This window comes from Ptychodera flava, chromosome 11 (genome assembly GCF_041260155.1).
Source record: "Ptychodera flava strain L36383 chromosome 11, AS_Pfla_20210202, whole genome shotgun sequence".
In the NCBI taxonomy this organism is placed as follows: Eukaryota; Metazoa; Hemichordata; class Enteropneusta; family Ptychoderidae; genus Ptychodera; species Ptychodera flava.
In genome coordinates, this window is record NC_091938.1 from 40,023,109 (window position 1) to 40,167,287 (window position 144,179).

The 144,179-nt window shown below is 37.5% G+C and overlaps 3 protein-coding genes and 2 long non-coding RNA genes across 6 annotated transcripts; 3 read left to right on the top strand and 2 right to left on the bottom strand.

Annotated features, from left to right (window-relative positions):
• Positions 1–212: 212 nt before the first annotated feature.
• On the bottom strand, positions 213–19,587 carry LOC139144257 (protein angel homolog 2-like). Of its 2 annotated transcripts, none has more exons than XM_070714924.1 (6): positions 19,396–19,587; positions 18,309–19,111; positions 13,471–13,703; positions 11,950–12,019; positions 7,924–8,529; positions 213–1,164 (listed from the first exon to the last, which is right to left on the bottom strand). In XM_070714924.1, exons 2-6 carry the CDS (start codon positions 19,051–19,053, stop codon positions 752–754), a joined length of 2,067 nt encoding a protein of 688 aa, XP_070571025.1. In that variant the 5' UTR covers positions 19,054–19,111; positions 19,396–19,587; the 3' UTR covers positions 213–751. The 2 variants fall into 2 exon arrangements, with proteins under 2 accessions (XP_070571025.1, XP_070571026.1); XM_070714925.1 differs by having other exon boundaries at positions 19,371–19,415.
• Positions 2,160–7,406, top strand: LOC139144258 (uncharacterized). Its single transcript, XM_070714926.1, has 3 exons — positions 2,160–2,910; positions 3,647–3,752; positions 6,008–7,406. The coding sequence occupies exons 1-3, from the start codon at positions 2,271–2,273 to the stop codon at positions 6,033–6,035; spliced, it is 774 nt and encodes a 257-aa protein (XP_070571027.1). The 5' UTR covers positions 2,160–2,270; the 3' UTR covers positions 6,036–7,406.
• Positions 19,491–24,228, top strand: LOC139144259 (gem-associated protein 6-like). The gene is made up of 2 exons (XM_070714927.1): positions 19,491–19,664; positions 22,999–24,228. Exons 1-2 carry the CDS (start codon positions 19,492–19,494, stop codon positions 23,366–23,368), a joined length of 543 nt encoding a protein of 180 aa, XP_070571028.1. The 5' UTR covers position 19,491; the 3' UTR covers positions 23,369–24,228.
• A 6,318-nt stretch (positions 24,229–30,546) lies between these two features.
• LOC139144260 (uncharacterized) lies at positions 30,547–63,475 on the bottom strand. The gene is made up of 8 exons (XR_011554795.1): positions 63,321–63,475; positions 61,658–61,804; positions 53,809–53,967; positions 51,002–51,113; positions 50,222–50,339; positions 49,224–49,309; positions 39,450–39,530; positions 30,547–31,569 (listed from the first exon to the last, which is right to left on the bottom strand). It is a non-coding gene; the product is annotated as an uncharacterized lncRNA (long non-coding RNA).
• Positions 63,476–108,111: 44,636 nt separating this feature from the next.
• LOC139144264 (uncharacterized) lies at positions 108,112–111,769 on the top strand. The gene is made up of 2 exons (XR_011554796.1): positions 108,112–108,195; positions 110,359–111,769. It is a non-coding gene; the product is annotated as an uncharacterized lncRNA (long non-coding RNA).
• Positions 111,770–144,179: the final 32,410 nt, after the last annotated feature.

Genomic DNA, 144,179 nt, shown 5'->3' on the forward strand with positions numbered 1-144,179 from the left:
GGGTTTATACAGTACAAGAATTACATACAATGCAAGTCAAATTTTGACCAAAAATGACAAAAAATTCCTTAAAAATACACATTTGCATATTTCATCACAATTTGAACAAATCTAAGTTGGGTTACCCCTAGGGACCTGTATACCAAATAACAAAGCTGTCTGACCAGCGGTTATGAAGAAGAAGATTTTTATCAAAAACACCTTTTCTGGCATTAATTTGCCTATTTTCAACAATATCAAAAAATCAAAAAAATAGTTTCTCAAAATCATATTTTTAATCTACACAACAAATATCGAATCAGTAAGTACTGCGGTTCTCAAGATATTTGAGTGGACGGACGCCTCACAAACGGACATACATACATACATACATACATACATACATACAGACTGACGACGGACGCCGGACGGATACCCATCCCAATAGCTTCTATAGACTATAGTCTATAGTAGCTAACAAAATGTATTCGACAGGACACAAATAATGGAGCTCTGTCAGTGAAGTGACTTTGTTGATTTTAAATCTTCACGTGAAGGAAAGTCATTGACATTCTTTCATGTCAACAACATTGCTGTACGTTTGTTGCGTACAATCTACATGTAAGTTGTTCACTTCTATACTTTCACAACATCAAAGTATCATAATGTCTTCAAACTGTAGATACTATTCTGTACATTCCTAGCATGGAGGGGTTATAAGAAAATATATCAACAAAGTTACGTGTACTTTTATGTTTGCAAAATGTCCTTTCTACCGATAGTCCTTTTCCAATAGAAATTTTGCAAGTAATGAGAAGTGATCTGATGAGTTGTTCCTGTTTGGCAGACCACCCATCAGTGTTGCTTCAGAATCTGATAACAATGAAAGTCTGGCAAGAAGTTTCAGTTTTCCTTCACGTCGATGCTGATGATGATGTCTTGAGTAGTTGCGATTGTGATCATCTCTAATATTGCTAGTCACTGAGTAGAAGATGTAATCCACAGTACAGTTTGTTCTCTTATGATTGCTAGTGACTTCATACTGATTATCAGCAGTGCGGTGTGTGTATGCAGATTTCAAGTTGTAGGAATGCTTGATGGTGTTACTAAAACCATACTTGTGTTTTGATGAAGTCACTTCAGTCCAGCCATCTTCCTCTTCAACAGTCTTGTTATCTTTATCATCTACAAATTAAACACAGGGAGAAACAATGTCATTCATTTCAAAAAATGGTGATCATGGATTTCATCATTCTGTATCTCACATTTGATTGTTTGTTTTGATGTTGACCCTTTGGAAAGCAACGCATAGTCCAATATTGTGTCTGTTCTAGCAACATGTAACTGGAAAGCATGACTTGTCCATTTAAGGTAGTATGCATCTCAAAAGTGAAAGATTTACAACAATTTCTCAAATGCTCCTCATTGAAACTTTCAACCTTACTCTCAGCAAATCAAGAATAAAGATCAGGGGTCACTGTGGGAAGTTTGGTACTAGAGAAACAAATTACCTAAATTGCTGCTATCTGAAATTCAAAAAGGCGACCATCCTTGTGTTAGTTAAATCACTCCATAAAAGAATGTTTAATTTTCAATAAGCTAAGATAGTGACAATTTTTCTGACAGCAAGGGCTTTAAAATGAGCCTCAACAAATGGTAGTCAAGAAGAGAATGGCAATAGATCAGAATATCTGTAACCAAGGCACATTCTATCTCAGACAATATGAGAGATGGCAGGTACATGAACTGCTGTGCTACTTGCCAAGCACACTTTATCAACTATTATTACATGTATATACAGCTGGGAGCAAAAAGATTCCATGATTAAGTATTAGAAGTAAGATATGGTAAGCTTGATAAACTCAAACAGCATCTGCAGTAATAGACAATTCATGCAGGAGGAGACATTGTTTAATTTTAGCACAATACTTTAAATCAAACATAGACCTTGTAAATCAAGCACAGACTGTGAGCTGCACATATTTCATATGGGCCGCGTCAAGCAAAAACCTACCGGATGGTAATGGATACAATGTTGCACAATATCAGTTCTAAAAATTGATACTTTGTATGAGAGTTTACGTTTACGCGCCCACAGACATGTCGGCGATAAAATCATGGGCTCGTTTCTTTCCTTTAAATCCTCTTTGAATTAAAAACATTTACAGTAAGAATATCAAAAGTGGATAGTACCAAGGTGCGGTGAAATGTAGATACTCGTTTCTCTCATTTTCTACATTTTGAAACGTAAAGTTTAGGGTGTAATCAATCACCGCCAAAAATATTTGCATATGAAAGAGTTTCCCGCCCATAGCTCTTGTCGAGCCGTCATCAGTCTGCAACCTGCCGTGTCGTACGTTGCTTTCCTCTCTAAAATCATCGGCATTTCTCACAGTAAAATGTGTTCAAGAGTTCCCGTTGACCTTCAATTCGACGAAGATCTAGGGCAATTAATGTCCGATAGACATCGGGATTTCCTTGATGACATCGAAAGTGAACACCAACAACGCCAACTTGCAAGCGACGAAAGCAGCAACGGTAGCGACTCAGAGAACTCTGAATCCGATTCGGATGATGAATGCCAAACATCGTCGCAGGATTTGGTTGCAAATTTTACTGCTTCTACCGAATCCAGTCGTGAGACTGATGGAAATAATCATGCGTCTGAAGTTACTGCAGAATTTCAAGTTGGTTGCGGCTGTTCCAATCGATGTTACAGTCAACTCAACGCAGATCGGGTATTTCAGTATCGTCTTAATTTAGCCGAATTCACAAAGACGGAAAAAGACATACTCCTGCTTGCGAAGATGGAACAGATGGAAAAGAAAGGTGACACAAGGAGAGGAAAGATACGAGAATGTCAGAGATTCAGATACGAATTTGACGGATACGAAATTTGCGAGAAGGCATGGCGATTTATTCATGACATCAGTGAGTATTTACAAACATGCAAGTTTCTCCTTGTCTATGTTAAAAACAACTAAGTTTTACAGGTACATCTCTGCCCCAAAACGACTTAATCGAAGTACTGATTTGTTGACATCAGATATCGATAGAACATGATCGAATTGTGTTTGCCTTTCTGTCATTTAAATCAGATCATCAAACAGAGTTGCCGTACACGAGTACCGGTATATTCTCATGGATTCCAAAGAATTGAAGTTCAAGGTCATTGACCCAGACAGCCGCGCGCGTCATGGCGTGTAAAGTCAGTCTCATCTTCTAAGTTCTGGCTCCAATAATTGTAGCTCACGGGCCTTTGTTTGCTGTGCTGGTGATTCAGCCCCGGCCCACGGGCCGGAGCTGAACAATTATTGCAGCTATGACACCTTCCTGACTTTCAATTTACTCTCAGACTGACAGTGAATGAGTGATAGTTTTCCATGCGTCGACGCAGTTTTAATTCGTCATTTCAATCAATAACAGTCAACGTCGATGCATAGCGCGCCGGCAAGGCAATATAACTGGCCTGTTTTGTCATCAAAGCGACACCATGCATGATAGGCATCCGACCATAGTGTTCAAATTTATTTTTAGGATCACTGATCCTTCAAAGTAGAACTAGATTGTACCTTATGTTTTCAGTTGACTTTGAAATTAAACAATAACTAATAACCCGACATGAAATGTGATATCTTTCTCTATTATAATTTTATCTCCCTCTCAGGTGTTTGGAGTTACAAATCTCTGAAAGCCCATTACAAGGTCAATGGCATAGCACCTAGAGAACATGGTTTGAAAGGAAAGAAGGCTCATAATGCTTTTCATTTGAGGTAAGCAAATATCTTAAGTGCATCGTGGTCAATTCACAAACGTTTGTAAATTCAGAGTTTTAGTTAAGGGCAGTAAGTAGGTAAATGTTACCGGAATTCACAGTCATCTTACTATGGTTTCCTTTGGTATATCAAGGTTTCCAAATTTGGACAGCAGAAATGTTACAAGAGTTGCGAAATTAATTACCAGCGTCCCCTATCTTTAGCAGAAAGACTGAGTAAAATCATTAATGTTTAGTAGAGAGTAATTTGCAATAACATAACCAAAGTTCAATTTTGATCTCAATTTTCCAAACTCATCTCTCGCAAACATATCTGGGGAATAATTATCATTAGTCGGTTTCTCTGACATGACGACGTGTGTGATAGCCCTTTTCCCAACTGGGTTTATCTGTTGTTGTCATGCCAGATCTATCATAAATAGTAAAACCACAAATTTCCCATTTCACATATTTGGCCTGATTTGACAGGAAAAAAGTTTTGTTTTTTTAGACTTCTATCTCATCTTGTTTTAAATTTCTTGATTTTGGTATTTAAAAGAGTCAGTATCTTTAAGTTAAAGCCCAAGTGCTGCTAACTTTTGATGATAATTTCACCATTTTTATTTTGAATGTGAACCATAATTCCTTGTTCTTCTCCCCAAAGAATGTTGATATACACAGTATCCAGCTTGTCAACTCAGTCCCTATGGTTGTAAAGTGCATATTTATTGTTGAAAACTGACTTCTGGTCTGGACTAGAATTCAAATGTAAACAATATTCATGCATTTTATACATAGACGCTAAGTTGACAAGCTAAATAGTGGGTGTTTCAACATTCTTTGGGGAGTATAATAGGGAGTTGCAATTGATTTATAAAATAAAAATAATGAAAAAAACATCGAAAGTTAGCAGCACTGGGGCTTTAAGGGACCGTCTCAGATTGTCGCAGAAGTTCAAGAAACGAAATTTCTTCGTTTAGATCAAACCCCCTCCCCCTCCCCCTAAACGAAACTTCAAAAGTGCGAAATGTTCATGTCTGCCTGAGAGTACAATGTTGCATTTTGCTATAGCTACTAAAGACGTATTCCCCTTGCCACATTACAATAAAAGTAAACGATCAGATTTGAGTACTAACAGGGCATTTTACCGCATAAAAGTTTCATTTTATTTTACTTTCCCTTTTTGCATCTCTTGTGCTGTTCTTTGTCTTTGTGAACACGCAATTTGTACTTGGTAGGGGCGGTAAATAAGCGAAAAACTTTGACAAGGGGGCCAAGGCATGTTCAATCATATTAAAACGACTATGACCAGGTGCATAACAAGTGAGAATAAAGACATCTAGTGGTTAGAGCAGACGCTTATAAATAGCACATTTTTAAAAAAATGATACGTTTTGTCTTTGTATAATTTGATGAATGAAATGTTTAGGATACAATGTTCCTATCGGTAAATTGTGTTTGGGGCACAAACGAGAGGGAAACAGTTACAAATTTGTTGGCACGAGTGTGCAGTTTTCCTTTAAATTAAAATAAACACACGAAAACTTGTGATCATAAAATAAAAGTGCGAAAGTGAAGTTCACTAATTGAATGGAGGTCAAACCCCCTCCCCCCCCTAAACGAATAAATTTCGCTTTTTGAACTTCTGCGACAATCTGAGACGGTCCCTAACATTTCATGATTTTTTCATTTCGTTTGTTTTTCAAGGTCAACTAGTTTCTTGTTGTGCTGGCTCCCAAAAACATGTTGAGATATACAGTATTTAGCTTGTTATTAAACTCAGCCTAAGATCGTGCATGTGTAAACTGCAGTGTCATTGTTGACAGGGTAATCCCGGTACAAACTAGAGTTCAAATGTAAACAATAATAATGGATGTTACAAGTACAGACTTTGTGTTGACAAGCTAAATAGTGGGTGTTTAGACATGCCTTTGGGAGTAGAACAAGAACTTGCAATTAACATACAGATATAATGAAAAATTCATCATAGGTTAAAAATACAGTACCGCCCCCCTTAAGAACTGACTACAGCATGATTTCTGGCAGTGTTTTCACCAATAGGTTGATAGATACCAGGTCATCCACAAACCTGTTCTTTATTTGTGTTTAAAAATCAAGTGATTTGTGTTGAATTTTTTTCTTGTTTTGTGATCATTTTTTTGAAGACAGATATACAATACTGGCACCATAAAAGCAGACAATGGTTTTACAAACGTACAAAAAATACCAATTATAACTGAAGATGTTTTCATATTCTTTTACTTGTCACCATAGATCATCCAGCACGTTGTGCAGTTCATAATGGAGTACTCAAATGAGTTTGGTTTGCCTATGCCAGCTGTACCACGTGGAAGGGAAGGCACTCCACCAGTCTACTTACCATCCAGTATCACCAAGGACAGAGTCTACTCAGCTTATGTAGAGTCATGTGAGCAGACACAGCCACCTCTGACACATGTCGGACTCACTACTTTCAAGAACGTATGGAAAGACTGTGTTCCTCACATTCAAACCATTTCTCCCAAAACTGATGTTTGTGTGAAATGTGAAGAGTTTCGAAACAAAATTATGTTTGCCTCCTCAGAAGATGATAAATTATTGTTTACATCGCAATATAATGAGCATGTCATGAAAGCACAGAAAAGGAGAGAATTTTATAAGAATTGTGTTCAGAAGTCATTTGAAGAGTATGAATCATTACCACAACAAAATAAGATTCTTGGTATTCACACTCCTTGTTCACAAGATTTGTTTTCTGTTCATTATAGTTTTGATTATGCACAACATTTTTCACTTCCCCATCAGTCAAGACAAGTTGGTCCTTTGTACTTCCTTAGCCCAATGAAAGTTTTCTGTTTTGGTGTTTGTAATGAAGTTTGTAAAGAACAAATTAATTATCTTTTCACTGAAGCTGATAGCATTGGTCAGGATGGGAAGAAAAGTGCAGGACCCAATAATGTAATTAGCATATTGCATCACCATCTTTCAGATCACAGTTTGGGTGAAAAACAATGTTCCTTTCATGCAGACAACTGTGGGGGTCAAAATAAAAACAAATCTGTTCTGCACTATATGTCATGGAGAACCAGTACTGGTCTGCATGATGAAATTCAAATTCATTTCATGGAACCTGGGCACACAAAATGTATCTGTGATGCATGCTTTGGTAAAGTTCGTCAATTATATAGACGTAGTGATGTTGATACAGTGGATCAGTTAGCTACTCTTGTCAACAAGAGTGCCAATATTAATAAAAGTCATGTCCTGCAACAAGACTCAGAGTCTGATCACACATGGCAATGGTATCAGTGGGATACATATCTATCTGCATATCTCAAACCACTGAAAGGCATCAGGAAATATCACCATTTTAGGTTTAATAAAGATAATCCAGGTAAAGTTTATGTAAAAGAAGTCCATGATGAAATTGAAACTGAGATAGCATTGGTTAGAAATTGTGTAGCTTGGCCCCCACCACAAGGAAGCTTTCCTGAGAAACTTGAATGTGGAGGTTTGTCAGATGCCCGCCATAGACAACTACATGATACTATTCAACAGCATGTAAGGCCACCTTTTCGGGCTGACTTTTGTACAGTTTGTATGTAAAGTGTATACACCACACTTCAAAAAGTGAATAAAAAAAGATTGAGTATTTCTCATTTATGTACCAGTACATGTTTGTCGTTTGAAGTATTATTTTGCAGTGAGAGTGGGCACTGAACAATTGAACATTGAACATTGAAGTGAAAGTGAACATGCATAAATTTGTTTGTAAACCTGAAAATCATGTTAATAAGATATCTACACAGCTTAAATGAAACATTTTTATCTCATATCATGTTGGCAAAACAACACTTTTCATCAGCGTGCTTTTTCTATGGAAGAAACAATGCAGAGGTACACAGTAAGTTGATGATGTGTGAATGAAGAGCAAAGGAAAACCAGTATGCAAATCTAAGGTCAGGGGTTATATTCAAATGAGCTAAAATCATACTTCTGATCGCGGTTCGGACCTTAAACTTCAGTGACATAATCTAGAGATAGAGAACCATAAAAAATGCTAGAAAAACAAAAATTGATAATTTTGACCATCAGGTAGGTTTTTGCTTGACGCGGCCCATATAATTAAAACATATAAAATGCATAACCATATCATGGTGCTTTCTGAGTGGTATAGGATGACAACTGACCTTTCACCTCTTTGTCTTTCAGTTCTTTGTCTTCTTGCTTGGTTTTCTCTTTTTTTCCTCTTCTTTCATCCACAATGTCAACATACTGACAGGTATCTGTAACACCCATCTTAGCTTTCCACAATGGCATTGGTAGGAAACCCCAGTGTTGACCTTTGTATTGACCTGACACTTCTGTCCTGGTCAAAGAGTCATACTGAAGTTTTCCTCTGTTGATGAACTTGTAGAGTGGAGAGTATGGTTCACTGTTCATGTCACCACACAGGATGACTGGATGGTATTTCACGTCACCATGTGTAACTTTCCTGAAGGCAATGTTGTCAATCTCAGCAAATAGTACGCCTAACTGTGCTAGCTTGACATCACCTCGTTTGGGATTGAACAGTAGGTGAGTGTTGGCAACGCAAATCTTCTGATTGGCTACCTTTTTGTCCCTTGGCTGCAGAAGGACTATGGTACCAACATTATCTCTGTCAAGTGGAAAGACACCTGGTTTGTAATATTCCACCAATTTGTGTTTAACCAATCGGAATACTGAGTTCTTATAAAAGATAGCACAGCCATCTTGTTTGTCTCCTGTTCGTTTCTTGAAGACACCATCATAACCTGAAAGAGAAATCACAATCTCGTGGTAAAATCTAGAACAAGAAACTTGCAATACTGATAACACAGTAACTATGTTTGTACTTCAGCTGAATATGGGACGGGACATCCATTTAATGTACTACACAGGGCATTGAAATGTTTAATATTGTTAAAGCCATTACAACTCTAAGCAGACTGTGAAGTTAAAGTATTTGTGTGGAGGTGTACACTGACTACAGATTTATAAACCAGTATATGCAATTTTTGAACACTGCGCATTCTAAGGGTACAAAGGGGCAGTCACCTCAGTGAGCAATGAGGTGAGACAGTCTTGAAGCAACAACTATCAAATTGGTCTGACATGTGATGTTGAGAGAGACATTTGACAAAGATATATGGATCATGACTTTCCTATTGTTAAACATGTACTGTTAAATGCACAGTGCATCAATTTATAACTTCTCTCAGGTCACATATTTTAGTGTGGTTTTAGAGGTAGAACTTCCTAGAAATATTCTCATAAAGGAATTCTGACACACAAAACAAAATATTATAGCCACAGACGACAGATATTTTTAAGAAGTTTTCTCAACAAGTAAACTATCCAAATCAACTTATAGAATTAACTGTACTTATTCAGTGTCATAAAGTGTAATTAATAGTTGCGCCAGCGGCTTACTGACTACGCAAACGTAAAGAATGCTGGGATTGAATTTTAGAAAAGCGCCTCCTGTGTCAATATCTAGATTTGAAAATTGCCAGTTTTTTGGGGGAACGCTATAGTTTTCAGCTTGCAAGAGGAAGGTGGGCAGTGCGGTTAACATTGCAATGATAATGATGGCATAATATCGTAGGCTGTTAGTAGGCTGTTATCATGGTAAAAATTGCCAATTTTTGTCCAACATTTTACACAAATCTGTACCTGCACTGCGGCAGGGTTTGACGTAAACTGCTTTCATCAGACGGAAACTGGGCATAGTTGTCATACAAACGTATGTGAAGTAACAATTACATGTAATTCTATTTTATCACACCAATGCAAATAACATTGCCAATCTTAACCTCTGGCGCGACACCAAGGGCTGAGCCCTATATAATATTAATTGCACTGTGTAGGCGTACTGTGGCTTAGACAGAAAATGGTTGTAAAATAAAACAATGAGTGCAGGGACTGAGTAAATCTTCAAACATATAACAATTTAATATTACTCACACTGTCATTTACACAAGACATGTATGCATGTCTGTATATATGTGGTACATTGAGAAGGAAACTGCTAAATTATGACATGCCGTAATGTCACTCACAGTCTCAAGTATGGAATTTGGTTATGTTTGACTTCTGTGATGTACACAGCACACTGCTATGATGACGGATTGAGTTTATTGCCATCATCTGTGCTCTCCCTTGCCTTTCAAAATTGTTAGTAAATTTATGAATTGGGTTCAAAAAATATTAGTAAGCACAAATTATGTAATGCTGAGCCCGCCAATTTTCAACAAGCACTTCTGGTACTCAATGAATGATTTTAGGGGGATAGAAAAGATGAATGATTTCATGAGAGACAGAGGCAAACGAAAAATTCCTTTTTAGTTTTTTGTGACAATTAACACTCACATTTTGATACGCATTTCAAAAGATCCATTGCATAACACAGTACATCATGGGTCATAAATGCTTGTAACGTTGAAAGTGTGTCATTTTGGTCAACCGGCCCATGACTGTTATTCAATTAATCGATCTTTATTATTATTTTATTTCTCAGTGGTTGATGATTATATATATTAATATATTAAGTGGTCATTAATATTATCAGTGTTTGCACAAGTTTTAGATGCTGGAAAATCTGTCCCCTGTTTTTCATATTTGGAAAGCTCTGTTACCTTGAAAGTATGGATGTCATCCATAGGTACTAGGTGGTGCCTCTATAAGCTGCAGAAATTATGGCATGTTCAGCTCTAAAATCATCTTAAGACAACCACTGATCAGAACATTTGCAGTCTGTGGTTTCGCACAAATTTTATCTAGTTATAACTGCAAATTTACATCCGCAAACTGAAACTGGTGATCCTGCTAATGTTTTCATATCGTCAAATGACAAATCTATGACAATAAGATTTCCGGCTTGCTTTTGCCTCCATGCACAGACAAACACTTTGCGGTACGTCATTCAACCATGCGCGGTCCGGACTGCAGTTCGACACTCTTTCAGACTGACTGTTCTTGATCTCTTCTCGGTGGTTTGGTTGTTTCCAATTTTTTCATATCAGTTGCCGTTTTTATCCCTAACTTTCTTTCCCAGCTGAGGATACTATCCATCCAAAGCATTTGTAACTGCCCGCTTCCTCGATCCCCTTCACCCGTCCATTTGGAAAGTTGACAGCGTGTGAGTGTTTGGGTGTCTCGAAACTACCGTAATGCATGGCACACCAGTATGAGAGTACACGACCCGGGGATCTTGAAACCTTTTCGCGCATGCTCATGTTAGCACAGGTCAAAGTCCAAAGCTATATGTTGATGCGTCGATGAGAGGGGCATAGCAGTTTTTGAAAGACGAGATATGACAGTATTTCCCCGGAATTCATAATCTTGACCGAAAATAAGGCTTCAAAAATAACAAAATTATTCGTAAATGGCCGATCGGGCATTTATTTTTTTTCGTAAATTTTCATTTTTGTTCGTAATTTACGAACATTACGAGCAACAGCGAGAGCACAGATCATACCAAACTGGCCATTCTGACCTGATTGAATTACAACACCAAATAGGAAAACAATGCATGCATGGCAGGACTGTGTACTGCATGCACTGCCGTGATAACAGATTGAGTTTATTGCCGGCTGTAATGCACTGCATCAATGAACCGTAGTTTACAAAGGAAAGTTTAATTCCAAACAAATTTTCTTTGTATTTGATAGACTTGATTTTCTTTGGATATTGAATGGACAGATTAATGAAAACGTCACTTCAGCTTGCCTGTAACAGTGATTTGATTTTTGTGGAAACTCGGTCCGCCCAGCTGAGTAGCCTACACGTGCATACCAAAGTACTCATACCAGCTGGACCGACCGGGATGATCACAACATTGTTTTGTCATATCCCGATACAAAATTACAATATCGTGATTAACATCTTGTATTGACTATAAAGTTGCAAATGTTTCTTTTGGTGTTTCAACACCAAAAGAAACATTTGCAACTTTATAGTCAATATGATGTCGATTTAGAACAATGTAGTAAATCATGTACATTAAAAACAGCCTGCTTGATTTCCATGGACTTGCTCATCAGCTATTCACTGGTGTGCATGCTAGTGTATCATTTTTGACACACAAGGTATATTCTAATGGGTCATTATGTGCTGAAACGCACAAATCCTGCAATGCACACTCTAGATTCAACACTGACATAGTATGAATTAGGTTTGCAATTAACACTTACCAAGTATGGCTAACTGAGGTTGGAAGAAATTGTTGAAGGGATCTTCTTCAACTTCTTGAAGGCACATGATCTGCAAAACCACAAGAAATTGATTTATTTAGTACTTTTTCTCTGGAGATGAGTTGTAAACAATATGGAAGTACCGGTACTATCTTAGATGAAATTCATTATAAAACGTCTAGGTGAAAAAGCAAAGAAGCTTGAAAAAATTTGTGGCATTTTATCTTCTGTAGTGAAATTATGATTGACAGTACCACTCCATGTAAACCTGGAATCAGATGATCTTCGGTTGAAATACCAGTGCTGTCATAATTTTAGTTTTACAAACACGTTTTTAATATTCAATGCAACTTTCATCATTCATATCCTAAGATCTTGACTGCTTCCACTGTTATCATTGTAGATGAAGACATTGCTTCATTTTGAAGTTTGACAGAGAATGACACATTTTCCAATATTCACATTATTTAGAGGTGTTTTCTTCATCGTATGACGCACGATGGCAATTTAGTCGTTGTAATAACGATTTGGTGATTGATAGAATCTGAATTGAAAATTTCGAACATCTTCAATACAAGTTTTAAAACTATATATCACAGATTCCGTAACTCAGCTTTTACTTATCTGACATTCTATTTACACACTATATATGGATTGATTATAGAGGTCAACTGATATGTAACCTGTGGTGTGTTTCCAAATTGTACTTGTTCTGTCTGTAAATTACAGTAACTGTTTTGTATTGTGAATAACAAGGAAATGCTTGGCATGAAACTTATAAACACTGACTCTATATATGTAATTTCACTTGTTCTTGTTGATAGCTGAATTTTAATCCAGACTAGTATTTGTCAGCCATAACATTGCATTTACAGTAGTGATACACAGTGGATTGTGTGGGCATGGCTTTTACTAGGTATTTAAGGTAGAACGCTCCTCGGGGACAGATATTCGGATTCTCAAACTTTTACAATTCTTTTCTGGTACATATACCACTTGTAGGGATTCATTTCCAAGCTGTTGGTGTAAGAAAATTTTTCACTGGCTTAGTTTTTTGAAATTTGAAAATTTTATTTCTCTCCATAGAGCTAACACAGGGATGGTGGCCATTTTGCATTTTAAATAGCAGTAAATCTCGGGTTATTTCTTTCTCTAATTCCAAAATATGCCCTGATGCTCCTCACTTTTATTTTTAATTTTGAAAGAGAATGGTTCAAAGATTCCTTAAGGAAAATTTGAGCAAAAGTTTCAAGTCTTTCACTTTCGAGGCGCATACCGGTACTACATGTACCTTGACCATACAGATACTCTAGGAAGATGGGTAAGGAAATGTACGTGTATTTGTCTAAAAAATATTAAAGATGTTATCAAAAGTTACATTACCAATGCCCCTTTTTCTCCTCAGTTACCCTGTGCATCATTCTTATGTGAATATGTTTACTGTCGCCATTGATAACAATGGATTTGGGCCAACCATTGTGGTGAAAAGGGTACATCTTTTGACACAAGAGCAATACTCACATCAGGGATGAGATCTTTGATTTCTCTGAGTATGTTCTGTTTTCTATAATTCCAGTCCAGGATATCAGGTGGACAGTCACAGTACAAATCCATGTTTGTGTTGAGCAGTCCCTGTGCTAGGATGTTGTAGGACAGAACACTGAACTCTAAGCCACTTCTTTTGTTTCTTTCCCTGCCAAGGCCTGTGTAGATCCACTGTCTCTCAAACATATTAGCGTAATCTGCAGATGGACCTGTCATGCATGAAAATGTACATGTCATCACAATGTTGTACAAGAAATGTAAAGAACTATGCATGGTAATTTCAGTTATCTTTGGTTACATGACATACTGTATAAGATCAAATTGGACACTAAAGCCACAGTATTAGCACTACCAGCCTAACCAATGGAACAAATAAATGCTGGGATTTTCTTCAAAATCATGTTTTTTGATGCAATGCCGCAACTTTCTCGCAAGAACAACCTTTACTACTGGAACTAACATAGATATATTTGTTCACTTTCAGACAATACAGCTACTGAAGTCATGATAAACTCCATGAAACAAATAATATCATACATGCTATGCCTGTATTGCCATTCTTCTATTTTTTCGATGTTACTTATATGAACCCGTATCTAACATGTAAAAATACAAATTATATTTTCACTGTAACCGGAACTACTTACAGTTAGGCGTTCGCGTGACCTTTGCTGGTATGTTCATATACATAAAACAGCTGAGCGAATAGGACTTATCATATCTCCGAATGTCATTGGTAGTAATGGTCAAAATTTTGTAACTTGCATTCACAATGCAGAGCCTACCTACATGTATGGTAATAACGTTCTTGATCTAGCACTCTGAGATTTTAAGTTGCTTAATACTGAAACAGCAGAGCCTGCTATTTCATCTGACCATAAAGCTGTGTGTATTGATCTTTGTATTCCAAAATTATTAATGCATGATTATGCCACTCGAAGTGTTTTAAATTTAAAGAAAGCTGACTTTGATCATATGAGGCAGTTTCTTTCACTGTACTCATGGTCTTCACTTTGGTATTTATCTGTAAATGAAAGTGTTGACTTCTTATAACTCTTCTAAATTGTGTGTGATTAATAAAGGTGTTGCGACAATCATTATCAAAAACGGGTCATAGCCGAACTGGTATGATAATGATTTGATTTGCCTTGAAAAAGAGAAACAAAAAGCATGAAGAAAATTTAAGAAATCTAAGCACACAGATGACTATAAATGTTTCGCTGTCTTAAGGTAATCTTTCAAAGAGCTGCATAATTTTATATTCAAAGATTACATTCTGTTATCGAGCAATCAGTTACACATAATCCTAAGCATTTCTGGAGTTTTGCAAAATCAAAATATATATGTGCCTCTGTTCCTCAGAGCATTATTCACGATAATGTACAGGTCACAAAATCTCAAGATATTTCAGATGTTTTTAACAATAATTGTTTTAATTCTGTGTTTACTGACTCAGAAATTCTGGACTTACCTACTACGACTGATGTTAACAACAGTTCACTGTCACATGCTATTGAAGCAATACTTAAAGAAATTGATCCCCGTAAAGCTGGTGGCTCTGACAATATTTCAGGTATTGTCTTAAAAAACTGTTGCAAAGACATATGAGTCCCCCTTTCAATCATTTTTCCAGATGAGTATCAACTCAGAGATTTTTTTCCTACCAAGTTTAAACACTTTAATGTTATACGTATGTTCAAAGGTGGTAATAAACATCTGTTCAATAATTATTGCCCAATTTCACTTTTGTCACTAGTGGGGAAAGTTTTTGAATGTATTCTTTACAAAATTGTTGAAGGCTATGTAACTGAATTTCAACATGGTAAAACCAGGTTTTGTTAAGGGACGATCAACTGCAAATAATTTAGTTTCGTATGTTGTAATTGGTGTACTTTGTGGAAGCCTAACCTAAATGTTCTGAAATGCAATGCTATTTCCTTCACCAACAAGAAAAATGTTATTTTGTACGATTATTCGATCGATGATTGTCAGTTAAAGAGAGTGTCTGAGATCAGAGACTTGGGTGTTATATTACTTTCCGATCTATCATTGAAAAGGCATATTGAAGAAATGTGTAAACGAGCTTTCAAAATGCTCGGTTTGATAAAGAGATGCTGCAATATTTTCTTCTCTGAGAGCTTTGACATCCTTGTATGTATTTTTAGTAAGAAGCAGATTAGTGTACTGCTCTGTAGTATGGTCTCCAAACTGTCAATATTTGAGTGACCATGTAGAGAAAGTTTAAAAAAGCCTATACGCATTTTAATTTCCCTTCTCTCTCACTTCGACGGAAGGTTTTAGATCTGACCTTTTTAAACGGAATAGTTTCAGGGAGATCTTCTTGTCCCTACCTTTTATATCAATTGCCATTTTATGCACCACTCAGACACCTCAGAGCTCTGTTTTTATTTCAAGTTGAACGCTGCTGGTTGAATCTTAGAAAATATGCTTTTATCCCAAGGTCTATAACACTGTGTAATGACATTTCTGTGGATATTTTTTACCTAGTACTGTTTTTAAGACGTTTGTGTCCAGATATTTTTATTCTTGGGGTTCATTCTCTGTATGCATTCTGTACATATTGTACTTTTAATTTTTATTGTTTGTTGATATTGTACTATTTACCTGTTTGTTTGTTTGTATTTATTTTCTCAGAGTCTGTTATTGGGCCTTTGGGCCTGTTGACTCATCAAATAAATAAATAAATAAATAAATAAATAAATTCAATTCAGTCGCATAACCAAAACAAACAAACAAATACATTTAAAATTTGTGCGTGTTGTGATCAACACCTTTCATCGCATGGCCAGTCCCATCCAATACGGTGTTTTTATGTCGTCTAGGCTGCTGAAGATCACGATCCCGGTCAACAGTGCATCATGACAGAACTGCTATATGGCAAGTTTCGTATTGATGAGTTTAAATATCTAGGTAGTAAATTATATAGTGTATAGCCATAAATGAGCCACAAAGATCCGACCACACTGAAAATACTAGCAACAGAGAAGGTGCACATATTATATTTCTGATTTGCACAGTGAGATTCACAGATCATGATCATGTTCCGTGCAAATTTCAGATGAAATTATTATGTAAGATACTCCAAAGAAAGACAAACTTTCGTTTAGGTTGTTCAAGCAAGTTTACTGGTAGTTCTATTTAGGCATACCAGTAACGAAAGGATACGAGCAGATCATGATGTAAACACCTTTGAAGTGTTTTATTTGTACAGCAACAAAATGTACGTGAACGAGTTACAACGCTAACACAGTGCACTCACTTCACGTTTTCCCTAATCGGCTCACAAATTCCTTTCTGACATGATTAATTTGACATATTTGACGTTTAAGGACATGTGTTAGTGTAATTCTTGGAGATGAACTGACTGGTACATGTATGGCTACCTATACATGTATCAACTTTGCATTCCTAGATGTAGAACTGCTTGCTCTATGCTCTGCTGTTCATGCTTGATTGAGCTTGGAATCGAACACTGGCACAAAGATTTTGACCTGATTTTTGGTGGGCCACATAACTTTTGCAAAGGGATGAGGTTAAGTTTCAAAACGCAAAAAAGCACTCATTTTATACAGCCAAGTGTTTGTATTACATCAAGTGCCATACTAAGCTTTTTTTAAACCATTAACATTCATCAAATCGTGAAACCCTGTGTCAGCATCTTAAAATTTACATTGTTTGCTCTAAAAGTGTACCATAAACCACCGTCCCTCCACCCACGGACGGTGCATAAACCCTCCCTTGAAATGGAATTACCCAACAGTGGAATAATATCAACAAGTGATACAGGTTGTCATCACTCCTTAGCAACCAATATTTTATGAGTACAACGAGTAGCAAGTAAGGTCTATTTCAGTTAATTTCATCGCTAATTTCCGAATGTCCGTAGAAAAACAGTCATAACCAAAGTATGCATGTATGATAAAGGGGTTATTCTCATGACGTGTCCACATTTTGACTCATTGCTGCGCAACTCGTCAAAATACAGACTCATCACTCGAATACGATGCAGTATTGACCAAACTTTGTGTAATAACCCCTAAATATCACATTGTACCCATATGATATTACTAACAATGGGTTATAGTGAAAATTAGGGGACAGAGCATTTCACATAATCACTAGTGATCTACAGAGTTAGGGAGGAGTACATAGCTAGATTGGTACAACCGCTGTCTTAAGTAAATACCCTATCAAAATCCATGTATTTTGTATCCCTCGGTTGTGTCTTAATCTTCACTTGTGCCAAGCATGTCCTGTCAATTGACTGTTTTAAATTTCAATTATAATTTCAGGACAAATTATTTCTGCGGTAATTTTATCAAGGCCTTGATAATCAGGACTCTCTAGCAAGGATTACCATAAAAAGTTATCAATGTACAGTTGTTATTACATGCCTCGATGTGAGTGCAAATCAGTGCATTGATTTGAATAGGGGAGCGGGCCGGTGAATGATGTACTGACCGGTTTCCAGTGAAGCCCTTCGACGTTTTCGACGTCAAAGTAGACGCTTAACGCTAGATGTAAAATATCCATGCGCACACTGCTATTTTGATTTTCGTTAAAATCTGTTTGATGCTGGTCGATAATGCTAAAATTGTTTGAAAATGTCCTGCATGTAAATAAATGTCATATAATATAACTGTGAAGAGGCATGCAATAAAAATATTATTGCCTTTATACATGGGTTTATGTGCCCTCGCAGCAGGAGACCATTTGCCCTTCTGGTGTCAGGCAAATTGTCACCTGCTCTCGGGCAAATAAACCCAGGCAATAATACATTATACCACACTCACCATCTGACTCTTCACCATCACTTTTTCTCACATTTTGAAAGGTTGTGATTTCATTCTGTCCATCATCTGAAGAGCACAAATCCATAGTACGAACATGATAGTCATCTTCATCACTTCGTCTCCGTGGTGATTGGTCAAATAATGGTGACTTTGAAGAGTATGCTAAATGTTCAATGTTTGGACTAACACTTGATCTTTTTCTTTCATCATCAAAAGTACTTTCTGTGGATTCTTTCCTGAATACTTCTCTAGCACTGCCATGGCTCACATCTCTCAATGTATTTGTTGATGATATCCTTGCTTTAGATGTAGTGGGTATGGTCTCATCCGAATCTGAAGATTGCCTAGACCGCTTTCCACATCGTTTTCCTGGACTGGAGTCAGTTGGCATGACTGAATCCTGACTATGCGCACAACTTGCTCCTGTGCTAGAAAGTGTTACACTTGTTGTTTGTGAAGTTCTAACAGGACTTGAATCTAGGTTGGTGTATCCACTTGTTTGGGTCCAACTCTGACCCAGGTGTGATGCAAATCTACTTTGTTGTGGTGACGGTAGACGGTAGGCGTAGTTACTCGTTGCACAAGACTGAGTATATTGTGAAATATTTGGTTGTCTGCACCTGTAAAGTGGGACAGGTACTCCAGCCGTGTTTGTACTATTGAACGAATGCTGCAGCGAATGGTTCCACATCTCCGTGAAACGAGGAACATTCCACGGCCATGGTAGTCGCTGGTATGGATTCATGGCCTGGAAGTGCCATTCGGGTTTGATGATGAGAGTTCTGTACGTCTTAGAACACACTCTGTACATTTAAAAGAGGAAACATAACACAGTCAGGGACTGAATAAACACAAAGTCTGTCACTCGTCGCCAGTCGCCACAGGTTTATCGTGTCAGAATCAAAATTGAATGTGGTAGTGCCAGTGATACATTTGTATGACGCTGTCGCACAGTCGGAACACAAGAGCGGGCGACGACTGCCGGCTTGAAGGACCAATCCAACGGCAATTGATTTTTGTGGGGAGCTAAGTTGACTCGTTAGACATTTACAATATTTTCACCTCTACTGAAATGTTGAGTACTTACTGCGACCGCCATGATGTGGGTGACCTTTGACTCTAAAGCTTTCCCCGCACTGTCGTTAGTGGCGCTCTATGAGTGAAATGGCTAGATACCAGCAGGATGAGCAGCGAGTGCAATGTTGCAGTTGCCCCGACGACGCACGGAATCAGCGTAAGTCAACTGGAAAATCCTCGTGCTTTGCGTTCACTCGTTTACAAAGAAGTGAAAGTTGAAGATGTGGACGGAAAATTTCATGTTGGATGGGTGCACACAGTCGACCCCGTGTCAAACAGGTAATGTGCACACTGCCTTGCCTGCAGTATAATCACAGGCGCTTCGATCGTCTCTTCGCGAAGCCCCCCCCCCCCCCCCCCCGTTCTACACTGACCCTTGTATCACAGGGACTTCCCGAAGCAAATCGGAGCGCCTGTGCCTGTAATAGCGGCAGGTGTTCGGAAAGTTTGAATACAGGAAAAATCAGCCAATCGTTAGCTCTGCCAGTCGGAGCACAGTCGTTTGGAGAGCTATTCAGCGCTGGGACTATTCGCCCCATAGACGAGAGTACAGAAGCGAGAAATACCCCAAGTCTGGAAACAGAATGGCTATAAAAACCACGCCATGTCACATTCCGTGTACGATTTCACTGTGAAAATTAGCAAGTTCATCTGTATGCAACCGTCGATAGTTCCCTATCATTCTAAAATTTCATACCTGATACTTTATCTGATTCAAAAACGCTCGTTTCGTGTGATTTTCGGCCGAATTCGACGGACACCTCGCCAGAACCTGGGGTGAGCAACATTCTGGTCACCTCTTGGGTACCTCCACTTTACTGACGTTGGTGCCGCGTACCCATGAGGGATGACTGGAATGTTGCTCACGATTATGTTTTGGCCAGGTGTCTCTCGAACTCGGCCGAAAATCACAGGAAATGAGCATTTTGTAAGCAGATGAAGTATCAGGTATGAATTTTCGTGTGATTTTCGGCCGAATTCAGAAGACACGTCGCCAAAACATAAGGCATGAACAACCTTCAAGTCACCTCTCATGGGTACGCGGCGCTAACGTCAGTAAAGTGGAGGTGCCCAACGTCCACTGTGAGGTGACCGGAATGTTGCTCACCCCCAGGTTTTGGCGAGGTGTCCGTCGAATTCGGCCGAAAATCACACGAAACGAGCGTTTTTGAATCAGATAAAGTATCAGGTATGAATTTTTAGAATGATAGGGAACTATCGACGGTTGCATAACAGATGAACTTGCTAATTTTCACAGTGAAATCGGACACGGAATGTGACATGGCGTGGTTTTTATAGCCATTCTGTTTCCAGACTTGGGGTATTTCTCGCTTCTGTACTCTCGTCTATGGGGCGAATAGTCCCAGCGCTGAATAGCTCTCCAAACGACTCTGCCAGTCGGAGTCGTCTGCCAGTTACGTAGTAGGCCAGTCGGGAGTACTACCGGTAGTACTAGCATGGAGCTCTTTTTTTAGCTCCATGGTAGTAGTAGCTGTGGAAACGCAGCTATCTGTTGGCGGGGTATCGAGCGTCGCTATGCGGGTCAAAAGTCAACCCCGCCACGGATGGCTGCGGGCCAACTGCGAGCGAAAGTGGGTCTATTACGACGACACCACATGTATCGGATTTTTGAACGGCAAAATAAACCAAAGTTTAATAGTGTAATTCAATAAAATGACCTATACCTGCCTGAACTCTGATTATTGCTCATTCCCTAACTCCCTTTTTGAGCAAAATTTGTGGTTCGTTTACGTAATTCGGCTGATTTTCCAAGGAGTACTCAAGATTTTCACCCCAGCAGCGAACTTTGATTTCTATTGATATGCTAATAAGGACTCACGTTCGAACCCTGTAAAAATCAAATGCTCCCTTATACCATGGAGGTAGCTACCTCCATGCTTATACCATATGTAGACAGGCGACCCAATAGGTTCTGAGTTTTTTACACTGTTTTCTCTATCATTTTCTCTTCTTTCTTCATGCTCTGAATGATCGGAATAAATAAAATAAATGGTTTATATAACCTAACCTAGCCTCTGTGACTCTTTATTTATTTTACACTCCATTACAAGGACGTATATCTCTCATACACACATGCTGTAATTAATTAGTCAACACAACTAATTATGCTAATCCGTGGACTTATCAGGGGTTGGTCAACATCGGAAAGATAGTGATGTTAATGAAAAAGGAGCCCGTTTTAGTAACCATTCCTATCTTTCGCGATGTTGACCAACCCGTAAAATCCCTGATAAGTCCACGGATTAACATAATTAGTTGTGTTGACTAATTAATTACAGCATGTGTGTATGAGAGATATACGTCCTTGTAATGGAGTGTAAAATAAATAAAGAGTCACAGAGGCTAGCTTAGGTTATATAAACCCGTTTTAGTAACCATTCCTATCTTTCGCGATGTTGACCAACCCGTAAAATCCCTGATAAGTCCACGGATTAACATAATTAGTTGTGTTGACTAATTAATTACAGCATGTGTGTATGAGAGATATACGTCCTTGTAATGGAGTGTAAAATAAATAAAGAGTCACAGAGGCTAGCTTAGGTTATATAAACCCGTTTTAGCAACCATTCCTATCTTTCGCGATGTTGACCAACCCGTAAAATCCTGATAAGTCCACGGATTAGCATAATTAGTTGTGTTGACTAATTAATTACAGCATGTGTGTATGAGAGATATACGTCCTTGTAATGGAGTGTAAAATAAATAAAGAGTCACAGAGGCTAGCTTAGGTTATATAAACCATTTATTTTATTTATTCCGATCATTCAGAGCATGAAGAAAGAAGAGAAATGATAGAGAAAACAGTGTGAAAAACTCAGAACCTATTGGGTCGCCTGTGCTTATACCATATGTAGACAGGCAGGATTTTAAATATGTTTGAGGGTATTAAGGGGGAGTAAAAATAAATTAAGATTTCAATCGTAATTTCCTCCAGCCCTACCCATATTTGTGAGTGCTGCCTTACCTATAGTAGCTTGGCTTAACCTTGTTGAAAACTCAAACCACAGGAGAGACTGCAGTGTGCTAAAACTATCTATAGTGGTTATGTGTCAACTAGCGGTACATGTAATAAGCTTATGTCTAATGGAAAACAAACCTTTCATAAGAGGTTGAAGTGATATGGCGATGACAGTTTTCACACCAAAAATAAGGCAAATATTTTTAACAACTTCCAGTTTCCAGCGTACTAATGGTACTTCAGTTGTTTCTCTCAAATGCATATGTACAATATATACAATCCCAATGAATTTGTGTTAACTCTAAGGTAAATATATGGCAGGTCATCTCATATGCTAGCCTCATGTCACCTAGCAACAAGGGTTTCATAGATAAAGTGTCAGATTAAATTTATGTTTGGTAATATATAATGCGGTACAAATGAAAAAGGCATCACGATAGCAGACCCTATCTTCTACCATGATCTTGACAAATTTGCTGAGTCTGACATTATGCATAGTATAACCAAGTTTCCTAACATTATCATTGTTTTAAAGGTGGCATGAGGCTGCTATGGGAAAAATATGATTCACAATGGTAGTATCATACAATATTGCCCTTAATGAAATTCTTTGTATTAATGCTCTCTTTTCAGTTTTGTGCTGGCCCAGTTTGGTGAAGATATGGCTGTCAAAATAGTTGTAGTAATGGGGCATGCAGTACGACACATTGAAGTTCTCAACAATGAAATCAATACTCATCAAGCTGATCTAGACAGACTGTTTGCAAGAGACAAAACCATCATCTACACTCAGGGACAACTCCAGGAAAGGAAAGTTAACCTCAAAGAATGGCTGGAAAAAAATAGAATACCAGTGACAGAGTCTGGAGACAATGGCAACTGTTTGTCAATCTCTGAAGCACTTTTTATTGAACCTCCATATACTGCAGAAAATTGCATCAGTACAAATGAGATCATACTTGGACGCATACAGTCATTGATTAGAGCAAAACCTGAATCATGATTAACTATGAAAGATACTGGAGTTCTATCATAGTATGACATAACATCAACTGGGATCCAAAGTTTTAGTGTTTCCAGCTTTTCACGAAGGAAATCAAGCTTACTGTACTGTGACAACACAACATGGCCATACTGCTGTCAGGCACATCTGTGATATCCAAATATTCTTGGAAAGACTTCATATAAAAGGGAGGACTAAGCTATGGCTTAATAATAATAACATCTGCATTTATCTGAAGGAATTAAAGTTATGAGTTTACAAGTCCGTGGCACAATAAAGCCTAAACATTTGTGCACTTGTGTATTTGATGCAAACTCTGTGATGACATCGAGACATGAAGCATGCTGGTAAACAGCAACAAAAACCTAAATTTGCAGAGAAATTTATGACATCACAGTAATGTTTATACTTTGACAGAAAGCAGCTGAAAGATGAGTTGCTCTTTAATACTGGCTGTTCTTGTACCTCTCTGTATTCTGTGTGCTTTCCAGGTCATTAATATAATGTAATTTCTTTCCTGAAAATGTCTTCAATTCCTTCACAACATTTTACGTGATCATAGTGTCAATTTACCAGTATAGTTGAATGACCATGTGTGGGTAGAAAGTATGTACATTACTGTTTTGCATTTTAAAAATAGTAGAGGAGAATGTAGATTGGCTATCAGAGTGTCTGTTGACACTTAGTGATGTTTGCATGCCATACTCTGCAGGTATGTTTGTTTGTTTGTTGAGAGCATCTAATACAGCCAGCAAGGAGCTAGGGGACAGTCTGTTTGAACCATTTTACTGCCAATTTTTACATGCTGATGTAACTCCTATTTCACCAAGCACAAAATCAATAAATGTATTTTTAACTGATTTACTCATGTGGAATTTATATCTGTTGGAGCTGTCTGTTGTTGAAATTAACCAATGAATGCAAAACCAGGGTTACTATAGAGAGCAATAGTCAAGAAAATGACTGCACCCTAGTCAAGTTAAGTGGGAGCGATAAAAAGGAAAAGCCCATAGTCAGAAAAAGTGAGAGCCAAACAAGGAAGAAAAGCCAATGATTGAGAAAAGTTCACTTGCATCATGGGTATTTTTAAGATGGCTGCCTTCATGCAAGAATTGGCCAGAGCTTCTCACAGAGTGTGCGTATTTGGCAGTATCAATACAAATTTTATGACAGAAAGAATGACATAAATTCTCTCTTCTCTGATGCAATGTGTTGCATTTAGTTGTAATATATTCTTGGTATGACTTCCCTGGATATATGATTCGGAATGCTCTCTTTTGAACTGATTCAGGAAGAGTGGTTTGGTCTGATGTGAGGCCATTATGCCATAAAGGACATGCATACTCGACCACGGGTCTTATGATTGACACGTAGTATGTTTGTAAATGCTTTGTGCTCAACCCTGTAAGATAAGAATTTCAAAGTTTAAATTTTAAAGTTTGAATAATCTGATGTCCAGAACGGTTGTAAATAAATGGATGTCATCGTTGATGACACAGTCCCCACTTGTTAATAATGGGTACTTTGATTACATGTCCTGAGAGAGGATAGAGTCCTCTTCATTAATTAGGTCTGTGATAAAAATACTTTGATACAGATGGCGCTCAATGGCCAAGAGTGAGTTCCATGGTGATGAAAACATAAAACCAATGTACCAGTAGGCCACCATCCTAAAGTTCATAAAATGAGTCAACTAGGAATTAATCAACAGGATGTTGCAAAACATTTTTGCATGCAATTCTAACACTTAACAGATTATCACTGGTACCATATTTCATAAAATTTGATGCAGTATTTACAACACTATGAGATCAACATCTGTATCAAGTTTCATCACATTTGACGTTGTATTAATTTGTGGCTATATAACCCTAATTAGGAAAGTTCATTACTTATGCAATTAAAAATTAATTAAAATTACACTGATAAATGTCTTTTTTAATGTTAAAGCAATGTGAGCTTAACATTGGTTAACATCTGTATAAAGTTTCATGAATTTGATGCAGTACATATTTCTTGACATATCAGCCTACTTACGAAACTTCAATAATTGACATGTTACTGCTACATGCGAGAAACAAATTGACGAGCATATGTATGAAATAGGTCAATGTCAACTTTGAATGATACTGGTGGAAATATGTCTGAGTTATGGCTCTGTACATGAAAACATTTTAATAAAATGGCCGCCTGGCAGTCATATTGGATTGTATCACATAAAAAATCGACCTACATATGTATGACATTGGTCAATGTCCTTGTACCAACTTTGAATAAAATCGGTTGAGATATGCCTGAGTTATGCCTCTGTATATGAAAAAATTGTAATAAAATGGCCGCCTAGCGGCCATATTGGATTGTATCACAAAACAAATCGACGTGCATATCTATGAAATGGTCAATGTCCTTGTACCAACTTTGAATAAAATCGGTTGAAACATGTCTGAGTTGTGGCTCTGTACATGAAAAAATCGTAATAAAATGGCCGCCTGGCGGCCATATTGGATTGTATCACAAAACAAATTGACGTGCATATCTATGACATTAGTCAATGTCCTTGTACCAACTTTGAATAAAATTGGTTGAAACATGTCTGAGTTATGGCTCTGTACATGAAAAAATCGTTACAAAATGGCCGCCTGGCGGCCATATTGGATCGTATCCCAAAACAAATCGACGTGCATCTGTATGACATATGAAGTAATCCTTGTACCAAGTTTGAATGAAATCGCTTCTTGCATCTCTGAGATATGTGTGTGAACGGACGGACGGACGGACGGACGCACGCACGCACGCACGCACGCACGCACGGACATGACCAAACCTATAAGTCCCCCCGGACGGTGTCCGTGGGGTTTAATAAATGGATGTCAGTCATTAATGTCGAATGGAGAATAGCAGTAAATCAAAAACTTTGATGGGTTGCCAAGTGGGTACACTTGACGATTACATCATTGACGACTCATTGGCACATGTACAATCTTTAGAGAATATTGATTATGTCTCAGATTCTTTCTGCTTGCCACGTCAGTCAAAAGACAAGACGATCACACCTGCTGGTAGAATCCTTGTTGAATTGTGTAAAAAAAACGACATGCATATTTTGAATGGTAGGACAGCTGGGGACAGAGATGGAAATTTTGTCTAACGCCTTCTGGTTCCAGTGTTGTAGATTTTGTTATCTTGTTGTTTGAGTTGTTTGATATAGTGAATGACTTTGCAATTTTACCCCGTACTGAATTGTACCACCTTATTTTAACATGTCAGTTTCTCTGAACTTATGTCAACAGAAATAAGAATTGTATTTCACATGAAGGTGCTAACAATATTTATAAAACTTGCTCGTTTTCGATGGTCGGAAAGTTGCAGAGACAGATTTATAGAAACGATCACTTCAAATGAATGTAAAAGGGCATTTAGTCATGCTATAGATAATTTACCAGATGTAAATGAAGCTGTTAGTAAATTTACAGATGTTTTACAGCGAGCAGGGGAATCAATGAAATGCCATACTGGTCATGTGAGAAATCCGTCAAAGCAACAACATTGGTTTGACTCTACTTATAAATTTAAGAAACGATGTATGTACAAAAGTTGAAAGAATTTAGGAAAACAAGTACAGATTCTTCTCTCTCCGAGTTTTTATCAGCAAAAAAAGATTTCAAAGAAACATGTAGAATTAAGGAGTCGAATTACCAGAATACCATCAAAGACAAACTTTCTCATGCTTTTCAAGAAGAGTCATCAAACATGTGGTGTATTTTAAAATCATTTATGAAACGCAATAATGTTACTTCAAACGGTCAAACAACAGTGGTGGGAAATTCCTTCAAAAAAGCCAAAAACGTGCACATATGTGTATTTTAAAAGTGCCTTGGAGCCAGAGAGATATTTATTGATGAAATGCAGTTTTAAAATACTTCAAACCTTTTCACGTTTTCGTTGTTCGTGCCTTCCTCTAAGCATAGAAGCTGAGGTAGACGAGATGGCACCAAATGTAAGAGTAGATTTTGTAAAGTTGGCAGAATGAATAGGGTTGAAGATGAATTTCACTTCTTGCTTGAATGTCCTGTTTACGCTGAGTTACGCAGTAAATACATTCCTCAAGAATTTTTTGTTCAGCCAAACTTATGTAAATTTTATCGTCTTTTAAGGACAAAAGACGAAACTTTACTCAGTAATTTATGTTATATGGTTCGATGGTCGGAAAGTTGCAGAGACAGATTTATAGAAACGATCACTTCAAATGAATGTAAAAGGGCATTTAGTCATGCTATAGATAATTTACCAGATGTAATGCAGTTTTAAAATACTTCAAACCTTGGTTTGAAGGTTTTCAGTTAAGACAGCAATTCGTATGATTTTTGTTTGTTTATTTAAATTTTGCCAACCAATTTCGTTATGTACTGTAACTTCCTTGTAGAGGGGCCGGAGGCCTAGAAATGCAATAAATAGTAACAATACTTGCCAGCTATCCAATTACATCTTCTGAGAAGCCATAGAGAGCTGTTTTTATAAGTTGTAGCCAAATCTGATATGCACAGTGTCTGAGGGGCCTTTTCTTTTAACTTTGAAACCATAATAGCACAGCTAGCTAATTATGACCAAAACTGCGTTTTGTTAATTTAGTAAAAAGAGCGTGTAACTTCCACAAGTATGAAATAAACGGGTTTTTACCACTACTCTGTTTATGTATCCCGACGACCTCTAGCTTGCATTGCAATTCCCCAATGGGCAGAAAATGGTGACCTGTAATATTACATAAGTCTCGCGTCTTCTGTCTATGGCAGTAGGATGTACTACGTATATGTACCATAAATACTACGTATATACGTACATTGATGGAGTGATTCCATTCAAACCTGGTTGTGATTGATGGGGACTTAGGGACGACCCTGCGTCCCTCCTGCGTTATCATACCGGTGATGATAGAACGTATTCAATACATCCTTCGAGCAACCGGGTTTGAATGGGATCACTCCATCAATGTTTCCATAACAATTTTCAACATGCATCTTCACAAATCTAGGACCTCTCCTCAGTAACTGTATGGCTAGGCTTCCTCCGAAAACCTACTTCGATGGGAGCGTAGCCGATATTGTAAGTGAGAAGAGGTCCAAGACTATTTTAATACTTCATCAGCAGTGACTGATTTCAAAACTTCATATTTTGAGTAATTACTCAAGAAGTATACCTTTCTGTTGGTGACAAGGTCTTATCTTTTTCTACAAAACGATCGTACAAACTGTTTGCCAAACTCTGAGCTTGCAAAATGATCTCGTTAAGTATACAACAGTCACTTAGTTCCTGCCATCCAAGGGCAAAACACATACTAGTCATAACAAATGTGTAAAAATTGATTGTTTGAATCAATTATAATTATGAATATCGATGATAAGAAATATGATACTCATGTCATTTATTTGTACTTACATAACTCAAAGCCTGCAATGGAATGGTAAATGTCGTTTAGAATTTGTTTCAAAGTAAACGTTTTAATATCAACTGAAATCAGTCAACGGTGGTTAAGTTAAATATTGCACGTTCACCATAAATTTTATTTTTTTTCGCACGATGGAGTTTGTCATTATGGTATCCTCTACCGACCTCTAACATACATAGTAGGCTACCACAAATTGATTTTCTGCATCGTGGTACCCTAGATCTAAATGTATGGTACTTGTCTGCGCCTTACTTGGTCGAGGCACAAGCGACCAGCTGCGAGCTGCATGCCGCAGCACCCTGTTGTTGCTAGCAGCGCGCTGCTCCATTGCTAGTGGCGTAAATAAAGCACAGACGCAGGTTCGAGGTCTTGTATGCGAGACCATGTACTAACGGTTATTTGTTCTTGACCTTGGGTAAAGCAATCGTGTTGGGCACCACGATTAGGTGATGAAAGAGGAGAAACTTATAGGTGTGGCGGAATTTTTTTTCTATCATAGAATGTTATACTGATATTTGCCAAAATAAGTAGTACTACAAAGTTTGAGGTATATGTTCTCAAATAGTCCTTTCAGTAGCTGCAACTTTTTGGTGATATTTTCATTTTTTTGTGTTGAATGTCAACTAAAGATTATTCTATTCCTTTCAAAGCATGTTGAGATATGCAGTGTTCGTCAACTCGGCATGTACATGTTTAAACTACATCCTTGTTGTTGACAAGTGAATAAGGGTTCGGACTGGAATGCAAACATGTAGATGATAACAGTGGACACTCGTGTATAGAAAGCTGACAAGCCAAACGATAGGTGTTTTGACATGAAGAAGAAGAAGAAGTAATCTTTTCAGAATGGTCAGCTATATTGAAATCGGGAATAACACGGAAGGAAGTAAATAAATTAAATGCAGGCCTGATGTTGGAAGGAAAATAATCTCAGAGTCGCATCAACAATTCTAAGATAATCGATGTCGGCAAGTTTACCGTGATTAAGTTAGAATTTTATATTTGTGACATTATGTAATGAAAGACAGACACGAATAACTGAATTTTGTACATTCAAAATCTTGTATTTCACACAGGAATTGATACACTCATATCATTAATTCAATTATTTTCATTGCTAATATTTTGGTATCTGGCTTAGTGTTAACATTATAATTTCTACTTAAATAAGAACACATTTTCGCCAAACTTCCCTGACATATTTAAGTGTTGTAGGGTTTCGTCTTGGCCCCAGTACAACACTCCGATCCCACGACTGTAAAGTGTTTGACCAGGCTTCATGTGCACAGATCCCGGGCAAGCTTCCCATAAATCGCTCACAGAGTTGTTTGCTATTCTTGTTGAATTTCAGCAACTGAATTAAACAGTTTTGTAATTTCTTGTGAGGGTAGGGTTCTTATAGTTCACCTTTGGCCAACATGCAGGACTTTCAACTTCACGTCATTTCTCAAGCATTTGAATTTCCAGTATCATGGATAGCCTGCGATCGACAGGTGGCTGTCTAGCGCCCTCTACCAGAAGCGGGATTTAAAACTGCTGATGCCCCTCGACCATGCATGTATTTTCCGTTTTCACTATACCAGACTTTTTGAGTTTCATAGAATTCGAGGACCACTATTTAGTTATTTTTGCTTCGTCGTGATTATTTTTCATCAATTACCGCAAATTCAAGGATAGTCGGATAAAATCCCACAATAGCTCTGAATAACATACAAAAACCAAAACACTGTACTTTCATGTGTGTTATGAAGTTTTTATTACAGAAATGCCCCATATGTGATGATTATTCTTGAACAATACATTTACACTCAACAAGACCATGCTTTGAAGAGGGTCTTGCTCTTATAGTTTCTGTCACAATTGAATCTTTGATTAAACATACAATGCTTCAGGTAAACTCTTGCATTTTATTGGGGGTAAAAGGTTGACAAATCCCTTTTTAACATTGAAATGTGTCAGATCATGAGACATAAAAATAACATTACTGAGTTTCTAGTTATTTTTAATGATCAATATTCAATGTTTTATCTCACTAAGTAATCAAACACCATTTTTTAACATACAGTACTGAATTTTCAATATGCTCAAATTTAAACGTTAATAATAAAATTTTACTGGATAGAAAGTTTGATATGCAGATATTTAATACATATGAATCATGACAACTGGGAAGCCTTTAATGGTTGTACAAACACTGATGAGTGCACATCGAAAATATTCACAACATGCACGAAAGGTATCTGAACAAATCATGAGACTTAAAAAAAGACTTTGAAATCAAATTGATGTACAAATTGTGTTGAAACTCCTTAAACAATTAACTGAAGTCAAACAAAAATAAATAACACAAATAAACTTCTGAGAAAAAAATACAAACAGTTGTATTTTCATAGCAATAATTAAGAAAAAGAAAAGACAAGAAAAATTATTTCATGATACAAAGTGCCAACAATGAGAGTCTTTGTCTTTTTAAAGTCTGACAATAGGTGTAGGGTTTCAAGTGAATTCTTAAAATTACTATACAGTCTTTATTATCTGCTCAATCCTCAAATTTATTTGAATTTTTGAAGTATAATGAGATACCTAACACCAGTTGCTCTACAGGTTTTCACTTTTTATCCCTTCGGACTTTTGGATGGATACTGGGGTTACAAATTTTTCCTCTTTGCAGACATTTGAATGCTTTACAGCTGTTGCAACTTCCGTCTGGTGTTGATGGATCTTTGTACATCTCCAACTGACTTATTGTCACTTGTACCTGGTTAAGAAATTACAGAAGTAAAAATAAATTTTAAGAATGCCAGTTACACTGAAACCAGTGCACCACTAAAGTCAATCTTCGCAATAAATGACAATTTAACATATTTCTTGTACTGCTACAAAGTTAATGCAATGTTATTTCCAGATTGACACTTAGAGTGCATAAATGTTGTTAGTGGCAACACTGACAGTCAAATAAACCACATACTAACACAGAAAACACATTATTAGTCTTTCCCATGACAACTTTCAATATTTTTGGCTTTTTGACAAACCAAGAATGTTCCATGATCAAAAATACTTGAACAGTGTCTTTTAAAACACGTGAGCTGACAGCCTGTTTAGCTATACTGTCATTTAAAACAAGTGAGCTGACAGCCTGTTTAACTATACTGTCATTTAAAACAAGTGAGCTGGCAGCCTGTTTAGCTATACTTTCATTTAAAACAAGTGAGCTGACAGCCTGTTTAGCTATACTGTCATTTAAAACAAGTGAGCTGACAGCCTGTTTAGCTATACTGTCATTTAAAACAAGTGAGCTGACAGCCTGTTTAGCTATACTGTCATTTAAAACAAGTGAGCTGACAGCCTGTTTAGCTATACTGTCATTTAAAACAAGTGAGCTGACAGCCTGTTCAGCTATACTGTCATTTAAACAAGTAAGCTGACAGCCTGTTTAGCTATACTGTCATTTAAAACAAGTGAGCTGGCAGCCTGTTTAGCTATACTTTCATTTAAAACAAGTGAGCTGACAGCCTGTTTAGCTATACTGTCATTTAAAACAAGTGAGCTGACAGCCTGTTTAGCTATACTGTCATTTAAAACAAGTGAGCTGACAGCCTGTTTAGCTATACTGTCATTTAAAACAAGTGAGCTGACAGCCTGTTTAGCTATACTGTCATTTAAAACAAGTCATCGAGAGCTGACAGCCTGTTAGCTATACTGTCATTTAAAACAAGTGAGCTGACAGCCTGTTCAGCTATACTGTCATTTAAAACAAGTGAGCTGACAGCCTGTTCAGCTATACTGTCATTTAAAACAAGTGAGCTGACAGCCTGTTTAGCTATACTGTCATTTAAAACAAGTGAGCTGGCAGCCTGTTTAGCTATACTGTCATTTAAAACAAGTGAGCTGACAGCCTGTTTAGCTATACTGTCATTAAAACAAGTGAGCTGGCAGCCTGTTTAGCTATACTGTCATTTAAAACAAGTGAGCTGGCAGCCTGTTCAGCTATACTGTCATTTAAAACAAGTGAGCTGGCAGCCTGTTTAGCTATACTGTCATTTAAAACAAGTGAGCTGGCAGCCTGTTTAGCTATACTGTCATTTAAAACAAGTGAGCTGACAGCCTGTTCAGCTATACTGTCATTTAAAACAAGTGAGCTGACAGCCTGTTCAGCTATACTGTCATTTAAAACAAGTGAGCTGACAGCCTGTTCAGCTATACTGTCATTTAACCCCTTGACTACCACGGCCAATGTATTCCTATATACCAGGCCCCTTATGTAAATATTGATAAAATCTGGGGTGTGGTCATTGCATCAACACTGCTTAGAGTAAAAATTAAGTAAGTACCTATAAACCATATATTTTCTGAAATCAGCATGAAATTTCCCACTTTCTCATACATAAGTTTTGCGTTTCCAGGTCACATGACTGGTCACACATGACTCATCATGTGACCAGAGTTGGCGAAGAATATGCTGGGGAAGAATATTTGAAGCATCAGGACGTGTTTTGAATCCATAAAATGACGCAAATTTGAATACAGTAACTGTTGCAATTTTCATGGCATTGTCTTTACGTATATGTAATAATAACTACCCTTTACTTAATTTATAGATGTACCTGTTTAAGATTTTGAAAACTGTAAACAATCAGCGCGACGCTTTTGTGATCAGCCTGATCTTTCAGGGTCGAGGTCATGGGTCGCGACATTTGCCTCCAGATTTTGGCCGCATTCGGACGTACGGGGGCACAATCACATTCAGGCCAGGTTGGAATACATAGATTAGTCACGCTGCGTGCCGATGCCGAAATTCTGGGATTTTTTAGGGACAAAAACAAAGCAAATACACCTATTTAACTGTGCCGGATATTTCCGGCACTAAAGGTATATGGTAATTCAATATGGCACCAGATATATCCGGTGTTCCAGGTAGTCAAGGGGTTAAAACAAGTGAGCTATATGCTAGCAGCTGGCAGCCTGTATAATTACTGTCATTTAAAACAAGTTAGCTAGCTGCCTAGATAGTATTATTATACTATTATTTTTGATAAACACAATGATGAATTGAATATCTATGTAGCACCTGAATATGAAATTTCTAGGTTATTCACTTTTCATCAAAAGTAACATCATTATACACAAACATACATTTGAAAAACAAGCCTTAGATTTTGAAAACATACACGTTCACTCATATGAATTTTTTAAAATATCAATGTGTAAACATTACAAATTTGCTGATGCTAATTTGTCATGTATGCAATCCTGAAATTTTGACGTTAGTTAATATGCTAAGTGAGTTCAGAGGTGTGAATCACACTGACACCAATAATACCAAAATCACACTACTTCAACAGAATTGGCATGCAAGGCAGTGTGTGGAAACAGCGACTACCTCCCCTTGTGAAGTTTGACTGAATATTAGTTTTGCAATGGTCCCTCCACGGGGACTGTGGTTTTGTGAAAGTTATAGGTATTTTCAAAGTCTAACACCACCTGGCAATTGCAATGCGACATCGGAACAACAGAACTGAAAAGACGCTTTGTTGTGCCAACATCTGACACCAAAGTGAAATTGGTCAAAGCCAGTTCTACATGAGACTTCTTTCAATTGACAACTACTATAGCTTGCTGTTTTGACCTCTACTAAAATTCCTATTTTACAAGTATAACTCCTACTTCTGGCCCATACTAAGATACCATAGCTGTCTACTTCAACGAGAAAGAGAGAGGCCATATTGTCTGTGTATTCTAGTGCCTTGCATCCATATCACAATTGTATCATCATTTTGAATTAAACAAGGACTTTCATCTGAAGAAAACCGTCATGAAAATTTGTATCATTCTTGACGTTGCTAATTCAGCAAACAACACAGGTGATAAGTGTGATTGTGTCTCACAGTCTTCAAACACTTCCAGCAAAACATTTATATCAAGCAGTAAAGAACCAATTCAAAACAATTTGTATATAGTCCAAGTGTAGGTATACAGTTATTTCTGAATTAATAAATATAAAAAAATGAATTGAAAGTCTCTGAGTGATGCAGATTTTTTATGCTGGTGATGATGGGGGGGGGGGGGCAAGGCCTTGAATGGAATGAATAGTTCAGTGTCAGCCGTAGATAAAGATTTTTGATTCAGACTTTAATTGACTTAAATTTGTAAGGCTTTGAACTCATTATTTGCAGCACCAAAGTGCGCAAAGTATAAGATGAACACTCATCACTGCAGCATTACTAAATTGGTCATAAACAATGGTCACTCCAGCATAATTTTGAATCCCATGGATGGCAGTGGATCACATGGTCTGCCTATCTCCCTTGGCCAAAGGTTAGACCAATTTTTGCCTAAATAATGTGATAAAAATTTAGCCAAATTAGTTGTAACAAAATTTGATGGACATTCATGGATTAGTGAAGCATGAAAACATGTTGAAATTATTTCACTCTTCTGTTAGTGATTCACATGCTTCTGCAGAGCTTTCTGTCATGTTGTTAGCCTTTTCTATTCAAATTAGATAAATATTATGTTTATGCTAGAATAAGTACGCTAGAAGCAAGGACTACGTTCCTTTGTTAAGATCACTTACAAACCGCAATTTACCAGGGGTGACCACATAATTTTTGAAAGGTCCTGCCTAAGCTGAAACACAGTGAGAATGACGGTGACTGAAGGAAGAGTATTTTCACGAAAACAAGGATATCTCCCACCGCCAGTTGTTATTGAAAGGCGATCAATGCAAATATCCCCATTCTAGCTTATTGCACACATGCTCAGAAGGACTCAGCTGAAACAGTTTTGTGATCATTGCTGAAATTTTTTTCAAAGGGATATATGTCACATTATAATCACATCATTTCATGGCCAAACTAATGACCATAAAGTTTGAATTTCCATAAATTGCCACATGTATGTTGGTATTTTAGTTCTGTTGGTGTACCCCTTCAATTTTAAACTTCACTGAACAAACCCGGCAAACAATATATGATACAGTGATAGTTTCTTTGCTCCTGTTTCTCTTCGTCTCTTTGTCCATCTACATGTATCTTCTCTGTCTTATCTTCGATACACAGCGCTGTCAACTCAGAGAATCTATCTATCTATCTATCTATCTATCATCTATCTACCGGTATCTATCCATCTACCAGTGTCTGTCTGTTTGCCTAATGCTATTTCATGATTTATACAAATGGGAAATACTGGTCGAGAAGTTTTATACTTTGTTCCTTTTTGAAAAAACACTCAAAATGGCAATCACTGGAAGAAATGGGAATGCGAAATGCATTGTGTGGTCAACTTCCAGTTTGCTCACAGGGAACTTAGTAATCTTGTTGTTGTTGTTGTTGTTGTTGTTGTTGTTGTTGATTGTGGTGATGATGATGATGATGACGATAATAAAAAATATTAAAAAACAATGTCTCATTCCTTGCTGTTGTTTGTCGATGTTGTAGATAATTGTAAAAGAAAACTGTAATCGTGATCAAAAAACGACGTAGGTCGCCCAACGTCACTCCCGTCCTATTATTATAATAGGACGGGAGTGACGTTGGGCGACCTACGTCGTTTTTTGGTCACGATTACAGTTTTCTTTTACAATTATCTACAACATCGACAAACAACAGCAAGGAATGAGACATTGTTTTTAATATTTTTTATTATCGTCATCATCATCATCATCATCACCACAATCAACAACAACAACAACAACAACAACAACAACAAGATTACTAAGTTCCCTGTGGTTTGCTTAGTCTCTAGACAAAGACAATCCAGAGGTATGTAATTGTCTCGAAACTGACATTGTACGAGCAGAAGTACTGGCTCGTACTTTCATATTACGAGTGACGTATGCCTTTGACCTAATTTTTTTTGAATACGCCTAGGACTATGTTGTATTCCATGGATGAAAGATTTTTGTTTATGTGAAAGGATTTTACGACAAACGAACGCTTAGACACATTTTCTGTGTATATTCGAAACTCGGAAGTAGGAGCGGGTGTGAACTTCGTATGATTATTTTTTGGTCGTGAGGAGCGGGTTCAGTGCAGTGCGGAGGAATACTTTTAGGCTTTGACTTTCGGACGAGTACGTCTATACGTACGGGTTAAGACTGGAGACGACGCGACACTCTCTGACTTATTGTACGCCACGATGGTAGACTTTTTTGCAGACGTCGATTGTAACATTAAGCTGTTAAAGAAGAACCAAAGAAAAGGTTGCAATGTCCGAACATCAAGGAAGAGACCTCGATTGGTTGTAATTCACTTGAACCTACCGCCGTTGTAAATCTTTTTTACTTTCTCGAATTCGAAAGTGCAATGATTTCACAGACATAAAACCTGCGTGGCTTGCGAGTCAGCTTATGACCTCGAAATAATCTGATCACCACATTATGTTAATCACAGTGTACAATGAATAATATGAAGGATTTTATGAGTTGGCGGGTGTTTTTGTGGCACCCGTGTGTACCTCATGTTGTACAGTCTATTTGAAAATGACCTCTACTCAACAATAATTATTTTAAAGACTAACATTTTTCTGACCTCGCATTCAACTTCAAGTTTTGAAAAAGCACATTATCGGAACCACACTATTATTGGTGTGTATTGTTGAGAATACGGCCCCGCCTATTGAATAATGGTATAGTCAGGTCACTGTGGGGTCAATATTCCTGTTTGTCATCGCGGAACTTGCAGAAGCCATACAAGATATCGATGCTCGATACTTCTATATTCAATTCGTTCGTTCGCGCTCCTGAACAACAAAAAAAAAACATCACTCAAAACCAACTCTCATCACATTCCAAACGTACCTAGCTACACTCAGTTCGGTAGATAAGTTCCAGGCATCAGTCGTAGTATAAATGCTGACGTCGATTTGTCGACGTCAATGAAGTCGGCGTCGCGACGTAATAATGTATTTTTACAAATATATTTATTTATTTGGCGTTAATTAGAGGAAAATCACATCAGAGGGTGGATGACGTATGTATTACAATATCCCGGGTAGGCTAAACTGGCCGTTTTGTTTATCGCTATTATTGCCTACTCCCAACGTACCGCCCATCGTCTGTAACTTGCACGCGATGTTTGCACACGAACGAACGCCCAATGCCAGTCACTCAGAGTCGTCGGTTTTCTTGCTACCCAAGTTGAAAAATATATGCAATTATGAATGTCATTTTTGAAAATTCACTAATGCATGCAATACCAATTACGATGAACCCACAATTAATTGTTGTTGAGATTTTGTCAACAGTGTAATAAATATAGTGCTGCAAAGTCAGTAGTAGGGCCTACCCACGTGAAAGACGTTTTGAACTCGTTCCCGTATTTGCTATATTCAAGCTGAAATCAGTCAAGTCATTACGTGTTTATTTCGCATATTTGCTATATTTTAGCACCCGTACTCAGAAACCCCTCTTTGACATTCTGTTTGGCATGTTTCTACGTTCATTTCGAATCCTATTTTGTCTTTTTTTTTCAACGCTCAGTTCGACGCTGTTTTTGTTTTTCCACGCTCAGCTTGACGCTCACTTTGTCGATTTTGGGACCTGCATTACGTCACTCGTACTTTGAAAGTACGGCACATTACGTCACTCGTACTTCGCTCGTACGAGCTCGTAGGTCTGCTCGTAGTTCGTCCGTTTTGAGACGATTAGATAAATGGACAATCAGGATAAATTGTGATCACTGCCGCTCTGAAGATACACAACGTTAAGGCATTCATGACTCACTGCTGTAAGTGGGATTCAAAATTATCGGTTTAAATCTCCGCTCCTACTAACCATTAGTGCATCTTATTAACGTGTACACATGGTAAAAATAATCTATCTTTATTTCTAGGGTTTGTCCGAAAAAGAATTTCTGCACTGTTATAAAGTGAATCTTTGATCATATGACATGCCACAATAATATCAAGAGATCGCTCAGAAAACAATGATTCGGTCATGTTATCATAGTGTGGTAGTTCCAGAAAATTATATGAAGTATTGACTGCATCCACTTTCTTGTACTCCCATCAAAATTTGAAAAGTTGAAATAAATAAATCTGTCTTAGTTGTTTTTGGGGCAAGGATATGGTGAAGAACAGGATGAGTGTTTGCTTCATCACTTGCCAACACTCCACATGTGTTGAAAATAAACTGCCATGGCGTAACCAACGCTGAAGTCAAAATATTGACATACAGTGCCCATTGACTATTGATAGCAAACTGATACATGTTGAAGACTTTCAGAGCACAGGGTATGCAGCATTTAAATTTCAGAAAGTAAAATCTTCTTGGGATGTTACTTTACTATTGAGTTAGTGATGCAACGCTTGGGGAAGTGTTTTAACATTAACAGCAGAACAAGGTTGATCGACACTCTTTTGCAACAGTAAAAATTGTGCACCGGCACATGTCACTGAGATGAAAACCTGGCCTTTACTTGTATTTTATGATTGGGAAGTGTGCCCTTACAATAAGTGCAGGTATAATAATATGATTTCAAAAAAAAATTGGAAAAAGTCATTGCCATACACAGATTTTGTTCCAAATAGGAGAAATTCCATGTGACCATGACAACACAAGAGAGATGGCTGTTCTAGGGGCCTTTAAGAGGTAGAATGCCACAGGAATTTTAATAGAGCAAAAAGTAAAAAAGTTACCTTGTGAATGGGGTTCAGGAAGATTCTCCCTAGGTACCAGATGCATAACCGTCGTATTTCCTGTTGGTACAAGTGATCCATCTAACTATAGAGGGATATCTGTCAATAGTTGTTAGCAAAACTTTTTACTTCTGTGTTGAATAATAGGCTTATCGATTACTTAAGCAAAAATAACTCTCTTTCACCTTGCAAGTCTGGTTTCAGATCAAAGAGGAGAACTGCTGACAATCTCTTTGTGTTACGTTCTGCTATCGAAAGGCAGGTATATTCTAAATCCTGTCATTCGAGCAGTAATCCCAGTCAGAGATATCTTTACTGTTGTTTTGTAGATTTTCAGAAGGCGTTGATAGAGTTTGGCGTACAGGTTTACTTTGGAAATTGAAGAAATATGGAATTGATGGCAATTTTTATAACATTATCAAGTCAATGTATAGTAATGTTCAATATTGTGTGAAAAGCAATAATTGTCTTACTGGTGATTTGAGTCCAAAATAGGTGTCAAGCAAGGTTGTAATTTAAGTCCAACTTTATTTAATGTTTTTTAAATGATCTTCCTTGCATTTTTGGTGATGATGAGGACTGTCCTATTAATTTGAATTCACTCCATATAAATTGTCTGATGTATGCTGATGATCTCCTGTTGATGTCAGAAACTAGAGCTGGCTTGCAAAGATGTCTTGATAAGCTGCGTGATTTTTGCTGTAATTGGAAATTATCTATTAACATAAAGAAGACAAAAGTAATTGTATTTAACAAAAGTAATCATCTTGTAAAAGGAGTTACCCTTACTTACAATGGAATAGCACTTGACTTAGTGAAAGAATACTGTTACCTTGTTTTGTCATTACTCCAATGGTAAATTCAAAGGTAATTTTCGTAATCTTAAATTGAAGGCAATGAAAGCACTTTTTAGCCTTCGTAAGGGTCTATTTCAGAATAGTTCACTCTCTGTAAAAGTTGCATTAGCACTTTTTGATACATTAATTGTACCTATTATGACTTATGGCTGTGAAATATGGGGGCATGAAATTAATGACAAAGTTAATTTTCTTGATGATGTCAGTATCTCTTTCTATAAATTCATTCTAGGAGTTTCTAAACATGCCTCAAATGCTGGTGTTATTGGAGAGCTTGGTAGATATCCAATTCGGTTTACAGTAATAAAACACATGCTCAAGTACTGGCATAGACTGGTTTTGACCGATGACATTTTACTTAAGTCTGCATATATCATCGAGGTTTAATGTTTAAAAATGGTCTGATTTTGTGTATAACATTTTGAATTCTTACAGTGAAAGTAATGTATGGACTTCCGTATGTAATATCAATTCCACAGTAAGTGTTGTTGTTGATAATTTATGTAAGAGTTATCATCAGACTTGGCTCAGAAATTTGCATAATGATTCACGAAACCGGGTTCAGGAAAAAATAAACTCAGAAACATATAGAGAATTTAAAACTTCTTTTCACTTTGAAAATTATTTATTGGATATAAGAAATTTTACTTATAGGAAGTGGCTTACAAAACTTCGAATCTCTGATCACAACTTACAAATTGAATTAGGTCGGAGATCAAACCCAAAAGTCCCTGCAAATGAGAGATTTTGTAAGTATTGTAAATCTTCAGTAGAGGATGAATTCCATTATGTAATGATCTGTCCAAAATATAGCACTACAGAGAGATGTTATTTTCCTCAATAACTATGTGCAGTCCTGGTTTCGTTGACTTAGACCAGAAAGAGAAGTTCATTTACATCTTTAGTCAGTCAGATAAATTACCCCTTGTTAAGTATATTTCAAGTACCTTACTTTCTCCCCCAGCAGCAGCTACAACCAGTGTTTGTTAATCCTTGTATCGTTGAACTGTAAAGGTATTTTTGCCTTACCACACTTCGTTTAACTGTACAGGTATTTTTGCCTTACCACACTTCTTAAGTGTGTTGTTGCGCAATAAACATTATTATTATTATTATTATTATTATAAAGCTGTTTGCAAACATAGACAAGGATAGAGGACATTATGATGAATCCAATGATAACATAACAAACAGATGCTTTAATTTACCTCTACATAAATTACACTTCATTGGGTCAGTCTTTCCTGTAGGTTATTATGAATGTTGAATTTTCTTGCCTCACAAGAGATCCACAGAATATCAAATAAACTGTTTCTGAGTTTTATAACATTTCGAAAGTCAACTTATCAATCATTCAATCATTCAAAATCTCTCTCTCTCTCTCTCTCTCTCTCTCTCTCTCTCTCTCTCCCCCCCAAATAGATACTATGATGGCCATCGTGACAGCACCAACACACATTTATTGCCCTTTATTGCACAAGGAAGTATCCTGACATGTCAAGACATGTGACACTTTAAAGTTCCTGTAGTGAGTAAATAGGCGTGATTTCATACAGTAACAAACTGTAAAATATTCACATGATATCACTGAACATTTCACACTTTATTTGCCAAACATCTATCATGGTACAATATGCAAAGTGAACTATCTAAAAGAGATATTGAATGTAAATGATTCCACAATTTCCTGATCTGAGTAATGAAAAAATGATTCACATGGATAGGAAACAAGCAAGAAAACTCTCAATTGGTTCATTAAGTAAAGCTGCATAACAATTTTTCATGGCATCCTTCACAAGAATATATACCGTGAAAATGTTGTACTATACAATGAAAAAGGTACAGGAGCCATCTACCGGTATTCTCATAGATATTAAATAATTTCACATTCTCTGGTGTAAATCAATTGATCAGTATACCAAGACAATTAAACAATTTAATAATATTATAGACTTTGGATGTAATTCAAAACATCCCTGTTTAGCAGAGTGTTATAGTATTCTCACAGTTATCAATGATGAATTTCATTTTTTGTATTTATTTATCCTTTGTACAGCAATATTGAAACCATACAGGTCTTCATCAGACAAACTTCAAAATAACAAACTTATTGAAATGTGCCATCTGTTCATAGCATTTGCAACTTGCAATGTTCATAGGAAAGGGAGAAATGTTCATGACGTTTGTCCAGTAATGTCATTATACAAAGTCATATCTGCCTATATATTCTTGTATGTATATCACGTTTCCGATATGTTGCTCTATATCAGTGACCATTTCCTTTTAGGCACTTTAAATAAAATTCTTTGTTTGCCGTCTGTGTGCTGGTAGGTTTTCAGAGAAAATTAAGAAAATAAACACAATGTAATAATTACAAATAAAAATATTATTTTTCCATAGCAACCTAAATAAAAATTGGGCTTATGTTAATACAATGTGTTTTTTGTCTGTGTTTGTTTTTTTCCTGGCTGGCTGGTAGGTTTTTTCAAAAATTCAAGGATAATAAACAAAGAATTTTCCTTACATGGCCTTATACCTATCACACAGGAAAGGAGTATGAGAGACCATTTAGACCTTACTATTACATAGATTATTATAACACAGACTATTATTGGTAAAACATTTGGCACATAAATTCAAATATTCTGACGGGAATGGTAAGAATTTTTCTCAAGTTCCTGGCTCATTCATACTGGGTTAACTGCATTAAAATGTCAACAGTACATTCTCAGGAAGAAAGAAGAGCATACAATTAGATTTGATGACTCACTACCTCACTTGTTTACTGTGTTCACGTTAGGAACTGAAAATGGCAGACTGATAAATGTACACGCTGGTTGAAAGTTGCCTGTGTCAGCAGTTATGACAGCAGGTACAAAATAAGACATTTATGACCTTCAATAAAAAGTTTTAGTTTTTTTGTGACTTGACAGAACCTTTTAGGAGAAGATTAAACAGAAATGAACACATTACTTATGCTAGTACTGTGAAAGTCTATGAAATATTTGAATAGCCTGTCTCAAAAGACTTACAATGCTCAGAAATGTGCTGTGATGCTCTCTAATGTTTTTCAGAAAATTCTCCAGCAATTATGTACATAATCACAGGAATTTGTTCATTTACAATTACCACAGTATCAATTGATGGAACTGTGCAATATATTTGTGAAGCATACGGAGGAAAGTCATAGCTGTGGTATGACAGTATAACATTGCAATGATGGTGACATTGTAAATCTCTCACAGATACAGTTTACAGTAGTAACTATAACATTTTGAATGAGTGTGGTTAGACCATTGGAAAGGTAATCTGGAGTCAGTAAGACAGTAACTTTCACTTGCAAGAAATAGCTTACTGAAGCAACAGGAATTATTACACACAGTTCTCTTCAGACAGCTTAAAGAGGAATTTCCCCTATAAAAGCTGGATTATCGTAAATCTATGCAAATGTCAAAAAGCTACGCTACTGATCGGACGTGTCGTGTTTGGTCCCAGAATCCCATAATTTTCACATGTTTCAGGCGTTCATTGTACTTGAATCTTGCATATGATGTCCGTGACTATATTGACTAAACTTGAGTTGAAAATAAACTGTAAAAATGTTTCACTTTTTGTCGTAGAACGCATGTGTTTCAAAACGTGTTCCCTGAACAACCATTTGACACCTCTTTGCATATGTCACGTAAGTGTCGATCATGATTATTCAAATTTCTCATATGGTCAAAGCAATGCTATGAGAATTCAAAAACTCCCACCCAGTGTATGCAAATGGCTGCGTCATCAGTAATTCCCCTCTATTGTGTGCCCACGGTCCTGTAATTTCCTGTTTAAGTTATGAGGTGGAACAGTGTAGGTGTATACCTGTTCAGTTTGCAATCACTTTATCAACACTTTTGCTGTGTATGGATGCAATTGTTTCTATATCTAGTTAGCTGAATTCAGCGCTCCACAGGGACAAGCAGGACTCATGACAACAAAGCTTTAGTTTCCCATGGGATCAAAAATCTTTCCCTACACATGCCTCAGACCCTTTATCTGCGATCAACTCTACTAGGAACTTTGATAGCTTCTTTTAACTTGGCCCAGAAAAGTTCTCTAGCTGTGTCATTGTTTTCCCTTGGCCATTTAATATAAGTTTTCCTTGCAAAAAGTCTTCTCAGAGTTCTTGTCAAATCTCTGTCTGGGATTGGCTCAAGCAAAACAGGAATCACAACATCTCTACCTTCTTCAAATAATCTAAGCTGAGCCATTTCCATTTCAAAATAACACCATTCACTTCTAACAAAATTTGGTGTCAATATTAATATAGTCTTTCTGCTGCCCTGTATGCTGTCTATGATGTTATCAATAATTGTTCTGCCAGGTATGAAATTTTTGAAATCGACGCAGATGTTGAAATTTTTAGGGTCACCTGCTTCTAAGTGAGTAAGTAGTTCTCTAGCTACCCAATCTTCATCTGCACTGTTGTAAGACACAAAGGCATCAAAATACTTTTCGGATTCTTCCAGATCGGGCAACTCATGATACCTCCACATCTTTAATTTCAACATAAGCAAGCATACTTAACATACACCTTTTGTACACACAAAGACCAAGGACTACAGCCAGAACACAAATGGTGCAAGGAAGGCTAACTGATAGATACACATGCAGGAGAGACTTACAGTTCAACAGCCATGGATCAAAGTCCTTCAAGTACATGTGGGACTTTTCAGGATCATTGCGTAGTGAGCACTGATAATCATAAAACCCATAAACGACCACAATTCTGTCACTATGGGCCCACTTTCTAAACCAGTTTAGCTGGCAGTCACAATTTAAAGTCACTTGCTGCAAATCAAGGAATCGCAAAGATGGTAAAAACTTTGTACCAAGGAAAGATTCTGGAATGTAGGTCAATGCATTTCTGGCCAACAACAATGTGTGGAGATTGGGTAAATGCCATGAACTGCCTTTAATTGTGACAATGCTATTACCACTCATGTCAAGATAATGCAAATCTGTAAGATTTTTGAATAGTGTCATGTCTAGAAAGGTCAATTCATTCTTATTAAGTTGCAGCGATTGTGCACTTGGAATACTATCAAAGACAGCTTGAGACAGATAGGAAATTCTTGTATGTGCAAGAACCAGTTCAGTAAGGTTAGGGAACTGCAAATTCATTTCCTTCCAGTGAGAGTTGAATGAGTTATCCCAAGTATCTTCATCTTTGGTTGATTCTCTATTCATGAGAACCAAATTTCTAATCAAGCTTGCACCTTGCAAAATTCTAAGGTCAAACTTCTGGCCAGAGAGATTCAAGTATTCAAGATTAGGAAGTTTTGAAAACACATGTTCACTGCTGGTGCTAGAAGTAGGTGGGGTATAAAGCTGGTTATTGGCCAAGTCCAAAAAACGAAGTGATCTAAATTCTAACAGACACCCACATTTAAACAACTTGTTATCTCTGAGACTTAGCACTTGCAGGTTAGGGACACCGCAAAGGCTGCCTGACATTATTTCATCTTCATCACTGAGATCCATTGACATCATTGCTAACTCTATCAAGGTAGGTATATTGAATATTTCTCTGAAGACTTTATCTTCATGTGATCTGCCTATCAATTGCGTGTTCCATGAAATGTTGAGAACTCTAAGACTGTAGTTTTGATTTGAAAAAACTCCCAAAGCTTTAACAGATTTCATATCAAGCGTGTTTTTTGACAAATCCAAAACTTCTAATTTTTCTAAACCCCAAAAGGCTTCCTTGTGCAACTCATTTAATGTATTTGAACTGAGGTTCAGTACCTGCAGTTCTCTCAAATTTTTGAAAGCAGCAGCTTTGATTGTTTTCACTTTATTTTTTGACAAGTTTAATTTGGTAACATTTGCAGGAAATAAAGTGGCTTTAGTTATTGTATGTATCTCAATTGGTAAACTTAAAGATGCAACTCCTGAACAAGAAAGTGATGTCAAATATGGTGAAAGGAGGTATGTCAGGTTTTTTGACATGACTGAGGTTAATTCAAAGTAATTGTTATCCACTACCAATGATCTTGAGCGCAAGTGATAAAAGGCACCTTCTGTAACTACGCTGTCATTTTTTTGTGTGGACTCAAATATAGTTTTTGTGTACATTAACTGGAAAGTCACCTTTTCCAATGTAATGTTTTCTATTGATTCCCCAAAGTGAGTTTCTGAAAAATTGCCACCAATCACAAGAATTTTGAGACTGTGCAATTTTGCCAAGGCATCTGATGGAATGACATGCAGTCTTGTTGGAGAAACATTCAATGTCTTCAACTTTGATAGCTTCTGGAATGTCTGTGGATGTAGCTCTGTGATGTAGGTATATGAAAGATCCAGTAATTCCAACTTCTCTAGGTAGTCGAAGGCGTCAGCATCTATTTCCTGTATGGGATTTCTTCTCAGATCTAACATTTCCAAGTTTTGCATGTGTGTAAAGAAACTTTTGTTCAGTTTCTCTATGCCCATTATCATCAACTGCAAGAAGTTCAATTTCTCCAAGCCATAGAAGACATTTTCTGTAACAACTGGATAAGGGTAGCTGCTATCCAAATGAGTTTCTACAGAACAGCTGAGACCCAGTCTCTCAAGCTTGGTCAACTCCATAAATGATCTCTCTTCAATGTATCTCAGTGGATTATGCACAATGTCCAATGTTATGAGATGGCCAAGTCCAACAAAACTTGAAGCACTGATGTGTGTAATGTTGTTGTTTGTAAATTGTACATGTGTAATGTACTCTGGTAGGTTTGTTGGTATGGAGTTGACATCACTACTGGCGATCTGCACATAGCTCTGATTGTATACTTTCCATGGTGTGATAGGGGGTGGGTGAAAGCTTGCTCCAAACACACCTATCCCATAGACAAGTATCAGGCATCGGAGACCAGTAGCTGCCCAGCCTTCCATTCTTGATGAAATCCACAAAGGAAATGGTAAATGAGCTGGAAGTAATGGTCTGCTTGAATAGTTAATATTAACACTATAATATACAGCAGTGACATGGAGAAGTGAAACACTAGCAGGACAAAATTGGTCACACTGACTCATGCAATGGCACAAGGGGAATTTCCAACAGTGGATATTTCTTGTAGTCTTGAGACAGCAACAACCCTTATCACCTGTTTTGGAGCACACACCTCTTTATGCCTTTTGACCTGTAAAATATGCTTAGCTCACAACATTTTCTAGAACTGTCAAATTCAGTTGTGGAATATATTACAGATCATATGTAAGTATCAATCATCAAGTTACAGTATAAACACTCCAAAGTGTTAAAAGTAAATTTTGGAAATTTCTGTCCGCTGCCAGGTTCTATACTGTACTTTCAGCTGGGAATGTTTTACAGCTTTAGGTTACAATAAAAACAGCCATAAATAACTGTAAAAAATTACAACAATTGCAATATTGAACTTCTAATTATCAAAATGGAATTCAATTGTTTACTAAGAATGAAGAAACAACTAATATTAGCTCCTTTAGTCATGTGCTCACTATTAAACAGTATGGATATGCTAATTGACTCCATTATAATGAGCTAGAGCTCCCGATAGAAAGAATCAAGTTTTGGTGCTATCACCTCAAACCTGATTAAGGTAATATGCACCTCGAAAGTGAAAGACTTAAACTTTTGCTCTAACTTTCCTCAAGGAATCTTTCAATCATTCTCTTTCAAAATCAAGAATAAAAATAGGGGGTCACCGCACAAATTTTGGTACTAGAGAAACAAATTACCCAAGATTTACCGATATTAGAAATTCAAAATGGCTGCCATCCCTGTGTTAACTCTATGGCGAAAAATAAAAATTTTCGAAATTCGAAAAAACTAAGCCGGTGAAAAGTTTTCTTTCACCAAGAGCTTTAAATGAACCCCCACATGTGGTATATCAGAAGAGAACTGTAAAAGTTTGAGAGTCTGAATGTCTGTCCCCGAGGTGCGTTCTACCTTAATTTCCGAAGGAAAATTCTAGACAAGCATCAGTGTCATCTTCTTGCAATATCCAAACACCAACTCCACTTACAGTACCTATTATACCATATCCAATCTAATCAATCAAGCTATGTTTTCATTTTTGACAATTTCCATGTTTTGGCTCTTTAGCATAGTTTGTGACTAACATCTGTACATGTACATGAACACAATCCTATTTCTGACATGTGTTCGTGAAGAAATGCCAAGACAATTTGAGGCAGTTTACAAGTTTTTTTGTGGGGCGGAAATATACACATGCACAAATTCATACCATTCTCAGTGACCCATGCAGTGTACAGTATGTACCGAAAGTTAGGATGATTGCATGGTTTTTGAAATGATCTTTGAAAAGATTTTGAAAGACTAAAATTTTAACAGTTTCATGACTATCACGCTTTGGTTTGGAAAATTGTTTTACATCTGTACCAGTATGTTATCTTGTGATTTTCATATCCTCTGTATCATCATCATTATCAACTATGAAAATTACCTTATCATTGCATGAACACATCATAACCTGTACAGACAAAGATGTAGAATTCACTCCTTTGTGTTTATTTTTACAAACAGCGATTCAAAAACACTTTGTTGAATTTTGCTTCTTTCCATTGACCTTCTAAAATGAGTTTTGCAATTTCTGAAGAGGATCTCCAGTTTTTGAGGAAGTCTTATTTCCACAACTTGTTTTTAAAGTATTTATTAAATGCTGTTTCTCTCATCTTTGACAGATATATAATTGTTGTGAAATAAAGAGAAACTTGATACACAGACACACACACAGACACACACACAGACACACACACACACACCTCAATGCAAACAGATTAAATAGTTCACATAAATAAAATACAACTGAGAACTTTACTGTTTGACTGACATATAAAGTGATTTCATCTTTCACAGCAATCACAGGTATCATCCTTTATGATAGAAACTTACCTCCTAATGTAACATTACTATGTAGAAAGCACCCTTGGTAAGTAAGGTGAAGGATATGAGGGGAGTTATTGCATCTTCTTGCCACTCTGTTAAAAAAAGCAATATTACATGAATAAAATTCCAACGCCCAGTGCTGATTCAGAGATTTCCGAACTAGGGAAGTCCCTAACCTTTGAAGAAAATACTATCTTTCCACCGAGATTGATGAGATGATCATGAACTCTGCTACAAGCGCATTATGAAAGAATTGCTGACTTAATCATCAGAAGAGAACATGTTTGGTGGAAGCAGAGAGGAGGTGGAGTGGAATTCCTGGATGGGGCAAATGAACCTGACAGTAATCCAGTAAGAACTTCAACCAGGAGAGTTTCATACAATAGCTAAGACACAGTCCTACAATAATAGCTGTCAAAACCAAACACTAATGTGATTGATTAAGGCACCTTGAAAGTGAGAGACTTAAAACTTTTGCTCAAACTTTCCTCAATAAAGCTTTTGACCATTCTCTCACCAAATTGAAAATACAAATCAGGGGTCAACATGTAAACTTTGGTGCTTGAGAGACAAATACAAGAGATTTCCTGATCTTTGAAATTCAAAATGACCGCCATCCCTGTGTGAACTCTGTGGGGAAAATATAATTTTTGATTTTCGAAAAACTAAGAGGATGACAAGTTTTCTTACAACAAGAACTTAAAATTAGCCCCTGCAAGTGGTAGATAAGAAAAGAATTGGAAAAGTTTCAGAGTCCAAATATATGTCCTCGAGGTGCATTCTATCTTAAAATCATCCAATTTTAAGTCATTCTCAGTTTACAATGTTTGTTACTTTTGCCACTTTGAACAGTGAGATGAAATATTAAGTATGCAAAGATTTACTGAACAAATGCTTTGACAATGTACCGGTACATAATACATAAAAGTATGTTTTGAAAACATAGTATTGGAGATAAGACTTACAGCAAAGTACTGGGCATACAAATTGCAAAAATAACTTACCTGCACCTGTAGTGTTAGTTTGACTGCATTCTTCAATGTACAAGTTTTGCAGGGTGTCATCACTCAAACACTTCAGATCATCAACTCTGGGTGACATGCTACACACTGCGAAGTTAACCTGGAATGAAGTTACAGACAAAGTGAAGGAAGGACAACTAAATATCCCATTAAGATCTGAAAATATACAGCAATGAGCGACTAACTGAGACTCTTGATCTTACACATGCCTCAGATGGTAAGTTGACTGTCACCACATTATAAGTATTGAGTTCTTCTACAGTGCAAATAATAATGCTAACAATTTAACAATTCAATATATTCCAAGAGTTCAGTTGCAGTCAAATTGCTGGAAGATAGTGTTTGACGGGATGTACCAGGTCTGAATGTGTGCATATGTTGAAAGACTGGTAAAATTAAATTGCTGGAAGATAGTGTTTGACGGGATGTACCAGGTCTGAATGTGTGCATATGTTGAAAGACTGGTAAAATTAAATTGCTGGAAGATAGTGTTTGACGGGATGTACCAGGTCTGAATGTGTGCATATGTTGAAAGACTGGTAATTCTGTGATTGGCAGATACTCTAGCTGATCCATCATCAGTGGCACTGTCTGCTGTGAATTATCTGATCAAATTGAATTAGTAGCACTACTGGTTTACAGCAGAAAAATCAACACATACATAATTACATATGACATGGAGTAAGATAATCAGGGAAACTGGACTACTTATTATTACGCTGGTAAAAGTTCTGAAGCTGTAATCTGTGAATATTTATTTACCTTTAAAGGACAGTAATATCACAGGCCTTACAATGTGAGCACACTCGATCAACGAAAGTAAATATAATGCTCATGGTTTTAGGCAGGATCATCCAATGGCAACCATTACTTGCTGTAAAAGGAAACATATCCCGTAAACATTTTACCATATATGCCAGTAAGTTCAAAGGTCATATTAACACTTACACACTTCACTTAACAGTGAATAGCAAGCAAAGTTATGATGCAGTGTTGGATCTCCTAGTATCGCACAAGGTTTTAATTTTGTTCATGTCTGAATATTTTCCAAGAATATAAGGCCAAAAAATAATAATAGGTTTGTTTCTGGTCATTGACATGAGTTAAAAGTGATGCGGCAATGCGATTTTTTCCAATTTTTAAAATTTTTGGTGGAATTGGATACATTTTTCCCTTTTTTTCCATAGGGGCAACTGAAATACAGGAAAAAAAGAGTTGACACACACACTTTGAAGTGATGCGAGTGGTGACCAGAAACAAATCAATTATTTTTTTGCCTAATGGAAGAGAACTATGAAGAATCTCTCCATGAATTTGATAAGTCAGAGCCAGAGGAAAGTGACAGCGACATGGACAATGACACTGAATCTCTTGTGACAGTGAAAGAGGTAAATTTTAAAACTTTTTAAAACTTTTTTTGATTTTGAAGTCTCCAGAATGGCTCTCCTGGACCCATTTTAAGAATTTTTTGATCAAATCTTGCATTGTAGGACAGTCAGGTGATCTCTCTTCAGGTATTTTATTTCTGAACATTTAACATTTATTATTTGTATAACCTCGTTTGTTAGATGTACATTGGCCACCATAAACCGGTAACTTCGTCAAAGCCCAATTTTCTTTTCAAAAGACACGTGCGAGAAACTTAAAATTTACTTGTAGAATTGTCCCCATATTTGTTGTACGTCGGAATCGAAGAACAGCAGCTTTTGCTGCACAAATAGAAATTATGAAGTCTGATTTTTCGCTCATCGTTGCCACCGAATACATTGCTAAACACAGCTAGGATTTTTTCCTCACCGTCACTCTGAGATAACATGTACTGTACATTGTTGTTTTATTCACGACCAGATGAATTGACATCACTAGTAGCGAAACTTGCGGTTGTTTCAACAGTTTCACTTGAACACGGTTCACATTCAGTTGTTTCGATAATACTGGAACATGGCTGGCATTGCAGGGCCACGTGGGAACTCGACTCGGTTGCTTTTGATTGCAATATCCAGAGTAGGACTTGCACTGACAAACTGCTAAAGTGCTGGTAGGCTTGCTGGCAGGCTCATCGGCAGATTTTTCGCCGAGAGTTTGTTCGCCTGTTTATCAGAGAAACCACTGAAGAATTTCTTGATACTTGGCTGTTTATCGCCGAAGATTTACGTTCTGCGTGCAATCTCCGCAAAGTTTACATAGGCTTGTCATCATGCAAGTACAACTACGTGACTGTACCAAGTCACTCAGAAAGCTAGCCGAACACATGCCGACAATGACGTACCAAAAAACATCCAGCGAGGTCAACTGCGACCTGCATGACCTGTGCACTGCATTCCAACAAGCACACGTAACCACGTATCGATCGTGTATGTAGATTTTTTTCAGCGTACTCTTGTTTACAATTCGATTTCGTTCAACTAGGAATTTTTGGGAGTCTGAAAAGACATGAAACTCTATGATTTTGTAAACTTAGTACTCAACTAATGCCTGATCCCGTAGCAGACTGAATTTAACGCAAGTGGCCATTTCAGTGTGAACGCACGTATGTATACATCCTCGTACTCGAATACGATTGATTTTTCGGACACACAAATACAAAATACTGCTGTTTCTTATTGCAGTTACATTTATTTTTAAAGATTTGTGAGAAGATTTTGGCTTTTTCTTTTACACTGCAGCAGAAATGACATTGATTTTACATCTAAAAAGAATTTTCACAGCCGGCAAAATTTTGCCGACAGCTGGTTGTTTTTGCCGGCTGCTGGCTATTTTCCACATCAGTGTATTAGATAGTTGTCCCTAATATATATACCGGTACCAGTAATTCATAAAGAGGGCACCTTTCACAATAGTGGTTGTAAAATGAGACCAAAAGGTTCCGACAGCTGGTTGTTTTTGCCGGCTGCTGGCTATTTTCCACATCAGTGTATTAGATAGTTGTCCCTAATATATATACCGGTACCAGTAATTCATAAAGAGGGCACCTTTCACAATAGTTGTTGTAAAATGAGACCAAAAGGTTCTGTGTAAGCAAACTTCTCTTTGGTACACACAGTCACTACTTGATGAGATGAAGTCTGCTCTCATAGCTGAGGCTAGAATGACCAAGCTGGGGAATTGTGAGATCTGACCTGTATGATATAGAGTTGCAAAATATGTACCACAGACTGGTCTCTTCTATGGAGAGTGCTATGAATATTCATGAGATGGTTGGTGAATGTTTGCCTGCAGTTAACTTATACTCAATACAAATTCTCTCATCAATTTATTACCAAGCATTCTATAGAAGAGTTCACTCTTTGGTGTTTTGATGATTGTATCCATTTGAATGTTACATGTGCTTGATCACACACGTACAGCCTGGGTCCAAGCTGGTTTGGGACCTGAAACTGGTGTATTGTTGATTGGCAATTTCAAGGTATTGTATGTACCATATAAAGTACATTGATAACTCCACTCTCTCACATTAAAACTATCAGGTCATATTCCCTATACTATATATAGTAGAAATTTTAGCATGTTACTAGCAAGTCAGACCTAAAAGGGCTAAGAATTCATAAAAAACAGAATGATATGCTTACCTTTTAGATACCTACTGAAGACACTGCTGGACCAATACCAGAGGACGATGACACTATCACTGATCAGTTGCCAACTCCAAACTGGCTGATATCACTGATATCACCAGCATAGACTACTGTGGAGTCTAGACTTACAAACCAAGCAATCATCAGCATCGCCTGAAAAAAGGAGCCATTCTACAGTGAGCAAACTAAGCCAAACTGTTGAGTATCTTCCGTCATTGCTGGGAAAAACCAAATAGGTTCAGCAGTTTAATAAATGTAGAAACAAAGTTGACACTTGTAAGAACGATAATATGTATGCAGAAGAATATCAAAACTATTAAGGAATCACAGGAACTAAATTACTTCAGTATCATAGATTAACTTCTGAAGATTTCAAAATAATAATAACATGGGGCCCGGGGGCACCGACGTCCTTTGTGCCTTCCTTACTGTTTATATTTGCCATAAATGTGAAATTTGGCAAAAAGTCAAATTGTTTGGACATAAATGAAAGTTAATATGAAAGTGAATCAAGAATAAGAGATGGAACTCAATAGAATCAACAATATCTAAAACAGGAAACGGTGAACTTTATATGATACAGAAGGGGAGAAAAATTAGCCACAAACTATTGTAATATAATGGACAATGGCTAATCTAAACCAAATTACTTAAACTGGATTGTTGGCATTGATTATACATGTATTTATTGTCCATCAAATAGAAAATAAATTTGGGCCATTGACTAAAAAAATTTGCTTGTTACATCACCACAACCTTTACTTAGTATTTGGAGTGTCACCTATCTACAATACAATGATAAAAATAGTGACAATGTCACTGGTCGCTCCCATATAGTTATCAAAACAAGCTAAAATCAAGCTAAAAGATTTTTTTATCACAAATAGAAACAATTCCCCCAATAAAATAAAATTATACAAATTTCACCAGAATTTGATCAAATCTTACTGACGTCACCCGTAAAAACCTCTACACTAAGTTTCAACTCAATCGGACGTGTGGTTTCAGAGTTAAAAAAATTTTTGATCAAAAATGAAAAAAATAGCCAAAAAATGCAAATATGCAAATTTCACCACGATTTGCCCAGATTTGAGAAAGGTCACTCCTATGCACTTCCATACCAAGTTTCAAATCAATCAGACTTGTGGTTTCAGAGAAGAAGATTTTTTGACCAAAAATGGGAGAAAATTACAAAAAAATTCATGAAAAATAGCAAGTCCAAGATACTGACCCAAGATGTGCACAATCATTTCAGGTCAGCCCAAAGTACTTACATGCTAATTTTTCATCTAATCTGCTCAGTGGCTATTGAGATTTTCAATAAAATGTAAACTTGTAAACATATATACATATGGCTATGGGAGCTAACAAACGACCCAATGGTCGACAGAGCTCTGCTGTGTATGAAGAGAGCAACGTTTTGTGACATATGTATTGATGAAGAAGGTTGAGATCTTTGATAGCTCATTTCAGGATGGCCTGACCTAAAATGGCAAAATTAGCTGCAAAAATACAAAATGATGATTTCATCATATTATGTATAAAAATGTATACCAAATATCAAAGCTATCACATGAGTAACTTTTGAGAAACAAATATTTTGACCAAAAACGGCAAAAACTGACCCAAAAATACAAAAATTGAAGATTTCATCAAATTTCACTATATCACACTAAGAGAACCCCCAGGAACCTGTATACCAAATATCAAAGGCATCAGACAAGTAGTTTTTGAGAAACACATTTTTGACCAAAAATGGCAAAAATTGCACCAAAAATACAAAATTGCAGATTTCATCATATATTCTGTATATCATATTTAGTTTATCTGTAGGAACCTGTATACCAAATATCAAAGCTGTCAGACGAGCGGTTTTGATGAAATAAATTTTTGACCAAAAATGACAAAAAAATTCCTTAAAAATACAGATTTGCTTATTTCATCACAATTTGAACAAATCCAAGTTGGGCTATCCCTAGGGACCTGTATACCAAATATCAAAGCTGTCAGACGAGCGGTTTCGATGAAATAAATTTTTGACCAAAAATGACAAAAAAATTCCTTAAAAATACAGATTTGCTTATTTCATCACAATTTGAACAAATCCAAGTTGGGCTATCCCTAGGGACCTGTATACCAAATATCAAAGCTGTCAGACAAGCGGTTTTGATGAAATAAATTTTTGACCAAAAATGACAAAAAAATTCCTTAAAAATACAGATTTGCATATTTCATCACAATTTGAACAAATCCAAGTTGGGTTATCCCTAGGGACCTGTATACCAAATATCAAAGCTGTCTGACCAGCGGTTATGAAGAAGGAGATTTTTACCAAAAACGCCTTTTTTGGCACTAATTTGCATATTTTTGGCAATGACAACTTCATTTGAACAAAATCTCATCTACAGCCCATCATCCATGTACACACCAAATATCAAGATGAAATGTGCAGCGGTTTTGGAGTTTTTGATGTTGACGGACAGACATACAGACATACAGACATACAGACATACAGACATACAGACATTTTCCTAGCCTATAAGAATAGCTTCCATTGCCATATATACATATGGCTATGGGAGCTAAAAAGTTTGGACTCTGAAGGTCAACAGTGCATCTTTAATGTATGAGACTAAATAAGCTTACCCCTCAAGTATGTATAGGCCAAAAACAATATTTAATTTTGAATTATGTAGTGCAGGGAAGGACATAGAATATGGTGAAAAGCAAACTAAATATAAAAACTGAATATACAATTATATGGAAATGTTGTTTTACAGTCATGAGTATCTAGTGTGTGCCGAGAGACAAATATTAAAATTGGACAGTATCATCCTGACCAGAGTTTGTCTGAGTGGTTGTTTCCTTCTGATTTTCTGACACGGTGATAGGTACAAAGTTATTCACCATAGTTATGCAACATAGCTTGCATTTTGTTCACAGTAGAACTGAGTTTTACATGCAAGATAACTTTCTCATAAACTGTAAATTCTGGCTTGTGGCAGCTCAAACATCGCAATACTACATTTTTTGATATGATATGGAGTGACTTGCACACATATGCAATATGCAGTGACAGTCGATATATTCATAGTAAGAGTCTACTACATTCAAGCATAGTGATGTTGACAACTACATGCATGCCAGTGCACGATTTCAAAGTAGCCAGGAGGAAATTCTAATGGTCTTTTAGTGGAAATATAGGTATTAAACGACAGTGAAACAAACAACATTAGTTATCGTGACCTTGCTAAAGTGCAATCTCGGATCATGTATGATTGATGATCATGCCAAATTACCATGTCGGATTATGCCGTAATTCTGAAGTGCGCGTAAATCGGTCAAGAAAAGCACACATAGACTCTCGCCAGTCGCTTGTACTGCTTGGTCTCGCGTAGCTTTCGGTATTTATACAAGCTCGTGCCTTCGGCACTCGACCTTGCGCCTTCGGCGCTCGATCGCCTACGTTGGATTACTACCGCAAGTGACTCCGGATCCGGTCAAAAGAAGGCACGAGGACTGTCGACAGTCCAAAGCACACACTGTCTTCAACAATGATGTCAAAATCAATGCACAACTGTCGAAATTACCCAAAATAAGCAACAGAAAACTTAAAGTTATCGCTGTGTCGAAAGGACAGTACATCAACATAAAACGACGCTAGTTTGTTATGACATGGAGGTAGAAGGACAGAGCGAATTCCCTCGCTCTCACCCAGCTATTACTAACGGGCCGCCAGTGGGATTGCCTCTCTAAAGCAATGGATTCGCCGGTAACGAAGGAGCGTTTCGTGCCAAAAAAATACATGACAGCAACAAAAATACAATCACTGTGAACTTCATATTTACAAAATATCATCAAATAAACGCTAAAAGCTTCAAAACGTCAAAATTCGCACAAGACCGAGAAACAAGACAGCGTCGGTTTGATTTTTCAAAGTCCTCGCCAGGAGCTGGTCCTTGCAAAACAACGCTAACTTGTTATATGCGCATGCGCATATTAAGGGGAGACCCATTTGATTTCGGGGGGGGGGGGTATGCAGGAAGTGGGTATGGGAACTTTTTTGTCAGAGAGACAGCATTTTTTAATTTCAACTGTCACACTGCATCAATTTTTTTATCAAATAGAGTAGCAGTGCAATTTTTCAAATTTAAGCCAGTGTTTCACATATCACAGGATGGTTTTATATATTCATTTTACATTCCAACGAATGAAAACAAAATGGAAAGTCTAGTATATATACAACTTTAAATTATAGAACACTTTTTTGGCAAATCAACAGTGATCAGTACTATACCTGCTTTTCTTTATACAGTCAATTCCTTTTAAGTTCTCAGGGGAGATGTTATCTTTTGTGGTCAGAGAAACAAGGCTCACACATTGTATTTCATTATATTTGTTGTTCCTCAATTTTTCTTTGACAACTTGTAATCTTTCTAACATATTTATGTTGAGAGAATAATATATTGGTTTTTACACTAGTTTATTGACTCCTGTCTTGTGTTTTAAATTTTCACAATGTACAGAAGTCAAATAGTCCCATCTAGATATTGCCTGTACCATTGAGATATTGCAACAGAAATCCTGAAATATGATTTCTTGGGTCAGAAAAGGGAAGGAAAACATCGAGTGCACTGAGGTGTAAAGTAGTGAATGCTTATATCATAAGTGCTGGGAAAAAAAAACACATGAGAATTGCTTGTGGTAAAAACATTTGCGCTGCCTATGGCAGCATGCTAGCAAAGAACACATGAGAATGAAGTTTCCAAAATTTTGCTCATTTCAACTGCATTATGACAATTCCTTTTTATTTCTGTCTGTTATGAGAATTTTTTTTCTCAAGCCATTACAGGCTTATTTTTTTCTTTATTTCACCTGGTGACAATTTTTTTTTCTCAAAATCCTCCATACCCCCCCCCCCCAGAAATCAAGTGGTTCTCCATTAAGTGAGTCCCTGACCTATGCGGGCCAGTGGATTACTTCCTCAGTAGAACTGATATGCCTGCCGGTACCATCATTCTTCAGTCGATCAAAGGCGCCTTTCGTACCAAAAAATACACGACAGCCGCAAAAGTGCATCACTGTCAACTTCATAACTATAGAACATATTGAAATACACAGTGAAACGTTCACAACGTAAAAAATGTGCCCAGACCGAGAAACAAGATGGCGTCCGATTCGATTCTTCAACTCAGATTTTGTCCTAGAGTTGTGCGCATGCGCAGACGGTAGCTTTAACGAAAGCGAGTCAAAATCAAGTAAATATAAAATAAAAATGGATAAAAATATTGTTTAAAAATATACAAGGCATGTATCACCAAATTTTGAACATAGCTGACGGCATTTCAACTATACGAACACCCATGCCAATATCACAATAATCAAATCAGTGGTTTTGAGGAAAAATTGAAATAGTGGTTTTCACAAAAAAGCTAAAAAAGGGACTTTAAAATGATTCAATCAAAAAAAGAAAAAGACCGTTTGAGATACATGCCAAAGTGACCACCAGACCAAATTTCAGAAAAAGTTACTGAAGCGTTTCTGAGATACCTGCGTCCACAGCATACGGCCCACTGTATGCAACAAACAGAGGCCGCATCATCACATTAGTACTTTGGGCCAAAGGCCCAAAGGAATAATAAAAGTACATTTGTAATGCGCCTAATCTTTGACAACAGAGCTTGAGGGACAAAAATGACAAGGTACACTGTATCAGAGGACTGGGCAAACGAAAATGGTTAAACTACCGTTTAAAGAGAAAATCTTGAGGGAAAGGTGGAAAGTAAGAGTAGAGTTGGAGTGGAGAAGGTCAGAAGGAAGTTTGTTCCATAATGCAGGGCAAATGTAAGAGAAAGATCTCTTGCCAAAAGTCTTTGTGAAAACTCTCGGAATACTGAGAAGTCGAGAATCTGAGGAAGAGCACAGCTATCTTTTTGGAGTGTATTGATGTAGAAGCTCAGAGAAATATTGCGGTCCTGTACCCCTAACTGATCAAGTAGATACAAAATGGGAGCGCCACTTTTGTGTAAATCATAATGGTCAATTTCCAAGTATTGGGAACTATAAACGCTGTAAAAATATATTACATATTCAGCAATAAGGAAGTAGATTTATAAATGCTGTAAAAAAATATATCATATACAGAAATAAGGAAGTTGCTGAAAAATTTCTTCAGTGCTGGTAAATCAAATATTGGGATTCCCCGTCAAAAAACAGGTCAGTCACTGAAAATAGATTATATTACCATGCCCTGCCCATCGCGTTTTAATTGGTCGAGCTGAACCACGTGACTGCCCACAAATACACAGGAATGGTTTGTTTTCATGCCCGTGAATATGAATAATATCGTAAACATAGTAACTTTACGGCTAAAATGAAAATTGTGATTTGAACAAAGATCATGATCAACCACAAAATTGAGATGAACATGTCATCATGAGATGACATAGTCCCTCCTGGATCAACTGTTCTTGGGAGCTGTGGATCCAAGTTTGCGCTGTAACAATTCTTGGCTGTGATTGGTGTAATCATTGTCAAGTTCATTGTCCTTTGCAGTTTTTATGTATGGGTATTCTAGTATGTGAGAAATTCACATCACTGTATCTCTCATTCTGTTATGGTTAGGTTGAAAGCTTTATACAGCATGTGTGTGGTGCGACCTGAGTTACTTTGTGAGATACATGTTGGACTCGCTTATTGATATATTATTGATTATCACCATATCAGTAGGACTGTTTATACATTATTTCAACCTATGTTACCCAAACTAAATATCAGATCTTGATTTTGACCATTTTTACTATTTTTAGCCTCACTGGCAAACATTTAGGAATTAACATGTTCATTTGAATAAATGTTATCAATGGCTCAGGATGCATCTTCATACGAAATACACTGATTCATCTCAGAGACATAGCAAAATAGGAGCTACCAGTAATATATAGTAAATAATATGATATACAAGTTAAATGACATTATGTGTCACATTCCCTCTCATCAAGCTACATTATCTTAAATTTACAAATCTGTCTGCAAAACACGCACAGCACTGCTCTCTCTTACCAATAGACCGTATCAGAATATACATCTTGCAGTTGTTTTTCCGAGAATAAGAATGCTGAAATTGATATTAATGTCATGAAACTGTAGTTGCTGCTTGAACTGCATATGTTGCTTACTATTTGCAGTAAAATATTACAAAGATAACATCAAAACTCTTGATAACAAAACATAGGAGGTTGTACTAAAATATGAAAAGTACACAGACACTCAGAACAATTGTTTCCTCACTTTGATTAATTTTTAATTTTCTCACAGTCAATTTGGAGATATTGTAGTCAACCTGCCTTATTAGCTTCAGCACACACAGTATGTCATTTTTCAGACACAAAGCAACCAACTTTATCTCATTTTTCATCCAAAGGAGAAATAAGTTACAAAATTTCAGTAACAAATATTTGACCACACATCAAATACTTCAGTATGTGGTAAGATTTCAACAAACAACCACAAAGTCAGAAACCCTACTTTCAGGGATAAATACTCTGCCTCTGTTTTTGTTCACTGTCAGCAACTCAGCTAGCATGTGTAACTACTGCAGTAACTTTTGGAACAATACTTGCTTTGTGATGATATCAAAATCAACTTGAGCCTTTTCCGGTGGTGAAAGTGACAATGACTTAACCTGATTTACCTGATCAAGTCAGCTTGTTTGTTTGTTAGATATCCCTAGAACAGGTCCTATCAAATCAAAACCTACACCCAAAATCACACTCATTTCTCCCCTGGATTGTATACGAAAGTATCATTGAATCTGTCTTGAATGCAAAAGAAATCAACTTACATTTGTTCTTGTCTTATAGCGGTGGTGGCAAGTGGTCAACAACTAGGATAGAATTATCCATGCCAAACATCTGTCCATGATTGATATACTTGATGTTGACAGCAGGAAGCTGATTGGTCTCTCCCCACCACACCAGTGTAGGCATTGCTAGAAAATAGACATAAATCAGGATGATTATATTTAAATTGTCTGGGTTTGACATTGAAATAAGATGACTAGATGTACATTGTTCTTTCGAAAATATATGTAAAGCAATGTTTGAATAAAAATAGTTTATTTGCTTGCCCAAGCATTTTGGTTGCACTGAGTATTTTGGAAAAAAGCCATGATTTCAATAATGCTAGAAGGAATGTTTAAAATATACTCCCCGCTATATTTACATGTCGCATGGGAGCGTAAAAATACACTGGACTATGTTTACATGTAGTCTACACAAACACTTTCAATTCAAAATACTTCATACCCAATATCATTCAAGCATCTCCTTGTTATATAGGATATATACATAGCATGTTTTCATTAAAACTAACCTCAAAACAAATTCCAGCCCTGAATCTGAATCACTTTAGGGACTGTCTCAGATTGTTGCAAAAGTTCAAAAAGCGAAATTCATTCGTTTGTGGCGGGGTGAGGGGATTTGACCACCATTCAATTAGTGAACATCAGTATTGCACTTTTATTTTGCGATCACAAGTTCTTTGTGTGTAACAATAGACAAAAACTGCACACTCATGCCAACGAATTTTACAGTAGCTGTTTCCAACTCGCTCCCGTCCCAAACACATTGTATCCTAAACATTTCATTCATCAACTTATAAAGATAAAAAGTATCATGTGTTATGTGCATCTGTCTGCTCTAACCACACCTGGTCATTTCACTCTCACCACTGTGTTGACAAAACAGCACTGAGTGAATACTGCAGCCTTCACGAGACTAATAATTCTCAGAGAAAATGTCGAAAAAAAACACCCCGTGTAGCAGGACAAATGACTCTCTTTGGTAAACCAGTGGCTGGTTCAAAGCAGTCCTTTGAAAAGTACCATAATGACTACGAAAAGTTTGTGTAAGCCTACATGTTTTTACATCAGGACGACTTCTCAACATTTAAAAAATCACAGAGATGCACAGGAAGACTGGAAAAGGGTATACATACTTGACACTGGAAAACTGAAAAATACGTGATTGACTATAGTGAGGGAAAAAGGAACAAGAAGAAAAGAACAGCCATGAGATGCAAAAACTGTTAGGGAATGTAAAAGAAAATGACACTTCTATGCGATAAAACGCCCTGTTAGTACACTCAACTATGATCGATTACTTGACATTGTATTGTGGCAAGGAGATATTTTTCAGTAGCTATAGCAGATAGCGAAATGCTATTGTACTCTCAGACAGATCAACATTTCGCACTTTTGAACTTTCGTTTGGGGAGGTTTTGATCGAAACGAAGGAATTTCGTTTCTTGAACTTACGCAACAATCTGAGACGGTCCCTTAATGGGTCGTCTCAAAAGAAAAGCCAAGACTTCAAGACTTTCTTAGCTCTGCATGCAGAGCTAAGACTTCCTGAGCCGACATACACAACAACTTGAACAACGGCTCGGGTCAAGTTGAACTGGTGGCAAGGACAGCTTTTAGCTAGAAACTTATTTACGGTACCTACTGTTGAATGCAAGGTTTGTTGCATGTTCCAAATCAAGCAGGGGCTGGTACTGCCTTGCCGATCAAGATTTGACAAAACATTCGAACAGACGTAGCGACACAGCCCGTCCCACCTGTGGAACAGACGACTTACAGACGACAGGAAGTCTAGCAAACCGGAAGTACTATTTACACATGCGCAGATCCTCTCACCCTTACCCCCCCCCCAAAAAAAACCAAACAAACAAACCAAAAAACTGGCTTTCTCCAAGAATCCTTTTCAGCTACATCATACATATACACGATGCATGGAGGTAGGAAGAGACTACCTCCATGCATGATGTTAGCTGCAGTACAGTTAGCTCTGCATGGCAGGGCTGTGTGTTACCACAGTCGTTTGGTGGGCTATTCAGCTCTGGGACTATTCTTTAGTCTGGTTCCCTGACCCATTTCCCCGGTAGAGGGCGTGGGGAAATATAGGGTCAGGTACCGGCTAATGTAAACATGGACGCTATTGGGTTAAAATAAAACAAGCTGTGATTGGATGAAGTAACACTTGTAACTTTTTCTCATCTTTCTTTGGTTTCGCACTTTCAGGCTCACTTGACAGCAACTTCTTGTTTGTACCACAAAGCCGTGGAGGTAGAAGGAAGACTTTCTACCTCAATGATTTAGCCACTGTGATTTAGCACACCTCTTAATACTTTTAGAACGTCGACATGATGCCTGGCATTTTTTCACGAAATTCGGACACCATTCTATCCATCGAAATCAATCGTCGTTCACAGTTCCAACAAAGTTTGCTTTCAATTAGCTGTGATATCGCAGCAGTACTTGTGGCGTGTATCGAACGTGCTCGGGTCATTGGGGTCACGCCACAGTCGGCGATGACTCAATGACCCTAGCGCGTTCGATACACGCAACAAGTACTGCTGCGATATCACAGCCACCTTCAATCACCTCTATTTCTCCGTACTTCTGGATTTATCCTTTCAGTTTATGTTTCCCATCTCGTGTGCCATGTTTTTGGTTCGGATACCAGTGTTCAAACATAATTCTGATCCAGTCGAATTTTGACCGGCGTTTTCATGGTAGCAGCCATGTTTGTTGTAGCATGTTCTGTCAGGTGACTGACCTCCGCCATCTTGAACAAAATTCTGTTCAAGATGGCTACCCGGTACCTGACCCTATATTTCCCCACGCCCTCTACCGGGGAAATGGGTCAGGGAACCAGACTAGGACTATTATTCGCCCCATAGACGAGTGCACACTCCAAACAGTGGCGGCGCTCTCACTTCCGTTTCACTTCTGCTCCAAAGCTAGTCTGGCAGAGACCCACTCTCGAACCAGAGTTCTTATCGCGCGTATGCTAATAAGTATCTCTGGCACAGGCAGATTAATATTCATGTGACCTCGAGGTCATTGGAACGTCAATGAACTACTTTTTACTTGTCGCGCACTGTAGCTATGGTATTGCCACAGTAACGCGCGGCAGTTCAAATTCGTTCCAGCACGCGCACAGTTATCTACAAATTCAAATAAAAACGCTATTTTCTCTTTTCAGTGTTTCTTTATATTCTTTCTTGAGTATTCATATATACGGCCTTGGTAAATAACTTCGAGTGCAGGAAGGGTCACAATTCAAGAAAAAACATCATCAGCAGACGATACAGGGGATTCGCCCTAAGGTCAGAACAGGTCAAAGCCTTGTTTCTTCCCGAATAATTACACTATTTAAAAGTAGTTCCAATGGTAATTATATTTTTCCAGTTCGTGTTTTGCTATAAACTTACAGTAATTAGTTTTCAAACCGATCAATATTTTTGCATGGAGGAAGGACTTTGTATTTACGGCGAGTTCATCTCGGTGTCGGTTTTCGAGCTGACTTCCGGTTTGCGGATCGGTATGTGGTGATTTACCACGTAAACAAGACACCTGTGGCAGAGTCATTATCGGCGACAGCGCAAGGAATTGTGGGAAAGACACGCCGATAAGAACTCTGCGGTGGAGATTGGCAGAGACCCTGCGATTCGCGTTCTTCCTTGTTGGAACGCGCGCGCCCTTCAGACGCGACGCGAATCCCAAGGTCTGGACGACCGGTCGGATTTCTGCCTGATCCGGGTACTTTATAGAACTCCACACATCCGTCAATCAAAAACAAATGACAAGTACCATTGCCAAATAAAATTAAAAATGAAAAATAAAAACATACCGCGTATATAGGTCTACCATCTACTAATATATATTCTCTCCGCCCAGTTAGATAGGTGTTTCTTTTGACGTCACTATCCTTATGAATATTCATATCCTTGCAAGAACTGACAGTCGCTGTGTCTGGCAGCGCGTGCTCACAGCTAGCTGCACAGCGTAGCCTTCGAATGGGCGCGCACAAAACAAGACACAGCGACTGTGGAGAGTCTACTCCAAAGCTAGCCCTGGGTTCCATCGGCGCGGAGTTCGAGGCCGCGTTCGTGTGTACGGTGACGCTTCTATGGCCTCTCACACCGCCGCCATGGTGCCACCCATAGAAAAAACGGCGAGCGCGCAGCACTTTGCTGCGCTCACTTTCCGAATGCGGAAAAGCACCTGAAATGATGAACTAGTACCAGAATATACAAAATATTGTTGCTACTTCCTCAATTAATACCTACTTTTACTTTACCACGTTTACATCTCTCTTGCGACTGCCGACTGACGTAAAACGGACAGCAATTTTGTATTTTGTTTCATCTGCGCATGCACGAGGAGAAGTTCAGCAACGATCTCATGACGTCAGCCCCTGGAAGGCAGCTCGAGCGCTCGTGACCTGTAAGATGCTTCCTATTTGTCAAAAGTCTGGTAGTGTTTGTCATATGTACGTTGCCGTTAAACAATTGAAAGTGTTACAACTGTAGTATTGATATATTCAACGGTTCCTTTTTTAAGGAAAATGAAATTCAAATTACTTTTTAACTTATTCGAAAAGTTCTCGGACTTCTCCTCGTGCATGCGCAGATGAAACAAAATACAAAATTGCTGTCCGTTTTACGTCAGTCGGCAGTCGCAAGAGAGATGTAAACGTGGTAAAGTAAAAGTAGGTATTAATTGAGGAAGTAGCAACAATATTTTGTATTTTCTGGTACTAGTACATCATTTCAGGTGTTTTTTCCGCATTCGAAAAGTGAGCGCAGCAAAGTGCTGCGCGCTCGCCGTTTTTTCTATGGGTGGCACCATGGCGGCGGTGTGAGAGGCCATAGAAGCGTCACCGTACACACGAACGCGGCCTCGAACTCCGCGCCGATGGAACCCAGGGCTACTCGGGCATGGCTAGTCTGGTTCCCTGACCCATTTCCCCGGTAGAGGGCGTGGGGAAATATAGGGTCAGGTACCGGGTAGCCATCTTGAACAGAATTTTGTTCAAGATGGCGGAGGTTAGTCACCTGACAGAACATGCTACAACAAATATGGCTGCTACCATGAAAACGCTGGTCAAAATTCGACTGGATCAGAATTATGTTCGAACACTGGTATCCGAACCAAAAACATTGGCACACGAGACGGGAAACATAAACTGAAAGTACGGGGAAATAGAGGTGATTGAAGGCTGGCTGTGATGTCGCAGCAGTACTTGTGGCGTGTATCGAACGCGCTAGGGTCATTGAGGTCATCGCCGACTGTGGCGTGACCCAATGACCAGAGCACGTTCGATACATGCCACAAGTACTGCTGCGATATCACAGCTAATTTAAAGCAAACTTTGTTGGAACTGTGAACGACGATTGATTTCGATGGATAGAATGGTGTCCGAATTTCGTGAAAAATGCCAGGCATCATGTCGACGTTCTAAAAGTATCAAGAGGTGTGCTAAATCACAGTGGCTAAATCATGGAGGTAAAAGTCTTTCTTTCTACCTCCACGGCTTTGTGGTACAAACAAGTAGTTGGTGTCAAGTGAGCCTGAAAGTGCAAAACCCAAGAAACATGAGAAAAAGTTACAAGTGTTACTTTCATCCAATCACAGCTTGTTTTATTTTAACCCAATAGCGTCCATGTTTACATTAGCCGGTACCTGACCCTATATTTCCCCACGCCCTCTACCGGGAAATGGGTCAGGGAACCAGACTACTCCAAAGCGGGAGCAGAAGTGCAACGGAAGTGAGAGCGCCGCCACTGTTTGGGAGTGTGAGACGAGTGTACAGAAGCAAGAAACACCTCAAGTTGAGGTGTTTCTCGCTTCTGTAGACTCGTCTATGGGTCGAATAGTCCCAGAGCTGAATAGCCCACCAAACGACTGTGGTGTTACCGGCGTTATACGGCCTCCCACCACCAGGTATGTGGGGGATCAGAAATCGATAGTCTGCGGAGTCTAGCGCAGATTGGGGGCGCAGACTATCGATTTCTGAGCTCTCACATAGCTCCCACCACAGGCTGTGGTGGGAGGCCGTATAACAGGTATAATTAGATATTATTCCCTAATATTTTTCTTCGTTCAGCGAAGGAAAATACGAGTGACGTAATGACCGTGTCACCACGAGTCGAAGACGAGTGGTGACACGGTCATTACGTCACGAGTATTTTCCGAGCTGAACGAAGAAAAATATTAGGGAATAATATACTTATCACATGCACAAGCCAAGAATTCGTTATTTTTTGCAAAATAAAATAAATTTTGCATGACGATTCCGCGTTTAAACTTTTGAACTACTTTAGGAATAATATCAGTACGCCGTGCACAAGTTGTCAATCATTTCCAATCGTCCGTCGTGTACGTTAGCGCTCACGTTCGTTCGTGTGTGGAGCAAATGACAGCTCTCGGTCTACACGTAGGCTACCTTCCGCAAAGTTATACTCTATTTCAAAGATAGCATAGTCCTGGAAATTTATCACAGACACGCTATTTTTCGGGAACAAATATCGACTGAATCTCGACGGCGCGAACCACAGGGAACTTAGTAATCTTGTTGTTGTTGTGTTGTTGTTATTGTTGTTGTTGATTGTGGTGATGATGATGATGATGATGACGATAATAAAAAATATTAAAAAACAATGTCTCATTCCTTGCTGTTGTTTGTCGATGTTGTAGATAATTGTAAAAGAAAACTGTAATCGTGATCAAAAAACGACGTAGGTCGCCCAACGTCACTCCCGTCCTATTATACAACCAAGGGTGGAATCGAGATGCCCCTGATCAAGGCTCATCAGCCACTTCAAGGCCCAGAAAAAACACCCCATTCACGAGCGATCGATTGAAATGTGCTATCATAGGCACTGAAATTTATCTCACTGACCTAATTTGGGCTTCACTTGAACTACCGACCTGCAAAAGAGTGGAAAAACGGCGATTTCCAAGTCGTACCCGGTCAAAATCGATCACATTTGAACTTCCCGGTCGATGGTGATGGGTCTGTCATGACTGGGCATTTAAATTGACCAATTGGGGGCCCTGTAAAGGCTGCTTCGGCCAGCTCTCATTACTAATACATGAGGAGGCTTGTCTCAACGCAAAATTTCACTACAGTTTAAACTTCGCCGTCTCAACTTCATTCAATTTCCATTCTTGTAGAATAATACTTATATGGATACCAATGACAAATCAACCCGTCATTTACTGTAAACTATCACCTGGAATACTCATTCACAACGACAATGTACACTCGCTCAAGTACGAGCCCGGATGTTGATTACGCTTGTATCCTTGTAACGGGGGAAAGTCAAATACCCGGAAGCGTACGCTCTAACTATCGACTGTATATCCTGACGTAAAATGGCAGATTTCCTGACAAAGAGTTGGAAAGACTCCGTTTATCTGCATGACGTACTATGAAGGTTTTTCTACTTTTTCGCGTACTTTTGAACGTTACACGTACGCGTACGAGCAGGGAGCATTGAAACATAAACAATCGGCTGGCCGAAGCAGCCTTTACAGTGCCCCCAATTGGTCAATTTAAATGCCCAGTCATGACAGACCCATCACCATCGACCGGGAAGTTCAAATGTGATCGATTTTGACCGGGTACGACTTGGAAATCGCCGTTTTTCCACTCTTTTGCAGGTCGGTAGTTCAAGTGAAGCCCAAATTAGGTCAGTGAGATAAATTTCAGTGCCTATGATAGCACATTTCAATCGATCGCTCGTGAATGGGGTGTTTTTTCTGGGCCTTGAAGGTGGCTGATGAGCCTTGATCAGGGGCATCTCGATTCCACCCTTGGTTGTATAATAGGACGGGAGTGACGTTGGGCGACCTACGTCGTTTTTTGATCACGATTACAGTTTTCTTTTACAATTATCTTCAACATCGACAAACAACAGCAAGGAATGAGACATTGTCTTTTAATATTTTTTATTATCGTCATCATCATCACCACAATCAACAACAACAACAACAACAACAACAACAACAACAACAACAACAAGATTACTAAGTTCCCTGTGCTAGAACACTGTAAACGTCCCGCCTGACCCTGTTTGCAATGCGTACGGAACCCACGGTATACGCGACCAGCTTCGAGTTCGTTGTTTCCGCAAATTATTCACGTAATTCCTTCGGAATATACAGGCGGTACACTCTTGTGTTTACATTGTTCGGATTATTAATGTCGTAGTCTGTGAAAATATCGATTTCATTACATGACTTTTGATCGTGGGAGAAACATCGGCCGCCATGTTGTTTGTTTACATATTTACGAGCGCACCGAAGATCGACAAAAAAAAAGGTCCGACGCACCAAAATTGATGACATAGACGCGGGTTGTCGTGACGTAGAACGACCAGAGAATAAATCCCGTATTTTTTGTTCGGAGACGACAAACTTGGCTTGTGCATGTGATAACGCCGGTAACACACAGCCCTGCCATGCATGCAGAGCTACAGTATAGTAGCTAAAGGTTTTGCCTGGGTATTTGGGTCGGACGGCAAAACCAGCTCTGGTTTTCTCAAATACCCAGGCAAAACCTGGAGCTACTGTAGGCCCTACAGCAGCTAATGTAGCCCTAGTCCACAGCACAGGTTATCGTAATGTTGCTTGGATAGTCGTTGGTAAACGGCGACCTGCGGCCGCCCGCCTCGAACGACTATTCAAGCAACATTACGATAACCTGTGGGCAGGGCTGTGTGTTTACCGGCGTTATACGGAGGCCGTATGCCATGCAGAGCTACTGGTACGCTTGCTGCGAATCCGTAGCCTTTGCCACTCGGGTAGCTTGGTCATTGGAGTGGAAGAACATGTCAAGGAGTGGCAGGGCTCGTTTTCGCAGCAACTGGTACGCATAAAACGTTTTATTTCTAACAACAAATATTTCTAACATAGAGAACCACAGGTGCGGCTTGAAATATGTGCCAACACGGAAAACTTTTTATTTGCGAATTTCACGTTTTGCAAATCTCTTGAAAGAATAAATTTCGTTGGCTTCTTTATGTAGGCCTATAGGGATAGTTACTGCGTACTGGCTCGTTAGGAACAGCAGGACCGTCTTTCACGAGTTACTGGCCTGGCATGACATGAATATAGCTGGCCATCGGGCCATCGGGTTAGCGTACATGGAATCTACAACACCCTATCTCAAAACAACGGGCGAGTTGGTATCAGGCGAGTTTGAATCGGGCGAGTTGGTTCTGGGCGGGTTGGAAAAAGTGCGAGTTGACTGTAATTCTGTTTTACTTTACCAACCCTTTAGGAAGCTGAGGAAAAACCATGTCGCCAAATAGAAAACTTTCCCCTGAAAGGAATTTATTTTATTTCCTACAACCTAATCAGTGATATTTTAAAAGTTGTACGTTACTGTCAAAAAGCAGAGAGGAAATTCTTCCGTATTGATTTCCTGTATTATTATTATTTTTTTTTTTTTTTTTGTGGTTTCCAAAGCTTACATAAAACGAAAAAGACTAACATTTAGACAGGACAGGAAACGCCAGCTGAAAGCCATATTAGAGGTGTTGCTAAACACATATTTCCGCTGCAAAAAGTTTTAATATTTATTAAAGCTCGGCAGACAGACACTTTATGAAGTTCACAAGCTTAATTTTCAATTTTGATAAGAGGGTCAAAATTATCTCCATGGCAATTAAGCAAATATTTACAACGAAAACATCACGACATTCTAAAAGGTAACAGTATTTGCGAATAGAGGTCACTTTCGCAATTTCCGAAGTTATTTTGTGAACACTTGTCAAGGAAGTGTTCGAAGATTAAAGAAAACTCCTCCACGGCTTTCATTTCATTCTCTCAGTTCTCTCCATTGTACAACATACATTGTGACGCAAATATATACCAACTTTCCGATGCTGTTCGTCGAATTATGAGATAAAAACGTTGACACAAGAATACCTTGAAAAGATTACAGTAGCGTGTAGACACGAAAATAGTTTGCAGCAATCTGTACTATCTGACCGCACCAGCTATGCGTGTAACAAAATTATTTAATTATCTCAGAACTGAGTAACCTGCACTATAGCGTTAAACTCCTATTTTGTTAAGAAACGAAGAATCATCTCAATTCCAAGCATTCTTCAATATGCTCACGGCTATTGTCTTCAGTTTCACTTTGCTGCAATCTGCAATATCCGACAATCTATGACTCGGCTCCGAGTAACCTTCACTAACGTTAAAACTCCGTCTAGGCTAAAAAAAATTACCAATCCGTCTCAGTCTGCAGCATCCTCCAATACACTCAGGACTCTATCAAAGTCCACACAAATAAATAAGAAAAGTCAATCACTTTGCAGCTATCTGCAATATCCAACATGTTAAGTGTAGGTACAAAAATTATTAAAGTCTCAGCTCGGAGCAAACTGCACTGACGTTAAACTCCGTCAAGGCTGAGAAATTACTGATCTATCTCAGTTCGTAGCATTCTCCAGATACACTCAGGACTCTATCAAAGTCCACAGATATGAAAAGTCAATCACTTTGCAGCAATCTGAAATATATGTGTAGTACAAAAATTATCAAATGTCTCAGCTCGGAGCAAACTGCACTGACACTAAAATTCCGTCAAGGCTGAGAAATTACTATGTATCTCAGTCCGTAGCATTCTCCAATAAACTCAGGACTCTGTCAAAGTCCACGGATACGAAAAGTCATTCACTTTGCAGCCAACTGCAATACCCAACACGCAAAGTGTAGGTACGAAAGTCTCAGCTCGGAGCAAACTGCACTGACGTTAAAACTCCGTCCGGGCAAGGACATGACTAATCTATCTTATTTCGTAGCATTCTCCAATAAACTCAAGACTCTATCAAAGTCCACAGATATGAAAAGTCAATCACTTTGCAGCCATCTGCAATATCCGACACACTATGTATAGTACAAAAATTATCAATCTGTCTCAGCGCGGAGCAAACTGCACTAACGTGAAAACTCAACCAATGTTAAGAAATTACCAATCTTGTCCGTTGCATCCCAAAATAAGCTCAAAACTCTATCTAGAGTCCATGGATATGAAAAGTAAATAGTTTGCAGCAATCTGTAATATGCAATACGCAATGTGTACGAGGAAACGGTCAGAATGTCTCAGCACGGAGCAAATTGCAGACTACGAAATTACCATTCCATCTCAGTCTGCAGCATCCTCCAATACACTCAGGACTCTATCAAAATCCACAGATCGAAAAGTCATTCACTTTGCAGCCATCTGCAATATCCGACACATATGTGTAGGTACAAAATTATCAAAGTCTCAGCTCGGAGCAAACTGCGCTAACATTAAAACTCTGTCCGGGTTAGGAAATTACTAATCTATCCCAGTCCGTAGCATTCTCTAATAAACTCAGGACTCTATTATATGTCCACCGTTACGAAAAATCTTTCACTTTACAGCAATCTGCAATATCCGACACACTATGTATAGGTACAAAAATTATTAAAGTCTCAGCTCGAGCAAAATGCACTTACGTTAAAACTCTGTCCAGGCTAAGAAATGACCAGTAAATCTCAGTCCGTTGCATCTACAATAAATTCAGGACTCTATTGAAAGTCCACAGATACGAAAAGTCAATTGTTTGCAGCAATCTGCAACATGCAATACGCAGTGTGTATGAGGAACGGTCAAAATGTCTCAGCTCGGAGCAAAATTGCAGTAACGTTAAAACTCCGTACAGGCTACGAAATTAGTAATACCATTCTATCTCGGTCTGCAACGTCATTTAATAAACTCCGGACTCTATGAAATTCAACGGATGCGAAAAGTCATTCACTTTGCAGCAATCTGCAATATCTTACAAATTACTAATCTATCTCCGAGTCAGTAAGTAGCACCATCCAATATGCTCGGACACCTATCTATAGTCAACATTTAAGAAAAATGCTAAGTTTCCAACAAACTGCAAAATCCAATACACTGTATAGGCCTAGGACGAGTTAAAATGTCTCAGCTCCGAGTCGGAGCAATCTGCAGATAAAACTACGTCCAGGCTTCGAAATTTAAAATCTATCTCAGTCCGTTATATCCTCCAATAAGCTCACATCTCTCTCTAAAGGCCAGTGATACGAAAAGTCAACCATTATTGAAGCAATGTGCAAGATCCAATACGCTGTATATGTGACGAAACGGTTATAATGTCTCAGCTCGGAGCATACTGCACTAACGTTAAAACTGTTAAAAGTCCGTCCAGGCCAAAAAAAATTGACAAATCACTCTATGCACGTTCGGTTGCATCCACAATAATCTCAGGACTATATCTAAAGTCCATGCTTACGAAAAATTTAATCACTTTGCCACAATATCCGACATGCTATGTGTAATACATAAATTATCAAAATGTCTCAGCTCGGAGCAAACTGCACTAATGTAAAACTCCGTCCATGTCAAGAAATTACCAATCAATCTCAGTCCGTCGCATCCTCCAATATGCTCGAGTCGCCGTCTATAATCAACATTTACGAAAAAAACGCCGAGTTCCCAACAAACCCTAATATCCAATACGCTGTGAATATGACGAAACTTTTAAAATGTCTCAGCTCGGAGCAAACTGCACTACGTTACAAATATTTCCATGATAAGAAATTCAAATCTATCTCAGTTCGTAGCATCCTCCATTATGCTCGACACTCTATCTATAGTCAATATTTTAAAGAAAAAACGCTAAGTTTCTAACAAACTGCAATATCCAATACGCTGTGTAGGCCTATATGACGAGACTTTTAAAATGTCACAACTCGGAGCAAAATGCAGATGAAAACTACATCCAGGCTTCGAAATTTAAAATCTATCTCAGTTCGTTGTATCCTCCTATAAGCTCATAACTCTATTAAGGCCATGGATACGAAAAGTCAATCATTGGCAGCAATGTGCATGATCCTATACGCTGTGTATATGACGAAACGGTTATAATGTCTCAGCTCAGAGCATACTGCACTAACGTTAAAACTCCGTCCACGCCAAAAAATGACCAATCACTCACGTTTGGTTGCATCCACAATAATCTCAGGACATATCTTGGCCCAAATTTACAGAGCAACTCACAATCTAACCCCTAATTGTGTAGCCAGTATGTTCAATAATTATATCCCTTCCAGATCACTTCGTTCTTCCATAGAGAAAGATAGATAGAGTGGCAACGGGTATTGTTTAAGGCGTGAAGCGGTTACGTAACCCATCCATGTTCGCCTCGGCCTCAGGTTGCTCTCGCCTCTCTTTTCCGAAGAGTGCCGACCATGAATCCTTCGGTAATTTTCGGATTTTCGCCAATTGTTAAGCGAAAGTATGTTCGGCAAAGTTTGTGTTTGTTGTTGTCGTGTGGTGCTGAGCAGAATTGACGTGCTGGCGAAAACGGGAGTGTTTTGAGCTTCAGGAAAATGAGTTTTACCGTTTTAAAAATTCCTCTCATATTTTTATGAATATATAATGAGTGTGTTTGAACCAAATTTGAAAGTCTTTTTATCGATACTGTCTGGTTTTACTCAATGGTTTACGGTCATTCATACCCTCTATTACACATGCGTCAAGGAAGGACATGTTTATGAAACTGCTGGCGTGTTATGTTTTGATTGGCGTGAAGCAGTGTTTCTGGCCTGAGAGTTCACGAAGTAACTATGGTTGCTACGCGACTGGCAGTACGATGCCATCTCGTCGTATTTTTCGCATAATCTCGTGTAATTATCAACCACAAACAAAGCCTCCAAAAAGTTTAACACCTTTGGAGCTCATTTTAATATGAAAAGCCAATAGTCTACCGAGACGACCATGGAACAAAAGACATGCAAGTTACTCTGTGGTTCTTCCAATCAGAACCCCCTTAAAGTTCCCAAAGCACGTACACTTCTTTATCAAAACACTTTGTCTGTTGCGGGTGTGGACATGGATGTAATCTATTTTTTACATCCATAACAATCCATAACAATCTCCTCAAATCAATCATAGCTTTAAGAAATCTTGTAACAACTTTCTGTATTCTATTTACTTGTCTGATGCTTCTTCGTAGCTTTTTTGATATTTGTACTTCTGTGTTTTTCGTGTTTTCAAGTTGGTGCTTGTAATATGATTTTCTTTTGTCTATTCGACCTCAATGAAAAGAGGTGTTTCATCTGTGGAGTTATCGAGTTTAAATAAAGATTTTGATAATATTAATAATATCTAAAGTCCATGCTTACGAAAAATGTCATTACTTTGCCGGAATATCCGACACGCTATGTGTCTTAATTATCAAAATGTCTCAGCTCGGAGCAAACTGCGGTAAGATAAAATTCCGTCCACGTCTTAGCTTAATCCGTAATATCGTCCAATATGCTCGAGTCTCCATCTATAGTCAACATTTAAGAAAAAAAAAACCGCTGAGTTTCCAACAAAATGCAATATCCAACACGCTGTGCATATGACGAAACTTTTAAATGTCCCAGCTCGAAGCAAACAGCACTATCGTTAAAACTATGTCCATGATAAGAAATTTCAAATCTATCTCAGTCCGTAGCGTCCTCTATCGGGTGTTGCCAATGACTGGCGACGAGATGGATTCTGACTTTTTGTAGCCTGTTTGGCCGGAAATCGTAGGCCGGGCAGATTGGACAGTGAATGACATTTATTTGTGTTAGTACAAGAGTCCCCACACAGTTTTAATTGGCTGCGCAATGAACTATGCAAATTTTTGACCTGCTCCGCCACAGGACGGAGATAATGTCTGAGCTCGGAGGGAGGTCAGCGGACCCTTCTCTGCACATGTGCTCAGAACACCACAAGTTGTCATTATACCCCGGCATTATACTACAGTCTCTCGCTTTCCGTCTCCCCAACACTGCTAGGTAGAGCTTAAAGAGGCTTCCTAGCGACAAGAAATTAGATTCGAGATGTGCACCTATTATGTAGCGGCCGTAGGCCGGCTGCAGTAGCTCGAGGTTTTGCAAAACCGAGCAAACCCAAATATCCAGGCAAAATCTCGAGTACTGCAGCTACCCATTCTTATGTGGCATGTGGTTTTTAATTGTAATATAATCATTTATTCGATCGACTTGCCAAGCGACGCTGCGGGCACCTAGCACCTGTGGATGAAGGGAACAAGTACGTTTTGCATCTGCGGCTATTAAAGTTTCACCCCTGCGATATCAATGGTTTATCCTATCGTGTACCATCATGCATTGTGACATTTAAACAAGATGGCGCCAAATCGACTGGGAGTGTTTTGCGTATCTCTAAAAAATCGCCGGACGTCGCTTTTCAAGGAGGCAACCAGCTGATACATGACATGAAGACGGATGCAAGCTAACGTGACCTTTAAATTACTTTATGCACTTGTATCTATCACTTTCCAAAATTGAGATATTAGGCCCGACGATTGACTTGTTGGTGCATGGGCTCTACACAGTGTCCATTTTGTTATTTCGGCTCTAAAATAAAAAGACAACAGTTTATGTAAATGCTTCGTTTGGCAAGATCAAAATTGAACAGAAGAAAACCAAATCAAAGACTTTGGCCACACCAACTGTCGACGTCACCCCTCCCCCGACAGCCTATCTGAAAACAGAGACGCAGCATGCTATCTTTTCTTTTGTATTGATATGATATATGACGATTCGGAATTCTTTTTCGGATGTTTTAGTATTGTTCATGATCATAAAATTTCAGAAAATGCTTTGATAAATTTTCAAAAATTAAAACATAAAAAGTGCACGCTCTCTTTTCTTGGACATTCTGTCGCATATGTCTAATATCTCAATTGCAAAGCTGGGCTCGAATATTAAACCATTTAAACTTTATTTGTTCACATTTCGGATGAAGTAAATTATTTGTTCACATTTCGGATGAAGTAAATTGACTTAAAAATGTTTCGTTATAATTCTTTAACATGTTTCGATGCCAAATCTTCCTCGTTTAACCCTTTAAAAAATGAAAGTTAAAAATGTAGATATAAAAAAGAAAATTTGAGGCCCCCTTTGTTTGTTGCACATTTTTGTTGCAATCTTCAGCTGCGGCATATCATTGGGTTATTGTGTTCAGAGCACTTCAATTGGAAGACCCACCTTTCGGTTGTTGCCTGTGAGCTAAATTTAGGGAGGACAGAGGGAATCAAGACTATGTTTGGCAGTTATTGTATCAAATACAAAATCAATGCAAACTACAAATTAGATTTGTTTAGATTTGTATCATACAAAGGACCGAGGGAATCAAGACTATGTTAGGCAGTTATTGTACCAAATACAAAATCAATGCAAACTATGTATTAGATTTGTTTAGATTTGTTTAGATTTGTATCATACAAAGGACAGAGGCAATCAAGACTATGTTAGGCAGTTATTGTACCAAATACAAAATCAATGCAAACTACAAATTAGATTTGTTTAGATTTGTATCATACAAGTATGCATAACAACCCACTGGCTTTGGGTATTCCATTTCTGGGCTCAAAAATTGTTCTCCTTTGGCATCAAATTTTTAGCAGTGCCACATTTCAAGTCATTATAACAAAATTACTTCTATCAAATTTAATGTTTGCTCCATTCATAATATGAATCTAGATATTTTGGCATATATTTTTGGCACATACTTTCAAAAATTTTATACTGCTGGGATTAGATGCTTAGCCTCCAGGAGGGAGGGGATTTTAATCTACACGTGTGTTTCTTGTGATCTGGCCAACCTTTCTTTGACTATTTGCAAAACATTTCGTTTTGGTATTTCCAAATTACATGTTTACTTACCTATTTCCGTTTTGAGTCATGATTAGCAAAACCTTATGAAAACCCTTCAGAAAAAGTTCAAAAGAGTTATGTTACAGGAAACACACATTTGTAATAAGGTAAGTAAAGGAGGGCAATTTTTATGTTGGGAGGGGAAGATTAGTGGATACAAACTATAATGTTTTGGATACAAATTTAAGGGTTTCCAAATCAGGGGGGTGTCTTCAGCTGCATATATTTTTCTGTTATTTTAGTTACAAAGGATAAATGCAAAATACTGTCAGTATCCACAAGTCTTTACTCTCTCTCAAGCTAATGATATGCTACAGTTGAGCAAAATGATCCCATGATCATGCAATGCTTTGCTTGATGCAAGATACAGTGAATATGTTTTAAACATAGTTAATGCCCACACGTAGTCCATGGCAGAGCGTATGAGATTACATTGGGGCACTATGCCTGTACAGCAGGTGGCAAATGCAGTTCATTTATTGAAGTAAGAAGTATTTCAGTCTGTCACCCCATTATTTCTTGACAATGTGTATTCCTAACATGTAATCAGTCAGAAACTAGTCGCGGATGACAATATTACATACCCATTACCAAGAAAGTATCATATACTGTTTCAAAGAGATTTATGGTGCATTGGTTGATCATTACATTGGCTACATGTGCATACAGGAGCAAATATACACTTCAAGAACAACATAAATATACAGTATGTATATTCAATTAAAAGCCTATCTTGTAATAATGTTAATGCATAAGATACCAGTACATATCTCCTTTGTTTCTCCTTTGGCCATGTTGATGCCTCAGTCATAGAATCAGCCACAGTAGTCAATTGCTAAGCACAGAATTGCATGTTGTCATTTGCTCCAGGCAAGATATATCAAGAAAAATTTAGTGGGAATTTGTTAAGGAGGTATGCCAGTTTGTTACTAAAGATTTTTTTTTGTGACTATCATTCACACAACCTTAATTAATATCTGAAATGCCCTCAAAATAGAGAAATATGAGCAATATATTTTGTTGTTTAACAATGTTTTAAATAAGACACTTGAATAAATGTAAGAGAGAGACATAAGAGTTTGTAAACTTTATAATTTTAAAATCATAAAACCTGCAGAATGTGAACTGCAGCCCCTGGGAACCAATAACAATTTGTAAATTCCAACAACGGCATGAAAACAATAGTACAAGCAATCATGCCATAATTATACTATAACATTGAATCCACAATGATGAAAATTGAACTGCCAAGGATTGATCTCACAGCTGTCTGATAAAAATTACTTGATGAAAAAAGTATTTTCTTGTCATATCATTTGTCAGACCTCTTATTTGTTTTGGACCAATCAATAAAGACACACCATTCAAAATTCAACAATGTCAAATACCATCTGATGGCAATTTGAAGTACTAAAACAAACCAAATTAAACAAACCAAATTAATTAAATAAAAAACAATAGCATCCCTATATCTATTAATAACCTTTTTTGAATGAGCTAATATTTCATTTTTTAATAAATCGTCATGATAACGTAACAAGGAACCTGCCTATGAAATCAACCAGACACCTGACCAAAGGCATTTGAGGAACATTCAGCAAATTGACAAAGCCTCAAAGAATATTACCTTTGATCTTTCCATTTCAGAAAAGATTCAAAAGATAATTAGTAAACCTATGTACATAAACCAAATATCATTGCTTTTGAACAAGTACTCATAAGGCTAACTATCACAAATAGCGGAACTCAAAGTGTTGTTAGTGAAACTGAATATCACAAATAGAGGAAACTACATGTCACTGTCAGTGCAACTGAACATCACAAAAAGCGGAACTACATGTACATGTCACTGCCAGTGCAATTGAGTATCACAAATACCTGAACTAAATATCAAATAAAATCTTTCAGAAATTGCTTGATATCAACAACTACTGATTGAAAGCATTTTAGTAAAGGTGAATCAGTATTGAATTAATTAGTCTTGAAAGGTAACAGTCACATAATTTTTAGAAGGCCTTTATTGCCACCAAAAAAGTACATGAACAGCTTTCAAAGTTATTTTATATTTTTGTTGATATCTGATAATCATATGCTAGCAAAGGTGTAGATATTGCCAAAGAGTTCTTTCATTACTGAAACAAAATGTTTAGTTTCATATCTGAGCACTAAAGCAAATGCAGAGCAGTATCAATCTTTATGCCCTTTAGAATACAAGAAACATTGTGTTAAAAAGTAAAAAAATGGTTAAAAATTCAATTTGAATAAAGGACAAGTCATTCTGGAACTTTTTCAACCTACTTTAATTGAAAAGAGGACATTGAATTGTATTTATTGACCTTTGTTCACATAGAACCTAAAAACTATCATTTTAATCTGCAATGCAAATTTACTCTTCAAAAGTGAAAAACTCTTGGTTTCATAAAGATAAAAAGTAATCAGAAAACTCTACCAACCTTAAAACCTTAAATCACTAAAGTTACAGCATTTCAATTTTCATCTATCTGCATAAACAATGAAGGAAAAGTGTTTTTACATGATTGGACAGACTCCATGTCACAAATAGCAGAACTCAATATCACATGAAAGCTTTCAGAAATTCCTTGATATCAACAATATTATTGATTGAAACATTTTTGTAAGGTTTAATCAAGTTTTTAATTCAGAGAAAGGATTCTCTTGAATGGTAACAGTCACATTGATTTTACAAGGCAGTTATCTCCACCAAAAAAGCATAAGAACAGCTTTCAAAGTTATTTTATTATTTTGTTGATATCTGATAGATAATCACATACTAGCAAAGTTGTACATTGCCAGAAAGTTCTTTCCTAACTGAGACAAAATACTTAGGTTTTGTATACCTGAGCGCCAAAACAGAGCAGTATCAATCCTTATGCCCTTGAAAATACAAGAAACATTGGGGCTGAAAAAAATAAAATGTGTAACAATTTAATTTGAACAAATTATGAGTCATTCTGGATCTTTATTGACCTACCCTAACTGAAAAGATGATTTTGAATCGTATTTATTGGACTTATACAAAACCATAAAGGTATCTGAATGGCAGATGTGTAATATCACGCAGACATATTACCTAGAGGCCTTTTAAAATAGTCAAAATTGTAATGAACAATAATTAACAACAACAGTCAAGAGATTTGATAAACCAAATGTCACTAACAGCAGAACTTCACAAATAGCGGCACTAAATATCACAAGTAGCAGAACTGAATTTCACAAATAGCGGAACTAAATGACCTACTTTTACTTGAAAAGAGAATTTTTAATTATTTTGTTCTGTTGACAAAATTGGAAAAAATCTTTAAAAGTTTCATTTCAATAAATGAAGAGCCTTTCTGGAACTCCATTGATGTACACTAACCCTTTTCTAGCCAAGTTCATATTTCCCCCATCTGGTTAAGTTGATTAAAACTTGTAAAGCAAAACATGTCCCATATCGTGTATTTTAACAAAGAGTTGAAGATTTGAAGGTCCTTGAAGACACAGATACTGTTAACATAATTTTACAGACTAAAGCTGCTATGACATACCAAGCCAAGTGGGTGAAAATACATATGGTTTTTGCTCAATACCGCTTTTTACGGACTTGGCAGATGGGGAAGTGATACTGTCTGGCAGGAAAAGGGTTAATTAAAAACTTTAGAATTGTGTATTGACTGTTTTAACGCCAGGCCTTTCAAATCTTAAAGCCACAGATAAAATGTAATTTGTGACATGGTGAGAGGATGACTCAAAGTCAATTTTTCATTCATTTGTAGTTGCTATCATAATTCAAATTATTGGTAGAAGGACAACACTCTATATAATTTGTGTACATATACTTGTAGCATTTTATTGCAATACTGCCTAGCATATGGCATATGAACATTCACAAAAACGTTTCAATGTACAATTCATTACTTGACAACTACTCCCATGAGACTATTCCTGTTTTGTACGCAGGTACTCTAAAACATGTAACTCCATGCAGTTAATTTTTGTTATTACAAAATTTATGATAGCATTGAAGCTAGTAACTTTGATAACAGGAATCTGAATGATGATAAATGGTACAAAATTACTCTGCATAAATTATCTAATTATAGACAGCTTAACCGCATTATATTCTATCGTGAGGGCTGTCAGGAGGTCATTTCAAATTTGTTCCAAATGAGGAAATTCTGTGATCATTATGGTTGAAGACAAAACAACACAAAAGCTACATTGTAACACCTCAAAGCAGTCACTTCAGTAGGGTATAGGCCTATTCACCTGCCAGCATTTAATATAACTTAAGAAGCTGTGTTGCCCAGAAATTTGTCACACACTTGCCAGCTGGAATTTTGTTGAATACAATGTACATGGATGTGCTAGTGCAGAGACACCTACATAAATATTAGCAAATCAAGTTAAAAATAACCATATTCCTGAAGGATACATGTGGTTTACACATTTAGATAGACCAACAATCAACTGAGAAATCTTTCAAATAATTTGGCAATACTTTAATATAGCTTGACAAGCTTGAAATGATTTGTCGAACCTTGCAGTATTTGCTGGATGTTATTGTGCGTAACCGAGGACAGGTTTATACAATTTTATGAGGCAAAATGTTCTGTAAGTAATGGCTTTGATGCCATTTCAGTTAAACATGAAACTAACCTCTTCATTGAAATCCATGAGATGGGAGATGAAAGGACTTTTGGGTTCTGACTTCAGTGTACACAAGTATTTATAAGGTAGTACAAAATATGTAATATTTTAAACAGGTTTAAATCATACTTTGGCAACACTATAAATAAAGTACACTGGCTATAGGCACTGAAAAAGTGCCTTATTTAATTAAGTCACTACATGAAGCTGTGAATTTGTAAAAGTGTAAACTTAAAAATATGCATAATATTAATAGTGTACACTGGGTAGTTTGGCAATAATATGTGAACTATGGTCACTGTAATAACTCCCCTAAATAAATATGACCCTACACGTTAGTGTAACCATTGACGGCTAGGACTATGGGAGTTGACTGGCCAACAGGGGGCAGTATCCACAGGGCGTACAGTCTACCTTATGACGGTTGGGGTTTTCATGTGAATTCACTTCCATAGGAGGGTAGACAGATAATCATACACATTATTTTTATTATTAATAATATTATTATTATCAAAAATCTGTATGTTTCGATATTTTCTGTGTGTGGTATCCTTGTATTTTAATATCACCAGGAAGATTGAAAATGCTAAAATTATTACCAGGGTCATTAAGGTTTGTATCTTTATGAAATATAATTAAGGGTGGAATGCACCTTAGGACAGATTTTCATACCCTCAAATTTTCACAAGTATGACCTACAACTTGTTTGGCTCATTTTAAAGTTGTCGGTTTTAAAAAATGTTTTCGCTGTCTTAGTTTTTCAAAATTGAAAATTCTATTTTCCTCCGTATATTTATTTAACAAGATATGGTGGCCATTTTGAATTTGAAATATTAATTAGATCGAGTAATTTCTCTCCTAGACTCTTGTACCAAATTTGCATGGCGCCCCCCTGAATTTAAGTGTATGTTTGAAAGTCTCACTGAGGAAAGTTAATATAAGCCTTTAACATTTGAGGCATTTTCTGCTCAAGAGAAAAATATAGATGAGAGCAATAGGTGCAGGGCCCAAGCTGTTTGGCAAAAATGTCAACTTCTGAGACAAAACAGTACCCCACTCTAATTTGTAGCATGGAAATAGATCAATAATTAGTTAGCTATTGAGTCATCAAAGACTGCATGCACAAGTGAACTAATTTTACTTTACTAAAACAGTAGTATGTTATCACATTTAGTATCTCAAATTCACTTAATTTGAAGGCAACATGGTGACCATATCACTTTGGAATGGCAGTTGACAAATTAACACCCTGCATGGCCAAAATTAGCCATCAATATAAATACTAAGAATCTTATTGAAACTGTTGCTGTGTTCAGTTAATTTGCTGAGATAGCTGTTGATAATTTACAGTACAAAATTTGTAGATGATGTGTCATGCACATTAAAATTCTAAAGTAAATCTTTCCAAACTTGATATGCGCATTTAAGTATGGGCAATACAGCCTGGCAGAGATACATTCAATAAATTCTTGATCAGATTCTAAAGCACAATATAAGGCAACTAGTCACATATTGCACAGAAAATGTTACAGGATGTACTGTGAGAGATTTAGCAAAAGTGAACCTAGCCCTAGTATGTTTGGTTAGGGGTCCAAGCCCACTTGGCCCAAATTTTTTTGACAAATTGTCATGTTACCAGGCTGAGGATGACTTTTGAGAGTTGCAACACCTTTCATTGTTGGTGGCATGAGGTACTTTATAATATATAATGGCACCACATCCTGTCCTTCATTAATTATGCATATATCTAATGCATGGTTAATGAATAGAGCTAGAGGTCTGATTTTTGGTACACAGGAATAAGTGTGTGAGCCATTTTTTTTTTACAAATGTCATGTGACCTGGATGACCTTTGACCCCAATGTCACAATCAGGGGTATAAATCAGCAACCATTAGTAGTACTGCCTTTATATTTGGTGAGATGGAGCATTGCATGTCATGGCCCCACTTCCTATACCTCATTAATTATGTACATATATAATGCTTGACTTGCCGATAGAGCTTCAGAGGTCTGCTATTTGGTGCATAGGGGTAAGTATGAGAGTGAAGGTTTTTTACAAAAATTTTGTCACGTGACCAGGATGACCTGATCGATTTCACAAAAAGCTGTATAAATCAGTAACCGCAAGTGATACACCTTTCATATTTGATTGTATAGGGGGACCTTATGATGCCCTATCACGTAACTCCTTAATTTTGCATATGTCTAATTAATATTTTAGGCTTCCTAAGAGAACAAGCTGTCTGATTTTTGGTACACATGGATAAGTATGGAAGCAAATTTTTTGAAAAAATATCATGTGACCAGGATTACCTTGACTTCGATTTCACAAACATGCATATCAATGAAACCACAATGCTACTTTCGCCATATTTGATTGTATCATCGAGGATTGCACAAATGTCTGTCCTCAGGGTAGGGTGGGGGTGGGGGTGTCGTGATCTCAGCACAAGGTTCTTCTTTCTATGGTTTATTTTATTTTAATATGTTTGACACGATATGTATTGCTAAGGGACTGGACACAAATTACAGGGGGGGTGGGCCGGTTTTTGGGGGTGGATGGGTCACCATTGTTCGCGCAAGCATTTTTGGAGGGTCATAAAATTTTGTGCAAGCCTATGGGGGAGGGTCACCTTTTTTATGCATCAAAGCTGAACTTGCATGTGCACGTATTAAAGAATATGGAATACTGAAAAAAGAAAAAATGCCTCCTGGCACTTTCATTTTCTGTCATTTCCATTTTTGGTGCGCCCTTCAGGCTCAATTTAAGGGTATAATAAACAATGTATGATGAGCCAACAGCACATTCAGGGCTCCCGCTACCTATTCGCCAATTCGCCAAATGCGAAAGAAAGTTAAAAATGGCTACAAAAATTCCTGTTTGGCTAATGTAGTGGCTATTGAATTCTTAGACCTCCTCAACAGAAAACTACACCTAACAATAAAATGTTGTAAGATGTTGAAACAGTTTACCCTCCTTCCTACAAAGTTGCAATGTATTGAAACAGTTTAATCTCCTTTCTACAAAGTTACAAATTCCCTGGTACGTAAAACAAACACTGTTGCTGTTCGATACCACAATACATCATGAACCAGGTCCATGAATACACTGAGGCCTGCTTTGTCTCTGTGAGTCCTGGGTCGTCCTTGAGTCTATCAAAAGTTTTACCTACTTTGCTGTATCAAAATTTGGCCTGCAACTACTGCAGTTTGATAGTAAAAACCATAATTTCAAAGGAAACTTTCACAAACGGAGCCATAATACAAAAGAAAAGGAGAAAAACTGAGGTTTTCTGAAAGGTCAAGTCTAGGTCATCTCATCATGTGATGTCATGCATGAAGACCCCCTAAATACACAATTATGGTTCACAAGAAACCACCTAGGGTGGTCCAATAGGTGAAAGGTAATTTTGCTGCCTTTGGCATTCAGCTTGACTGACTCCCATTCGGCCTACTTTCAAACTGCTATAACTTATACAAGAAATTATGTGATTCTGAATGATTGTAATATTTTTGTAGATTCCACCAGTTTAATGATGTAGAATTGAACATCACCAGACATTTCTTGATGATATCAAAATATCAAATGAAAATATATCTGGGCTAAAACATTATCATAATCATTAAAACAATGAATGCCCTCAAACAGTGAGTAATTTAAATGAACATATATCGTTGTGTCTTGTTTTACAAGAGTTGTGTTTGGCCCAGCCCTTTTTGTCTCAAGAAAAGTACTTATACTCAAGATGCTATTTCAGCCTGCTTGATCACAACTATGATATACAAGTAAAACCGGGCCCTTAAATACCACAATAATCGTATCTACACTGCCATTGTGCTATACCATAAATGCTGTCTTCTGTATGAAAAATTGTTGTGTGGCTCAAACATTTAGGTTATGGAGAACTGCATAAATTTGCCACATGAGAAGCCTGTAACTTATGACAAGCTATCATACTGTGAATACTATCTGAATATGGCAGAAATATTCAATTTGTACCTCTTGTATATACTTACACTTTGCTACCAGATTTTTAGAACTCAATTGCTACCTAATTTTATTTCTGGTGTTTAAAGTTTAATACCACCAAAAATGAGAAAGGATTTCTATCCCTGAAATGTCATAAAAACACAGATTATAAATGCAAAAACTAAACACATATTTTGTTAATGTAAAAACCATCATGAACATCATACAAAACATCTTGATTTGTAAAATTAGGGACTCCTGAATGACGAGAAAGCTGTTGCCACACTTGAGATCATAAGCTGGCTAAAAGTTACTCAAAATGGCTAAAAGATTTTGATTTGGCTAATGAGTTGGCTAATCATTTTGGTGACTTAGCGGGAGCCCTGACATTGATTTAAGTTGTCATGATTTCTACTTATCCAACTCCTCTATTGTACATATAAACTGTCCCCTATAATGACGCTTTCAATAACAATTTGGGAGATCACTTATTTGATATCATTCTCCCATTGACAATCCATTGGGTATAGGTCGGTGTCAAATGTTCATGAAGCTGTATGTACATTTTTTATTTTTTGAGGACATTGACAGAATACAAACTATTCAGAATAGTGCAAAATGTCACCAATAACAACTGGAAGCTTCAGGTCGAACAACTTTTAAATAACAATTTAGGATCAGATAACCTATGAGTTATTTGTAGTTTCCTCATAGCCAACAATGTATAGTGAATCAACATTCGGTGAAAATTCCAAAATCAAATTTCTTGCACAACCATTGACTTGAAACCACTGTAGTCTAGTCATGTACATTAATACTAATAATTAGGTGTACATGAATGCACAGATTTACCTAGTTTTGTATTTGAAAAAAAATATTCATAGTTTCATCATAGGCTGCCATGCATAGTGAATCGACATTTCAGTGAAATTCCAAAATCAAATTTCCTGTCCCTGCTGATAAAGCTGCCAATAACATTGTATTTGTATGTAAGAAGTATTATTTTGAATGTCTTATAGACGAACTTGGCGTAACTAAGACCTTCACCAACTCCACTTACAGACAATCAATGTTCAGCAAATTTGAAAATTTGGCAAACCATATAAGTCATTCATGGATAATTTTAATATTACAACAAAGGATGACCGTAATAAGTTGCCTAGCTTATAATGGATACCAAAGCTCCACAAAACACCTTACAAAGCTAGGTTTATTGCAGGATCTTCAAAATGTTCAACAACTGAGTTATCGAAGATACTGACTTCTGTTCTTTATACTGTTAAACGGGGACTTCAAGCATACTGTGATGTTGTCTTTTCTCGGAGTGGTATAAATCAAATATGATTATTAAAAAATTCGAAGGAACTCTTGGAAAATTTGAAATCAAGATCTATTACAAAAATAACATCTATTAAAACTTTCGATTTTTCCACATTGTATACCACAATACCACATAGTACATTGAAGAACGCTTGAAAAACATCTCATCAACCAAGCATTTTTTACCAAAAACGGTTCACACCGTGGTTACGTGCAGAGAAAACGAAAAAGGGTGAACTCAGCAGTTTACGTTTAAACAAATTTATTACGAAAACAAAACTAATTGCTAAGTCAGGGACAGAGTACAAGCTTTAAAAGTGTACAGACTACTTATCTCAGCTGGGACGGCAAAGCTCCAGTCTCAGAGTTGTAACAGTCAGTCGGATGAATGAACAGTCCTTTGGCTTGCAGGCTTGAAGTTGCACAAAGTCCACAGTATAAATCCAGCGTTGGCAGTGAAGGTCTTGAAAAGTCTTGAGAATGACTACTGCTGGAGTTTAGTAACACACAAGAGACACGATCCCAAAAGTCTGACTGGAAGCTGTGCACGTCCCTTTTATAAAGGCATATAAGAACAATCTAGAACTTTTATTGACATGCTAATTACTGTTCTAAAATTATCTCCCTTACACAACTAATCAACTTTCCAGAACATTCCAAACATGACTAATTGAATTCAAGGTTGTGAGGTCATCAAGGGCAGTGACCTTGAGAATGTTCTAGACTAATTGAACTCAGGTCATGATGAGTGTGGGGGAAATGACCTACATAACACACCCCCTCTTCAAAAAAAGAAAATTTTTCAAAGAAAAATCTTTCTTTTACAAATGTAATCTTGAAAAGGATTTAAGTACTCAAATTTTGTTTTACTCTAAAGTAAATTTCTTGAAAGTGAACAACAATAAAATTTCTTGAAAGTGAACAACAATAAACTCTAAATACGAGAGAGACAGTCTGCAATTAAATTGTCTCTGCCTTTGATATGTCTAATGTCAAGATTAAACTCCTGTAACATTAAACTCCATCTTAGCAATCTCTGATTTTTGCCTTTAAATTTCTGCAGAAAAACAAGAGGGTTGTGATCAATATAAACCACTATTGGCTGATTTGAAGAAGTAACATAAACTTCAAAATGCTGTAAAGCTAATATCAAAGATAAACACTCTTTTTCAATAGAGTAGTTTCTCTGGGATTGTTAAATTTGCGTGAAAAATAGCAAACAGGATGATCTATACCATGACTATCCTCTTGCAATAAAACAGCACCAGCAGCCGTATCACTAGCATCTACAGCTAATTTGAATGGCAAAGTGAAATCTGGTGCAGACAACACTGGGGCACTTTGCAGTATGGCTTTAAGTGTATCAAATGCCTGTTGGCATTGCTCTGACCAAACAAACTTTACTTTCTTTTTAAGTAAGTTAGTCAAAGGCTCAGTAATTGTGGAGAAATTTGGACAGAATTTTCTGTAGTAACCAGCCATACCGAGAAAGCGCATCAGTTGTCGTTTGCAGTTTGGTATGGGAAAACTTGAAATGGCACTGATTTTGGCATCAACAGGTTTTACCTCACCCTGTCCTACAGTATGTCCGAGGTAAGTTACCCTCGCCCAACCAAACTCAGATTTGGCAAGGTTGACAGTCAACATGGCTTTACTCAGTCTCTCAAAGAACTTCCGCATGAGCTTGATGTGTTCCTCCCAGGTGTCACTATACAGGACGACGTCGTCAACGTAAGCTGCACACCCGTCTAGCCCGGATATGACGTCGTTGATCATCCGTTGGAACGTTGCCGGAGAGTTCTTCATTCCGAATGGCATCACCTTGTACTGGAACATCGTCTGGTGTAACAAAGGCGGATATTTCACGAGCACGATCCGTCAGAGGGACTTGCCAAAATCCCTTCAGTAGGTCAAATTTCGTCACATACTTGGCTTTTCCCACTCGGTCGATGCAGTCATCAATCCTCGGGATTGGGAAAGTGTCTGTCTTTGTTAAAGTGTTGACCTTCCTAAAGTCCGTGCACATACGATAACTGTGATCTGATTTGGGAACAAGTATGCACGGCGAACTCCAGTTACTTTTACTGGGTTCAATAAAGTCATTGTCCAGCAGGTATTTGACTTCTTCCTGGAGATATTTCGCTTTTGTTGGATTCAGTCTGTATGGATGTTGTTTTACAGGCTTACTGTCCCCAACATCAACGTCGTGATAGATGACGTTTGTCCTCGTTGGAACATCTTGAAACAGGTGTTTATATTCGTGGAGCAGTTCTTTCACCTGTTGTTGTTGTTCTGGCTGGAGGTGTGCCAACTTTGTAGACTCCAGCTTCTCCAGGATTTCTGAGTTCTGAAGCTTGACCGAGCCCAGCTTTGAGTTTAGAGTATTTTCACTCAAGTCAGTTTCAGTATCACTATCTTCATAATGGTTTGAACTGACTGCACTGACAGGCTGAGTTATAGTAGGATTATCCCTATCAAATATGGCTTAAGCATATTTATGTGACATAGCTGTTTTTGTTTTCGCCTGTCAGGTGTTATTATGATGTAATTTAAATCACTCAATTTCTTATCAATTAGGTATGGCCCAAAGTAACGAGCATGGAGTGGTTTGCCAGGAATTGGAAGTAGAACAAGAACTTTTTGACCTGGTTCAAACTTCCGTTTTGAGGTGCTTTTATCATATTGGTTTTCATTGACTGCTGAGATGACTCAAGATTTTCTCTGGCTAATTCACATGCTTTAGAGAGTTTTGTACGAAAATCTGACACATATTGCAAAATATTCAGACAATCATCATCGTCTGATAGGAATTCTCTTTAACGAGCTTAAGTGGGCCACGGACTGTATGTCCAAATACAAGCTCAAATGGGCTAAAACCAAGAGACTCTTGAATTGACTCTCTAACAGCAAAGAGCAGAAAATGAATTCCTTCATCCCACTGCTTCTCTGTGTCAAAACAGTAGGTCCTAATCATGTTTTTCAAAGTTTGATGAAATCGCTCAAGAGCACCCTGACTTTCTGGATGATAGGCGGATGACCTATACTGTTTAATGCCTAGCTGATCCATTACTTGTTGAAAAATTCCAGACATAAAGTTGGAGCCTTGATCGGACTGGACACATTTAGGGAGGCCAAATAAGTGAAAAATTTGACTAAAGCTCTCACTATAGTCTTTGTCTTTATATTTCTCAGTGGTATGGCTTCTGGGAACCGAGTTGATGTACACATTATTGTCAGCATGTACTCATTTCCTGATCTTGTTTTTGGTAGGGGCCCAACACAGTCTATTAGTATCCTACTAAATGGTTCTTGAAATGCAGGAATTGGCTGTAAAGGGGCCTTTGGAATGGTCTGATTTGGCTTTCCTACCATTTGACATGTGTGACAAGTTTTACAGAAATGTGCTACATCCTGCCTGAGATTAGGCCAATAAAAGTGACTGAGAATTTTATGATAAGTTTTCCTTACTCCTAAGTGACCAGCCCAGGGCGTTTCATGGGCCAGGCGCAAATTTCAGCACGATAGGGCTTTGGAACCACAATTTGATGTTTTATAGCCCAATCGTCATCAACCAAAACATCTGGAGGTCTCCATTTACGCATGAGAATACCAGATTTTGTATAATAGGAAACAGAGCTATCTGAAGTTTTACCTTCATCATCTACCCTGTCAAACAAAGACAAAATATCTGGGTCTTGTGTTGTTCTGCAATGAGATTTGATCTAGAAAATGTCTGACTTTGGTCAGCAGAAGTTTTACTGGAAGTTTCAAATCCACGAGGGATAACGGAATGATCCGTGTCAAACACCTGACTGAGAAAGGTGTCATTTAAGTCAACATCTGTGACATTATTTTGAGAGTATTTTGATTCTCGGAAGTTTTCTTTGACATGGCTCGAGTAATGGCACACGAAGGAAATAAATCGGGTATCTCTTGTTCAATTGGCTCTGGATCCTGATCTAAACTAGGATTATCAGTCACAAGTGGATTAGTAATGACCTTGTCCCCAGCAAGGTCGTTTCCAAGAAGAAGGTGAATCCCTTCAAAGGCAAAAAAGGCCTAATACCTAAAGTCACAGGTCCAGAAACAAAGTCCGAAGACAAATAGACATTATGGAGAGGAACAGGAATGAAGTCATTGCAATCTACCCCCTTAATAAGAACTTTAGAACCTGAAAATGACTTTTCAGAAAACGGCAGGGTATCTGCCAACAAAAGAGACTGGGAAGCCCCGGTATCTCTTAAAATTTTGACAGGGGTAGCGGAAGAAAAATCACTAGAAAGTGATATAAAACCATCGTGAATAAATGGTTCGAAAATACCCATAAGCTATCTTGAGAAGAATTGACCTTGACCTCATTAATTGGGGATGAGAGGGGTTTAACCTCAGAAAATGTGTTGCACACATTATTAGACTCTAATTGAGTTGATGAAGAAATAAAGCCGGTGGGCTTAGATCCACTTTGACCACTTTGACCTTCACGTTTTCTTTTCAATTTGAAACACTCTGACATTAAATGGCCGTCTTTCTTACAATAATTACAAGAAAGTGTACCGAACTGTTTGTCAGAAGGAGATTGAGACTTGGGATCTGATGATGTGGGAGTGTTACTTGAACTCTGTGAACTGTTGTCATTTGATTTCCTACTGTCCTTTGAGAAATTCTTGGATGAAAAGGAGGAGTTAAATTTACCTGCATTGTTTCTGTATGAAAAGGACTGGGATGGTTTGCTGAGAAATGAAGATTTGTGGGTCAATGAATAATCATCGGCCAAACGTGCAGCAACCTCTAATGTATCTGCCTTTTGTTCATTGATAAACGTCTTGATGTCACTCCGGATGCACCTTTTAAATTCCTCAATCAAAACAAGTTGTCGTAATTTGTCATAATTCTGACTGACCTTTTCCGAAGAACACCAACGATCAAACAGTTGTTCTTTTGTTCGAGCAAATTCAACGTAAGTTTGATCTTTCACCTTCTCACAATCCCTAAATTTCTGACGGTAAGCTTCAGGCACCAACTCATAACCCTTGAGAATTAATTCCTTCACAGAATCATAATTTGAAGCCTGCTCTACTGACAACTGAATGTAAATTTCTCTGGCTTTACCCACCAAAGCACTCTGCAAAAGCATAGACCAGGACTCCTTAGGCCAGTTCAGGCTCTGAGCAATTTTCTCAAAATGGAGGAAATATTTATCAACATCCTTTTCTTGGAAAGGGGGAACTAACCTGAAATGCTTAGTGATGTCAAACTTGTCTGAAGGGAAGAATTTTCCTGACTGTCCAAGCTCTAAACGTTTTATTTCTAACTGCAGTCGGTGTTCTGCTAATTCTCTTTCCTTTTCTTTTTCCTCTCTTCTTTCTCCCTTTGTCTTTCTTCCATTTGCAATTCTTTTTCTTTCATTTCCAATTCCCTCTCTTTCTGTCTTTCTTCCATTTCTAACTGCATTTGTATTTTTTCTTTTTCTAATGCCTGTCTCTCCTTTTCCATTTGTAATTCTTTTCTTTCATTTGTAATTCTTTTTCTTTTTCTAATGCCAATTTTTTTAGCTCGAAATCTGCCTGTATTTCTAATTCTAATTTTTTGAGTTCGAAGGAAGACTCAGGCTCATAATCTTTTAAGGCAGACTCCTCAAAATGGCCAGAATTAACTAAATGTTTTGCAATCTTGAACTGTATTTCTCGCTTGCGCATAGATCTTTTGACATCTACTTTAAGGAAATTGGCCAGTGCTATGAGGTTGTCTTTTCTGAGGGAATTAAATGTGTCCTGATCAAGGTCATCCATAAATTCGTCTGGCTTGAATTCCGCCATGATTGAATTTCGCTGAGTTCACAGTATACAGTAGTTTTGAAAAGGTAGGCAAAATGTTGTCAAACGGCTCAAAATATTCGTCTCCGGACGAGCCCCAATTTGTTACGTGCAGAGAAAACGAACAAAAGGGTGAACTCAGCAGTTTACGTTAAACAAAATTTATTACGAAAATAAAACTAATTGCTAAGTCAGGGACAGAGTACAAGCTTTAAAAGTGTACAGACTACTTATCTCAGCTGGGACGGCAAAGCTCCAGTCTCAGAGTTGTAACAGTCAGTCGGATGAATGAACAGTCCTTTGGCTTGCAGGCTTGAATTTGCACAAAGTCCACAGTATAAATCCAGCGTTGGCAGTGAAGGTCTTGAAAAGTCTTGAGAATGACTACTGCTGGAGTTTAGTAACACACAAGAGACACGATCCCAAAAGTCTGACTGGAAGCTGTGCACGTCCCTTTTATAAAGGCATATAAGAACAATCTAGAACTTTTATTGACATGCTAATTACTGTTCTAAAATTATCTCCCTTACACAACTAATCAACTTTCCAGAACATTCAAACATGACTAATTGAATTCAAGGTTGTGAGGTCATCAAGGGCAGTGACCTTGAGAATGTTCTAGACTAATTGAACTCAGGTCATGATGAGTGGTGGGGGAAATGACCTACATAACACACGTTACAAATATATAGTATTAGGGTATAATTCTACGTATTTTGTGAAAAATGTTACTAACGCTAAATTGTTTCATACCGAGAAAGACATTATCAGTATGCTTGATTTCCTCATCGACAACATATTTGTAGAATTTGGAGGACACATTTTTCAATAGTGTATAGGAATTCCTATGGGCACTAAGTGTGCTCCCTTGCTTGCAGACTTATTTCTGTTCTCATACGAGGCAGAATTTATATCGAGAACTTAATCAAACAGAAAAAAGTCTCTGTAGCTCGAACTTTCAATCGAACATATAGATACATAGACGATAATATTTCAATGAATAACTCTGAATTCAGTAAATATCTCGCTATGATGTATCCTCCGTAATTGGAGATTAAAGAAACTACAGAAACGGCCTTTTCTGCTTCATATCTGGACATTTTACTTGAATTTGACTCTAATGGTGACCTTTCTACAAGGATATGACAAGAGAGATGATTTCAACTTTAGTATCATCAATTTTCCACACCTCATAAGTAATATTCCACTCTCACCAGCTTATGGGGTATACATTTCCCAGCTTATTCGATATGCTAGAGCATGCAGTTCATATGGTGATTTTGTGGAGAGACATGGCCATCTCTTACAAACTGTTAAATCAAGGTTACACCAGAGCAAGACTTGTCTCTACATTCAAACGCTTTTTTGGCAGGTATCGCAAGCTGGTAGATAAATACAATATCTCTCTTCGACAAATGATCACTGATGGCATCGGTGACATTGGGCCTTAGTTAGTGACCACTACCTATCTGACTTATAGATTGATATATGGCGGGTGCCACATGTGGGGCAGGATGCGCTTACTATTTTCGAAACACCTGACATCACTTCTTTGTCTTCTGGCGAGAGGTCCATATATCTTTCTTTCATGAATATGACTTTGTTTGTGTACCGTCTATTTACTATCTGTTCTGTGCTGTTTTGTGTCTATGTTTACTACTATTGTCTTACGAATTCTGACCTGCTGTCATTGGATTATGGAATGGTATGATTGCGATTATTTTTCTTGCACAACCATTGACTTGAAACCACTCTAGTCTGATCATGAACATTAATACTAATAATTAGGTGTACATAAATGCACAGATTTACCTAGTTTTGTATTGGAAAAAAATTTTCATAGTTTCATCATTACGAAAAGTGCAGAGGATGGTATCCAAAACATCATGGTTGCACAAGTCTTTGTAGGTCGTAACAGAGCTGTGCAGTCTCTGCCATCGATAAAACGTTGACTATAAATACGTTACAGCGTTTACCACCAGGCAATAAAACTTAAATAGTCCTATCTTTCAACTGGGGTGAATTGAGTTCATGTTCATTGTCAAAGTATCATAATGAATGAAGTGTGAAACCTGATATGAAACACAATCTCTTCGACTACACAAGAAGTATGTATGTATTGTAACTCTTTATCATGTTTAATGTAAACGGAAACCTTACGTCTTGGTTTGCAACAACTTATGGAGTCAGACAAGGTGATGTACTTTCCCCAACACTTTTTTTCTATTTTTATCAATGATTTAGCAATTGAGATTAATGATTTAAGCTTTAGGTATCCCAGTTGGTAACTCATTAATTAATATTATGTTGTATGCCGATGATATTGTTTTGCTTGCTGAAAATGAGACAAATTTACAAAAGATGATTGACCATCTACAAGATTGGTGCAAAGGGGGATGTATGATGATGAACAAGTCCAAAACACAAATTGTTCATTTTCGAAATATGGGACAAATGAAAACAGACTTTATTTTTCAATTTGGTGGTACAAATCTTGACGTAGTTTCTCAGTATAAATATTTGGGTTTAGTTTTGGATCAGTTCTTAAATTTTGAAGTGACTGCTGAAACCCTAGCAAGTGCTGCAGGTAGAGCTTTGGGATCAGTTATTTCTAAGATACACATGTTTAAGGATTTTAGATATAACACTTTTACAACTCTATTTCATTCTTGTATTACTCCAATTTCAGACTACTGTTATGCAATTTGGGGCTACCGTTTCTCTTCAAAATGTGAGCCAATTCAAAACAGAGCGATTAGATATTTTCTTGGCGTCCACAAATTTGCCCCTATACTTGCTATAAATGGAGATATGGGTTGGGACCCTTGTCTATTGAGGAATAAATTGAACATGGTAAGACTCTGGAATAGATTAGCAGTTATGCCTGATAACAGAATGATTAAGCAAGTTTTTACTTGGGATATCAGTTTAAAATATAAAAACTGGGCTAAAGATATGTTTGATTTATTTTCAGAAATTGGTTTGCAGGAGAAATTTGGTAATTTAGAGGTTTGTAGTATTCCTGTCATGAAAGATGCATTAAAAACGTTGTATATTAGTAACTGGACATCCCAACTGAGTGAAAAGCCCAAATTGCGTACATATTTGATGTTCAAGACGGAGAATGGAGAAATATTTACAATTTCCCATTTCTAGATCAAAAAGATCACTTTTAGCACAATTGAGAGTTGGTATCTTACCTCTGAAAATTGAAACTGGGCGTTACACGAATGTGCCTAAAGAGGAAAGACTATGTGATTTTTGTCCAAATGTAGTAGAAGATGAGCTCCATTTTATTTTTGATTGCACACTTTACAATGTTATTAGGAAACAATTGTTCTCTAAAGCCAGAAACTTGTGCTCTGTATTTGATTCATTTGATGTACAACAGAAACTCAAATTTCTAATGAGCGACATGCCATCCCAATTGGCATCCTATGTCTATCATGCATTTTCAATGAGACAAGAAGCTTCTTATACTTAAATTACATTTCGAGCTATTCATATCTATGTACTTTATTTACTGTTTCAGTGTCTTGTAAGCCCTTGGGGCTGGGTGTGGCAACCAAGCTGTTTAAGACCACACATGACACTTTAATAAATTTAATAAATAAATATAACATAACATAATATAACAAGTACGGTCCTTACTGCATTACATACACGTTTTTCACCTGCTGACTTAACATGCTGGTCACTTTTACACACCTATAGTCAAAACTCTCTGTTGCGTGGTATGCATCATTCTGGCGTTGATACAAGCAAAGAACCAGTCGACAGTTAACATGTCCAAAATTGTTAACCGGTTATTGTTATCAAAATTGTTATCAATTCGGAACAACTGGGACTGGACGACTTTGAAAGCGCCGTCTACACATGCGCATATTTGACGACACGTAAAGAAGATGTATTCTAAGTAAACAGATAAGGAACTTGTTGATTTTTCTTTCACAAAACTGGATGAGATGTGTTGCAAAACACGTATTGTCTGGCCATATTCGGTTAACAGCATACGTTTGTTTTCCTTCAGGCCTGTATGTTGTTACCCCTCCTGGCTAGTCATTTTAATGCTGTTTCAACACAACAGCTTGAACGGTGAAATTGTGAATCCTGTGACATAGATTTCTTATCAAAGTATTTCAGTCAATGCTGCTAGTAGGTACTTATACGGAGAGCCATAGATCATGACATGGTTACATTTTCTGAATTAAAAATCTCCTGTTTCCATCGATATCATTCTCCCAAATCTGGCACTGATGCCACTGCTGCATCTGTCATCATTGGAGTCCTTATCGTCTTTGTTCTCAACATCGAATGCTAGATCCGCCACATACGATACGATGTCTTCAATTAACAATATGTCATAAAGATCGGTTTCCATGGTATCAACATCTGCCAACGCGTCATTAATGCTAGCATAGTGATTTCCATCTGCAGTGGATGAAAGTAGATGACATATGAAAAGTGTTTTTCCATATATCTGGTTTTTTGTCGAATCAAGTTGTACTCTATAAGTATGTTTTATGTGTTGATGTTGTTTTTAATCTTACAAATTGGAAGTGTGCAATTCACTTCGACAATTTTCGCACGGTCATACGCAATTTGACGATTACCCTAGAAATGGCCGTCAATATTTGAAAGACCAGTCATGATACGTACGGTATTTTTTGTCTTGATTGGATTGTGACTGGATTATGACCTCATGATGTTGAAGGTGTTTTATAATCAGCCGGACCACGGATGTCATAGAAGGACGTTGTTGTGAAGCCTGGATATTGTGGTTATTCTGAATAATTTCAAACTGACAAACGCTGATGTCTGTAGCTATCGATTATTTAATTCATTTTGTAATGTTTTCGCGGCGAATTATCAAAAATTTTCGAAATTAAATCAGGTACCCTTTGAATTTCTGTCAAAACTGTATTAAATTGTATAAAATCGTGCAAAGTATTGAATATAAAGGAAAATATTACTAGCTTCGCAATTCATTCATAGATGAAGATGTAATTTTTTTTAAAATTACAAACTTGCCTTCTAGTCAACTTCAGTGCTGCAATGATAAGCTTAGACGTCAATTTATGACCGCCGTTCGTAACGCCCTACATCATCTCAATCTAACGATAAAACCAGAGAACGAGACATTAGTATCATCTTATTTCACTCGCGGTCACATGACTTTTAAAAAAGAGAAAAAAACAGCATTATTGTTAGTCACGTCATCTTTGTCCAGATACTGGGGCCATGCGAAAAAATCGACGTCGCATAGAGTGTACCGTAACAAGTGTAAATTGCATTCCAGCCACGAATTCGTCCACCAAAGCGAGGCGGGTGGGGGGTTGGTGGGGGGGGGGGGGGGGGGGTTGCGGCTAGTTTGTTCGTAATCAATGGTAGGTTCTCAAAAACATTCATCAACGATGTTTCGTTTGTTGAATTCACAGAAATGATATGGACAAAGGGCCAAGTAGAAGTGCGCAAACTTCCTTGTAGTTCCCTAGCTCATAAGACAAAATATTCTTTGAACCGAAGAGTAAAAGTTTGTTACATCTTTTTCGGGCTCCGGGACACTTTCTTCTTCAGATGCGATCTTCTGCGAATGTACTGTTACATCTGAAAACAAAACATGAAAGTATCGAAGTCTGCATTCATTACAACACATTTGTGTTTGTTTGTTTGTTTGTTTGTTTGTTTGTTTGTTTGTTTGGGTTTTTTTGTTTGTTGTAGATATGTTATAGATGTCAGATATACTGTTGCAGCATATCTGCTGCTAACATTCATTAGTATACATTTTGTGAACTTGACGCTAAGCAATCAATTAAATCTGAATAATAGTAATTTGTCCAATTATTTATTCATAGGTATTCTCCAGCACTGACATACCTCCCAAAGGAACTACTTCAGAATCAACACTTTGGTGACGAAGTATGGGGCTCTGAGCTGTTTCTTCTATCCATGCCTAAGACACACAACAAAAGTACTGTTTCATTCTCAGATAAATGTTCAATGAATTAGTCAAATGTCACCTCAGATGCAACCAGAGAACACCATTTCTACTCCGAAATTTCATGATCACTCACCAGGTAGTCGTTTTCTAAAATTATTACAAACATGATAATATACCATTCTCCTAGTCAAGTTTACTCCTTTCTTATTTTTGTGAGCCGGCTGTATCGTTTAAATGCAAGATTTTCTTATAACGCAGTCACTTGGATATAAATTCACCCAAAATGGAATTGAAATATATCGTCAAAATGCATCAAAACTGCGTGTTTCACCACGCGAAAAAAATGCATGAATTATTTATTGTAACTTAAAATGTTATATTTTAAATCTTACATAATATGAATTTACTCTATTTTGCAAGTTTTGACATTCTATGTAACGAATAGTAAAGCACAATAACAAACGCGTGCTTGGCCAAATTTTCCTCCACTTGTTTTCATATTTCATGAATTGGATCATATGGTAAGGTCAAACAAAACATCATTATAATTTCGGGTGCTAGCAGATATGGAACCCCTTCGGGAAAACAGAAGAACTGTGCGTATATTTGTTATGATAATGTGAGGAGTGACGAGATCAAGGACGTCCGACGCCATACAAATATATGCAAACACATGTTCAGAGTTTGATATATCTTAATACTATTCCCTCTAATTATTTTTCTAAAGGAGTTTTTTGTTATTATTGGAGATCATTAACAATAAAAGCTAAATCTGGGCCTGTTAGGTTACGATTTCATATACACTGCTATCCAGTTGTATATCCTCTCAGTTTTGCATCAGGGTCCTGGTGAATTTTCTTCAAATAAGCATCCCATTGTTAGTATGAGCAACTTCATTTTCTTGACAACAATAGAATACTGACCTTTTTTGTACTGAGTGAACAAATCTTTTAAAAGATATCAACTCGATATTATCTTTTTACATCCGCAGAATTACGAGTAAGCTTACGTCTTGCCAATGGAAGTAGAAAATTAACAATATGTCACCTGTTGGGGGTTGTTGAGCGAGGACTATATTGGGGAATTTCACTCATCTGGTGTAGAGCTATCTCGTTTGGCTTGACTGAGAGCTACGTACATGGAATCGTGCTGACGTCCGAATAGATCGACACGAACACTTGAAATTTATGGTGTAAACTGAAATGAGAAAGTTTATTACAATTCGACAACTTACGTTCAACTACTACTTGGATAACAACGGCCAAGCTAACAAAATAGTACTAGTGCGGAGGTAGCGGGAACAAAAAAATGTCTAAGACGGGGAGGAGAGGAGTGCGAGCAGTTGCCTGGTTCGTCTTCAGGTCGTCAAAGGATCTTCTCCAACGTCGATTCTCCTACTCTTTCTCTCAATCCTTTTTATCCTTATTCTCACTTATTGTTTGTACCTGGCACGTTTGCGGCAGTCATGTTATGAATACTGAATTGGTGTTGGCTGTGACGTCAGCGTCGTTTATCACCAGCATGGGAAATCTTATGTATGTGGAAGTTAGAATTTATTTTGATATATCCACAACCCCTATCCAACGTCGGATTGATATCATAACATGGGCGTTCCTCAACTAATGAAGTGATCTCACTGCATGAAAGAAGTAAGTGCTCGAGTTAAATAAGTAAAGATAATCAAGAAAGTAAACATGTCGAGGCAACAAAGCTAACTTAACATCAAGTATAGTCCAGGATACAGAGATGCTGATGTTTTGGAGTGGTCTTATGTGTGGTCGCGAGTGGATCGTATCACTTGACTGGTGAGAGAGTTTTTTTATGTGTTGCCTGTACTGATTAAAAAATATATCCTCTTCTCGTTTTGTTTTGACGGAAATTACGTTAGAAGTAGTGTTTTGAATGATAAATTGTTAGTTGTTTGCAAAAAGAAAACCTGTTTTAAAAGAGAACTTACAGAAAATGTCGAAGTTTAAGCAAAAAGATTCGCAATTGAAGAGCCAATAGTGTTGATGAGCCGAATCTCTACAAAAACCGGTTTATTCCCAATCAACAAACGAACAGTACATCCTGTGTGTAAAATTTTCCGACATGCTGCATGATGACATTCCGGAGATATTTGAATTTCTGATAATAGTGTCGTCGTCTAGATCTATGATTAATTTTAGTGCAAGCCATTCCACGTGCAAAAAGGACCGAAATAGACCCGATTTGACCTCCATAGAGCAGATTGGCTTTCTAGCCATGTGCTTCAGTCTATTTGGGGCGATTGCAATATGCTGTACGCACAATGTTACTGAATCTGACAGAACTTTCATCTTCAATAGGAATATATGGTGGTATGATGGAAGTTTGGGGGAGGTAAAATATTGGCGACGCTTTTTTTTCTTGGAATATGACTAAGTAAAGTCGTAGATTGTCCGACTTGGATATTATGCAATTTCCTCAACTTCATAAATAAAAATATAAAACAAATTTCCGATATGACAGCAATAATTGCGGTCGGAGAATATATATCTGTGCAAAGTAGGAAAATGGTGAATCGAACAATTCGTTGTTTGGCTTCGTTAGATAAGTCAGTTCATCTATCGCTGAAGCGAAGAATTTAGTTTGGCGTTTATGATATGCAGCAACTCGTTTAAGATCCAATTTGTAAAGTCTTTTCACGTGTTAAGGTATTGTGCCATCTTTGTTGGACAACCTTTATGTCTGGGAGTTCAGCCCTCAATGAACTGTCATAGGTTGTGTCGTGAGATCTTGCAATTTGTACATAGCACTGATGAAGGGAAGGTTTGCGATATGGCGAATCAACATCGAATTATTGCATTTGCAATTAGACAAAGTTGCAATTAGAATTGCAATTAGACAAAACCGATTCCAATTCAATAACACAGTTGCACTCAATGTCAACCAGACAGAGGTTACAATGGGAAATGGTCTTGGGCTATTGCCCTTCACACATAATAGACCAAGTGGAGCTGGTTCCTTGAAGGACCGCCTGAGAATCGCCGAGGAAAAACACCTGTGGTATGGGAACAAAATCAACGAATATTTCGAATTCACAGAATTTATCGATATTGTTTTGAACATCGAAAAAAGATCGAAATGGCACACGACAACGACTTATAATCAGGCTTGTTAACCGAAAATGGATGATCACAATATCAAATATTATCGCCTTGGCAATGATCGATGTCTGTGGGGCTTATTTCAAGAAATGTGTCATTGTCTTCGGCAACACCAATATAGTCAACAAGATTCGTAATTTTCGTATGTGAATTGTCTTGCATGGAAGATTTGTTATTTTGATTTTTGAAATTTGATGGTGCTGGGAACAGGGAAATTAAATACTCTGTACACATTAAACATGGAATTAGTCTTAACTAGAGGAATCACAAGTTGAATGTACACATGTTTGGAACTTTGATGAAAAATTATTCCTTTGTGTTTGTGATAAAAGTTGGGGGTTTTTTATGTGCAAGTCGATAATTTGTCCAAAGAAGTACGAAGTTGTTGATGTGAAACGACTTCTGAAGGAAGAAAACTCTGAACTAAAACATTCATACCAGAAAGAAAAAGTCAATATTCTAAAACTAAATTTGTGTTCGTTCAATTATTTGCATGAGTAACATTGTGAGTTGAGCAATATGCATAGTGTCTTTTGTATTTTGGTTGACTCCAGCCGAGGTCATATCTAAGTATTGTTCAAGTGTGTTTACTTCAGAAATTACATCAACAATGTATTGATGTGAAGAATTTAATTCAGACCATAAGTTTTTAACTCTATGGTCTGTCAATTAAATTCTTCGGCATGATTCAACCAACATACAAGAGACTCAATGCATATTGTTCAACTCACAATGTTACTCAGGCAAATAACTGAGCGACCACAAACTTTAAACAATGTACGACACCTGTATGATCAACCACATGACATATTATTCATTTGCAGGCTTACTTAGCATAGAGCCTTCCGCCACAGATGTCGTCTACAGACACAATAGAACTGCATCTGCAATAGACTTGATTGCTAAATGCAGGTTTAAATATGGAGCTCCAGTTCATTATTATGCTAATCACACCTCTACCTTTAACATCATCACCATCTCTGGTGACGTTCATCCAAATCCTGGACCAGCTACAACCCGCAGTGTCCAGCACAATCCAATGCATGTGTATTGCCAAAATGCTCAAAGTGTAAAGAACAAACTTGATGACATTAAAGCAGACAGTGAATGCTTAAAATCATTCTATGTAGTCTGCTTTACTGAAACCTGGTTAAAGCCTTTTGTGGGAGACCATGAACTGCTTGATGAATTCCAATGGTTCAGGCGTGATAGACCCCGGAGAAACAAGAGGTGAAGGTGTGGCTATTGGAATAAATCTCTCTCTTGGAGCCAAACGAATGACACACTTTGCATCTGTGAACTAATCTGGGTTGAAATAAAAATGCAATATAGGAGCTTACTTGTTGGAACATATTACAGACCAACGGCTTCGACTGTGCATGACCTTTCTGAACTAGTGTTGTCATTGGAGAATGTGCAAAGGTCTGGTCTCCCATCCATTGTTGTTGGAGATTTCAATATTCCAAATATTACATGGAAATCAACATCAGAGCATGTGTGTATGAGGGCAAATGATATCAGCAACTTCTTTTTGGATGAAGTAATTTCAAACGTCAATATCAATCAATACTGTTTACTGTCAACAAGGGAGAACAACTTTCTCGACCTGTGTCTATCAAATATTGACAAAGTAAACGTTGAGGTTGGAGAAAACCTCGTAACTGCTGATCATCTATTCGTGTCGCCATTATTGCAAGGCATAACAAAACATGTAAAAGTTGCCATTGCACAGAGAGAATGTACAACTTAAAGAAACCCAACATGGAATATCTCAAATCCCATCTTGCAGCTATTCCTTGGTTCGATTTACTGACAGTTGGTACTGTTGATGACTGTGTGGAGACTTTTATGATCTAATTATGTCAGCTGATTAATGACCACGTGCAGCGAATCAAACCTCGTCTCCGCGTGCTCTCTGGTATGATGCAGAGCTTATCGAAAATTGAAAGAACTCAGACATCGTGCCAAAAGACGTATACCTGTGCTTGAGAATATAGAACTTTTCAAGCAGGCTCGTACCTCATTCCATATACTGGCGAAAATGAAATACAATGATTATGTTGCATCCGTTGCAGCAGATGTCAAGTGCAACCCAAGCGATTTTTCTCCTTTACTTCAGCCTGTATGAAAGGGACAAAGTCGTGTATTCCTGGTACTATAGAGTTGGATGGACATGAAGCTTGTGACGAGCAGGCTCGGGTGATATTTTCAATACCTGCGTTGAATCAGTTTTCACAAAGATGACATCAATACCATTCCTGAATTAGACATTCAATTACATGATCCATTGCGTAAGTTCACTATATCTGTGTCAGAGGTGAAGTTAAAACTTTTAACCCTAAATGAACATAAGGCAATGGGTGATGGTAATTTGCCAGCGATAGTTTTAAAAGAATGTGCTGATTCACTGTCCATTCCACTAACTTTCATTATATAATCGGGCTATCCATGAGGGAGTTTTCCCGACAAAGTGGAAGAAAGCTTTGGTTGCACCGTCACTGTAAGCAATAACCTGAAGAGATCACTTTAAGCTTAAATTAAGTTGCGTGTGGTCTTGAGCTGAAATGCGAAACGTCACGTGAATTAATTGAAGACTTCGCAAGTCAGTTGACAAGCATGGCAGGAACATTACTTCGACTTGAACCAGCCAGAAGTAGATAGAAGGATAAAAAAAAATGAGAATAAAACACACCGCATCATTTTTGAAATATGTCTAGGATGAGAAACAATTAAACTTTGTATATTTCTTGGCCTTATCATTCCTTTACATATCCTCGATGATTTTCCGTATAAAGTTTTGCGTTGGTTTTTTGGCTTCGTTTTTGTATTAATTTCTGGTGCATTAAACGAAAATACAGTTGTAGGCTATCAGGGCACGAGCTGAACCAAGCAGGCTATCAGGGGGGCGAGCTGAACCAAGTAGGCTATCAGGGGGCGAGCTGAACCAAACGGCTCATCATCCGTGTGATCGCAAACGGAGAACTCGGCACACAATGGGTGTGCCCGCTCCTTCAATTTCTTAATTGAACCATAGAGAAAGATAGATAGAGTGGCAACGGGTATTGTTTAAGGCGTGAAGCGGTTACGTAACCCATCCATGTTCGCCTCGCCTCAGGTTGCTCTCGCCTCTCTTTTCCGAAGAGTGCCGACCATGAATCCTTCGTAATTTTCGGATTTTCGCCAATTGTTAAGCGAAAGTATGTTCGGCAAAGTTTATGTTGTTGTTGTCGTGTGGTGCTGAGCAGAATTGACGTGCTGGCGAAAACGGGAGTGTTTTGAGCTTCCGGAAAATGAGTTTTACCGTTTTAAAATTCCTCTCATATTTTTATGAATATATAATGAGTGTGTTTGAACCAAATTTGAAAGTCTTTTATCGATACTGTCTGGTTTTACTCAATGGTTTACGGTCAGTCATACCCTCTATTACACGTGCGTCAAGGAAGGACATGTTTATGAAACTGCCGGTGTGTTATGTTTTGATTGGCGTGAAGCAGTGTTTCTGGCCTGAGAGCTCACGAAGTAACTATGGTTGCTACGCGACTGGCAGTACGATGCCATCTCGTCGTATTTTTCGCATAATCTCGTGTAATTATCAACTACAAACAAACCCTCCAAAAAGTTTAACACCTTTGGAGCTCATTTTAATATGAAAAGCCAATAGTCTACCGAGACGACCATGGAACAAAAGACATGCAAGTGTTGCGACTCTGTCTATATGTTACTCTGTGATTGAACACAGCAAACCGACATTTCTAATTTCCATGTTCGTGATTAATGAGTGTAAATATATTCGAACCATTGAGTCAAGCAAAGCGCTTCAAGTGCTTGTGATCCAAACAAACGAAATAACCCTTATACGCTGTTTTATTTGGCTGTACTAGTCAGATGTGTGTCAGTGAATGGTACACTCCTTCTGATTGGCCAAAGAAGTTCATCGTCATGAGCAACAGGTTTTGTTGTCATTTCTGATCACTGACTCTGTGCGGCGCGGCAACGGCAACAAGGTGATCTGAGAGTCTCCACGTTTTATCATCAAATAACTCACCATACCGTTGAAAAGGTGAGTGAAATGGTCAGATTTGAGAGCGTGAATACATTATATCTTATTCTACACTTTCACGCACCGTTCCTTGCATGTATTTGCATCAAAGCTCATATATTTCATTTAGAAAACTGACAACTACGACAACGGCCGCAGTTCTAATTTATTCTGGAAGTGACTGATAGAAACCATGGAGGTAGTAGATCCATCATACGCAATAATCCTATCTTTATGAACGACAGATATTCAATATATGCTGATATGAGATATACATCCGTATATATATGAGCATATGTGTTACTAGAACTCGGATTCTTCATATAGTTGTGATATAAAACTAGTCAAGTTGGCCAAACTTGTGATGGCCGCTGTATACAGCACCGTGACACTGACAATGGCCACACCATATCACGCGGTCTTGTTTCTATCCACTACAAATACGAATACATTAAATGGCAAAATTAATTTGAGTTGACGCTTTATGGCCATGATACCCGACTTGTAATTTAATAGTTTTCAGTGAGCAAGCCATACTCAAACAAAAGTTCGGAATGTGACGACTGTGAAGACCTCTAAGTGGTCCCTGACTTCAAAGTGGTCCCCGTAGTTGTAATTGAACTGAAATTTTACGCAGTCCAGGGATTTTTCCATTCCTATATTTGCATAAAGTTGTTAAACTTTGTAACATTGCCAATACTAATCTGTTATTTTGGTCCTTTTTGATATATGCGCTCACTTTTATTACTTTTTCAAAATTCCGATGCATTTTACATGCCAAACCAGCCCAACTGCGTGTCCATTTTTTCACCTGGTTAGGGTGTCTCATATTAGCATCATGGAGATTCGATTGCGCTGCACACGGACACGAGACCAGCGACCGCGACCCACCGATCACTGTACGGATATGCGGATGTCCATATGGCCTAGCAGTTTACTGAGTGAGTACCAGCTCAAACAGTCATTAATTTCAATCTTGTTGCTCGACGTTATATTTCATACTCGCATACAGGCGTTCTGTTTACTGGGTAGCTCTGCATGGCAGGGCTGTGTGTTACCGGCGTTATACGGCCTCCCACCACATGTGTTGGGAGGTCGTATAACGCCGCGCCGCTAACACACAGCCCTGCCATGGCCATGCAGCAGAGCTATTTACTGGGTAGTTTGTTTTATGCTACGTTCCGACCATGGTTCCGACGTTCTGTTCCGTAGACTTTTACGGAACAGAACATCGGAACGTAGCATAAACTACACTTATACAAACTATCCAGTAAACAGAACGCCTGTGTGCGAGTGCTGATTGTCTTCGTCCAAAATCAAATTACACTGTGAACTTACAGTACACAGAAACATCGCACAATGAATGATGGCCCTGCGTACGATGCTGTGTGTTTCCGGCGTTATATAACGCAGAGCTAAAACTGCTGTACCTCTCTCGGGGGGAGGGGGGAGTACTTGTTCAGAGAAGTGGTAGGGGTGTGCGGCCGCAGGTATAAAACCCAGGGCCCATTTTAGACCTAAAATCTCGTTGTTTTAGGACCCCATTTTAGACCTTTTTGACCTTTGACCCAGGTCAACAGTCATAGCGTCAACATTTTTAAAACGGAAAAAGCAAGTATTTGCCCCGGCAAAGCCTACCACTGTAAGCTTATACTGCGTTTAGAGCTATTTTGTTGCTGGCCAAGCCATGATTCCGAAAAATCATGAGGAAATACAACAAATTTTGTGAAAGAAAATGCCTTTCACTCTCACCAAATTTTGGTCCAGCTTCTGCAAATTATCAGTCATCTGCAGTTACAGTCTGAGTGGTGTTTTTTTTTTTAAAATTACAATTCACAACAAACCTCGCTGTTTGTCTGTAAAGCAATACTACTTCATATGGCCATGGTCGACCTGAATAATACTAGGAGCAGTAGAGCCACTTTGTTTGGGTGTCGGGCAAAAATCTGCCATATGTAGAGTTCTGACAAATCAGTGACAATGTTTTAAAACAAAGTCCATATTTACTTTCAGCCAGGGGGTCTCTGTAATGGTTCCCCTGCCACAGAAAAGATATCCATGCTTATTGAGTGCAGCTCAGAACCCTGCTAGCGAGATGGGAACAGACTGTTGAAATTTGTTCTTGTGTGGCACTCAAACTTCAACCCCATTTTAGACCATGGTTTACAGGGAATTGACCCCCCCCCCCCCCCCTATTTTGGACCAAATTGCTGAAATACCCACCCCATTGGGCGGCGCATATACATATTGGCAAGTAATAGAAGTGACCCCCCCCCCTGACTGCTCTTTGCCAACTTAGATTTTTTTACCTGTCCGTGGTATTTTGGGGAAAGGGTTTTAAACACAGTTTGTCAGGAATTTATGATGATACTTGAAAGAATAGAAATATACTCCAACACCCGACCCTGGCCCACTCAGCCCCAAGGCTGTATCATGCACACACAGGAAAGCAAATTTAGCACTTTGAGGCAGCCATATTGTCTAGTTTCCATGTGTTGAGTTCGTACTCTACATGCCTTGACATTGTTTCATTGTAACTTAGGTCATTTCACATCATTGGTACAACGTACATTTCAGTGACTTTGAATGACAAAGTTCTTTTACGTCAAGGACTGTGTCATCAGTCTTAACTGATGTCTAGCTGTAAATTCAAGCTGTCATCTAAACTGAATACAATATGATTGTGCTCATGGAATTTGTGTCCATACACTTTTGTAATATATTGTTGTTTCAGTCGGATTTGAACTCACAACGTATAGCACCAGTCACCTAGCGCAGAAGCCATAGATAAAACCGCTGAGCCAAATCCCCAATCTCAGCCTCATGTGTGTTCAGCACACAATTTGAGTCTTTACGGTTACACCTATAGTGTACTCATTTATGTATTTTGTTATGTCTCCATTTCAATACTTACCGTAGTCATAATTTTACATATGTGCTTATAATGAACAGACCTGCTTTGAGTCAGTTTTTAGCTCATATTTGGTGTGTATATAAATACCAAAAAGAGATTATATTTAATTTGCATACATTTTATCTTCTGATAATGATGACTGGATTGATTTGCTTACTGGTAATAAATTTTTCAATTTTAATCTCTCCAGATAACAGAGTTCTTGGAAATGATGTGGAAAGATCAGAGTTATCACTGCTTGCTGATTTGGACCATGCCTACACGTTTTAACAGGCTGAATAATAAACTGGTGACGTACTCAAAAATTGGCGACCAACAGAAAAGTAAAAAAAAACAGTATTTCCCCGCACATACACACCATGATCATACCAGAAACAAGCATGATGCCATTTACTTAATGCACAACACACGAATGCCAACTATTTGTTGTAATTTTTATTTTCCTGTCATATGATTATTAGTCCCCAAGGACACCGTCCGGGGGGACTTATAGGTTTGGTCATGTCCGTGCGTCCGTCCGTCCGTGCGTGTGTCCGTCCGTCCATTCACACAGATATCTCAGAGACGCCTGGAGCGATTTTGTTCAAACTTGGTACAAGGATAGTACCCTACCTCATACAGATGCACGTCAATTTGTTTCACAATGTGATCAAATTTGGCCGTGTTAGAGGACTTTTTAGTTTACACCTCCATAGACTCCCATGTATAAGGCAGCTCTCCATAGACTCCCATGTATAAGGCCAAGAAAAATAAAAATTTAGTTTCTCATCGTATTCATATTGCAAAAAGGATGCAGTGACACAGTTTTTAGTCCCCACAGATAAAGTCCAGGGGGCTTATAGATTGGGACATATCCGTCCGTGAGTCCATCCGTTCACCCATCCAATCACGCAGATATCTCAGACACTTTGACAAAATGTCACCTGACCTTGGTGACCTTTGACGTCAAATATACATATTTGTCCATAACTCAGTAACCACAAGTGGCTAAACCTTTCATATATGGTATGATGGGACACCTTATGACGCCACATATTGTACCCCATTAATTATGTGCATATCTAATTTTGAGCGAGCCAATAGAGCTAGAGGTCTGATTTTTGGTATATAGGGATAACTTAGCAATACAATTTTTTTGACAAAATGTCATGTGACCTCGGTGACCTTTGACCTTGATTATACATATATATATGCACAACTCAGTAACCACAAGTTCTATACGCTTCAATTTTGATAGGATATTAGACCTTAAGATGTCACATCTTGTACCTCATTATTATGCGCATATGTATTTCTTGGCTGGCCAATACGCTAGAGGTCTGATCTTTTTCCCGATTTAGAACCATAACTTAGACATGCCTCTGTGTTTCAAATTCGGAACAACGACATAGACCTATGTGCCCATAGATCTCAACATATACACTCCAGTGATACTTCTTAATGACCACATTTCCCTGCCCCATCAAGACTAATACTCCTATTACAAGTGGGGACTATGTCATTGTCAATGACTTGTTGAGTTAATGGTTGTATCACAGTATTCGATATTTCTAATTCTGTATTTTTTCCATTTTATATTCTGAATAAATACATTAAACATATTTCACTGTCTCCAGTACATTACATTTAAGTATTTTCACTTCATGCACTTTATCCCTTTCACACGTGTTCAAATATCTGACCAGAGAACAAACACTAAATAGTCCAGGATGGGAGCTACAGTGTCATTGACGCTATTTTTGTTGACATCGCTTTCTGTATGTAGGATCTGCTTGTCCCGTTGCTATAGAAGATGATATTCCCAAAGACGACCTCCAGTACCTACGTTGCAGACCTTATTTGCTTTTGTCATTCTTGTTTTTCTGGTTTAAATATTTCTTGAATTTACCAATTCAAACCGAATGTGAGCACACTGTCCTTGACGGTATTTTTTGATATGTTGAAATATGCAAATTAGCGCCAAAAAGGCGTTTTTGGTAAAAAATCTTCTTCATAATCGCTGGTCAGACAGCTTTGTTATTTTGTATATAGGTCCCTTGGGATAACCCAACTTAGATTTGTTCAAATTGTAATGAAATATGCAAATCTGTACTTTTAAGGAATTTTTTTTGTCATTTTTGGTCAAAACTTTATTTCATCAAAACCACCCATCTGACAGCTTTGATATTTGGTATTGGTATACAGGTTCCTACAGATGAACTAAATATGATATCTTGAATATATGATGAAATCTGCAATTTTGTATTTTTGGGGCAATTTTTCCAATTTTTGGTCAAAAAATGTTTTTCTCTCAAATTTCTTGTTGGATTGCTTTGAAACTTAATACTCTTGACTCTAGAGTTGTTTTCTATATGATTTCTTAAATTGTGGTGAAATTTTCATCTTTGTGTTTTTGGTTTTTTTTTGCATTTTGGGCAATATTTTGGTCAAAAAATAATTTTCTTTGAAGTAAATGTTTTGATTGGTTTGAAATTTGTTTTTAATGTATCTAGAGGCAACCTCGGTTGAGTGTCTTCAAATTTTTGGTGAATATTTTCATATAGGCATTTTTGCGCAACTTTTCCCATATTTGGTCAAAATCATTTTCTCTGAAATCCCTCTTCCAATGGCTATGAAACTTTGTATGCATGTTGCCAAGGGTAAACATAGTTAAGTATACACACTGTGGCCTGCCTCATCAAATCAAATGAGAGCCAAGTGTCATTGATGCTATGTTTTCCATTATTGATCGAAAATCTCTTTCTCTAAACACTACTCATCTCATACCACTGGCTGATTTGTTCTCAGGGATAATCTTACTGTGATGTTCAAATTATAATAATATTTCAATTTTGTATTAGTGGTAATGCAGCGTTTTTGACATTTTTTGAAATGTGCTATCAAAGTATCTATCTTCATAAACATATGTGTCACAAAAAGCTATTCTCTACATAGCACAACAGGACTGTATTGGCCTTTAGGTAATTTTGCTTTTATTTTTGTGAAATTGATGCCCTTTATCTCATTTTTCCGGTTATTGAAAGTAGTTATTTTACTTTATAGAGAAAAACTGCTCTTGTGCTTTACTCTACTGTTAAAATTTATGTACAGTTAAATAAAGATTTTTTTGGCTAAATAATGCTCAACGTCCATTTGTATGTGTGTATGAGATTGAGTTTATAAGACAGAGTTACTTGTAGGATTATTCTACATTTCTACTGATTTATCACACATTTGGTATTGTATTGAAAAAATACATATGACACCAAAATGTCCGTAAGGTGCCCACGGAAATTCCACTTGATTATATGCTCCATCTGCTATGTTCAGCTTCTTTTAAGTAAATTAAAAGAATTGTTGACTTGAAAAATGTAACATGCCAGCTGTGAAGTATCAGGTATAATAGGACTATAGTACACTTCCTTGGATATTTGTCAACTTTTAGTATTGCATAAAGAAAATCAGTTTGACTCCAAAAGTGTCCTTTTGACTTCAAAGTGGTCCCCGAAAACTTGGGATGATTTTACGGTCTCTCTGCTGTATTCAACATCGTTTATGTTAAAGAAAGAATGTGTTGACTTGAAAAATGTAACATGCGACCTGTGAAGTATCAGGTATTAATAAAACTATAGTACACTTCTTTTTTTTTGTCCAACTTTTAATATTGCATAAGGAAAATCAGTTTGGCTCCAAAAGTGTCCTTTTGACTTCAAAGTGGTCCCCGGGAAAATCGAATGATTGTACACTCTGTCTGCTTTATTCAACTTCTTTTGCGTAATTGAAGCAATGTTCTAACTTGAAAATTGTAACATGCGACCTATGAAGTATCAGTTATTAATAGGACTATAGTACACTTCCTTGGATTTTTGTCAACTTTTAGTATTGCTTAAAGAAAATCAGTTTGACTCCAAAAGTGTCCTTTTGACTTCAAAGTGGTCCCCGAAAACTTGGGATGATTTTACGGTCTCTCTGCTGTATTCAACATCGTTTATGTTAATTGAAGCAATGTTCTAACTTGAAAAATGTAACATGCGACCTATGAAGTATCAGTTATTAATAGGACTATAGTACACTTCCTTGGATTTTTGTCAACTTTTAATATTGCATAAAGAAAATCAGTTTGACTCCAAAAGTGTCCTTTTGACTTCAAAGTGGTCCCCGGGAAAATCGAATGATTGTACACTCTGTCTGCTTTATCAACTTCTTCTGCGTAATTGAAGCAATGTTCTAACTTGAAAAATGGAACATGCGACCTGTGAAGTATCAGGTATTAGTAGGACTATAGCACACTTCCTTGGATATTTGTCAACTTTTAGTATTGAATAAAGAAAATCAGTTTGACTCCAAAGTGTCCTTTTGACTTCAAAGTGGTCCCCGGGAAAATCGAATGATTGTACACTCTGTCTGCTTTATTCAACTTCTTTTGCGTAATTGAAGCAATGTTCTAACTTGAAAATTGTAACATGTGACCTATGAAGTATCAGTTATTAATAGGACTATAGTACACTTCCTTGGATTTTTGTCAACTTTTAGTATTGAATAAAGAAAATCAATTTGACTCCAAAAGTGTCCTTTTGACTTCAAAGTGGTCCCCGGGAAAATCGAATGATTGTACACTCTGTCTGCTTTATTCAACTTCTTTTGCGTAATTGAAGCAATGTTCTAACTTGAAAAACGGAACATGCGACCTGTGAAGTATCAGGTATTAGTAGGACTATAGCACACTTCCTTGGATATTTGTCAACTTTTAGTATTGCATAAAGAAAATTAGTTTGACTCCAAAAGTGTCCTTTTGACTTCAAAGTGGTCCCCGGGAAAATCGAATGATTGTACACTCTGTCTGCTTTATTCAACTTCTTTAGCGTAATTGAAGCAATGTTCTAACTTGAAAATTGTAACATGTGACCTATGAAGTATCAGTTATTAATAGGACTATAGTACACTTCCTTGGATTTTTGTCAACTTTTAGTATTGAATAAAGAAATCAATTTGACTCCAAAGTGTCCTTTTGACTTCAAAGTGGTCCCCGGGAAAATCGAATGATTGTACACTCTGTCTGCTTTATTCAACTTCTTTTGCGTAATTGAAGCAATGTTCTAACTTGAAAACGGAACATGCGACCTGTGAAGTATCAGGTATTAGTAGGACTACAGCACACTTCCTTAGATATTTGTCAACTTTTAGTATTGCATAAAGAAAATCAGTTTGACTCCAAAAGTGTCCTTTTGACTTCAAAGTGGTCCCCGGGAAAATCGAATGATTGTACACTCTGTCTGCTTATTCAACTTCTTTTGCGTAATTGAAGCAATGTTCTAACTTGAAAATTGTAACATGTGACCTATGAAGTATCAGTTGTTAATAGGACTATAGTACACTTCCTTGGATCTTTGTCAACTTTTAGTATTGAATAAAGAAAATCAATTTGACTCCAAAAGTGTCCTTTTGACTTCAAAGTGGTCCCCGGGAAAATCGAATGATTGTACACTCTGTCTGCTTTATTCAACTTCTTTTGCGTAATTGAAGCAATGTTCTAACTTGAAAATTGTAACATGTGACCTATGAAGTATCAGTTATTAATAGGACTATAGTACACTTCCTTGGATTTTTGTCAACTTTTAGTATTGCTTAAAGAAAATCAGTTTGACTCCAAAAGTGTCCTTTTGACTTCAAAGTGGTCCCCGAAAGCTTTTGATGATTTTACGGTCTCTCTGCTGTATTCAACATCGTTTATGTTAAAGAAAGAATGTGTTGACTTGAAAAATGTAACATGCGACCTGTGAAGTATCAGGTATTAATAAAACTATAGTAAGCCTTACACTTCTTTGATTTTGTCCAACTTTTGGTATTGAATAAAGAAAATCAGTTTGACCCCAAAAGTGTCTTTTTGACCTCAAGGTGGTCCCCAAGACTTGTGATGATTTTACGCTCTCTGTCCTGTATTTATCGTTTATGTTAAAGAAATAATGTTTTGATTTTACAATTGAATATGCGACCTGTTAAGTATCAGGTATAAATAAGACAAGAGTACACTTCCTGTTTTTTCAAACTTTTAGTAAAGAATAAAGAAATCAGTTTGACTTCAAAAGCGTCCTCTTGACTTCAAAGGTGTCCCATGAAAATTCGGATAATTTTACGCTCCGCCTGCTGTATTCAACTTCTTTTAGGTAATGTATTACTTCAATCGCGTCACTTTCTATGGTAGGTATTGGATATCTTTGTAAAAAAAAATTAAGAAAAATATCCCCCTAAAATATGGCCTCGAGCCCTATTCTGGTGTATTTTTACATCTGTGCATTCGTAGCATAATGCTGAGGCCTATAGATTGCATTCGTGTCAAGGGATATCGCCTCAGAACCGCTGTTAATCTGTCCATAGACCTTTTCTGTAGTTTACTACGACACCAATCGTTTTTTTTATTTACCTCGCAAAATAATGAAATAGCTTAGTCTTTGAATAAATGAACATGTACCTACTTTATCTCTGACTATCTATGACTCATCTCCTACTTCCGTTAATTATGTTGAATGTGGCAACATCTATAATTTCAGCTTTTTTAAGAGCCGTCGACTGTTTCTGCTCGGTTCTGAACTTTTGACAGACCCAAAGTATTCAATTACGCGAGAGGGCAAACGTTGCAGAATTCGTGGACGTCGGCTCACGGGAAAACGGTTGAAAATACATGTTTATATTATTGAGGTAGCTAGCAGAAGTAGACAATGGGTCGTGAACTGACCAGTGTTATAGTACCGGTCGAAGTAAACTACCAAAAATGTCTATGGGCTGGCTTGTGGCGATGAATTTTTGACCCGCAAGTGCGGTTGATACGCCAGAGCAATGCTGCAAATTGTATTTCATATCCGTTTATGTATTTACGAGCAGCGATTAGAATGACTTCCAAATATCGATATGACTTCAAATGAGTCATTTTATAAAGAAGTCATAATTGATGTAGACACTAGCCCTCCCCGTTGTTAATTCTGTGCTCAGCCCTTATTTTGTACATTTTCCCCAACTCTAAGTATTAAATACTAAAATAGCAGCTGATATTACATCGGAAACGTCCGTGTGACAACAAAAGCGTCCATTTTGCGGTAGGTGTCGTCAGACTTGAGTTTAACCCCCTATCTTACCGGACATTTAGGATGGGGACCACTTTGAAGTCGGGGACCACTTTGAGGTCTTCACAGACGACGCATAGCGGGCTGAACGATTATGCCTGGCCCAGTTTGCTGTTCGGTAATATCTGGCTATAAAACAAAACCGGCCTTTGAAGAGGAACATGTATAGATATTTAGTGAAAACTCAATGAATGATAGATACACTTTGGAAAGCATGGAAATGTCCTTATCATAAGCATACTGTGACAGAAGATCGCTAGCTTACTGTGCTCACTTGAGAAACATCAGGATGAGCTATGTATATATCATGCTTGCCGGAGGTTCCCCTCGCTAGTCCCCCAACCCCGATTACCGGCCACAATTAGGTGGCGAAACCAATACGAAATTCGGGGTCCTCAAAGACACAGAGTTTTTAAATGCAAAGCTGTTTAACATGTACTTTGCCTTTGGGGTTTGGAAACAACGTGTTCTATTTGTAGAAACAGCACCCACCTCATAGGGTCATGCCTGGCAGCCGGTTTGACGGTAGAGTTGGAGTGTGGTGATTTCTGCATTAATGTACAATGTATTTCTTTGTAACACTCACTACTCGGAATTGTAGGGACTGTCTTCATTTTATTTGGCAATGTGGCAAATTCCCTACTGCATATTGAATGTTAAAGGATAAAAATTCCATGGTTTTAAAATTTCTTTCTTTTCTTCTACTTTTTTCAACAGCCAAGCATGGAAGACATACTGATTAATCTTGGATTTTAAACATTTTTCAAATTTAAAATTCTAGAAAGATTGGTCACTTTTGGGTCTTTTGAAAGTGTAAATATCAAATTTTACTTTTTCTCCATATATGTCCTTGGAATGAACTACTGATCCAAATCTAAGCCGTATCTTATTATGTTAATTTGATTAGGCACTCATTGTTTCTAATCAAATTTAAATCTTTGTGATGAAGTTTTGCATAGAAATAGCATATCAGTTTTTACATCCAATTTTAATTTACCTAAAATATTCATATAATGAGATTTCACTGTCCAGTTTTTTCTAAAGAGTTACGGCATGCTTTCATTCACCATAGAATGTTTTGTAGATTTGTCTTGATATGTACATCAAATATCATAAAGAATCATTGTATGTAACATTTATTAGCCGGCAAATTTAAGGAAAACTTGATTAACAAGAACTTACTGTGATCCAAATTGAGTTTTCAAAATATTCTGTGCATGAGATTTGCAATGTGGGCAATTCACATGAACAAACTTTTAAATGATGATATCAATATTTACAGTTTTAGTCAGCTTGTTTCTCTTCTCATGAAGTAGATGCTAGCATAGAATGAATACAAACTAAAACCTTTCATATACAGAATATGGCAAAGCTATATTGTTTAACCACGTCTGGCAAAGGACTCAAAAGTGACCAGTGTGAAAACCAAAAATAGTAATTGTAATGTTGTTGCCGTCGTTACCATAGCAGCACAGACAAAACAAAAAAATACATAGACACCTTTCAAAATAAACCTACAGAAATTTCAGAGTAAAGTTACACTCCCCTGAACCCACCACCAGGGATACAACAATCCATGCACTGGACTTGCATCCAGACATCCATACAGCTGTGTCAACCTACACAGGCCTAGGGGGTCTGCTGTCCTCAAGACAACAGAAATGGTGAGTTTGTGGAATTTTATTGAATTATGTATTTATTTGGCTTTAATTTATTACCATGTCAAAAGTATTATGCAGTAAATATTTCCATTTTCCATCATTTATCTGTAATTTTAATCTATTCTGTGAAAAGCCTGTCTACTTCACCAGCAAGGATGCACATTTTGGATTTTTAAAAATGTTTTGTCAGTCATTCATGAAAGCAAAAATTTATGTTAAAAGTTCAAGGTGATGAGAAGTAGCTATTCAGATCTTATTTTATTCAAAGTTTTCTAAAATGAAGTTAAGCTAACCCAACCATCAATTCATTACTCTTGTTTTGAATGAAACAAGGTCATGGAGTTTCAGAAATAATACATCCAAAGAAAAGATGAGTTTGATGAATTTTTTAATGGCAAATCTTGTTTTTTATTTGTTTCAGGAAATCTTCAATGAAATGTGAACTTTCTGTAAGTCTTGTAAATTTGTGAGTAAAGATTGAAAGGTGAACATATTTTCCTGAGTTGTTAAAGAGAGGATACAAGATATTGCTCAAATTTTATCAGCATTGATATCCACAAAACTGACATTCAGAATTTTTTCTTATAAAATTTATTGCATGTTTGCAGCAGGAAAGTAAGAAAAATTATGAAATATTTTCAAAATTAAATGTCAAAGTTCACAGTATTCCGCTATCGGGAATTGGCTTTCTTCAACACTGTACTGAGGACGCTTTGAACTTTTGTTTTTCAGTTCACATATTCAAATTCTAGAATCACAGCTGTTCACTGTATCCCCACTTTAATAACATATCAGTTGCCATATTGTAGTTTGGTATGTGCACAAATATACTAATATAGCAATCAAAATAATGTCATTTCAAAAAGGATGTTACCAGAAATTTAATGAATTTAATGGATTTCAGAAAATGTCACAAATATGTGAATGAATGCATGAATGAATGAATGTTTATAAACCCAGGGCCAAAGTAATGACTACTGTCTGATGCATGGTATCTGATGCATATGCCAAACAAATGTGGTATTGCCAAAAATGAGATTATTTTTACATTTCTGACATATTAGTGAAAAGACAAACACACATAACTATATATGCACTCACTGTGCACTGTGAATCAGGTGATGTTTATACAGACTACTGATGGTAGACAGTAAAGATTGCTTCATTCAGGGTGCACTTCAAAACCAGTAATAACTCAACCTGATTCTAGAATCTGTTTTGCACTTTGTCCCAAGGTTTTCCAGTCAGGGATACAATTTCAAAAGCAATCAGGAAAAGAAAGAATCTCCAGGGATTGCAGATTTCCAATAATTCCTTGAACTTTTGAAACTACACAGGACAGGGCAACTGCAAAAACTTCTCAGTAAAAATAGTCACAAGATTATGTTTCCATTATTTCAGTATCTATATCCATCCATGTCAGTATTTCTCATTGCCATTGTTGATGCAGATTCATGAATCAAGTTAACACGTGCAATACACCTATTATTTTTACAACTTTTCCGCATAAAGAAACAGATTATCTTTGTTTTGAAAAAAATGCTTTTGTTAAATGATTGGAAAAAAAAATAATTTCTTGTTGAATTTATGTTTGGATCATCACAAATTCAAAACTTCTTTCAAAATCATCACTTAAACAGCCATCAGCTGATGTGTCATTTCCTGCATTCCATAGTTTGTTTTCTCAAATTAATGTCACATAATTTTCACATCTCTGTCATTCTGCAAGCTTCCCCATGAGGGCATTTTTATTTTCGTCTTGTTTATCATCACATTGTGACATTAAAAAATATCAAGTAGTTCGAAATGTGAACACAGTTTGGAATATGCCAAAATTGACGTCTAAACTTTTATGCAAATTTATTGACTTATTAATCTAACAGTACCAAACAAACAAACAAAGTTACAAATGCACTTACTCTTTGTAAATGTACTAACTTTTTGCATGTTACATTTTACTTTTACTGGATGTACAAATTTCATTACAATAGGAATGGAAAAATGATTTTGCTTGAACATTTATGTTTGTAAAATATATAAAAGAAATGTATCAATTATCAATGAGATAGAGAAATGCCTGCTGAGTTTAACAAGATGTGTTTGTAAACCTCTTATTATGAATCTTTTTTTTCACTTTATTTTTATTCTTCCAAGTAAGGAAAAAAAATGTAATTACCCTCCCTCCCCCCAACCAATTACCTTTCAGTCTTTATCACAGATTAGTATTAAATAATGCTCAGGGCCCTGTAATGCCAAATGCACCCTTACTGCTCTCTAGTGGTATATTATACAAAACTGCACCACTTGACTTTGATGTTTTGGAGATGTTGTATGTAGACCAATGCCAGAGGCAATGAAGGCAGCTCAGCTCTGACTATGCATCATAAATATATTCAGCATGGAAATATGTTTAGAGATTCTTTGGATTTGAATGGATATTCTGTGGAAGACAAACCCAGTTGAATACCATCCCAGTGGAAGACTATCCCAGTGGAATACCATCCCAGTGGAAGACAATCCCAGAGGAATACTATCCTAGTGGAAGACGAACTGAAGAATTGGTTACACCTGAATTGACCAGTATCAATAAATGTAAGCTGATTGAATGAAACCTGGCTGATGTATGATATTGTCATCTCATCGACAGCCAGATGGAGATTGGATCATGGATACGTCAATTCTGTGTCATTGAAAGGAGATTTAATGGAAATTTGGTCCATTTAGGATTACCATGGCAACAAATGTTGTGATTCATTTTCTTTATGGGTAAGGTGGTAAAGACCTTCCCCAACGGTGGGTCAAGTGCTGGTAACCTCTGACCCCATAAACAGGGAAAGCATGACATCCGCATCATCAACAAATGATAGATATTCTTTTGACTGGAGAACTCTACGGGTAAGGTGGTAAAGACCTTCCCCAACGGTGGGCCAAGTGCTGGTAACCTCTGACCCCAATTAATACCTGTGTAAATATTGAAATGCATGGTGTGCTATAAATACTTCCTGGAGATGTTTTTGTGAAATGTGAAATGATGATGGAATTTCAGCTCTCTTTGTTTTGGACATTGAAAGGGTGAGTAAACACCCTATTGCTGGTCAGAGCATTGCCATGGTCAAATCCTACCTCCCTGCCTTCAGAATATTTCAACATTTGGCACGAAGGAAGGGTTGGGTAGCCCGCTCCCAGCACAAAATTTGAATTTTTTTTTTGCATATGAAAAAAGAGAGTGCTGACAAATACATTTACATAATAAATTATTATATAATAAATCATATTCTTTCATTGAAAATGCTATTGTATTGTGTGAGTTTGTTTATCCAGTGTTTTGATTATTTAATGAAAGGAAAACATTTCTCTATTATGAATATGAACACAAAGTTTTGTCTTCTTTGGAATTTGTTTTAAAAATGATGCCTTGTTCTGTCTTGCAAATGAGAAATGATTAAAAATGGTTGCTTGTCTGGTGGAGGAGCCCTGAGTGTAAGCTTATTTTATCCCAATGAGATCAAAATGAACTACTAAGAACTGTGTTTCAACCTGCACTACCATAGACCCCCTTTCATTTTCATTTTCATTACTTAATGAAAAGCCATCGATGTTTATTCACGTTCTATTTGATGTTGGTGTTCTCTGTAACTGATTGCAGAGGAACTTCTCAAGTTTTCAGTCCTCATGCATGGACACCATCGGGGGGGGGGGGACTTATAGGTTTGGTCATGTCTGTGCATCTATCCATCCGTCCGTGCATCTGTCCATTCACACATATATCTCAGAGATGACTGAAGCGATTTCATTCAAAGTTGGTACAAGGATTATTACATATGTCATACATATGCGCTTAAATTTCTTTTGTGATCTGATCAAATATGGCTGCTTGACAGCCATTTTGTTTCGTGTATTTGATGTCGGTGCGTATGTTCACGCAAATTTCTCTGTGATGCTGGGAGCAATTCCATTCAAACTTGGTACATAAGTTACTCCATATGTTATACATATGCACATTGATTTTTGTTTTGAGCTGGTCTGAAATGGCCGCGTTGCTGCCATTTGTTTCCTATATTTGATGACTGTGAGTCAATTCATGTAAATTTATCAGCGATGCCAGTCACAATTGCATTGAAAGTTGGTACATATATTACTCACTATGTCATACATATGCACACTGATTTTTGTAATGATCCGATCGAAAATGGCTGTGTGACTGCCGTTTTGTTTCCTGTATTTGATATCCATCCACAGGGTCTCCAGGATTCATCCACAGGGGCTCAAGGATGGCCAATCAAGAAATAATAAAGAATAATGCTATGTCCATGCATAGGGGCTGATGAATGCAGATATCTGAGATATTCCTGTGCCAATTCTTTTTAAACTTGGTACAAGGATACTACACTGTGGCATACATATGCAGGTCCATTTATATTGGTGTGGCATGCAATTGGAATTAGAGCACTGTTTCTGGTATGACTGTGCCAAATTTGATGAAACTTTGTGCAGAGGTTTTTCACACACAGGTCTAATATCACACAATGACATAATGTCAGTATTGCATCAATTAATTGCTAATTTGCATATTTGATGAATTTTCGTAATTAGGGTGATGTCTAGAAATACTGCAACAGATTTAATGGAACAAATTGTACAAATCTTCAGCACACAGTCCTACAATAGTGTACAAAGATACATAGCAGTATCATGTTAATTTATTGTTAATTTGCATATTTCATTACTTTTCCTAATTAGTGGGCTATCTCCAGATATACTGCTTTAAATTTTATGAAACGTGGTACTGATCTTATTCTTCCAGTAGTCTAATGGCGTGCAAAGACATGTAGCAGTTTCTTGTCAATTAATTGCTTTTTGCATATTCAATGAATTTTTGTACTTAGGCTGATATGTCAAGAAATAATTCAACAAATTTGATGAAACTTGGTAAAGATGTTGAGCTCACATTGCTTTAATAGTGAATAAAGACATTTATCTGTGTCATTATAATAAAGTTTTAATTTGCATGTGAAATGAACTTTCTTGATTACAGTGATATGTCAAGATATGCCGCATCAAATTTGATGAAACATGGTACAGATGTTGATCTCTGAGTACTGTAATACTGTGTGAAGACATGAAGAAGTTTCATGTCAATTAATTGCTAATTTGCATATTTGATGAACTTTCATAATTAGTATGAAATGTCTAGAAATGTTGCATCAAATTTGATGCAACGTGATACGGATGTAAATCTTCCAGTAGAGTCATGACGTGCAATGTTATGTAACAGTATCATGGTACAGATGTTAATCTCACAGTACTGTAATACTGTGTGAAGACATTAGGAAGCATCATGTCAATTAATTGCTAATTTGCAAATTTGAGGAACTTTCATAGTTAGTGTAATATGTCTAGAAGCGCTGAATCAAATTTGATAAAATGTGGTACATCTGTTTATCCTTCAATAGTGTAATGGCATGTAAAGACAGCTAGGTTGCAGTATCGTATCAATTAACTGCTGATTTGCATATAATATTATTTTTTCATGATTAAGACTGGTAGACCGAGAAATGGTTCATCAAATTTCTTTTAACTTGGTACAGATGTTGTGCTGTCATTGCTTTAACAGTGAATAATGACATTTATCAGTGCCATGTTGATAAATTTCAATTTGCGTTATTAATAAACTTTCCTGATTTGAGTGATATGTCCATAAATACTACATCAAATTTGATGAAACATTAAATTAGTTGATCTCTCAGCGCTGTAATACAATTCAGTGACACTTAGCAGTGTCATTTTAATTAATTGCCAATTTGCATACATAATGAATTTTTGTTTTTAGGGTGAATACCCAGCAGCACTGCGTCAAAATGTATGAAATGTGATACAGGTGATAACCTGTCAGTGTTATAATTGAATGATGATTTGCAACACCCTGTTGATTAATGAATCATTTTTGTAATTATTGTGGCAGTCCAGATTGGTTTTTCGTTTTCACCACCATGTAGCTCAACTCTCAGCCATTAAGCCTCATCTGTATTGCAGTAGTAGTATTTTTAATCACAGACCCAGTTAATGAACAGGACTCTATCCTCACTCTCTGAGGACCTGTAATCAAATTACCAATTAACAAGTGGGGACTGTGTCATCAACAATGACTTGTCAGGAAGAAAATTAGATGATGTTTGTTACAAAACACACTTACTGGGCCATAATCCGGTAACAGCATATGTTTACTTTCCCCTTGGCCTAGTCACCTCAAAACAGTTTCTTTCCCTTCAGATTGTTTTGGGGCAACTTGTCACTCCCTCAGGCAACAAATTTATGATTACACTAATGGTCAGTCAATGTGTGTATGTATATTATCTAAGAAAATTAATTGTCAGTAGTTTCATCCCTTCTCTTGAGGGTTAAAGGTCACACAAATATTAGAGAGGATGCAAAACAAAAATCAAGGTATCAAGATTTCCGTTGCTCTTCTACATGCCAGACTTTGATTTTGTCCATTTAATTGAGATACTATAATGTATTTAAGAGTGGGTCAGGGAAGTGTATTGTTCAGCTGATCTAAAACTTTCAATCCTTCACCATGATTTTTACAGAAAATCATAATTGTATGCTTTTCTTTGAAATATCACTGATGCAAAAGTCCTGACTCAGCATTTTATCACAATTTTTTTACATTAAATAAGGTGGTATCTTTGTTATTGGATGAGTAACTTCATACATGATGTTTATATCGGAAATACTACATGTAGACAATACTTAAAATTCAAGAGTGTATCAACCATGGCAATTATTTTCTTTGAACAGGTCAAATTTGCAACAAAGTCATGTGTAGACCTCAAATTCATAGGGTAATTGATAATTGAATGTAAATTATCTCAAAAAGTAGATTGGGAACAGCCATTTTACAAGCTACAACATAAGTGATTTCTAGAATATGACAATATTCTTGGTATGTGTGTAGTCCTCCACCTTAAAAGTCCGTACCTGCCACAGTCAAACATTTTCGAAGTTTTTAAATCATTTCCACCTATGTGAGAGTACTTCTGAAAAAAGTGAGACAACTCATCTAGTCAGTGAACACACCCTGTTTTGTATATTATAAGCATATTATTTCTTCCTCTGACTACTTGCTAATAGAATGTAATTTTAAAAACAACTTAGCAACATTTACAACCAACATGTTTGATATAGACTATTGATATAACAATATGTGGAACAAAGTTATCATCAAAATTATCACGGAAAGGTCTATAAAATGGATCATTTTAATGGCCAAAATGAATGAAGTATTCATGTTTCATAATTAACTTTTCTTCAGAAATTAAAAAAAAAAAAAAAAAAAAAAAAAAAAAAAAAATATATATATATATATATATATATATATATATATATATATATATATATATACATTTATATATACTGGTATATATATAATATTGGGAGGAGGCCATGGAAAAAAAAACAGGAAATATGAGGGGGCCATGGATTTTCTCCATAATAATTTACCAGGGGGCATGGAAAAAAATTAGCAGGAAAATCAAAATCCTCCAGCCCCCCCCCCCCAATTAAATTCTGAACACTCCGTAAGTAAGGGAAATTTGTCACCTTATTTAACTTGTTACCAAGTGTCCATATAGGAAACACAATTACTTATCTTAAGTTATACTAGGTGTAGACTGAAACAGTTATTAAAACACCATACCCATCGCTGAAACAGTTCTTAAAACACCATACCCATCGCCCACTAATTTTACTCTCAAGTTTATTGTATTAGGAACTGCAAGGGTCAAATAAAATGCATCATAACCAAAACGAGTAAAACACAAATAAATATCAAGATAGCATAATGGCAGAAATGAAACAGAATGCATCATAACCAAAACCAGTAAAACGCAAATAAATATCAAGATAGCATAATGGCAGAAATGAAACAGAATGCATCATAACCAAAACGAGTAAAACACAAATAAATATCAAGATAGCATAATGGCAGAAATGAAACAGACGGACAAATGCATCATAACCAAAACCAGTAAAACACAAATAAATATCAAGATAGCATAATGGCAGAAATGAAACAGAATGCATCATAACCAAAACGAGTAAAACGCAAATAAATATCAAGATAGCATAATGGCAGAAATGAAACAGAACAAAGTTGATCGATCATTGATTTGCTTCTTGTGTTTTCTGCTCTCTGTTTTATCTCTCTTTCTCTCATATCCTATACATCTCTCTTTTTGTTAAAGTTACCACATTGTTGCGAATCGTTTTTCTCCATTCTCTATGGCTGTTTTTCTTTTCCTCTTCATTGATTAAGTTCACAACCGCATTTCGAAATACTTTTTAATACAAATGTCGTTCAAACTTTAATTTGATTGGATGTCCAACAGGACGGCTTTCATTGGACAATTCACCATACAGTAGCCCCTTGACTGATCTATCATCATCAATTCTGGAGACATGGCCTAACCACTGTAGACGACTTTGGACTAAGGGAGCGTTCAGTTATTATGGCCGGGGTGGGCAAGCAAATTCTTCCTGTGCATTCGTTAAAATAGTGAACCCCCCTACCAATAACACCAAAAAATTGATGACCCCCTTTTAAGATGACAAAAATTTCATGACCCCCCCCCATTGCCTGAGTAAAGCTGCACACACAAACACCTCGGGGGTGGGGGTCGGGGATAGAATCCTAAAAGAAAAAAATTCTCAGATATTTTCAAATGACCTGACCTTACAAACTCACAAAGTGTTAATGTTCAAATTTCCCCTTCTGACTTGCTATAATTTTGAAATTACCCCTCAAAGGGATTGGACAGAAATTACAGGTGGATGGCAATTTTTTTTTGCGGAAGCGTGTGTGTACAAAATTTTGATGTTTGGATTCAATTGATAATCAGCTGTTGATAATGTTGATTCTAATATGATATCTCTAATGTGAATTGTTCATTGCCGTCAGTGAGCTCCATTTACAATAAAACACGCCTCAGAGTTGCCAAGTCAAGATGTTTATGTGACAGATAATTATACTTTTGTTCAGATTTACAATTAAAAGACTTCAGAGAATGAAATCATGCAGCGAATCATTTTTATCTCCCAGAATATTTCTGAATACTGAAACTGCTTTTTGACGGGACGGATGGTTATGAAAATTAAGACCCACCCCCCCCCTTCTGAGCTGTTTGAAAAATACATGACCCCCCCCCCCCTTTGCAGTTTTCAAATTTGAGGTGAACCCCCCCCCCTGGATTTTGCCGGCCCACCCCCGGCCGTAATAACAGAATGCTCCCTAATTCGACCTAAATGTCTTCCATACGTGGGCTAACTAATACTTCTTTATTACTGATGTAGTGATCTCATTTGATATTCAAAATAGTCCTGAGATGGGGCTGTTGAATTGTACAGAGCTGTCTGACTTGATGACGATAAAAGTCCAACTTTCATTTCCGTAAATCAGTAATTGCATAAGTCATTGGTTGGAAACTATAATATTTTTGTCTTTTGAGATCATGTGACTCAAAGATTCTACGATGAAATCTCCCAAAAACACATAATATTGCCTTGAAGTTAGCCAGCAGTTCTTCCTTAATGGAACAGTCATACATTAACTGCCAAGCTACTTGACAGGATTGACATTTGATTTGTCAATGAATAAAGTCTGCGTCAGATCCAATCATACACATAGTTTCTGTCTTCTAATGATGCACAGTAATACGGTAGTCTAACAGACTAAGTAATTTTCGTTCGGGATTGAGACGATCATAAAACAAGTGAATTTTTTCACGACGGACAAATGACAATTCAGGTTTATGCTCAATTTGCATTTGAGGGCTAGGAAAGATATCACGTGATTGCACGATAACTCTGTGACCAAATAATCAAAACGGTAAATTCCGTAGTTCTTTACTGGCTATACTTATCTATCGTACTTCTCCAAGGAGAGAGAAGTGTTGATTATCAATTCCACTGTGTAACCTACGCTCAGTTTTCATCTCATTATTGATCATCGTTTGACAAACGCCGAGGATCCATTTATATGTCCTAGTTACAACCCATCAAACTGTAGTCTCAACTTATCAACACCAACTGTTCTTTTCTTAGTTTCCCATTTACTGTTTCGAAGGACTGTACTTTGAATAATTTGCGATACAGGATGAATATGTCAGAAATAATTTTATTACAAAATAAACTAAAGAACTAGAGAAGTGTATATATACATATACAAAATTACATGTATGTTTTTATATTTTTTTTAAATACTGATATAAAACATACAACAATAATCTTATGGAATTATACATTTGTAGCGATCTCGCATTCCGACCAAATGGCCACTATTGCTCTCTGCACACCAAATGGACTTTATCACTATCCGTGTAGTCCATGCTGTAATGAATACTGTGTTCTCGGACAGCGTGATGTCGTCCCGTAATCATCAACTATTCAGTCTACCGTCACACGTCTACGATAGCTGTACATTGCGTCAAGTTTCTAGTCTCATCTCTTATAGCAACTCAAACATGAACCTCCAACAATCGACGTCACCATTCGTTAAAGAAATCTATCTCTTGATCCGTCGTGTAATGTGGCATGGTTAAGCTGCAACATCTCTGAAAAACCTTCCAACCTTCCTATGGAGATTTCTGGAAAATAATATAATAAGGAACGGAATGAGAGGTTTTGTTAAAAGAATTTGTTCGAATACGTCTCCAGACGAGTATCTTATTAAATCTTCATAAACGGAAAGTGCAGAGGATGCTATCAAAAACATTACCATCGTAGCACAAGTCTTTGTCGGTCGTAACAGAGCTGCTCAGTTTCTGTCATCGGTAAAACGTAGACTATAAATACGTTACAGCGTTTACCACCAGGCAATAAAACTTAAATAGTCCTATGTTTCAACTATGGTGCATTGAGTTCATGTTCATTGTCAAAGTATCATAATGAATAAAGTGTGAAACCTGATATGGAACACAATCACATTGATGTACACCAAAAGTACGGACCTTACTGCATTATAATACACGTTTTCACTTGCTGAATTAATATACTCCTCTGTCGCGTGGTATGCATCATTTTTGCGCTGATTCAAGCAAAGAGCCAGTTAACGGTTAACATGTCCAAAACTATAAACCAGTTGTAACAGTTCGGAACAACTAGACTGGACAAGTTTGAAAGCGACGTCTACGCGTGCACATATTTGATAACGCGTTATTTCTTTCACAAAACTGGATGAGAGGTGTTGCAAAACATGTATTGGCTGGCCATATTCAGTTAACAGCATATACGTTTGTTTTCCTATGGGCCTATATGCTGTTACCTCTCTTAGTAAGTCAGTATCTGTATACTTTTTCAACATAACAGCTTGAACGGTGAAATTGTGAATCCTGAAACATAGATTTCTTATCGAAGTATTTCACTCAATGCTGCAAGTAGGTACTGATACGGAGAACCATGGATCATGACATGCTTACATTTTTGAAAAACCTCCTGATAGTTTGCTACATTCTCCCAAATCTGGCACCGATGCCGCTGCTGCATCCGTCTTCATTTGTTTCCTTGTCGGTTTTATTCTCAACATTCAATGCTGGATCCGAGGTAACCGATACGATGTCTTCAATTAACAGTATATTATCAGGATCTGTTTCCATGACATCAACCTCTGCCAACGCGTCATTAATGCTAGCGTAGTGATCTCCATCTGCAGTGGATGAAAGTAGATGACACATGAAACATTTTATTCGTGATATTTTGGTGTTTGACCCCGTATCGTCGAATTGAGTTGTACTCTATGTACGGTTGTTGTTGTTGTTGTTGTTGTTGTTGTTGTTGTTGTTGTTACAAGTTGAATGTGTGAATACACTCACTGCGACACTTTCCGCACAGTCACACCACGGTGGTGGGACCGTGGTCACAGGAAGTTTGACAATTACCAATAAATGGCCGGCAATATTTGCAGAGACAGTCATAATACGTACGGCAATTTTCTTTTTGTCCAGACTGGATAACATGGCGGAATTAGTATTTTGGGCGGTCGGAGGTCCAACGTTTTAGACCCCACGTTGAAGGTGTTGTAATCAGCCGGACCACGGATGTCACGGTAGGACGTTGTTGTGAAGTCTTGATATTTGTGATCAGTTTGAATAATTTCAAATTGACAAACGCTATCTCATACTGTAAGAAGTGAGGAATGTTCTGTAGCTGTCTATTGTTTCATCATTTTACAATTTATTCGGGGCCAATTGTCAAAATTTCGACGTGTGAGACGCGTACCGTTGAATTTCTATTAAAACGGTCTTAAATTGACAAAAATCACGCATTTTCGTTCGCAATTTATCAATAGGTCTAAAGATTGCTTGAATCACAAAATTGCTTCCTCGATCACTTGTTGTCAACTTCAGTGCTGCGGTGATAGACGACAACTTGTGACCGCCATCATATCGCCCTACATCGCCTCAATCTAACGAAAACCAGAGAACGAGACAGTAGTATCATCTGATTTCATACGCGGTCAAATGACTTTCAAAAAGGAGAAAAAAGAGTATTATTGTTAGTCACGTCATCTTTGTCCAGATACTCGAGAGTGTCCCGTAATGAGAATGAATTTCGTTTCCAGCCATGCATTCGTCCACCAAGCGAAGCGCGGAAAGGGGGTGTTGTTGCGGTTACTTTGTTCGTAATCAACTGTACAGTAGATTTTCAAAAACCTTCATCAGTGCCATGCTTTTTTGCTAATGTTTCGTTTGTTGAATTCACAGGTATTGATGTGGGCAAAGGGCCAATATTCAAACTTCCTTGTAGTGCCCCTAACTCATAACATAAATTATTCTTTGAACCGAAGAGTAAAAGTCTGTTACACCTTTTTCGGGCTCCGGGACACTTTCTTCTTCCGATGTGATCTTCTGAGACATGTGAGAAGGTGCTGTTATATCTGAAAAAAAGTACAAAAGTGTCGAAGCCTGCATTCATTACAACACATTTGTGTTTCTTTGTTTGTTTGCTTGTTGTAATTGTTGGTAGCATACCTGATGCTAGCATTCATAGGTGTATATTTGTTGACTTGACGCTTAGCAATCAACGGAATATGAATGAAAGTAATTTGTCCAATTATTTATTCATTGGCGTTCTCTAGCACTGACATACCTCCCAAAGGAACTTCTTCAGAATCAACACTTTGGCGACCAAGTATGGTGCTCTGGGCTGTTTCTTCTACCAGGTCTTCTGAAGGAGTTTCACCAGTGATGGCTGTTTCTTGTGTGCTGCCGATGTATATCGGAGATAAAGTGATCTTCTCGTCCTGTAGTTGGTAATTTTCTATCGAGAAACGGCAGAATACAACGAATAACAAATCGTTCATAAGTAACCCTTCATTTGACATGGTCTTTGGTACTTGCTCTGCTGAGAGTGGCACTTCATTGGGAGTTCTGGGCGTTTCCTTAATGATTTCCAATGCCATGTGACTTCTCGAAGTCAGATGATAATTTTATTTATTTCTATTTCATTTTTTGCATTATTCAAGTCTGTCTGTAGATTCTGTAGTTTAAGCGTGATTTGTTCAGTGTTTTAATGAATCTTGTTGGACCATATGGAAGATAACAGCCCTATTGGTGAGCATTTACCAAATACATGTAGGTGTCTGTAAATGGGTTATTCTCTAATGTGAATGAAATAATGTTTACAGGTAGACGCCTTACCAGGTGTTGGTGATTTCCCTGGCAGTTTCATGGCAGCAAGGAGGTGAGTCTGGCTTGAGTTAGGCATATCATCACCCGATTCCTCGGAAGTTGCAGATTTGTGATTACGGTCTTGCTCAACATCATGATTACGAGCATTGTTTGCCGCCATATTTTCAAGTACTCGTTGAATTTGTTGCCTTTGGAATGTTCCCATGTCCAACATGGCTATCAGGACGGCTCTCAGGTTTCTAAATTGGGTTTTGCTGGTACATCGAAGCTTGATGTCCTGTAGATGGTCAGTAATGTATTTCTTTAACTTGTCAATAGAGTGAGTCAATGAGTGAACGATTGAACGACTGAGTAAGTGATGCATGCCTCGGTGTATTTAATTAGTTTGTCAGTACGTATTGACTATATAGCTTTTACAATACAAATATCCTAGTTCTAGTTTCCTGAAAAACCATGATCTACTCCTGCCTTACGTTTTATGTAACAAAGATATCCGTTTAATTTTTCAAATATTTCGGTGTGCATCTTAACTGCATGTGCCTCGACGGTTAGCCCTAATTTCAATTCCTGGTAACACGACAGTTTGCCCAAATCCAGTACAATAAATTTTTAAAATTTCTATTTAGAAAGTGAAATAAACACGGTAGTTGTATTAGGGTACAGCAAGAGACAATGCGTCTCCAACAATAACATTCCTTACGACCAGTGTATAAAGCGTTCTTTTCACCATACAATTGTCATCAAGGTTCGGCAGAATCAGGTTTTCCAATTGAGAGTTGTAATGAGAGGAAGTATGGACATTTAATTGGCTGTTAGATGAAGTTGTAGAGGGTGTTAGGTGAAATAAGACGATGGTTTACATGAATGACGTCACCATCCGTTTGGCTAGATTTCTTTCAATCAGTGATACAACCATGTAAGTCAGTAGTTTTGCATTAAAGGCCACGGTTTTGAGCTTGAACAGGTAAACTTGTCTTACCATGTCTGAATGTATTGAAACCAAAGTAATTTTGAGGTATTTCTTGTTGACATTTTCTTTCATCGGAAGTGGCTGCACCTTAACTTCTTTGTAGTTCACAATGCTGAATTTCTCTGGATTCTTCAGGAGTCTCTAGAAATTTAAATCACAAAATCCGGTAATTTATCTGGTAATTTATCTACTACAATTATTAAAATTGTTAGCCTCGTTATGAAGTCAAGTAAAATCATTAGAAAACGAAGGAAATCAAAGAGAATACTTCAACGCTGAAAATAAAAGTGATATGTTTGATGATACCGCAATCACAATAAAATAAAAGCAAATGAACTAACAAGAAAACAATATAGAGAAACCTCAAGAGGGGATTCAGTTTTTCGTTTGACTTAAAAATTACGACAAAGTATTGTGATTAAACTTAACCTCAGCCAGTATATGTCGACATAATTTACATTATCTGAAAGGCAGAACACTTATATCGGCAGTAATTACGTTCCCTGTGAGGCGTAACAGTTATATTGACATTACTTACATTTTCTGCAAAGCGCAAATCAGTCGGAAAACGAAGGTCAAGAAACCTTGTCTTCCAACGACGAATCAATCCATGTTTTGATTTGACCTTGAGCCAGCCCTGGAACATCAGACTTCCTGGCTAAGAACGAAATTATATATTTGTAGGTTATTTGAAAGTCATTGGCACGATGAATGACATTCAAAGCTTCATTGGAATTTTAATTTTTTTTTTCGAATATTCAAATTCTACACATACAAGTCAGCCTAGTATTCCAGTGGCTTGCTCGTGTTTACAAGACAGAAACACAAACATCGTTATTGCGTGGTCGCTTATAGAGCCAAACATACAATATATTACTGAAGTGCCGTGTCTTAATTCACTTGGTAAACTAGCCTTGGTTCCATAGGCACGGAGTTTGAGGCCGTGTTTGTGTACTGTGACGCTTCTATGGCCTCTCACACCACCGCCATATGGCCACCCGTAGAAAAGAACAGCGAGCGCACTGTAATATGCTTTGCTCACTTTCCGAACACGGAAGAGCACCTGAAACGATGTACTAATGCTTGAACATTAAAATACTGTTGCTATTTCCTCTAGAAATACATACTTTTACTATAACACGTATACATCTTTCTTACTACATCATTTCACGTGCTGTTCCGCATTCGGAAAGTGAGGGTAGCATATTGCAGCGCACTCGCGATTTTTTTCTACGGCCGGCACCATGGCGGCGACGTGAGAGGCCGTAGAAGCGCCACAATACACAAACACGGCCTCGGACTTCACGCCTATGCAAGTCAGGGCTATTGGTAAACGTAAGATAAAAATCTGGTATTTTCACAACAACTATTTTTTTATTATTTTGCATGTAATGTAGCATTTGTGGTTTTGCCATAACTGAGTGTTCGAACATGTCAATTTTAGAACATCGTTATAATCACAAATACCGAGGGAAGTGTATGGTCTTTGTAAACGAAAATGAAAGAAAGTGAATGCTTTTTCATCCAGTATTGTCCCGTACTAACAGGTTTTCTCACAATCCTAGTAATAAACATAAAATTTTTATCCGTATTCTTTCATGGAAAGGATAAGAAAATGACTGCGTCTTACCGGGTATAATATTGAGAGTGCATGGATGTTTGAAAATGGATCGTCAGATTCCAAACATCGGATAAAGTTTTCTTCAGCGCTGGCCATAGTTTGTTTTTTCGGATGACTAACAGTTACTGCTGGTTTAAGTGATATAGCGGTCAGGTTTTGAAATAACGCTGCGAGTGCAAACAAGCGTAGAACACACACAGTGGACGGAATCTTGTAAGACAAATAGCATAGCTACCAACTGCAGAGCGACGTGCGTAACAAGCGTCCAGTTGTTCTTTTGTTGTTGCTATGTAAACCGTATCTGACGTATGAGCGACGAAGCCGCTGATTGGTTGAAAGTTGCCGATTACCATTCTCATTGTTGATCACTTGTTAATATATATTTCAAATGGCAAGACAGACCTAAATTCCAGGTCATTTGGGACACACAGTAATACTTGACAGAATCTTATCCACGGTTAATAGAGAGGTTAAGATTGCATCCATAGCCTGAACGTAACGTAGAGTGGCTATGCGTTCCGTACGCGTAACGTTATGCACAGATTCGGATTAAGACTTGACCAGCCCCGTCACTTTGCTTTCCTCGGCAGCAGTAACTGACTAGCCGAGCTTCAAATGTCCATGTGCCATCACCTTCACCTAACAATCTACTTAACAGCCTACCACTAATGCGACAGTCTGCTGAAGTTTGTTCCTTCATTTTGCTCTGTTTTGATTTTTATACAGCTTACAATCTGATATCAAATTTTAAAAAAATAAACAATTTGACATGACTGCAATAATTCATAACTTTTCAAATAAAATCATAGTCATCATTGTTGATATACTCCCCTTGTTGGTAATTGAAAGTAAGTGACTGGAATTGTAATGTTAGGAAAGAGGCTTCACACGTTATCTATGCGTGTATGTTCTTAACTAATAGTGTTAATATGTCCTTGTACTATTGAACTATCACTTTTTAAATACCCCCTGTAAATGTGTCTCTGAAGGCAGGTCTGAATACCGGTAATGGTCCTGACAGAAAAAAAAATGGCATCTCGGTAACCATATTGGATCATATTGCTAAACAAACTTCCACACTCATGCAAGTCATATTGTCATTTCCTTATAGTAACTTTGAAAGAAATCAGTTCAGGCATAAGTGATACATAATATGTTTTTCATAGACTGACTTATAAAATATCCTCAGCACGCCCTTTTATAAACAAAACCATCATTATTCTCTGCCGGGCAGAGAGTTGCGTGTTTCTTGTAAATAATAGTGTACTTTATACTATTGCATAGAGTTTCAGCTTTTTTTATTTCTATGTGTCACAAACTGTGGTGTGCATACTGTTGAAATAACATCAAGAAGGGAAGGACACCTGGAAAAATATTTGAAACACTGACTTAAGAAATAATTTTGTGCAGTTCATTAACAGTTCACACTATTCCATGGTTGAGAAACGAGAAAACAATATGAGGAGATTTTGTTGAAAATTAAATGCAGTTCACTTGCACTGGAGTTCGTATGATGCAGGCTAAAATTCTAAGTATGGGAGGCAGGTTCATCTGAAAATCTTTTGGGCTTTATTTTCAGTAAATATATCTATGAAGAAGCAGCAGGAATGACAATTAAATTTTTAAATGTCAAGAGACAGCAGCTGTTACTGTTTTTTAGTATTTTTGCAATTTGTGTCAACTAAAGTTTCTTGTTGATTTTTCTAAAACATGTTGGAACACCATATACAGCTTACCATTCGGCTTGTAAAGTACATATATCCTAATTTGTCGACAGTTGGATTTACAGAGAAAGGAGCTGTAACTTTTGATACATTTGTCAATACATTTATTCTGTGTACAAACCACAGTGTCTTACTTTACTCCATAAAGCATGTTTTAAAATACCAAGTAATTATCTTCAATATTAAAACAAGAGCGGATCTAAGTTTTATTGTGGAGGGGTATTGTGGGGGATCTAAAAAAGGCATGATATTATAGACATTTCTCTGACCCTCAATTCAATATTTGTAAATGCAATTTGATAAAACATGAGCAAAATAATACATGTAGTGGAATTAGCAACTAAAAAACAGAGCTGGTATTACCATGGTTACTGAATAAGGATAACTTTACCTATTATGCATATAACACGATTGGAACTAATTTGGATAATTGGATTTTCATATTTTTCATATTTCCCAAAAATGTTAGGTGCCCTATAGCTGAATGTTGCGATATTACAAATTACCCATAAAAACAAGTGTTTACCTTAAAAAGAAAAGCAGATGAGCTTACATTTGCAGATCAAATTGACATTACTTCATCATCAAATTATTCCAAATTAGTCCCAATCGGGTTAATTATTCTTTCACCATTTCGTCTGCCAAATCAGAGTGTACAGCTGTCAACTAGTGAAAAAGAAATTAGACATTTCCTATAACGATATTCACTTATCTCTATTGACAAGGTAATAATGTGAAACCGTTTTATGTCTAAAATATTTTGAGTCTTCATGAAAACTCTGTTAAAACACTCAAACTTACCACCCGATTTTAATACGTAAAATTCAAAATTTCTGTATCTGGAGGGGGACATCCGACTAGCCACCCAAAATAATTAGATTAATTGTGTCTTTTCAGTATTTCATTATCCCTATGCATTTTGCCGTCTTTCAAATCTTCCGTCGGTTGTGCCACATGCTTTTAGCCTACTGCCTGTATAACAAACTCGACAGTGGTAGTGATATCCTTACAGATTGAGAGTTTGATAACTTCTGATTTTGCTGCAGTAAAGGATGCTCCTATTTTCTTTCCAATTTTCCAGTATTTTGAAGCGGGTGACGTTTGTTCCATACAAAGTTAAATTTATTTCATTTCGTGATAACATTAGTCACCCATGACCAGATGTATGAGAGATGCATCATGCACTTGCACAGGGTACAGGGGAAAGTCCCCTGAGGTGGGGAGGAAGGTGTTTTTTGTGCAACGGTTTACCTTACTTGATTTTGAATGTGATATTTCAAATAAAGAGTTCAACTCTACACCGTCTGACTGCTTTATTATTATTACCGACAAGTCCTTATCTCTTATCAGCCGTCCCACACGCATTAAAATAAGTCCTTATATTAATGCGTGTGGGACGGCTGTGGTGTTGCCTCAATCACTTAATCCGCTGATACGGACAGCGGATTAGCAAGTTCGCAATGTTTTCGGAGCAATTACAGTGGTGTATACGCAAGTTTGAGAGGAGATAAGGACTTGTCGGTAATAATAAAGCAGTCAGACGGTGTAGAGTTGGACTCTTTATTTGAAATATCACAGTCAACATTAATAAAATCAAATAAGGTAAACCGTTGCACAAAAAACACCTTCCTCCCCACCCCAGGGGACTTTCCCCTGTACCCTGTGGCACCTGCTGACACTTTATACCATGTGAGAGCGCACTGGGCTCCCGACCGTCCCGATGAACTGAAGATAATCGTGTATAACTGATAAGAAGGGTATTCGTATGAAACTGAAATAGTTACAGGCAAGTAAGGGAATGTTTTGAAGGATCTATAGTGTTGAAAATATTTCAATGAATAAATTTACACCAGTGCTATTGATTAAAAATGGACTAATGTCTTTTGAACAATCAAATTTAGGTAAATCGTTAGAAGTTAATTGCTTGACAGTATTTACTTCGCTGACACGGGCACTCATAATGGCTTTCAGAATGAAACAAGTAGAGAGAGAGAGAGAGAGAGAGAGAGAGAGAGAGAGAGAGAGAGAGAGAGAGAGAGAGAGAGAGAGAGAGAGAGAGAGAGAGAGAGAGAGAGAGAGAGAGAGAGAGAGAACAGGGCGCGCCCAAGACTGTACGGACTTTCAAAAATAAATAAAAAAAGTAACTTTAAAAATTAAATTCAAACAAGAAAAAGGCGGCTTGTTGGGATTGAATGAAAATATTTCCCAGGAATGGCTGTCTCCATGATTCAAACAAGTCAACCAACGGGACGGGACTTTCATAGGCCTAAATATCAGATCGCCGGATTTTATCCGCTGCTTCTCCGTGTCCACTGAGTATGGCGACTTTTTCTGAATTGGTAATCAATATTCAAATTTGACGGGGGTTCTACCTTGATTTGATTTGATTTGATTTTATTAGGCAAATATTCAGGAAAACGATAAAATACAAAATGTTAAAGTAAATACACAGAAATACAAATAAAATAACACCAAGCACAATTAAAATGTTACAATTAAAAGAAACGCCACTGAATATTACTTGCCGAGGATTGCACAAAAAGTTAAAAACTTATTTCCATTGTGGTCCTCAACTTTATATTTTTATGCGTTGAAGGCGAAAAGCAGCTTAAAAACAGATCACATAAAAGACCAATGAATGGTGTACGCCGCATCACCTTCTCAATACCGTATTCGATCATTTGCTTCAACGTGCACAGACGTGTTACTTCAACGCATAAAAGTATAAAGTTCACAACAAGAACAACAACAACAATTATTCTAGAACAAGACTTTGAGAAAGTAATAGGAGTCAGACTTCTTCGTTTGACCCAATGTCCACGATATTGTGTTTAGTCTTTATTTCAAAGGAATAAGACACACTGTGAAGAGAATGAGAAAGCTGGTAGGAACTATCTATGTATGACTGTGTGTACCGCGATGACATCCGTATCTCCGTCGGCAGCAGAGAACGCGCTGCGGCTTTCTTGCCGATGCTGATCACGTGCTTCCTCCTCGAACGCGTCAAATTAAGAATAATCAAACCTCAATCGTCTTTTCTTTCAAAGACAACTTGAGTTGAAGCAAGTGAACTTTAAAATGTGCAAATAGAATATTTCATCGTAAACAGCTTAATTACTCAATTTAGTCAATCACATATATATGAATATTGTCACCGTTCATGTCGTTTTTGGCGGTGCGAGGTCGTATGATTCGTGGCGTCACAAACGCGCTTGGAACGCTCGAATCTCTATTGTTGTGCAGTGTCTACATATAAGCAAACAAGCCTTACTTCGTGCTGAAGAAATTTTTTTAATTCGCAGAGAAAGTTTACTCAGTATGGCAGCAAAGCGACTTACTGGTATTAACAACTTGTCCGATGACATCGAAATAATCGATCTTGATTCAGCCAGCGCCCTCAATGCTGTGCAGAAAGTCAGGACAATCAATGTGAGACCCGCCAAAAACTCCGACGTCTTGCGTTCTGACTACGACGGCGAGGCTGGTGCACCGAACAAGAACTCCAGGATGCCCATCCTCGTCAAGGTTGACGGAAGTGTGAAAGATGAAGGGCGGTCTCTAGAACCTGTCGTCGTTGGTGGTACAGCTTGGGATGAAAGTACGGGACCGGCGAAGGGAAGAATGAAATCCTGCCGTAAAGGAAGCAAGAAGAAGAACGGTGGCAAGGGCAAGAAACGCCGCGGCGAGAAGAACGCCAAACATCACGATAACGGCGATGTACCAATCGACAATAAAAGCGAAGGGAAGATCCAAAAGGGAGAATCTACCGACGACGAACCAACGCCGTCTTGCTTCTCGGCCTTTGCTACTAGGTTCACTGGACTGAAGCAATGGCTTCTCTTGAAAATAGGCCGTACTGTGTCCATCGGTCCAACCTCCTCCATGATATCCATGTCACCTCAAGTAGGTTCAAGGCCCCAGTCTGCACTGGAGATTTCCTCTAAGACTCCGAAGTCTTCCCAAGACAGCGGGGTCGGCAACGATGCCGGCAAATGGACTAAGGGTACGTTTTATTAAAAGAAGAAATCCATGACTTTATTTTCTTCGACAATTTTTTGTGTTTTTTTATAACCCAATGTGTTTCTGTTGTCATGAATGTTAAGAAAGAATCGATAGACACACAGAGGCGGCTAACAATTAGCTGTTCTAGACAACAGATATGGGGAAAAGAAAATTATCTTGATGGATAGTCGGGTGGGCAATGTTTCAAAGAGGCAAATGGCCATGGACAAAATAATGCTGGTATTTTGAATTATTTGGGAACTGAAGCCATGACTTTGTTTCTTTCGGTTATTAAATCAATTTATTTGTTTGTACTCAGTAAAGCAACCGCCCTTGTTTTACACATGAAGAAATATTCGACCAACACAAGGGGTCAGCACACAAAGTTGTTCCGGTATACAGGTTTCTGCAATCTGTTTCACTTCATGAAGGGCATTTTTTCTCCTATCAGCGAGTATGGAAATCTTTTTGTTGTCCAGAGGGCAATTTGAAAAAATTAACATGCCAGATGCAGAATATTGAATTAAGATATTTCGGGAAGTTTCCAATGGGGAGAGCTAAATCGTGTGTCAGGGAGAGGGATAGGTGAGGATGCTGGCAAATGAACGGTAAGGTTTTTAACTATTCAGGTATAGTGACCTTGACTATGTCTCTGTAGATGATCAATGTATGTGTTTGTAATAAGAAAACTAATTGCTGTTGTCGTACATATAAAGTAGGATTCGATCGAAACAGAGGGGCAGGTAAACCTGATCTCGAAAACATCTTCTCGATTGGTTTCCAAGCGGGCGGACGGGGTTTATTCCCCTTTGTATCGGCGGGTGGTGAACTGCGCATGTCAACCATAAACTTTTTGTTTGCTTTTTTTTTGGGGGGGGGGGGGGAGTTCCCTTGTGGGCAGTAAAATTTTGCTGCGGGGAGAGACGAGGAGTACACTAATGAGCTTTTATAATGGCGAAATGGCATGGGGAGAGTTCCGAACAGGGTGAGGACCAGCTGGGCGGTTTTCCTGGTTGACTTTGGGGGTCGGCAGCCATGACTGTCGTAGGAAGGCAAACTGCTAACAACTTTCATAATTCCTCTCAAATATGGCTGTCTCCAAAAACCTAACAATTTCTCGTGAAGCGGCTGGTGGACTATCCCTGATATCGTTGTCAGTATGGTCGGTATGTATATTCAAACATGAATATCATTTGGCAAAAATAAAACTACATATTGTGGTATATGTTTTAAAGTCAAATACAGGTTGCTAGATATCCTTCAGGTAGCGCGTTGTAATCACTGTTGCACGTTACAAACACATTATGTCGGATTGTTTGGGAGTTTTCCTTAAAATTTCCTCACCTCAACCCTATCTTTTCATTTTGCAGGAAATGCTCCTTCCTACAGCGGAAAACTCGACGGACATGCAACAAACATCGTCAACAAGTCGTCAATCATTGACGGCCGCAAGAGCTTGTCTTACAAACTCGAGTTTGACGTCACTAAGCCGGTCAAAGAGCCCCCGACCTACCTGAGTCTGCTGAAACGTAAACCAGTGATGCCACTCACGGCTTACGCCCTCAACAATAAAATCAAAAGAGCGGAAGAGAGGCGAAGAAAGGCCGAGGAAAAGAAGAGTGCTAAGGCAGCGGCAATGAGCAAACGACTTAGTGCTGATGTCGTTGAAGAGGATGGAGAAACGGCTATTCCGAGAGCAGAAGTGGAGAGGAAGAAGATGGAAGCCGAGAGGGAGCGACGAGATTACTGCGAGCAACTAAGAAACCGAATCCAACAACAGAAGAGAACGCAGGAGATCAAGAACGAGGACGATTTTTATTCATAAGCCGTTACTGTGGCGAGATAGAGACAGTTGTTACTAATAAGAAAGGTACATCGGAACTACTAAAAACATTAACAAAGAAATGAACAACAACAGTATAAAATATAAAATGAAAAAAAAACCACGGCGCAGTAGTGCTCGGTTCTCAGTTGTTACTGAGACTTGGTGTTCGTACCATCCACTTGTCTTGAAGAAGATGGTGAATCAAAGAAGGAGATGCTGATGAGGAAGAGATGCAGAAGAAACAGAAAAGGCTGAAAAAACTGAACTAAGAGGAGAGGGAACGGCACAGCAGTGCCACTGCTTCACTGTGTAGTGATTGAGACTCAGTGTTCGCACCGTCCACTTGTCTTGAAGAGAATTGATGAATCAGAGATTGGGACGATGATGAGAGACATATGCATCTGTGTGTACACTTGTCTTGAAGAGGATTGTGAATCAGAGAAGGCGGCAACGTTGAGGGAGAGATGCAAAAGCAGCAGAGAGAGACTGAAAAGCTGATCTAAGGAGAAAGGAAAGGGCACAGTAGTGCCAATGTCCAAGACTGTAGTAAATGAGACTTGGGTGTTCGTGTCTCCCACTTCTCTTGAAGAAGATGATGGTGAATCAGAGAAAGGCGTGATGCTGTTGTTGTTATTGTATTTTGAGGGACGCAGGGGAAACATAGAGAAGCTGAAAGAAAGCTGATCTCAGAAGAGAGGGAATGGCAGAGAAGTGCCATTGCATCAGTCTATAGTGAAAGAAAGTCACTGTTCGTATCGTCTACTTGTCTCGAAGAGGATGACGAATCAGAGAATAAGATGGTGTTGTGGATGAGATGCAGAAGAAACAGATTGAAACTGACCGAAAGCTGATATAAGAGAAGGCACCAATAAACATTTGAACAGAAAATTGAAATAAGTAAATTATAGTGAAATATATTGCTATGGCACAGATGTTAAACTTTCTAAGTCTGCAGTGTATGAGATTCAGACTTTGTTCCGTCCACTTGTATTACATTGTATGGTGAATCTGAGAAGGCGGTGATGTTTATGCAGATGCAGAAAAAACTATCAGAACCTGAAATAAACCTTTCCTAAGAAGAGATTAAATGGTGCAGCAGTGCCATTGTTACGTCTTTAGTGAATGAAAAACAATGTTCGTACCATCCACTTGTCTTTGGAGGATGTTGTAATAGAGGAGGAGTGATGATGAGGGAAAGATGCAGAAGAAACAGAGAGAAAAGCTGACAGACAGCTGATCTAAGAAGAGAGGAAACGGTGCAGTAGTGCTACTGCCTCATTCTGTAGTGAAAGAGTGTTGGATACAGTCCATTTGTTTTCAAGAGGATTGTCATTCAGGATTGAGGTAGAGATGCGGAAGAAATAGGGAAAATCTGAAAGAAATCTGATCTAATAATAGAATAAACGGCACAACAGTGACAATTTCT

Excerpts from the sequence above, each read along its gene's own strand:
- LOC139144257 (XM_070714924.1), bottom strand. The coding sequence starts at position 19,053 with ATGAATCCATACCAGCGACTACCATGGCCGTGGAATGTTCCTCGTTTC. Across the intron at positions 12,020-13,470 it reads TCAAAGATCTCATCCCTGAT|ATCATGTGCCTTCAAGAAGT; the intron begins GTGAGTATTGCT and ends GTGGTTTTGCAG. Across the intron at positions 8,530-11,949 it reads ACCTCAGTTAGCCATACTTG|GTTATGATGGTGTCTTCAAG; the intron begins GTAAGTGTTAAT and ends TTTCTCTTTCAG.
- LOC139144258 (XM_070714926.1), top strand. The coding sequence starts at position 2,271 with ATGAAAGAGTTTCCCGCCCATAGCTCTTGTCGAGCCGTCATCAGTCTG. Across the intron at positions 2,911-3,646 it reads GCGATTTATTCATGACATCA|GTGTTTGGAGTTACAAATCT; the intron begins GTGAGTATTTAC and ends TCTCCCTCTCAG. Across the intron at positions 3,753-6,007 it reads CATAATGCTTTTCATTTGAG|ATCATCCAGCACGTTGTGCA; the intron begins GTAAGCAAATAT and ends TTGTCACCATAG.
- LOC139144259 (XM_070714927.1), top strand. The coding sequence starts at position 19,492 with ATGAGCAGCGAGTGCAATGTTGCAGTTGCCCCGACGACGCACGGAATC. Across the intron at positions 19,665-22,998 it reads GTCGACCCCGTGTCAAACAG|TTTTGTGCTGGCCCAGTTTG; the intron begins GTAATGTGCACA and ends CTCTCTTTTCAG.